We start from the raw sequence: 137,615 nt of genomic DNA, 5'->3' as shown, positions 1-137,615 counted from the left end.
TCAATGAAAATATCAAGTGACTTTTATTTCTGGAAAGAGCATGTCAATCGTCAGTTTGAATTTTCTTTTAACTAATTTAATTTCTTATAATTAAAAAATATGATTTTTGTTACCAAAAAAAATCATAAGCACTTATTACAATTTCGCTTCATCGCTTTGAAATGGTTTTACTTGTGTAATACTTTCATTTGATCGGAAAAGAGACAATTTAAAGAAGTCGCGAAAATATGTGACATTTTAGAATTTATGATTTGTGACTGCATTCATTTAATGTTTTTGGGTGAAGAAATCATGTGTTACTCATAATTGTTTATGATATTCACTGAAATAATTGTCCATTTTAGAATCGATGGAGCCAAGTAATACACAACCACGTATGCGTTTAGTTAAAGTGAGGATGTCAACTTTCCCCATTACTGGTACGGTACGCCTGACCCCTGATCACCTTGACACCATACAGAGCCCCCATCCACCAACATGTCCTGTACAATTTCTGCAGGTGCTCACTTGGTTACGACACGAGGGTTATTGATAAGGATTTTAGTTAAATTAATTTTAAAATTTATGAAGTTTTTTCTTGTCGACTCATGAAAGCCTCATAGTGGATTTCAATGGAACCAAATATATATAAATGACAGAAGTGAGTGTAGCTGTTAATACAAAGTCGTACATTTATTGTTTTTCCATGGAGGACCCATTTCTCTCAAACATAGTCATTCTACTACGAGAACAATGCCCCTTAACTGTCATAAAACTTGAGAACTTGACAGTAGATTGCAAATAGTTTACTTTTACTTTGAGGCTTATGTAAATCGGCCTGTACCTACAATTAATACAAGCAATTTTTGTTTCAACTGCAAAGTAAAACTTCAATGTGAACTACTTAAAATCTCATAAATTCTATAATCCTCTAGAGTTAAAATTTACAATTGGTCTTATTTCAAGAAAGAAGACTTTATTTAAACTTGCTTCTTATCATTAAAATCTAAATTCCTGAGCGATGAAGTGTTACTATCCTTCACCGCTGATTTAAACAGTTAGTCGTCTGTTGTACGTTGTTATCTTAATCAAGTTTGACAGTATTATTGTTTATGCTTTAACAAAAGAGGATTGCACAATACTTTGAAATAAGTAAACAAATCTGAACTGGTTTCACCCTGTTGCCCGTTGTATCGTAACCCGCCACAATGGCAGTTAAAATTCGTCTGCTAATTAATAGCGATGTATTGATTTATACAGCGGAGTACATGTCTAAGCATGTTAGCCGTATTATTAACCCGCCACGTAAACTCTGCCATTCATGAATAAAACTATCGTCTGCAATAACGTCGGTATTCGTCTGCGCCGGTTCGATCCGGTTACGTAAAAGCGATCTCAAAACACGACTCATTTTTCCCTCAATCCAAAATGGCCGCTTTATATAGATAAAGAAGGAAAAATGTAGGTCACTACTCTCAATATTAACTTGATAATTTTCAGCCCAATCAGTAAGTCTTTCATTCAAAACTTCAGAAAATAACTTTCCAAGGGTAATGTAATACCTCTATAATTACTTGCAACATTCACATCTCATTTTTTATGTAAAGGCATAAGAGACATAAAGACTCATTGCTATTGTCAAAAACTCGTTTTCTGCCCATGTGTCAAGGAAAAATGCATACTTCAGCCTTCTTTTTTGTGCATAAAACTCACATTTGCTGTAAGAACACACACCAAAAACTTTGTTATTTCCATTAGAAAAAAACGCTGAACACGCATTAAATGGAACAAATTAGGAAAAAACGCTCTGAATTGAGGTTAAGCGAGTTCTGTCATAAAACCCAATTACAAATATGGAAGGGCATATTTAAACAACGCAGAATGTATATTGGCGTCTTCTGGTGAATGTTTTCAGTCATAATCTGATTGAAAGAGTATTTCTAGACGCCTCGGGAAGTTTATATCCGAGAAAACGACAAATTACACAAAATATTTGTAATCATGTATAAACTACATCGACATTTACTGCATATTTGGTTTCCTGGCGCAAGTTTTAAGATTGATACAATTAGGTTTTATTCCATAAAACTGTGAATTAATACTTGACATAATCTTGTTAAAGGCCAGTTTATCGGTTAACATCGTTAACCTGTTTGTGTCCTGTGTTGCATGTATTTTGTTTGACTGTCGTTTTAAGGCCTATAAGTGATTTTAATCTCACTGCAACCTATTGATAGAGATACACGCCATATAGACGTCACAAACAAAAGCGATTATCATTTAATTATACAACAGAGCAATGTGTATTAATTTTTAAAACGCATTTCAATTCCAACTCTAAAACACGAATGTTTCGTGTAAATCTGGCAAACTCATTTTCTTAAGAATCACATTTGCCCTCCTAATATGTTCCCTTGGTATTTTCCTCTGCGTGGCTGCCTTGAGATTGCTATGGCTTAACGGGGTATTGTCTTGAGAGTCATTATTAAAAGCTTTGAGGGCTTCATCAACGTATTTAGTGTCGATCCCTAGCCCTGCCAACAGGCGATTCATTACTGACACGTTGTCATCTATTAAGTCTTCATACAGAACGGGAATGAAGTCCCCACCGTTGTTTTTAAATCTAATCATTACATCCATGCATAGAGCCCATGATAACGTGCATATTTCTGTGCTGTTTAATTGGGATGCATTAAACGTCGGGTGATTCCCAACTAGCGCGGCACAAAAACTTTCGCGGAAATACGGGTACCATGCGCTGATGACATCATTGTCCATTATATACGTCTTCAACGTTCTTAAGAAATCCCTACATATTGCTCTGTCGAATGATTCGACGTTTTTCAGTCCGTTACGGTAACTGAAAACAAACTTAGTGTTTGGAAAAAACTTCCTTATTGCTTCAACGTGACAAGCAGCCATTGAACGCACTTTGACACAAACCCTAGAAATTCCTGGATTCAAAGTTCGACCTAGTAGTCTAATAGTTGCAACAAGAAGCTGTTCATATTTGTCTTGGTCTAAGACTCCAGACTTCCATAAAGTAGCCAGATTTGTCAATGAGTCCGGTTCAGCGTGGACCAATGTTCCTGGTACGTTTTCCAGCGCTACCGCAACCAACGTCGAGCCGCATCGTCCGACGTTTGCTATATAAATAAAGTCAATATCCGGATCACCGATGCTTTTAGCAAGACGATGTAAGGACGCAATGGGCATAGCAATCACTTTCTGTGCATGTTTATACTGTGCAATGTATTGAAATGGACTTGTCTCCATGTTATAAATGTCAACCTTGACATTCGTTTCCGTAAAGTAGGCGACGTCCTTCGTTATGCAATACAAGGATACGTTTTCTTGCAAAACATACCTAGGGTGAACGGTCCGTTCGTGAATGGTGAAGAAATCATTCGGTGATGCTTCGCCTAGAAGAAATTGCTTCTTTCTTATCATTACCATCTCGACCTCACAACTAGTTTCAAAGTGTGTTGAATCTGGTAGCACATTTTTCTTCGCTAGAAAATATCTCAGGTACAACACGAAGAAGTATATCTGATCTAATATATATCCAAACACGTTTTGCACACTTTTATAACAACGGATAAGGAAGTACATTTTTGCTTTTAAAATATAATTCGTTATTCGACTTTCGCAAATAGTGATAGATATTTAAATTCAGCTTTAATGTTTAGTTTACTAATATGCTAAACACTAATAGCCCGTAAGTCATATGTATTACTTGAAGGTTGCTAGGTAACAACCAACATGAGTGTATATTTACAACACACCTCTACCTCGATCTATCGAGCGCGTCCATGCTGAACCTGATATTAAAATGTCATATGTTTTCGATTTGACTTCTGAAGCGAATCCATAAATGTACGATGTTTATAATTTAAAATAGTATACAAATTTAGGTAACTTTTGTAATAAATACATTTATAACGGATTGATCTGTCATCCGTTTAAGCATTTAATTATGACATTAGTTCAATAACATACTTTTGTACAGACGTAGAGATTATTGGCCATTGAACGATCTTTGAACAAAAAATTTCAAGTTCAGCTGTTTGTGAGGTCTTCCACAGAGTTTGATCCAGCGCTTGCATTTTTCTAAATTACTCACTGGTTTCGGAAACGGAACGAATTCTTCACCATCTTAAAGTCGGTCTTGATGCCTTGTTTCCGAATTACTAGTGCCATAACAACACCTTTTACCATAATTACTTAAGAGGCGAGGAAATATCAACGCATGTATATCTGAAAAAAGATTCAATAATGTTGTGTGTGGCACCGTCTAAACAAATCATGGCACATGCGATCATATTTAAGCCGGAAGTACATTATTGATTTAACCCGTGTTTAGCACTAATTATTGTTAGCATAATGGGTTTAATTAAATCTACGTTTGATTCCACAATATCCGTACCATTACAGACAGGCGCGTACCCAGGCATACGCCAGTACGCCAATGCGTACACTTCGTCAGAAAAAAAGCGAAAAAGTTCCAAAAATGCAATAAAAAGTAAAGGCTGGGGGGGGGGGTATAAGAAATAATTACGTCAGAATTTTATCGTTTGTTGGTTTTTATAGTGTAATACCTAAATTCCGCAAAAAAAAAGGTGATCACGATGTAGATCTCAACTTAAGTTATACACGCGTTATTTTCCCATAACCTGCCAAATCGGTGTGGATCCTGTTGACCTCCTGGTAAATGATCCGAATGATGTTTACCAGGCGGGACTTTTAAAAATGACTGAACATACATTTAATCCGCCTTACGGTGATATTTTCGGGCAAAAACTAGACGACAGTGAGAAGAAAGAGCTATTAACCGCAACTTGGAACAACGTTCACCAGTATAAGTTCCCTTCCAGGTCAGTACTATATAATGTTATGTTATATCTTGCATGGTTTATTAAAACATCCTTATCGAAATTCTTCTCTTAGCTTATCCACAACCGTTTGTTTACTATCTTGGCTCGAGGAGTAGATTCGTCATTGCAGAGTCATCGTTGCACCGCCTTTCTGTGCCGTCTGGTCTTGATCTGATTGGGTGGCTGTTTGTTTTGCATGTGGTGTGCCCTGCAAGACCTTCAATCTACTTTTGATATGCCCTTTTATCACATAAATACTCTTATCTTCGATTTGAAAACAATTCACGGAACATGTGTGATAACAAAAAACGAAGTGAATTCGTACGCACCGCATTTCATACACAAAACTGTTTAGGTAATAACAATAATCCGTCACTCGTTTTCTTTTGAGATCCAGATTTCTTCTCGAGAAAGACATTTATTGACCTCGCAAATTGTCTCGGTTAATAGCTGTTAATTTCAAGACCCATTTAAGAAATGTTGATCTCCAAAGAAAACCCATGACGGATCGTATATTTCTCAAATAGTTTTAATAAGCATTTACACAGCTTCTGACACAAGGTGTCATTTTGTTCATCTAGTAGACATTCAGGGCTGCCATTTTCTACAGCTATTAAATATGCGTTTACGGTTGTTTTTGTGTAGTACATCCTGTATATATTCCTGTTTAAGCTAAACGTAACGATGCCGACGTATGGGATGGGATACGACAAGTCAGTATCAACTGCACACGACGTCGATGTAGAGCCGTCGGTCCCACGGCGATTTGGACGTCAAGTTCACAGACCGCACGCCCCAGCAGAGACCACTTCCCAGTACTGGAAGACAAACATGTACCTGCCGTTCGTAGACCATTTGCTTGTTGATCTAGACGCACGGCTGTTGAAAGGCAATGGACGGTACAAGGCACAGTATCTGCTGCCTCCAAAGATAGTGTAATCAAGGAATAAAACGAATAGTTTGTGCTGCAATGCACCAATCATAAAACTACATTGGTAATACCATGTAGGTTTTAACCCGTTCACTGTCTTACCCCGAGTATCGTTATATATTCAAACAACTTTTATCCGAATGAGACGCCGAGTAGCTCGGCGTCTCATTTGGATCCAAGTTGTTTGACATTTTCACAATGATATTACCAAAAGGTCGAGAGAGTGTGAGAAAACAAAATCGGAAGTTGAAAAAATATCGCGCATGTCCACGACTTGCCTGCCAGTGAACGGGTTAATATCTGAATACATTTACATGCGCGTGCATTAAACATATTAAAATTAAATAATTATTGATTGTTTCCACAATAATAAGAAAATCCAAATGAAACAAATGAAACCCTTCAATCTAATAAGCACCGGATCATTGGCCGCAAATATTTAAATGGCATAAGTGCGAAAATACAATAAAGATTTATTTGCAGGTCGACGGTCTCACGCATGCCGTAACGATAGAAATATTCCAGGAGTTCAAGTAAGACCTGCCAGATGACGAGCCGACTTTCGAGCGAGAGTGTCAACGCTGGGCAGCGAAGTGGACTGTAACTTCACCTGCTCCCTACTCAACCCTGGAAAAGCATTGGACGTAGCTACTGAGGCATCGTATCCTAACATAAGGATCTGCCTCATGGTTCTGTTGTGTATGCCAGTAGCAACGGCCACGACTGAGCGCTCATTTTCGACAATGCGTCGAGTCAAAACGTATTTGAGGAGTACCATGACAACTGAGCGAATGTCAGGCCTGGGTTTGATGAACATTTACAGCGAACGCAATATCAACGCCGTACATGTCGTTGACATATTTGCAAGAAAAAATGGTCGTCGCCTGGCTCTTTTATTCAGAATTTAATAACCATTGTTATGCACAGTGCCATATTTAGGGAATAGATCCGCTAAAGACAGGTTGACTGTATCTTATTCTTAGACGGTCATTAACAAACAGTATTGAAGATTATTAACGACAGCTGGTGGCTTAATGCCAAAAGAAACTATTCTAGAACGCTCTTATAAAAGAGTTCTGCATTAATTGAACACCTTTTTCAAAGACCACACTGTCCTAGTTTTTGGTTTTGACTGGTCGCTTAAACTGGTTTGACTGTATTTCTTCCTATTATCCTACCGATAACTATTATGTAACATGTTGTTGAAGTCTAGGTAATATACTGCATTCGCTTCTTCAGTTTAAGATTTTTTTAAAACTTTTTTGCTTTTAAATTTAGTCCAATCAAAACACTCATACTTAACAATTAAGAAAAACATAATCTTAAGAAGCTAGTGGAATATGAGCTTATCAGAAGCACGGTGGCGAACCCACGTGACTTATTTGGTAAAGTACACGGCAACAAATATCAACAAGTCTCGATTCAGGTAAGGTTTTAAAAGATAACTCTCTTAATATTTGGAGAATTTTTGTGAAATAAAGACCATAAACCCCGCATTTAAGAGCTCTATCCACGGTAATAAAGAACTTTCTTTAATATCCTAAAGTTTTCCTGAAAATCTGATTTCTCAGAGATGAAATCTAAGGCAAAGTACACGGCTTTTGATAAATCTATCGCTTTACTTCATGTTAGCCGTAAATATTTCATACACAAATCTTATTTTAAGAAAATTTTATGTATTTTAAAGTTTTCAGCGTGTATTGTTGAACTTCTTATAGTTATTTCAAAGGCGAAAATGAACTAAAACCAAACATTTGTTGACATTTGTTGCCGTGCACTTTACCGAATAAGTCACGTGGGTTCTCCACCGTGAGAAGAGTAAGAAATAACTGATCCGATTACAATAGTTGTATGCCTGAGTCATAAATTTCATGTAAACGCCACAACAAAGCACATTAAAGTGCGTTTAATTATCATGTTTACAAATCGTCAGGTGTGCATGAATACAAGTTCGATGATATTCTGATTGTTATCATCATTTTAGTCCCGTGAAAGAACAGATATTTTCCCATACATTTTAAAAGTAAAATAATTAAGTATAGATCTATTTGTGTTAAGTTACAATATTTTATTAACTTATCTAGATACTGTTAAGCATAGCATGGAGACAGTTTCAGTCTCCGCATGTGGTTAAATATACCGGTGAGGTGCGCAAGCCTTTCTGGTCAACGCAATATCTCAATTATTCAGCGGATTGGATGTTAAATAGAGACGCCACCCATCACCCCAGATCTTTTTGTTTATTTAAATCAAATACATGTATTGATTTTTGGAAAAAAAATAATAAAAAAAATATCGTTACTAACAATGTTAATGAAGGTAAATATTCATCTATTTGTATGCTTTTATACGTGCCAAAAGGCCCCTAGATAGCACCAAATGCGATGTTGGATTTCAAAATATTCCGGGAGGGGGGGGGGGGGCTTGCCCCCGGACCCCCTAGACTGTGCGTATCCTAGATTTTGACCTAGGTACGCCCCTGACATATCCATCGGGAGCTCAATCATTTACATGTAGTAATCAAAGCAGCATGACGGTTCGCCATAAAACACCAATCGACTTTTGATGTAATTTTTGAAAGGCATATGTCACCTACATTCCAAAAACCGTATACTTAACTTTTTATATTCCCTTCATAGAGCAGGCCGTTTCCCACTTATATTATCACCCCTTTTCTATAGCAGACCGTTTACCACATTTATCATCCCTTTTCAATAGCAGACCGTTTACCACATTTATTATCCCTTTTCTATAGCAGACCGTTTACCACATTTATTATCCATTTACTATAGCAGACCGTTTACCACCTTTATTATCCCTTTACTATAGCAGACCGTTTACCACCTTTATTATCCCTTTACTATAGCAGACCGTTTACCACTTTTATTATCCCTTTACTATAGCAGACCGTTTACCACCTTTATTATCCATTTACTATAGCAGACCGTTTACCACCTTTATTATCCCTTTACTATAGCAGACCGTTTACCACCTTTATTATCCCTTTACTATAGCAGACCGTTTACCACCTTTATTATCCCTTTACTATAGCAGACCGTTTACCACCTTTATTATCCCTTTACTATAGCAGACCGTTTACCACCTTTATTATCCCTTTTCTATAGCAGACCGTTTACCACCTTTATTATCCCTTTACTATAGCAGACCGTTTACCACATTTATTATCCCTTTCCTATAGCAGACCGTTTACCACCTTTATTATCCCTTTACTATAGCAGACCGTTTACCACCTTTATTATCCCTTTACTATAGCTGACCGTTTACCACCTTTATTATCCCTTTACTATAGCAGACCGTTTACCACATTTATTATCCCTTTTCTATAGCAGACCGTTTACCACCTTTATTATCCCTTTTCTATAGCAGACCGTTTACCACATTTATTATCCCTTTACTATAGCAGACCGTTTACCACCTTTATTATCCCTTTACTATAGCATACCGTTTACCACCTTTATTATCCCTTTTCTATAGCAGACCGTTTACCACATTTATTATCCCTTTACTATAGCATACCGTTTACCACATTTATTATCCCTTTTCTACAGCATACCGTTTACCACATTTATTATCCCTTTTCTATAGCATAACGTTTACCACATTTATTATCCCTTTACTATAGCAGACCGTTTACCACCTTTATTATCCCTTTACTATAGCAGACCGTTTACCACCTTTATTATCTCTTTTCAATAGCAGACCGTTTACCACATTTATTATCCCTTCACTATAGCATACCGTTTACCACATTTATTATCCCTTTTCTATAGCATACCGTTTACCACATTTATTATCCCTTTTCTATAGCATACCGTTTACCACATTTATTATCCCTTTACTATAGCAGACCGTTTACCACCTTTATTATCCCTTTACTATAGCAGACCGTTTACCACCTTTATTATCCCTTTTCTATAGCAGACCGTTTACCACATTTATTATCCCTTTTCTATAGCAGACCGTTTACCACATTCATTATCCCTTTAATATAGCATACCGTTTACCACCTTTATTATCCCTTTTCCATAGCAGACCTTTTCCCACTTATATTATCACCCCTTTTCTATAGCAGACCGTTTACCACCTTTATTATCTCTTTTCTATAGCAGACCGTTTACCACCTTTATTATCTCTTTTCTATAGCAAACCGTTTACCACATTTATTATCTCTTTTCTATAGCAGACCGTTTACCACATTTATTATCTCTTTTCTATAGCAGACCGTTTACCACATGTATTATCTATTTTCTATAGCAGACCGTTTACCACATTTATTATCTCTTTTCTATAGCAGACCGTTTACCACATTTATTATCTCTTTTCTATAGCAGACCGTTTGCCACATTATTCTCCCTTTTCTATAGCAGGCCGTTTACCACCTTTATTATCCCTTTTTTTTAGCAGACCGTATACCTTATTTATCATCCGTTTTCTATAGCAGACCGTTTACCACATTTATTATCTCTTTTCTATAGCAGACCGTTTGCCACATTATTCTCCCTTTTCTATAGCAGGCCGTTTACCACCTTTATTATCCCTTTTTTAGCAGACCGTATACCTTATTTATCATCCCTTTTCTATAGCAGACCGTTTACCACATTTATTATCTCTTTTCTATAGCAGACCGTTTACCACCTTTATTATCCCTTTTCTATAGCAGACCGTTTACCACATTTATTATCTCTTTTCTATAGCAGACCGTTTACCACCTTTATTATCTCTTTTCTATAGCAGACCGTTTACCACCTTTATTATCTCTTTTCTATAGCAGACCGTTTGCCACATTATTATCCGTTTTCTATAGCAGACCGTTTACCACATTTATTATCCCTTTTCTATAGCAGACCGTTTACCACATTTATCATCCCTTTTCTATAGCAGACCGTTTACCACATTTATTATCCCTTTTATATTGCAGATCGTTTACCACCTTTATTATCTCTTTTCTATAGCAGACTGTTTACCACCTTTATCTCTTTTCTAAAGCTGACCGTTTACCACATTTATTATCCCTTTTCTATAGCAGACCGTTTACCACATGTATTATCTATTTTCTATAGCAGACCGTTTACCACATTTATTATCTCTTTTCTATAGCAGACCGTTTACCACATTTATTATCTCTTTTCTATAGCAGACCATTTGCCACATTATTCTCCCTTTTCTATAGCAGGCCGTTTACCACCTTTATTATCCCTTTTTTTTAGCAGACCGTATACCTTATTTATCATCCCTTTTCTATAGCAGACCGTTTACCACATTTATTATCTCTTTTCTATAGCAGACCATTTGCCACATTATTCTCCCTTTTCTATAGCAGGCCGTTCACCACCTTTATTATCCCTTTTTTTAGCAGACCGTATACCTTATTTATCATCCCTTTTCTATAGCAGACCGTTTACCACATTTATAATCTCTTTTCTATAGCAGACCGTTTACCACCTTTATTATCCGTTTTCTATAGCAGACCGTTTACCACATGTATTATCTCTTTTCTATAGCAGACCGTTTACCACCTTTATTATCTCTTTTCTATAAAAGACCGTTTACCACCTTTATTATCTCTTTTCTATAGCAGACCGTTTGCCACATTATTATCCGTTTTCTATAGCAGACCGTTTACCACTTTATTATCCCTTTTCTATAGCAGACCGTTTACCACATTTATCATCCCTTTTCTATAGCAGACCGTTTGCCACATTTATTATCCCTTTTATATTGCAGATCGTTTACCATCTTTATTATCTCTTTTCTATAGCAGACTGTTTACCACCTTTATCTCTTTTCTAAAGCAGACCGTTTACCACATTTATTATCCCTTTTCTATAGCAGACCGTTTACCACATGTATTATCTATTTTCTATAGCAGACCGTTTACCACATTTATTATCTCTTTTCTATAGCAGACCGTTTACAACATTTATTATCTCTTTTCTATAGCAGACCATTTGCCACATTATTCTCCCTTTTCTATAGCAGGCCGTTTACCACCTTTATTATCCCTTTTCTTTAGCAGACCGTTTACCTTATTCATCATCCCTTTTCTATAGCAGACCGTTTACCACATTTATTATCTCTTTTCTATAGCAGACCGTTTACCACCTTTATTATCTCTTTTCTATGGCAAACCGTTTATCACATGTATTATCTCTTTTCTATAGCAGACCGTTTACCACCTTTATTATCTCTTTTCTATAGCAGACCGTTTACCACCTTTATTATCTCTTTTCTATAGCAAACCGTTTGCCACATTATTATCCGTTTTCTATAGCAGACCGTTTACCACCTTTATTATCCCTTTTTTATAGCAGACTGTTTACCACATTTATCATCCCTTTTCTATAGCAGACCGTTAGCCACATTCATTATCCCTTTTATATAGCAGATCGTTAACCACCTTTATTATCTCTTTTCTATAGCAGAATGTTTACCACCTTAATCTCTTTTCTAAAGCAGACCGTTTACCACATTTATTATCTCTTTTCTATAGCAGACCGTTTACCACATTTATTATCCCTTTTCTATAGCAGACCGTTTACCACATTTATCATGCCTTTTCTATAGCAGACCGTTTACCACTTTTATTATCTCTTTTCTATAGCAGACCGTTTACCACCTTTATTATCTCTTTTCTATAGCAAACCATTTACCACATTAATAATCCCTTTTCTATAGCAGACCGTTTACCACATTTATTATCTCTTTTCTATAGCAGACCGTTTACCACCTTTATTATCTCTTTTCTATAGCAAACCGTTTACCACCTTTATTATCTCTTTTCTATAGCAAACCTTTTACCACATTTATTATCTCTTTTCTATATCAGGCCTATTACCACCTTTATTATCTGTTTTCTATAGCAGACCGTTTACCACCTTTATTATCCCTTTTCTATAGCAAACCATTTACCACATTAATCATCCCTTTTCTATAGCAGACCGTTTACCACATTTATTATCTCTTTTCTATAGCAGACCGTTTACCACCTTTATTATCTCTTTTCTATAGCAGACCGTTTACCACCTTTATTATCCCTTTTCTATAGCAAACCATTTACCACATTAATCATCCCTTTTCTATAGCAGACCGTTTACCACATTTATTATCTCTTTTCTATAGCAGACCGTTTACCACCTTTATTATCTGTTTTCTATAGCAGACCGTTTACCACCTGTATTATCTATTTTCAATAGCAGACCGTTAACCACCTTTATTATCTCTTTTCTATAGCAAACCGTTTACCACATTTATTATCTCTTTTCTATATCAGTCCGTTTACCACCTTTATTATCTGCTTTCTATAGCAGACCGTTTACCACCTGTATTATCTATTTTCAATAGCAGACCGTTAAACACCTTTATTATCCCTTTTCTATAGCAAACCATTTACCACATTAATCATCCCTTTTCTATAGCAGACCGTTAACCACCTTTATTATCTCTTTTCTATAGCAAACCGTTTACCACATTTATTATCTCTTTTCTATAGCAAACCGTTTACCACATTTATTATCTCTTTTCTATAGCAGGCCGTTTACCACCTTTATTATCTGTTTTCTATAGCAGACCGTTTACCACCTGTATTATCTATTTTCAATAGCAGACCGTTAACCACCTTTATTATCCCTTTTCTATAGCAAACCATTTACCACATTAATCATCCCTTTTCTATAGCAGACCGTTAACCACCTTTATTATCTCTTTTCTATAGCAAACCGTTTACCACATTTATTATCTCTTTTCTATAGCAAACCGTTTACCACATTTATTATCTCTTTCCTATAGCAGGCCGTTTACCACCTTTATTATCTCTTTTCTATAGCAGACCGTTTACCACCTTTATTATCCCTTTACTATAGCATACCGTTTACCACCTTTATTATCCCTTTTCTATAGCAGACCGTTTACCACATTTATTATCCCTTTACTATAGCATACCGTTTACCACATTTATTATCCCTTTTCTATAGCATAACGTTTACCACATTTATTATCCCTTTTCTACAGCATACCGTTTACCACATTTATTATCCCTTTTCTATAGCATAACGTTTACCACATTTATCATCCCTTTACTATAGCAGACCGTTTACCACCTTTATTATCTATTTTCTAAAGCAGACCGTTTACCACCTTTATTATCTCTTTTCTATAGCAGACCGTTTACCACCTTCTACATCCATTTTTATAGCAGACCGTTTACCACCTTTTACCTCCATTTTCTATAGCTGGCCGTTTACCACCTTTATTATCTCTTTTCTATAGCAGACCGTTTACCACCTTTATTATCTCTTTTCTATAGCAGACCGTTTACCACCTTTTACATCCATTTTCTATTGCAGACCGTTTACCACCTTTTACATCCATTTTCTATAGCAAACCGTTTACCACATATACTTTCCCTTTTCTATAGCAGGCCGTTTACCACTTTGTTCACCCATTTTCAATAATAAACTATTTACCACGTATGTCTACTCTGTTTAATAGTATACTGTTTACCACCTATTTCATCACATTTCAATAGTACACTGTTTACCACTTATTCCGTCCCTTTCCAATAGCAGAATGTTTACCACTTATTCCATCCCATTTCAATAGTACACTGTTTACCGCGTATTCAATTCCATTTCAAAAGTAGATTGTTTACCGCCTATTCAATCCAATTTCAATAGTATGCTGTTTACCGCCTATTCCATCCCATTTCAATAGTATTCTGTTTACCGCCTAATCCATCCCATTTCAAAAGCATACAGTTTACCGCCTATTCCACCGCCTATTCCATCCCATTTCAATAGTATACTGTTTACCGCCTATTCCATCCCATTTCAATAGTATACTGTTTACCGCCTATTCCATCCCATTTCAATAGTATAATGTTTATCGATTATTCAATCACATTTCAATAGCAGACTGTTTACCGACTATTTTATCCCATTTCAATAGTATACTGTTTACCGACTAGTTCATCCCATTTCAATAGTATACTGTTTACCGACTATTCCATCCCATTTCAATAATATACTGTTTACCGCTTATTCCATCCCGTTTCAATAGTATACTGTTTACCTCTTATTCCATCCCTTTCCAATAGCAGACTGTTTACCGCCTATTCCATCCCATTTCAATAGTACACTTTATACCGCCTATTCCATCCCATTTCAATAGTATACTGTTTACCGCCTATTCTATTACATTACAATAGTACACTGTTTACCGCCTATTCCATCCCATTTCAATAGTATACTGTTTACCACCTATTCCATCCCATTTCAATAGTATACTGTTTACCGCCTATTCCATCACATTTCAATAGTATACTGTTTACCGCCTATTCCATTACATTTCAATAGTATACTGTTTACCGCCTATTCCATTACATTTCAATAGTATACTGTTTACCACCTATTCCATCCCATTTCAATAGTATACTGTTTACCGCCTATTCCATCCCATTTCAATAGTATACTGTTTACCGCCTATTCCATCCCATTTCAATAGTATACTGTTTACCGCCTATTCCATCCCATTTCAATAGTATACTGTTTACCGCCTATTCCATCCCATTTCAATAGTATACTGTTTACCGCCTATTCCATCCCATTTCAATAGTATACTGTTTACCGCCTATTCCATAACATTTCAATAGTATACTGTTTACCGCTTATTCCATCCCATTTCAATAGTATACTGTATGCCTCTTATTCCATCCTTTTTCCAATAGCCGACTGTTTACCGCCTATTCCATAACATTTCAATAGTACACTGTTTACCGCCTATTCCATCCCATTTCAATAGTATACTGTTTACCGCCTATTCCATCCCTTTCCAATAGCAGACTGTTTACCGCTTATTCCATCCCATTTCAATAGTACACTGTTTACCGCCTATTCCATCCCATTTCAATAGTATACTGTTTACCTCTTATTCCATCCCTTTCCAATAGCAGACTGTTTACCGCTTATTCCATCCCATTTCAATAGTATACTGTTTACCGCCTATTCCATTACATTTCAATAGTATACTGTTTACCGCCTATTCCATCCCATTTCAATAGTACACTGTTTACCGCCTATTCCATAACATTTCAATAGTATACTGTTTACTGCTTATTCCATCCCATTTCAATAGTATACTGTTTACCGCCTATTCCATCCCATTTCAATAGTATACTGTTTACCGCCTATTCCATCCCATTTCAATAGTATACCGTTTACCACTATTCCATCCCTTTCCAATAGCACATTTTTAACCGCCTATTCCATCCCTTTCCAATAGCACATTGTTTACCGCCTATTCCATCCCATTTCAATGGTATACTGTTTACCGCCTATTCCATCCCATTTCAATAGTATACTGTTTACCGCCTATTCCATAACATTTCAATAGTATACCGTTTACTGCTTATTCCATTACATTTCAATAGTATACTGTTTACCGCCTATTCCATCCCATTTCAATAGTATACTGTTTACCGCCTATTCCATCCCATTTCAAAAGCATACAGTTTACTGCCTATTCCACCGCCTATTCCATCCCATTTCAATAGTATACTGTTTACCGCCTATTCCATCCCATTTCAATAGTATACTGTTTACCGCCTATTCCATAACATTTCAATAGTATACCGTTTACTGCTTATTCCATTACATTTCAATAGTATACTGTTTACCGCCTATTCCATCCCATTTCAATAGTACACTGTTTACCGCCTATTCCATCCCATTTTAATAGTACACTTGTTACCGCCTTTTCCATCCCATTTCAATAGTACACTGTTTACCGCCTATTCCATCCCATTTCAATAGTATACTGTTTACCGCCTATTCCATTACATTTCAATAATATACTGTTTACCGCCTATTCCATCCCATTTCAATAGTATACTGTTTACCGCCTATTCCATCCCATTTCAATAGTATACTGTTTACCGCCTATTCCATCCCATTTCAATAGTACACTGTTTACCGCCTATTCCATCCCATTTCAATAGTATACTGTTTACCGCCTATTCCATTACATTTCAATAGTATACTGTTTACCGCCTATTCCATCCCATTTCAATAGTATACTGTTTACCGCCTATTCCATCCCATTTCAATAGTACACTGTTTACCGCCTATTCCATCCCATTTCAATAGTATACTGTTTACCGCCTATTCCATCCCATTTCAATATTATACTGTTTACCACCTATTCCATTCCATTTTAATAGTATGCTGTTTACCGCCTATTCCATCCCATTTCAATAGTACACTGTTTACCGCCTATTCCATCCCATTTCAATAGTATACTGTTTACCGCCTATTCCATCCCATTTCAATAGTATACTGTTTACCACCTATTCCATTCCATTTTAATAGTATGCTATTTACCGCCTATTCCATCCCATTTCAATAGTATACTGTTTACCGCCTATTCCATTCCATTTCAGTAGTATACTGTTTATCGCCTATTCCATCCCATTTCAATAGTATACTGTTTACCGCCTATTCGATCCCATTTCTATAGTATACTGTTTACCGCCTATTCCATAATATTTCAATAGTATACTGTTTACCGCCTATTCCATCCCATTTCAATAGTATACTGTTTACCGCCTATTCCATCCCATTTCAATAGTATACTGTTTACCGCCTATTCCATCCCATTTCAATAGTATACCGTTTACCACTATTACATCCCTTTCCAATAGCACATTTTTAACCGCCTATTCCATCCCTTTCCAATAGCACATTGTTTACCGCCTATTCCATCCCATTTCAATGGTATACTGTTTACCGCCTATTCCATCCCATTTTAATAGTATACTGTTTACCGCCTATTCCATCCCATTTCAATAGTATACTGTTTACCGCCTATTCCATCCCATTTCAATAGTATACTGTTTACCGCCTATTCCATCCCATTTCAATAGTATACTGTTTATCGGCTTGGAATGAATAAGAGTACTCAATCAAAATTATAGACTTTAGTTATATATATTAAAATGAATGATCGTGTAGGGAACCCTCTCCTTACAAACTGTTGACTGTTGCATTGTACCAACGAAAATATATAACAACCGATTTTGGAATTTCTTCATGATGTAAGAACTGAATATGAATATGAATTTATCTACTGTACTTCCATTCGTTATTGCTTCATGTACTCATCATTAGCTATTACAGTTTTGTCTTTAATTCCACATGATAAAACTGTTTTTGTATTTTGACTGCAACATTTTCGAAGCGATTGTTTTGAAGAACCTGAACTCCATTTTGTTGTCTTAATCCTTTGCTTCAATCGATTAAAATATTGCCATTTAATTGTCGTAAAGACCTTCTCTGCACCAAAAGATAAACTTTTGCCTAGATACATATACAAAACTAGGAATTGTATGCGCCCAACTTGTAACTTATTTAGACGTAATTATACAGAGTTTTATGTATACGTATAAATGTGCCATCGTGTTTGTCGAGTCGGCATTTATCAAGACAGCATTTTTGTAATTTCATATGACGTTCAAGTCATGATCAAATATCTCAGCAGCATCATATATATGTTGTGAAAAGCGTGGCTCTTATTGGTCTTGGCGGGTCACGTGACCCTTTGTTGATCTTCATGTCACACTCATTCTCAGGAGGCTATTGGTATCGTCTTGTATCTATACTTTATATTGTGTATGCGATCCAAAACAATCATCGTGAATGTTGTAGTACTAACTATCACACAAGTTTAACACCATAATATAAGGAACAGCTGCATTGTCAACGTTGGTACATAAGTTCATTACACGCAATTTGTAATGTTTAAGACTGTCAATGATAAACTTCTTAACCTTTGTAAAAATGTCCGTTGAAAACCTATTGCATCTGATGCTATATTTGTACATATATTTGTAAAACTTATTCACGTATATTTAATTTTGTGACTTTCACACACGGAAATGGCATTTTAAGTCTAACAATTTGCTGTCCTCTGAGTTTGGTATATTGCTGTTATCTCCACGATTCAAGCACAAGTACATTTGTTCAAGACGATGTTTCGTCGCCTTATGTATAAACTGCTATCGCCTGGGTTTGGTATATTGCTGTTATCTCCACGATTCATGCACAAGTACATTTGTTCAAGACGATGTTTCGTCGCCTTATGTATAAACTGCTATCGCCTGGGTTTGGTATATTGCTGTTATCTCCACGATTCATGCACAAGTACATTTGTTCAAGACGATGTTTCGTCGCCTTATGTATAAACTGCTATCGCCTGGGTTTGGTATATTGCTGTTATCTCCACGATTCAAGCACAAGTTCATTTGTTCAAGACGATGTTTCGGCGCCTTATGTATAAACTGCTATCGCCTGAGTTTGGTATATTGCTGTTATCTCCACGATTCATGCACAAGTACATTTGTTCAAGACGATGTTTCGTCGCCTTATGTATAAACTGCTATCGCCTGAGTTTGGTATATTGTTGTTATCTCCACGATTGTAGCACTAGTACACTTGTTAATGACGATGTATTGTCGCCTTATGTAACGAAAAATGCTTACTTTTTATTGAATATTGTTCTCTTACCATTTAAATGAGTCAATATATAATATATCATTATATAACGGTTATGTGAATTACATACTAAACCGAAAATAAGTCGAAAGAGACTTAAACTTTCATTATTTCTCATGTCGTCCTCTGGTGATATTTAGACATTCTGGAACTGATGTATTTCACTACTTCACACTTCAGTCTTCATTTAGTTTGGTATACCTATGATGCTACATATATGATACAACGATAGATATCTTGGTCTCGAACATTACAAATAAATGTATCGAATATTACAGATGTTCAACCCTATTTGCACTTGTTTATTCACACAATACAATGGTGAAATGAAGAGCAGAGATTAAAACCGAAAACGATTAAAGAGGACAATGAAGGATACCTACTTAGGGAACGATGAAAAAGAAAAACATCCGTGTCAACAAACCTACTAGCTGAATCTTAAATGGCTGAAAGGCGACAAAATTGTCGAGAGGCCTAATAAGATGCTGTGGCCGAGAAAAACATTTGTTAAAAGAAGACAATATTTACGTTCAATATGAATCCATGGAAAGTGTTTACTTTTCAAACGAAAAAAGCGACAATTTCGTAGTGACAACGCAATTTCCGAGAAGATCAGCAGGACCAAGAATAAGGCTGCTAACGAGCTTAAACATGCCAATGAGATGGTTTTACAATATAAAATGTAATAAACATATCGGAAATATCGATGAAGTATTGCCCTCTTCAATTATACTGGTTAAACAAAACCACAGCCTAAAAAAACCTGAGAGTGGCATCTGAAACGCAAACAAGTGATGGTAAGACTACCCGAAAGTTTAAGAGAAAAAATACTAGAGTTTTTTGAAAGAGATGATAATATCCGGGCAAAGCCGAAAGTGTGATAAGTAAAGTATGCATATGAATTATTTACATAGGCGAGTGAGAAATCTACCGTCGTGAATGTAAATTGATATATGTATTCGACACAGAAAAGGCAAGGAAGCTCGCAAACTCATGTGAGGATTTGCGTCCAATTCTGAAAAGTACTATGAAGTTGCATGCAGTTGTAGGAACTGTAGATTCAATGACAAAAGTGAGGGGAACAATTTCCTCGTGTGCTCATTATTTGACTGGGCGAATATTTATGCAGTTCATGGCGAGACGACAAAACGAGAAAAGCTCCAGTTACTGAAGCTCCAGTTACTGCAGCCCCAGTTACAAGTGAAATAAATATAAAATGAAACCTAATTTGAAAACCATCCCTTGAGTGCGTTTAAATTTACATATGATACCAAACGCCATCATAACCCTTAAGTTTGCTTATGTCTTACACTGATGTACTTTACCAAGCAAGTGGTGTTCGATACCCAAATAGTCAAAACTCCAGTTTATTCCAGTTGCCAAAATAACGAAAAACATTTTGAAGCCCCAGAAAACCCGGGTTACCATGAACTTTGCCTGCATTACATCATTAGGTATTGGTATTTGTCGAAACGCAGTGTTGCTTTTTTCTTGTCCTTGTGATTTACTTGTTTTTTAATTTAAATGAATTTCTTGTGATTACGTTGTAAAATCGATTTGATTGAACTTAACATTCGCTCCTATAATTGAAATCCTGCTGTATGAGAAAAGAGTTTCTCTGAAGCACTGCCACAAATTAACTTCCATACCATGCATTCAAAATAATCCTGATTTAAGGAAAAACGTCAATTTTAAATAAATCGCTTTCCTTAGTTAAAAGAGTGCAGACTTCAAGCCCTGTAACTTGTTAGAGAAAATATAAATTATCAAAATGTCAAAGACTTCGGGGGAATGCACCCTCGGTAAATTTTGAAAACAATTGCAATCTGATGCATTCTGGGCATTTTGAGGTGCTTTATTTAGGACTGAAAAATTGACAGTTTTAAGATCATGTAGTTAAGTAGGCATACTGCAACTCTGGCTGTTCTTTTTTTAGTCAGAATCATGTGGATTCAGTCGCGTACTCGCGTTCAGGCAGCTATGTGCCTGGTTAAGGTTTTATATTTTGCAATTGGTCGGAGAAAAAAGACTGCTTTAAACCGTTGTATACTTGTGTTTTCAAATATTAGTCTGTATAAAAAGTGTAACCTGGATCGCTGCCAGTTTAAACCTTAAGGTCACCATTTGAACAAATGTGGTAGAGGACATAAAGTTAAACGCCTCCAAGATGGTCACAATGTGACCCCATCGTTTTCCAATTGGGTCACCAATTTTTATATCGTACCAAAATGGCATTAAAATATTACTGCCGTAATGTTACCTGACAACGTTCACGAATTGCGAAATTCTTCATACAGAAGATGACTTAAAACCATTCTCCAATGCTGATAATAATGTTCTTATTAAAAGCCTAATAAAAATAACTAATAATAAGCCTACCGACCACACCTGTTTTTGAAAAGGATGTTTATTTTTTGGCTTAAGGATTTGATCAAATTTAATAAAAGGAGATTTAATCAAATTTCCCTTTAAAAAGCATTTACATTTTTTCCGGAAATATCTTTCTACAAAATGAATGCTTTTTTATTAATATTTACGACAGACTAATTTTCTCGTTAATCATCCAGCTATTTGGTGAAGAAATGATGATGGTCATGCAAAAAGTCTAGATGATGTCTGGGTTTGCAGTAATGTTTTCTACAAGAGCAGTCAATTGAAAATAGGTCTATATTACAGATTGTGCGAGTCATGTCAAAAGTGGAAGGTGTCGAAAATACTGACCGTGTAAGTGTGTTAGGTTGAATGTTTTTCTTTTAAAGGACTCCGTCAAGCTTTAGTGTTTTTATGTGTATTTTTTGTGCGGTAATGCATTTGAAAACACTTATTTTATTAATATCTTTCTCTATGTTAAAGTAATTGCAAATAAATACATTTATAGTATACGAAAATTTGAGTTTGTAATGAGGTGCGAACATTAAACCTGTAAAGTCAAGATTTTCTTTTTGAAACCAGACTCTCTAACCGCCTGGCCACCAGGACCTAAAAAGAAATGATAGATATTTTGACATTTTAACAATGCATTGAGACTATCACGTGATAATGTCAATCAACCAATCACACAATAACGGATCGCCCAAAGCCGTTATGAACGCTAATTAAAAATGTAATCTTCAAAGAAATATTTGAGCAAATATCAACATTTGATGAATAGTCTCAACTTTTGGTATCTTAGTTTTGTTTTTGTTTAATTGGTTAAGTCATAAAATATTTTAAGTATTACATTGGTCGCAAATCGTGTAATCTATATTAAACAGTATTTTTATATATAAGTTTACAGATGATCTCTTACTCCACAATAAGATGTACCACAATTTATACCATTGCTTTTATTTACCGAAAGATGTATAAATATAAAAAAACAATGGTTCTTATAAAAGGATACCGTGTTTATTTTGAAAGAAAGATGCATAAAATACGGTATCTCCACCTTATGAGACAAAATTAGATCACTGTAAATCTTTTACATGTTTAGTATTAATACCCTTTTGTATAAACTTGCATTGATATGTTATACTTGTCTGGTAAACGTAAGAAAATCATAAACTGTTTTCAGACTATGTGAGACAGATTTATCGTATAATGCATGAAGTTTCTGGTACTATGTTTATTATTCGCTAATACTTAATTAAATTCTTATTTCCATTGTTCATCTGATCTTTAACAATTTCAGTGTTTGACTTACGGCTGTTATTTACCAAAGTATACCACTCAAAATCCGATTTTGTTTTTTATTACTATCTCAAATGACAACTGCAATAGTACAAGGTAGTACAGCTCGGCCACTAGGTCGCAGTGTTCTGATGACGGATTATATAATCAATACGCGTTGGCTGTCTTTTCCTATATGAGGTATTGAGATACTTTCGCCTCGTTTTTTATTTTAAATATGCCTTTCATTGCAAAGAAATCTTGCAAAGAGCTTAGCTGAATGCCATCAGTTTTTTTTATTGCATATCGATTAGTAAAATGAAACTCGAGCAAATTTGGAAGCACGCATAACGATATAACTCATTTAAAGTTACTTCGTATTATTTGGTAATTTCTCTATAAAATCCCGTCCCATATACTGTATACGCTATATTACCTTTTTGAGATCCATTCTATGTTTCCAATACATTCAGATACATTCTATATCATATTATTTTTATAATCATACATGACGTCCCAATCATGCAATTACGTCATTATATAGTTTACAAAACGTTGGAAATGACGTTGTAAATAAAAAGCGTTTATATATAATATTGATGTGAACTAAGCCGCTAACATCATTTTGGAATCGTCAGTGTATATAAGTTAACATGGTTCCGCACGTGTAAGGCTATTTCAGCACATCAGCACAACTCCGCTTAGCTGTATATCAAGGTTTTCTATTTATGTAATGTTTACGAGCTTTGTTCTTATTGTATGACCTCTGACATTTATAATATAGAACAGCCAGGTCAAGTTTGCTGTCATAAAACGAGAAAACGAATATTGATGATTGGAAATGCAATTATGATTTTCATCAATCATTTACAGAGATAAGTTACCACAAACATTATTTCACTTAAGACATATTATTTGTTTCAAAGACTATGATAACGCAGCCCTTGAAGTCGTTGGCTTGATGTATGTTGATTTTACTGTTTGTTTTGCAATATTGCTAGAATAACATTTGAAAACTCACCACATAAAGACAAACCACGATGTTGTTACAGGAAACGAAGAAGTATTCATGGATTAGCTCAACTTTCCATTCGCTGACTATCTCTTTATAAAGGTCCCATGTGTTGTTTTGTCCATTATTGGCAATGGATATCTTCTATGGTCGAGAGTGCAAGGTTCATCCCAACCCGAGCGTAATAATTTGCGGAAACGAGATTTTATCTTTGTCAGTAGGTAAGCTTATTAGTATTTTCCATGGCCGCTCGTGTAAGATTGGTTTCTTACCCAAAGAAGATAACAGACGCAGATAACATAAATTGTGTATTGGTCTTAACCATATCAGGCCAGCAGTAACTAGTAGTTTTTGTTTGGTCTCAGATTTTCATTGTACATGTACATACAGATATCGCAATTCAACGCTTGAAATGGTAACTGTTAGTTCTATTAATATATTTTGATTGTCTTTGTAGTTTTTAGTCGGAACACCTCGGTCATTTTCCATCGAAAACATAACCACGATTGCCCCTATGAGAAACAGGCGGAGCGCGGTCGGCATAATCGCTTACAAGTATAAGAAAACTGTTACATTTGTGGGGCAAGCTTACGGACAAACAACATTAACAGAAATCAACACTTGACTTTCAACCAAAGGGTCGCAGGTTTGAAACCACGCACGATTAAAAGACGCATCGAATATCTATGTTTCGTTAAACAGGTTTCCTTCTTGAGTTAATATACCTTAGAAAAATGTTATCAATATAAAATATTTCCCTTAATATAACATAAATTAACACTGTCACCAACACAAATATGGATAGGCCGATGGCGTCTTAAAACATGCCCATACATACACATTTATAGTTGACCCATATAAAACATACATTTGAGCTAAATGTGTGACTAAATGAATTCTCCAAAATTAAACTGCATTTGAAAGGCAGTAAAAAACACCCGAGGGTTGTGAGTTTGATATAAAATTGGTTTACAATAACACATATTATAAATAAATACATTTATTCATTGACAAGCAAACGTAATTCAAAATCATTTAAATAACGCTGTGCACTGTTGTTCTCTGATATGAATAGCAGTAGCATGCAACAAAAAAAAGAAGCACGTTAAAGACAATAATTTTAAACCATTATCAATTTGAATTCTGAAAACTAATCTCGCAAATCTAGTGATCTGGCAGTTAAGTGACAGGTCCATTAAGACATTGCCGATGGGAGCGTCATCTGTTAGTTATCAAAGCGGGGCGTCGGTTCACCATGAAAGACCGTCTATATGTTTCGTAATATCAAAGCATGTTATAGGAACATTCTAGCAGACCGCTTATCGACTGACCACCAAGATACCTCAGTGATAGAGCGTCCTTTCCAAGAGCCAAAGTTCCCCGTTCGGAACTGCTCTGCCATTTTTCAAAGCAAGCAACCTCGGTTGTATATCGACGTTTTACAATCTCAGAAATCTTTATATATACGCTGCAAGAAGATCGCGTAGTAATTTCAATTTAGCAGTTAAACTTAATGACTTTATTCCTACTGGGATCCTAACTGCTAAGGCAATTAGACACACCACTGGCAATCATTTTAAACTTAAATATACAACAATTAATTAATCATATTATTCAAATGTTTACGAACTACTTCTACTGAGTAACCGGCTTACATCCGAGGTTGTTTTCGATGTAAAAAGGCCGAGGTGTTCGAAATGGAGGTTCCCGGGCTTAATCCCAGACACCTTGTCATACCAAAAAACAAATGTCTTTGAATTAAGATACTTGACCTTGGTAAACCAGCGGGCTGACGAGTCTCCGAATGATTTGAACGTTCATCATGTACTAGAGATTGGTCACTGTTTAAGTGTTATTGGGCAATTCCTGAATCAGTGTAGCTTTTTGAAAGGAATATTATAACCATGCACAGTATTACAGAGTATTGCAATGTTTGACTAAACCCGTGTTGTATTTTATATACATATTTGTTCACCCCTACAGATGTAGCGAAACGCCATGTGCGTGCTGTATTACTAGTGCTAGATTTATCGTAGGGTGTCAATTCATACGAACAACAGGAACTGACTTCGTGAAAATATGCGTTCAGACTATAAGTATTGACCTCGAAGGTAGTAAGCCAGTTTGCTTTTAGCCACCAACTTACACTCTCATAACAAATAGCAACTTGAATAAAATAACATTATAAAAACTGATATTTATCAAACTAATAGTATATAATAAACACATAGAATTACTCCTCATACTACTTTCACTTCACTAGTAAGAATTTCCGTCTTTATCTATATGGCCAGCAATTGGTCAGCAATATTCTTTTATTTCTATATCGTCAGAAATTTAGCATGACTGATGTTTTCGATAATAAGGTCTCAACGCATGGAAAGAAACTATCAAGTCTGTAAACAATGTGTATAGCGTTTTTCTCGTTGTGTTTACCCTTAGAAGATGATATGTCTTTTTTTTTGGAAAAATCGATCGCGGGAAATAAAATTCTTTAACCATTGAACAAAATGAAATTAAAAGAGCGCGTTTCCGATACTCCTTTATTTTATTTGACTATTTTTTAAATGACCAATGGGATTCTAGTTTAAGTTTTTATGACCAATCAAAATCTTAATTTTATTTAGATCATTTCTGTAAAATTTTGCTGGAAATCAGGGTGAATTTAGACTTCTTACATCCGTGTAAAACAATTGGTTTAAATATCTTCCTTTGTTTGGCACTTGGACATAAGGCGTAAACAATTTTGCCACTAATCCTCCATTTCTAATATATGAAAGTGACTGGGAATTGTAGTCATTTCTATCTCATGTCACTTATATCTCACGCACATTCAGTCGTGATGGCATCACAGCGGGCAAGCCATAAATGGGCATAATGCATAACACATTTGTCCCCTGTCTACTCACTTTTTGACGCATTTTACGGCCGCCAATATAAAACGTCTGGTCCAGATCTTTAAACGTCAAAGATGGGTGATAGTTGTCCTTTATCCAAAATGTGTTTGTTCACACATTGCAAGATACCTACTGTACACTATTTGGTTTGTACTGCTATATTTAATACAATAGGACATTTCGCAAGGCAAATCTTGAATAAACAAGCATTTTCAGTGAAAAGATATCCCCCGCCAACGATGGCTTGTTTGTGCTTGATGGCTTGTTTGTGCTTGAAGGTTAAAAAAATCTCAGAAAGAATAAGATAAGCACATTGGTTTATCCCTTTCCGAGCCAAATTATAAAAGTCGTACTCCGTTGTTGAGAACGTACTCAATAGTTGAGATAAAAATGTAGCCGTTGAAATTCACCGAAGAAGTTCATTGCAGGATGTTGGTTCATATAACATTCAAGTTTCATTAAATTCTAGCAGCTAGTTTCTGAGAAACGGCTGCAAACAATGATTTTTTAATAAATCAAGGGCAATAACTCTAAGGAAAATTGACCAACCCAAAAGAAAAATAGACAGGCATCATCACAGTATGTTGGTTCTTATTTATTCCAAGTGTCATGAAATTCTACCAGCTAGTTGCATAGAAAAGGCTGCAAACATGGATCTTTTAATAAATCAAGGGCAAATAACTCATATAGAAATTACACAATCCAAAATAAACAGGCATCATCACAGTATGTTGGTTCATATTTATTTCAAGTTTCAAGAATTTCTACCAACTAGTTACTGAGAAATGGCTGCAAATGAGAGTTTTTCAAAAAATCAAGGGCAATAACTCCAAGTACAATTGACCAATCCAAAAAAAAATGAAAAGGCATCATCCCAGTATAGTAATTCATATTTATTTTAATTTTGATGAAATTCTGCCAGCTAGTGACTGAGAAATGGCTGTGAATGTGCATTTTTCAAAAAATCAAGGGCAATAACTCCAAGGACAATTGACCAATCGAATTTTTTTTTGAACGGGCATCATTCCAGTATAGTGGTTCATATTTATTTTAAGTTTCATGAAATTATACCGGCTAGTTACTGAGAAAACGCAGGTGACGGACGGACGGACGGAAGGAAGGACGGACGGAAGGAAAGACGGATGGACGGACGGAAGGACGGACGGACAACGCCATTTCAATATCCCCCTCCCTATTTCATAGGCGGGGGATAATAATGAGGGAGTTTCATTGGTGCCGAATGAGGACTTATGAAATTGCCTCGTGTATTCTTATCTATGTTAAAGACAAGATCCCTGTCATGGTTAACCTTCTAAGTTGAATATTATGCCATTCTTAAACGTAATGTGACGAAAAGTATTCTCCCTAACTTCGTTAAAAGTCATGAAAACTAGATTGTGTAAGCTAATCATCCTGTGACACTTATGTTGTTTTAAATGTCATGTCGTTCTCACCAAATCAACACCTGTCCCACCGTCTACATTACTTATTTCTTTCTTTTTAACTTCCTATCATCTTTCTACATTCTTTCTTCCTTCCCTTCTGTGAATAGAGACAGCATCATTGCTATGGGCGGATTTAACGGTTTATCCCGCATGAACACAGCCGAGCGATACAACTCACTTACAAACTCTTGGAACGCTCTCCCAGACATGTTCAGCCCTAGGAACAACTTTACTATAGAGGTAAGATGATACCAAAATGTAAATAATCACGTGATCGCTCCGGGGTTCACCCACGGGTCATCAGGGATGTATAAAACCTAGTGACGTCATTTCCCGGAACACTCGAGAACCATACCTGGTGATTCGTGTGTAAACCCCGGACTTGTCACATGATCCAACACCTTGGAAACTATAATTTCTAGACCCCTGCTTAAGTTGTCCACAGGCAGCCAATTTTATAAAACCGGTCTATTCTTTGGTTTTGTTTAAGTTAGTCGAAAGGTTTATTTATTGGTCAATATTTATCAAATAATGACTGATCTTATTTTTTGTTCGGTGGGTGTAGACAAATCATGTATTACTATGAATTAAGAAACTGCTTATTCAGCGGCACATTATTCCATATGTATAAATGAGTTTTTTTTGTTCTGCAGAAAATGTTGCTAGAATCTCATTACCATCTACCATTCATATATTTTCGTTCTGCAGGTCCTGGATGACATGATATTTGTAATCAGAGGTTTTAACGACATGACGACCATCTTCAACGTGGTGTGCTACGACGGAACAGTCGATGAATGGTAAACTTATACAAATTCATGTAATGTAATGACTGGTTAAGCGTTCACATATCAGTAAGGTCCATTGTGACAGGCATGTAGTTGAGCTTAAAGCTCACTTTAGGGTATGTGTGATGTTGAGCGCTCTCTGTTAAGCGATCGCACTTGGCACAATGGGTCAAAACGGTTTGCAGACGCTGAACCAGACGCACATGTCACAAGGGATAAAACATGTTTGCGTAGGCTCAAACATGCATTTAGCATAATGATGGACGTTTTGTTTTGTCCATTTTTACACCAAATGCATTATTGAGCAGTCGCAAACAAGTTTTATCCCAGTGGCATGTGCGTCTGGTTCAGCGTCTGCAAACCGTTTTGACCCATTGTGCCAAATGCGACCGTTGTGATTTGCAGACGGACTGAACATCATCTCTACAAGGTCGATAACAATTTGCGCCCAGTACGAGCTTAGTGCTTTGAAAACAGATTTAACCGCAACGTGATAAAAGTGTTAGGTTGAACGCTTGCAAACAGGTTTAACCACTTGTGGCAAGTGTGTCTGGTTTCAGCGTTTGCAACTTTTTTAAATTTGGACGAAGCATTTTGAAAACGAATTTAACCCCATTTCCAATCCCTTACTCAAGATAATACTAGTTTGTTGATGAGACATCAAACGATCCAAATCGGAATAATATGTTGTCGCTTCACCATTTACAGGCGTTAACCCGGCTATCTGTTGATGTTATGGAACTGTGTTTTCGCTTTCCGTTTGCGGACATGGCGTTTACCCTTACATCTGTTGCTGCTTTGGACTGTGTTATAGCTAAGCGTGCGTAAGCGTTTACCCGTACATTTTTTGCTGCTTTGGATGTGTTATAGCTAAGCGAGCGTAAGCGCTAACACTGACATCTGTCCATGTTTTAGCTTTGTTTTCGCTAACCGTTCCTTAGCGTTTACCCGGACATCTGTTGTGGTTTTTGACTCTGTTTTCACTAACCGTTCCATAGCGTAAACACGAAAATCTGTCCATGTTTTAGCTCTGTTTTCGCTAATCGTTCCAAAGCGTTTACCTTGACATCTGTTGTGGTTTTTTACTCTGTTTTCACTAACCATTCCATAGCGTAAACACGGATATCTGTTAATGTTTTGGACTCTGTTCATGACGTTCCATGACGTTAGCCATCATCTGCTTATGTCTTTTAGTAGTTCCATGGCGTTAACACGGACATCCGCTGATGTCTTTGACAAGGTTTTCGCTAATGGCGCCATTGCGTTAACTCGGACACGTGTTGATGTTGTGGACCGTGTGGTTCCCTTATGTTCGTCGTGATTACCGTCTGGTTGGCTTTGGAATTTCATACTTGAGGCATCATGAAAATCTTAAGTTAATTCATCCGGTTGTTTCATTATATTACCACTAAAGTAGTACTATTTTAAAGCAGTTTAATATCACTTAAATATTCCCCTAAAATACACAAATGACAAGACAATGCATCTAACTTTGACAAAAGTAAATGATTCTTTTAGTACATGTATTTCTGTTTCCAGGTACGACGCCAGTGATGTGAACCTGTACATAAATGCCCTTAGCGCATGCATGATCACAGGCCTGCCCAATGAGCACGAGTACATTAACTGTAACCAGTAGAGAGAAAGCGGGAGGCGGTCTCGTGCGCGGACATCACACGAGTAACTGGACGCAATAAATAAATAAATTAATAAATAAATAAATAAATAAATAAAACAGATTTTAAAAAATAGATACTAAATGAAAATCAGAGATATAAATAATCTTAAGGTGAAAATGAAATTTTCTTTTCTTTTGATTCTGTTTTTTTTTTAAAAATAAAGAAAAAATACTCAAACAAGTGTCACAGTTTGTTTATGTTGGCATAAACGTTTGAGTGTATCTATATAAAAATAAAGAAGGTGGTAATAAGAAATAAAACTGCCTTTAACTATGAATAATACTGTCACCTGTGGTTGTAATTGAAAAAAAAAACAATATATATTTTTTTGCAATAAAAACAAGTATGCACAACTTGGCTTGGAAGTTATAATTTCTTTGGCGCTTAATTAAATTCCCGCCTGCATCTATTGCTTTGCAAAATTGTGTTGTCTGTAGGTTGTATGTAGGTTGTATGTAGGTTGTATGCTAAAAGTACCACGGCGATAACCCAAACATTTGTGGAACAATTTAATGATTTATTTACATTAATGGGAACTACATGTCTTGTCTTGTTTGATTGTTGTTGCGCGTTTTAAATTCATTTCATTAATTACCAACATGTTGTTTTTTTAATGGCATTTCTGGTAACTCGTGCTTCAACTTTAAAGATGATTTTGCAGAATATAATTACTAAACGCCTTTTTCATTGGAGCCTTGATTCTCCTGTAATTGTTTTTGCAGTATATATTCATTATAACATTGTATCGCCCACATCTCATCCATAACTAGATACGTCTGCACATGATGTGTAAATCGGAAAGATATAGTGCCAAGTTTGGTAGCAATAATGATGGCATTTGAAACGTGGCGACGGTTTTTGCCAATACATTAACTCTAGCTCGTGTTCATATTATCGCGCATATATGGTAGTTAGGCTTCTCTAGTATTAACCACAGCCTTGGCCATGATAACGCCCATTCGGAACATTCCGGCCTTTTTCCAACAACCTTGGATGTATGTCGGTACATTAGTAGAAGTTATTTTTTTAAAAACTGAATAATAGTTTTAATTAATTGCAGTGTGTGTTCGTGTATTGTGTATTAATAAATTGAAAGTGATTGCCAGTGGATTGCCAGTGGAGTGTATTTTTGCATTAATAATTAAGATTCCCAAGGGTAAAAGGCATTACGTTTAACTGCTAAATTGTTATCCGAGGTGTTCCGAATGGTTGGTCTCAACTTACCCATTGAAAAGCTTGGTAAATGACGGAGAAAGGCGAGTAAAACTAATATAGTTCGTGAGAAGTTTGACGGAAAGGTACCGAAATCTTTTATAATTTAAAGCTGCACTCTAAGAGATTAGCCGTTTCGACAACTTTATTTTTTATTTTGTCTTGAAATGGGCCAATTTTTGCGTAAATGTCTGGGTTCTGTCAGAGTGCAGTTTAATCTCGTTGAATACTATCTAGCATCAATCAGGCGAATTATGTCCTTGTATACGAACTACCCGAAATGGACATTGGTGTATTTTTCTATGATACCTCGTGTGGTTACGGTAGTAAGACTCTAACGGGCATCATTTCAAACTATGATCAACTTGATAATTTCTATTATTTTCTGGATGCAAAAACCAACTTTGAAAACAGTATTCCGTCAAATAACAGTTCATTCAAACTTAAATTACCCTACCCCCATTTTAGACTTTTTGATAAAAACGACTTTACCCGAGAGAAAGGAACAATCCTTTATTTCATTTATTTTTCAACATTTTGATAGCAGAATAAAAAAGAAATATATTTGCTTTCAGAAATACATTGTACACACTATAAACTGGGAAACCATTACGCGCTGCCAAATGCTATATTATCAGGAAAGCTGGTATGGACATTATAGCCTTGGTTTGAAGAAATACTGTATTTGCCGATTTGGGGACCAGCTGGGCTAGTATTCAATATTGATCTTACCTTTATCCTTAGACATGCCTCAGTTATTCCATTCAACCGATTGGTCAGCTAAATATACAGTCCAATCAAAACTTAGTCTCTTATCTTTCGTTTAAGTTAAATATAAGTTGCTTATTGAATACGGCACCAGCTCGTGTCAATTTCCTTTAAAATTGAAGAGTTTCAAGAGAACATTTTCATTACCCATGAAGCTACCTTAAAGCAAGAACGTACCAAATTCTTCTACATGTGTATGTCACTTGGTTACTTCTGGCATTAATTAGGCTTTTTAAGAGACATAAAGACTCACTGCTATGTAAAAGAATCGTTTCTACTCATTTTTCAAGAAAAATACACACTTTAGTCTACTTTTTTTGGTATAAAACTAACACCAAAACCTTACTTATTTCCAGCAAAAAAACGCAAAACACACATTTTATAAACAAAATCCAGAAAAAATGCTTTTAAGTTGGTTTAAGCAAGTTTTGGTATAAAGCCCACTTTTAAATAGGGAAAAGTAGATAGACACAACGCGGAACGCATATTGGCGTCTTCTGGTAAATGATTTCCCCATTGCCACTAAACAGGGTTTATGTTAAAAAAATTTGCTACTGAGCATGTTCCTGTAGCTTTTTGCATATATATTAATCATATTGGAAGAGACTTCCTGGACGCCTCGGAAAGTTTATATCCGAGAAAACGACAAATTACACAATTTACTTATTCCACCTCGTATTATTTGTAATCATTTATGAACTACACCGACATTTATTGCATTTGTATTTTTGTTTTTCTGGCGCAAGTTTTAAGATTTATACAATTAGGTTTTATTTCATAAAAACTGTGAATAAATATTTGACATTATCTTGTTAAAGGCCAGTTTATCGGTAAACATTGTTAACCTGTTTGTGTCCTATAATGCATATTTTGTCTGACTGAACACTGTCGTTTTAAGGCACATAACTGACTTTCTTCCGCAACCTTTTTATCTCACTGTCACCTCTTTGATGGAGATGCAGACATTAAAGACATCACAAGGACTAGCTATTTCCATTTAATTATACAAGCGCAATATTGATTTTTAAACTCATTTCAATTTCAACTCTAAAACACAAATGTTTCGTGCAAATCTGGCAAATTCATTTTCTCAAGAATCACATTTGCCCTCCTAATATGTCCCCTTGGTATTTTCCTGTGCGCGGCTGCCTTAAGGTTGCTATGGCTTATCGGAGTATTGTCTTGAGAGTCGTTATTAAACGCTTCTAGAGCTTCATCAACGTGTTTATGGTCAATCCCTAGCCCTTTCAACAGGCGGCACATTACTGACACCTTGTTATCTATTAAGTCTTCATACAGAACGGGAATGAAGTCCCCACCGTTGTTTTTAAATCTAATCATTACATCCATGCAAAGAGCCCATGATAATGTGTATATCTCTGTGCTGTTTAATTGGGATGGATTGAACTCCTGGTGATTCTCAACTAGCGCGGCACAAAAACTTTTGCGAAAATACGGGAACCATGCGCTGATTACATCATTGTCCATAATATACGTCGTCAACGTTCTAAAGAAATCCCTACACACTGCCCTGTGACATGATTCGACGTTTTTCAGTCCGTTACGGTAATTGAAAACAAACTTAGTTTTAGGAAAATACTTCCGTATTGCTTCAACGTGACAAACAGCAATTGAACGGACTTTAACACCAACCCTAGAAATTCCTGGATTCAAAGTTCGACCTAGTAGTCTAATAGTTGCAACCAAGAGCTGTTCATATTGTTTTTGGTCTAAGACCCCAGACTTCCATATAGTAGCCAGATTTGTCAATGAGTCCGGTTCAGCGTGCATCAATGTTCCTGGTACGTTTTCCAGCGCTTCCGCAACCAACGTCGAGCCGCATCGTCCGACGTTTGCTATGTAAATAAAGTCAATATCCGGATCACCGATGCTTTTAGCAAGACGATGTATGGACGCATTGGGCATAGCTATCAGTTTCTGTGCATGTTTATACTGTGCAAGGTATTGAAATGGACTTGTCTCCATGTTATAAATGTCAACCTTGCCATTCGTTTCCGTAAAGTAGGCGACGTCCTTCGTTATGCAGTACAGGGATACGTTTTCTTGCAAAACATACCTAGGATGAACGGTCCGTTCGTGAATGGTGAAGAAATCATTCGGTGATGCTTCGCCTAGAAGAAATTGCTTCTTTTTCATCACAATCGTCTCAACCTCACAACTGCTTTCAAATTGTGTTGAATCTGGTAGCACATTTTTCTTCGCTAGAAAATATTTCAGGTACAAAACGAAGAAGAGTATCAAATCTAATATATATCCAAACACGTCTTCCACACTATTATAACAACGGATAAAGAAGCTCATTTTTTGCTTTTGAAATATAATTAGTTCTAGCACTAATATTAATATGTTCACGTGTGCACTATCAACACCAATGCCCCGTAAGTCGTATGTACTACTTTAACTTCGCAAGATAACAACCTACATACGATTGTACATTTACACACTTATTATGATAAGGCAACCTAGACATCGGTTTTCTGTTTAGGGCGATGATATTACTTTTACTAAATATATTGCATTGTAATATAGTTATAAGTCATATTTGTCCTTCTTACAATGTTAAATACAACCAATGAGCAAGTTGGTCAATTTGTCAACATCACGTTGATAAACATTATATTGAGGTTAACTTAGCAAAGTACAATCTGGAAAAGGATTCAATAATGCGGTGTGTTGCACCTTCTAACCATATCATGGCACATGCGATCATATTTAAGTCGGAAGTACATTATTGATTTTACCCATGTTTAGCACTAATTATTGTTAGCATAATGGGTTAAATAAATATACGTTTGATCCCATAATATCCGTACCATAACAGATCCATCGGGAGCTCAATCATTTACATGTAGTAATCAAAGCAGCATGACGGTTCGCCATAAAACACCTATCGACTTTTGATGTAATGTCATTGTAAAATGCACTTTTTGTATGATGAAATAGTGTTTTAAGTGTGGCAAATGATTAGGAGTGTTGAAACTAAGATACAAAAGCTGGAACCCCTCAGCAAGTGTTGATATTTGGTCAAATATTGAATTGGAAGACGACTTCAATACTCCAATTGTATTTTGTAATGCAAATTCGTTATCATCGAGTAAAATAATTATATCATAAGGGTTTTCAGATGCAACACATGGAAAACTAATATTGGTCCAAAAACATGAGCAAGTCCCTTTAACCGCAACTTTGATTGTGATACCGCTGACCTTAAATGCTATATTGTCTTGTTTTTATGTCGTAGAATGAATACAAATAAAACTTACATTTGCGTCAGATTATCTGAAAGCCTCGGGAAGTATATATCCCAGACTACATAATGTAATTATTCGACCTTGTATAAAATCGGTTTAATTATTAGTAATGTCATTCATTTTATAATCACGTGACACGTCCGTTTGGCTGGTTATGAACAAGACCGATCTTTATTTCATTTGTAGCTTTTGTTTCATGATGGCATATTGTTAAGCTTTTTAACTAATTTTGTACAATATAGATAACGAATTTAAGCGCAGTTTAGCAGTTTATCGGCTAAGATTGAATAAGAGTACTCAATTAAATTTACAGACTTCAGTTATATATATTGAATGAATCATGAGTAAGGAACTCTTTCCTTACCAACTGTTGAATCTTTGATTGTACCAACGGTGACTGAAGCTCAGTTACAAGTAAAATAAATATACAATGAAACCTAAATTGAAAACCCATCCTTTGAGTACGTTTAACTTTACATATGTGACACTAAATGCCATCATAATCATTATTTATGTTTCTTTCTTAAAACTGTAATACTTATTTACTTTAACAAGCAAGTGGTGTACGATACCGAAAAAATGCAAACCCCCAGTTTATTCCGGTTGCCAAAACACATTTTTGATGCCCCAGAACACCTAGGCCACCATAATCGTTGCCTGAATTACATCATTAGCTCTTGTTATTTGTCTGTAACGCAGAGTTGCTTTATCCCCCAAGTCTTTGTGATTTTCTTGTTATTAAAGGACATTCTTGTGATTACGTTGTATAATCGATTTGATTCAACTTAATATGCGCTACTCCTATAATTAAAATCTTGCTGCACGCAAAAAGAATTTCTCTGAATCACTGCCACAAATTAAATTTCATACCATGCATTCAATATAATGCTGATTTAACGAAAAGTTGCAATTTTAATAAATCGCTTTACTTAATTAATAGAATGTAGACTCCAAGCCATCTAAAATAAAACCAGTATCAAGTTAGAGTAAAATATTGATTATAAAAAAACGCCCAAAAGTTGAAGCGTTGTCAAAAAAGAATGAAGCGTTTTTAACATGTAGATAGTATATGTTCCTTTTTTCAAATAAGATGGAATGGTCATTAATAGCTCACATGTGTAAAGGTTTTAATATTGCACTTTGATGGAAAATAATAAAACTGCTTTAAAAATGTGTATACTTGTGTTTTCAAATATTTGGCGGTGCATATTATATGTCACCATTTGAACAAAGCGTGGCAGAAAACTTAAGTTGAACGCCTCAAGATAGTTACGCGGTGACCCTATATTTTTCCAAATCGGGACACAATTCTTTATATCGTACGAAAATGGCGTCTATTTCCGATTCCGATGAATAATTGAAACATTTCCCAGATTGTTTTGGCGTCATGATCAATGTCAATAGGTTGTCGACGTGGTATGTACTTTAGGGGCTAATAGGTGATCCGGTATGGAATATACAGGGCAATGGAAGTCACATTCAGGCTTTGGCTTCGGTCTTCGATAGTGTTTCCTTTGCCCCGTATATCCCATCTCGGATCACCTACGTATCCCGTAACGTTTTGATGGGTTGCAAGATTATATTATCTGCGCTTACTGTAATGCAATGTTCCTCCGTAATCAGTGCTCATTTAAGGTAAGAATGTTATTGTGTCTGTGGGGAAGTAAGTTATTTCCTCCTTGACGTCTAACTATGCCATAAATAAATAAGTTGTAATATTCTATCGCTATAGTGCAATCTTTGTCGGCTTCAATTCTCTTTCATAATTATAAGTTTTTGTAAAGGATGACTTAATTGGACACAATATATGATAAGACTTGAAAGATGCACAAAAAGAACTCATTAATTTTAATAACTCATTTGACTTTATTGATACAAAGGAAATGATTTGTGTTCAGTTAAAACTATCAGACTTTGTTAATGGGATTTTCAATTAATAGCAACGTGGCTACACAGTCCTAATTGATTTGTGTTAAGTAACATATTAGCCTTTATATATAGATTAAGTTTATAGCTATGACACAAAAAAAACCCGAGTTAAGAAAATGACAAAATATCGTTACTATTTTTATCTGTACACAAATCAGGTGCTTTTTCCTTTGATCTTTAAAGTCAAACGAGTTGAAAATGATAATGCCTTCAAATCAAAACGTTTCATTTGTACTTCTATCTATTGTAACCTCTTTATAACCTATAATATGCTTCTTTAACAATTCACTCAAGTGACATTGTATAAAATAAATGGTGACATATTACTGCCGTAATACAGTCAGACGTTTCATTTTATGGGCTTTTCACAGAGCAAATGTTGTTTGAAGGACCAAAACAATCTTATTATTTTTAAATCATTTATTCTATTTAGTTTTGAAGTTCATTATTTAGCAAGTATCATAAATATATCCGTTGCGACATGTGTAACTGTAACAAGGAGTTGAGCATTTTTTTCAAAAAAAGATTTTATCACATTTCCATTCAAAAAGCATTAACATTTTTCCGGGAATGTCTTTATACAAAATGAAAGAAATTTTATTAGTAATTGGGTTTTTGTTCCAAAATCTGATAAAATCAAATTTCGTATATTTTTAGCAACTCCTTACTAACCAAAAACATACCACAAAGATAGTATGATTAACTCCCTAAAAAGACCGTTCCTCAAAACTAAATACAACTTTTGAAACGTTTAAATGTGTGGCCTTCCCGACCTACTTTTTGCACCAAGGAAGGGCCTGAACCACTCAATCTTCGCTTCATTATCTAACTGTTTGTGATGTGAACTAATGATAATGGTCATGCAATAAGTGAGTTTGAATTCAAAGATGTCTGGGTTTGTAGTGACGTTTGATACAAGAGCAGCAAGTTGAAAATATGTCCATATTTATAAATTGTGCGAGTCATGGAAAAATATAATTTAATTGTATTGACCGGAGGAAGATGTCGAAAAAGAACTACCGTATAAGTGTCATAGGTTGAATGATTGCCTTTTAAGGACTCGGTACCCACGCCGTTAAAGTTAAGAAATGTTTTGTTGTGTTTTTAACAAACCCTAGATGTTTTAACCTGTAGGCCACAAGGTCTTAAAAAGAAACTATGGATATTTTCAACTTTTAACATTACATTGATAACATCACGTGCAAATTACAAGCTTTCCACTGATTTATAAACATTGCGTGTCAATACGCGTGTCAAATCATCAATACGCTTTATTCTATTCTGCATATCGTATTTAAGAAATATGAGCACTTTTTCTCATATGATTCTTGTGTCATTTGTTAACCGGCACAATTCGAATGAAATGTGTTGACTAGTTTGAAATTGATGAACGGTTGTCTGGCGAGAACCTTTTTCCTGACCTTTGGTATTTATTTTTTGGTCTTAGTTTTTGCAAACCAATGACAGTGCGTTAAATATTGATGCACCGTCATTAAATATCAGCATGCAGCATGGTGAGCTCATTTCTCGGCACGATCAGACAGTACAGACCTAAGAATTGTCAAGTAATTGGTATAATTCTTTGGATGATATACGACCATAATGAGTCTGACATTTTATAGAATAAAACCTTTACGGTGAAAGTATATGAGCTGATGAGCCGGGGTTCTGTACCAAACCGATCTATATCAGGCGATATCACTATGTTATAAAATTTTAAATATTAAATTGTCAAAGTTTAACATGTTAACTCAAAAAATGCACACTTTTAGGACATTACAAACCCCACATTTCGGCAAAAAATGTAAGGCTGGTAGAAAAAATACGGTCCGTCGCGGAATCAAACGCCTTATTAGATACAAACACTTCGTTTTAAAGTTGCAAGAAAACTGCAACAGAGCAAAATATATAAATGTCAAACATATTAAAGTTTAAAATGCACTGATAATATGTAATATAATGATTTACAAGAGTTGTACCTCCCTTCCCCAGCCATATATCATATTGCATAGTCTCCCTTTATATATGTGAATAAAAGGATGACAGACCATAACAATTTTTCTTTTAACAAAATAACCAAGATGCAACACAATTTCCAGAATGTTAGACATGATTACAGCAACTGATTGTCATGACAATACAAAAAAGAATGCAACAAAATTTCCAGAATGCTAAACATGATTAGAGGAACTGATTGTCATGACATTAAAAAAAATGAAACACAATTTCGAAATGTTAGACATGATAACAGCAACCGATTGTCATGATATTACAAAAAAGAATGCAACACACTTTCCAGAATGTTAGACATGATTACAGCAACTGATTACCATAACATTACAAAAAGGAATGCAACACAATTTCCAGAATGTAAGACATGATTACAGCAACTGATTACCATAACATTACAACACAATTTCCAGAATGCTACACATGATTGCAGCAACTAATTATCATATCATTAAAACAAAGAATGCAGTCCAATTTCTAGAATGCTAGACCTGATTATAGCAACTGATTTCCATTATATGACAAAAAAAGAATGCTAGAAAAATGTTGTGAAAAGAACTGACATAAAAAGCGTGTTAAGGTTAACAGTCATATCGTAATTCATCCGTAAGCACTTGCTGACTCATTCGTGCATGTATTAAAATTCAGCATTTAGAGAAAAAATACCTCCCCGCAAGTCGCTAAGTATGGATTTTTGTTTATTTGGAGGTGATAATTTGGTATCTTTTTAATGGGGAATTTGTGGCCAAGTAGCTATTAATTGGTCTCTCCGAACTCCTCGGCCATTTTTAATAAAAAAACACCTCGGATTTATATAGACGGTTTACCTTGTCAGAAATCTTCACATTTAACTACAAGTACATCGCGTAGTTTTTATTTAATTTAGCAATTTAACTTTATAATCTTAAAATGATAATCTTTTTCAAAATCAATATATACACATGTATATCAAACATAAATTTTGAGGGATAAACTTTAAACTACTTAATACATAATGCATTTATCGAAAATATTAATTACTGATAGCATGATTGTAAACATCTTTTTAATAGCTGAAAACGCAAAAATTAAATGATTGGTGAATGCTAAAGGATTAACTACGATCTACTATTATCTCATATGGTAGAAATACTACATCTTACTTTCAAATTAACCTCGGTATCCTTAACAAAAGGCATTGTTTTCGACTTTTATTCATCCGTTTTGGCACAAAAACAATTACATTAATCTTGGCAAATTCGTTTCTCCTCTATATGTAGACGGAGTGTGTTTACTGTTAAATTGTACTCCAAATAAAACACGCGCACATATTATCTTTTAAGTCAAAAAAGACATTTTACAAATTCAAATTTACAAAGTAGCATAAAGTCATGACATAGAACCAGAAAACTGGTCAACCGTATTAACACATGTACAAGATAATGGAAGAATAAAAACAAAGCAAATTCAGCATGCCATTTTCAATCACTGTAAGAAAGTTCATAATAAGGAGTGATGTATAATAGCCGAATGGAATCATTGAACTGGAATTACAACAGTATTTTTGTATGAGATTTATAAAAAAGAACTGTTTTATTTTTCCATTAAGATGAAAATGTGCACATGTTCAGTAAAAATACCCTTTTATATAACCTTGATCCTAGATAGACATCCCTTATTTTTTTGATAAAGTATACATGTGCTTTGTTGTTTGTGGAATTTTATGACAGACAGACAGACAGAAATGTTTATTGCCGTAAACATGTTATGTAACAGTTTCTTGACAAAATATAGAAAATATAAACACACATATAAATATTCTTTTTGGTCACAACGATTCATGGCCTAAATACAAAGAAAAGAGAATACTATAAGTGAGTTAAATTAAAGAGCAAACAAAAATAATAAAAAATAACGTATCGAAAAAGGGAAACAAGATACATATTAAAATCAAACTGTGGAGTATATATTAAATACAGTAATAAAGTATTATGGGAGGCTATTCACAAATGTCATAATACTTGAAAGATCTAAACGGTGTTATTAATTAAGGAATTTCTTAACATAAATGCTTGATTTAAAAATTTACTTAAGCTACTTAGTATGCTTACGTTTTTTGATAACATTAGTTCGATAAACTTGTACATACTTGGGTTTCTAATATAATATTTTTTAATCAATTTTTTTCTGAGGTCATTATATACAGTACATATTATGATGAAATGATATTCATCTTCTAAATCATTAGAGTTACACACAGTACAATAACGTTGGGCTCTATCTGTTCTATTTCGGCCATAACGGCCGGTTTCTATATGCAGTTTATGAGATGACAATCTTAGCTTAGACAAAGACATTCTTAGTTTCTTTGGTAAATACTCTAGGTAAAGTTCAATTTCAAAATGTTCCTTAATTAGTTTATATGTGCATAAAGTACTACTATTGTTTATCCCTTCATACCATGATTGCTTAAACACATCGCGCACTCTATTTTTAAACATATTATGAACGTTTTTCAAATTAACTGAGTTTGGATTTAACCACACATATGAGAAACCATACATATTTAACAAAGATTTTACCTTATTGGCCCAATTGTTACGATAATCAAGGTTCCCTAACATGTCATTATATAATTCTTTTGTGATAATGTTGTCGATAGAAATAGTTTTACACTAAAATTTTATAATCCTAGCATATCTATTGACATATAGAGGGTATCTACCTTTTTCACCGTAAACGGCCATGTTGCATGAACTCGTTTTAACACCTAGAATGTATTTACAAAATTTAAGATGAATTCGCTCGATCTCTTTCGATTTTGAAAATCCCCATATCTCAGACCCATGATTCAACGTGGCCCCAACAAAGGCGTCAAACAATTGACAAAGGACGCTAGGCTTAAAATTGTAATGCTTTGTATTATTCATAAGTACATAAAGAGCCTTAATACCTTTCCCTGCTATGGATTCTTGGTTTAAAACAAAGGACCCGGTGTAGTTAAAAACTGTTCCAAGGTAATTAAAATCATCAACTGTTTCAAGATATTTATTGTCATATGTCCATTTTTCATTTTCACGTAGATTGCCCCTTTTCCGAAATACAATTATCTTTGTCTTTTCTATGTTAACTTCTAGTCCCCATTTCAAACAATAAACATGCAACAAATTTAAGCTATTTTATAATTCATCAACAGTATTGCCAAAAAATACAATATCGTCGGCAAATAACATTAGTAAAACAGTGATATCATCTAAGGTAAGTCCGCTTACAGGATTATCTTCTAAAAATAGCTCAAGATCATCGACGAAAAGTGCAAATAAAATCTGGGACATTATTTCCCCTTTATGCTGTGGTTCCATGCTTCCGGCTGGTGATTTTTTTGTTTGTTTTTGTGTTCTATGACTTTGGCGTTGACCCTGTGCCAGTAAACGGGGTTTATGTTTAAACTTTTGACTTCTGTGCATGTTTCTGTAACTATTCATATAAATATTCAATTGATATGTTAAACGAATTTTGTAACCAACAGAAAATCATAAAGTGTTTTCAGACTATTTCAGACAGATTTATTATATAATGCACAGAATCGTTAATTTCCTCGCTTGTATGATTATGTTTTGTATTCGCTTATACTTTATTGAAGTCTGAGTTCCATTAATCATCTGATCTTTATTCTTTACAGTGTTTAACTTATGGATGTTATTCAGCAGAATATAATACCACTCAAAAGCCGCTTGTATTTTTGTTTTAATATCTAAAATGAAAGCTGCAATAATGCAAGAAAGTACAGCTCGGCCTCTAGGTCGCAGTGTTCTGATGGCGGATTATAAAATCAATACGCATTTGCTGTCGTTTTCTATAGAAGGAATGAATATAGTCTCGCCTTGTTTCCTATTTTAAATCTTTCTTTCTACAAGAGAAATCTTGCAAAAAGGTCAGCTAAATGCCACCAGTTAATGGGTGATATATTTGAAACGGGAAAATTGCAAATGACAATTTTATTATCTAATTGCATATCGATTAGTAAAATGAAACTCGAGCAAATAAACAAACCCACAAAGATTGGGCCTCTTTCAAATTTATTCTCTAGTAATTTCTCCATGAAATCGAGTCCCAAAATGAATACGCTACATTACCTTTTTTGAAATATTGGTCTCCTATGTCTCCAATCCATTCATGTACACTCTATAATACTCTCTATTTTTCATATCATAAATGACGTCCCCATCATGAAATAACTTCATTACATTTATTTGTATAACTTTGTTGGAAATGACGCCATAAATGAATAGCGTTTTAAATTGTTTGAGTTATCCATCGACGTTTAAATAATTTAGTATTCAGTGTCTCCATTCCTTTTATAATTTAAATACAAATACAGGTGTGTCTAGAAACTAACGACAACGTCTTTTTATTTGTGTTTCAGCAGTGAAACATGTGGCATTACTCAACAATTATTTTGATTTAGAGTTATGGTCCTTGCTATACATGCTGGTATTGTCTATTGCAACACATGTTCTGCATCTCGATTGAACATTATGAATATTGTGTATTGTTATTGTCTAGGTATACATTTTTGCACGACGACGCAGCGGTGGATGACAAAGACATAAAAAGCATTAAGCAACAGATTTACGGCTCTAGGCTTGTGTAAGCAGTATAATCTCACTAGCTGTTGTCCAGACATATGCACCAAACTTATACGGAAATAATTACTGAACTGGATGATAAGCCTGCAACACGCAGATTACAAAACGCATAAACAGTTTTTTTTAATCTTTAGTGGGCAATATAATTCTTTTTTTCAAATGAGAAGGCGATATTTCCTTAATTTTTCAATACATTTATTATGTTTTTAATTTCAATCAAGTTAAGCGTTAAGCGGTAAAGATAAACAGGGGCTGGACCAGTTTAGTTTTTTATTATAATGTAGACTACTAAAGCAGCTTTAAAAGTGTTTGAATTTACTTGCACAAAATAAATGGTTATGCGATTCCGGGTGTTTAAGCCCATATACATGTAAACCATCAATATTTAACCATTATTTTATGACAATATAATTGTCAAAGTTGGCAAGCTTAGCGTCATTTTGTATTGCCTCGATGTAGGGGCTTTTTGTTTCAGACTATGAATAGTTCATATGTCACTCTTTAAATTGTCATTGGCAACCAGTGTTCATTCCCCTTCATTTCCTGAAATGAGATGTTCACATGTTTAAATCGGATAATCGGTGTGTATACCTTGCTTTCACTGTTAGATGCAAAAGTTTCATGGTCATCATTTTGCGACATACATCTTCAGGCACCAATGATCTTTATTTGCTTTACTTTTGATGATGCACCAGAAAACCCTGGCTATCATAAACTTTGCCTGAATTACATCACTAGGTAGTTGTATTTGTCTGTAGCGAAGTGTTGCTTTTTCCCAATTCCTTGTGAATTTCTTGATAATAAAGGAATTTCTTGTAATCACGTTATCAAATCGATTTGAGTCTACTTAATATTCTCTACTCGTATAATTGAAATCCTGCTGCATGCAAAAAAGAGTTTGTCTGAAGCACTACCACAAATAAACTACCATTCCATGCATTCAATATAATATAATATAATCCTGATTTAACGAAAATTTGCAATATGAAATAAATCGCTTTCCTTTATTTAAAGAATGCAGACTCCAAGCCATGTAATCTAAAATAAAACCAGTATCTAGTTAGAGTAAAATATTGATTATAAAAAACGTCAACTGGTTGAAGCTTTTGACAAAAAAGAACTTACCCTTTTACATTTAGATAATTTCTGTTCCTTCGTTTTCAACTAAGATGGAAGGCACAAAATCAAACACTCACACACTAAAAACAATGAACTACAACACGAACTCCACAAACAACACACGATATATAATATATATAATTTGGGTGTTTGATTGTTAGAAACCGCCTTGGAACGGTCAATAAAATGCAAAAAATGGGGTTAAACTAATTTGTGTGCACAACCTCACTATTCTCTCAACAATCCCGAATAAAGTAAAAACGTAAATGGCAAATCTTATCAAAGTATACATTGACTTGAAAACACTTCAGAATAAAATAAATAATAACAAACTGATGGATAAATCCCAAGTACTTCTATGATAAGGAATCCCAACTCTATCTGCAGACGAAGGAATACAATTCGGAGTACCTAATGCAAAAACTTTTCAAAGATATGATGCAGTAATTGTTCAACACATACTTTTCAGTTTAAGACGTGTTGCAAGATTATTTTATCTGCGCTTACTGTAATGCAATGTTCCTCCGTAATCAGTGCTCATTTAAGGTAAGAATGTTATGGTGTCTGTGGGGAAGTCAGTTATTTCCTCCTTGACGTCTAACTATTCCATAAATTAATTTTGTTGTGATATACCATCGCTAAAGTGCAATCTTTGTCGGCTTCAATTCTCTTTCATAATATTAAGTTCTGGTAAAGGATGCCTTAAATGGACACAACATAGGATAAGACTTGATATATGCACGATATAAACTCATTAACTTTAATAACTCATTTGACTTTGTTGATACAAAGCATATGATTTGTGTTCAGATAAAACTATCAGGCTTTATTAATGGGATTTTCAATTAATAGCAACGTGGCTACACAGTCCTAATTGATTTGTGTTAAAATAACATATTAGCCTTTATATATAGATTTAGTTTATATCTATGACACGAAAGTTTCCCAAGTTAAGAAAATGACAAAATATCGTTACTATTTGTTATCTGTTCGCGATTCAGGTGCTTTTTTCCTTTGATCATTAAAGTCAAATGAGTTGAAAATGATAATGCCTTCAAATTAAAACATTTCTTGTGTGCATCTATCTATTGTAACCTCTTTTGTTACCTATAATATGCCCCTTTAACAATTCACTCAAGTGACATTGTATAAAATAAATGGTGACATATTACTGCCGTGGTACAACCAGACGTTCCATTTTCAGGGCCTTTCACAGAGCAAATGTTGTTTGAAGGACCAAAACAATCTTATTATTTTTAAATCATTTATTCTATTTAGTTTTGAAGTTCATTATTTAGCAAGTATTATAAATATATCCGTTGCGACATTTGTAACTGTAACAACGAGTTGAGCATTTTTTTCAAAAAAAGATTTAATCACATTTCCATTCAAAAAGCATTAACATTTTTCCGGGAATGTCTTTATACAAAATGAAAGAATTTTTATTAGTAATTGGGTTTTTTGTTCCAAAATCTGATAAAATCAAAATTCGTATATTTTTAGTAACTCCTTACTAACCAAAAACATACCACAAAGATAGTATGATTAACTCCCTAAAAAGACCGTTCCTCAAAACTAAATACAACTTTTGAAACGTTTAAATTTGAGGCCTTCCCGACCCTCTTTTTGCACCAAGGAAGGACCTTTACCACTCAATCCTCGCTTTATTATCTAATTGTTTGTGATGTGAACTAATGATAATGGTTATGCAAAAAGTGAGTTTGAATTCAAAGATGTCTGGGTTTGCAGTGACGTTTGATACAAGAGCAGCAAGTTGAAAATAGGTCCATATTTATAAATTGTGCGAGTCATGGAAAAATATAATTTAATTGTATTGACCGGAGGAAGATGTCGAAAAAGAACTACCGTATAAGTGTGTAAGGTTTGAATGATTGCCTTTTAAGGACTCGTTACCCACGCCGGTAAAGTCAAGAAATGTTGTTGTTTTTTGTTGTTTTTTTAAAAACAAATGTTTTAAAATAACCTCTAGGCCACAAGGTCTTAGAAATTAAGGCTATTTTCATCTTTTTACATTACATTGATAACATCACGTGCAAATTACAAGCGTTCTACTGATTTATAGACATGTGCGTGTGTTGCATCAATACGCTTTATTCTATTCTGCATATCGTATTTAAGAAATATGAGCACTTTTTCGAATAATATTGTTATCATCTCTCATATGTGTCATTTGTTAACCGGCACAATTTGAATGAAATGTGTTGACTAGTTTGAAACTGATGAACGGTTTTTTGGCGAGCACCTTTTTCTTGACCTTTGGTATTTATTTTTTTGGTCTTAGTGAGTAGGCCTAACATTAAAAACATGGAATACATTGAATAAGGCCTTAGAAATATTTTTCATTTTTTAAATAATAGTCCATATTTAAGTTTGTGCAAACCAAGTCATGACAATGCGCTGAACATTGATGCACCATCATTAAATATCAGTATGCAGCATGGTGAGCTCATTTCTCGGCATGTAATGATTAATTATCACGATCAGACAGTACAGACCTCAGAATTGTCAATTTATATGGCAAAGTAATTGGTATAATTCTTTGGATGATATACGACCATAATGAGCCTGACATTTTATAGAAGAAAAACCTTTATGGTGAAATTATATGAGCTGATGAGCCGGGGTTCTGTACCAAACCGATCTATATCAGGCGATATCACCATTGTATAAAATATTAAATATTAATTTGTCAAAGTTTAACATGTTAACTCAAAAATGCACACTTTTAGGAAATTACAAACCCCACATTTCGACAAAAAATGTAAGGCCGGTAGAAAAAATAAGGTCCGTCGGGGAATCAAGCTTTTTTTTATTTTACGCCTTATTAGATACAAACACTTCATTTTAAAGTGGCAAGAATAACCTGCAACAGAGCAAAATATATAAATGTTAAACATATTAAAGTTTAAAATGCTCTGATAATATGTAATATAATGATTAACAAGAGTTGTCCCTCCCTTCCCCAGTCATATATCATATTGCATAGTCTCCCTTTATATATGGGAATAAAAGGTTGACATAAGTTGAAATGTACACTTTGTCTTTAAACAAAAAAGCCAAGCTGCAACACAATTTCAAAAATGTTAGACATGATTACAGCATCTGATTGTCATGACAATACAAAAAGAATGCAACAACATTTCCAGAATGTTAGACATTATTATAGCAACTGACTGTCATGACATTAAAAAAAAGAATGCAGCACAATTTCCAGAATGCGAAACATGATTAGAGGAACTGATTGTCATGGCATTACAAAAAAAATGCAACACAATTTCCAGAATGCTAGACATGATTACAGCAACTGATTGCCATGACATTACAAAAACAAATGCAACACAATATCGTTATGTTAGACATGATTACAGCAACTGATTGTTATTATATTACAAAAAAGAATGCAACACAATTTCCAGAATGTAAGACATGATTACAGCAACTGATTACCATAACATTACAAAAAAGAATGCAAAACAATTTCCAGAATGCTAGACATGATTACAGCAACTTATTGTCATGACATTACAAAAAGAGCATGCAGCAGAATTTCCAGAATGCTAGACATGATTGCCCCAACTGATTGTCATGACATTACAAAAAAAATGCAGTGCAATTTCCAGAATGCTAGACATGATTACAGCAACTGATTTCCATGATATTACAAAAAAAATGCAAGAAAAATTGTTGTGAAAAGAACTGACATAAAAAGCCTTTTAAAGTTAACAGTCATATCGTAATTCATCCCGTAAGCACTTGCTGACTCATTCATGCATGTCTTAAAATTTAGCATTTAGAGAAAAAATACGTCCCCGCAATATGGATTTTTGTTTATTTGGAGGTGAAAATTTGGCACCTTTTTAATGGGGAATTTGTGGCCAGGTAGCTATTAATTGGTCTTTCGGAACTCCTCGGCCATTTTCAATTAAAAACAACCTCGGATAAATAAAGACGGTTTACCTTGTCAGAAATCTTCACATTTAACTACAAGTAGATCGCGTAGTGTTGTTGTTTTTCAATTTAGCAATTTAACTTTATAACTTTACTCTATGTAATCTTAAAATGACACTCTTATTCAATATATACGCATGTATATCAAACATAAATTTTGAGGGATAAACTTTAAATTACTTAATACATAATGCATTTATCGAAAATATTAATTACTGATAAGATCATTGTAACCATGTTTTTAATAGCTGAAAACGCAAAAATATTAAATGATTGGTGAATGCTAAAGGATTTACTACGATCTACTATTATCTCATATGGTAGAAATACCGTGTTTTCTGCATCTTTCTTTCAAATTAACCTCGGTATCCTTTACAAAAAGCATTGTTTTCGACATTTATTCATCTTTTTTTGGTATATTAAAACAATTACATTAATCTTGGCAAATCTGTTTCTCCTCTATATGTAGACGGAGTATGCTTACTGTACAATTGTACTCCAAATAAAACACGCGCACATATTATCTTTTAAGTCAAAACAGACATTTTACAAATTCAAATTTACAAAGTAGCATAAAGTCATGACATAGAACCAGAAAACTGGTCAATCGTATGAACACATGTACAAGATAATGGAAGAATAAAAATAAAGCAAATTCAACATGCCATTTTCAATCACTGCAGAAAGTTCATAATAAGGAGTGATGTATAATAGCCGAATGCAATCATTGGACGGGTATTACAACAGTATTTTTGTATGAGCTTCATAAATAAGAACTGTTTTATTTTTCCATATGAAAATGTGCACATGTTCAGTAAAAAGTACCCTTTTATATAAGCTTGTTCCTTGATAAACATCCCTTATTTTTTTTATAAAGTATACATGTGCTTTGTTGTTTGTGGAATTTTGTGCTGTGGTTCCATGTTTCCGGCTGGTGATTGTTTGCTTTAGTGTGCTATGTCTTTGGCGGGGACCCTGTGCCAGTAAACGAACTTTTGACTTCTGTGCATGTTTATGTAATTATTCATATAAATATTCAATTGATATGCTAAACGAATTTGGTAAACAAAAGAAAATCATAAAGCGTGTTCAGACTATTTCAGACAGTTTATTATATGATGCACAGAATCGTTAATTTCCTCGCTTGTATGATTATGTTTTGTATTCGCTTACACTTTATTAAATTCTTCGTTCCATTAATCATCTATCCTTTTCGGTGTTTAACTTATGGATGTTATTACGCAGGATATAATACCACTCAAAAGCAGCTTTTATTTTTTTATGAATATCTAAAATGAAAGCTGCAATAGTGCAAGAAAGTACAGCTCGGCCTCTAGGTCGCAGTGTTCTGACGGCTTATAAAATCAATACGCATTTGCTGTCGTTTCCTATATAAGGAATGAATATAGTCTCGCCTTGTTTCCTATTTTAAATCTTTCTTTCTACATGATAAATCTTGCAAAAAGGTCAGCTAAATGCCACCAGTTAATGGGTGATATATTTGAAACGGGACACATTGCAAATGACAATTTTATTATCTAATTGCATATCGATTAGTAAAATGAAACTCGAGCAAATAAACAAACCCACAAAGATTAGGCCTCTTTTAAATTTATTCTCTATTAATTTCTCCATGACATCGAGTCCCAAAACTTATACGCTACATTACCTTTTTGAAATATTGGTAAAGGAAAATCCTTCCTACGTCTCCAATCCATTCATGTACACTCTATAATATTCTCTATTTTTCATATCATAAATGACGTCCTCAACATGAAATAACGTCATTACATTTATTTGAATAACTTTGGTGGAAATGACGCCATAAATGATAACGTTTTAAATTGTTCGAGTTATCCATCGACGTTTAAATAATTTAGTATTCAGTTTCTCCGTTCCTTTCATAAACTAAATACAAATACAGGTGTGTCAAGAAACTAACGCCAACGTCTTTTTATTTGTGTTTCAGCAGTGAAACATGTGGCTTTACTCAACAATTATTTCAGAGTTATGGTCCTTGCTATACATGCTGGTATTGCAACACGTGTTCCGCATCTCGATTGAACATTATGAATATGAAGGTATACAATTTTGTCCCACGACGCAGCTGTGGATGACAAAGACATAAAAAGCATTTAGCAACAGATTTACGGCTCTAGGCTTTTGTAAGCAGTCTAATCTCACTAGCTGTTTTCCAGACATATGCACCAAAGTCCAAGACAAACAATTAAAAGGTCAAAACTGTCACCTAAAACGGAAATAGTTTATGAATTGGATGATAATTTTGCAGCACGCAGATGACAAAACGCATTAACAGGTTGTTGTTTTTTAATATTTAGTGGGCAACTTAATTTTATTTTTCTAATGGCGATATTTTTTTAATATTCCAATACATTTATTTCAGTAAATCAGCCCTAAGACTTTTGAGTGTCAATGAGGTTAAGCGTTAAGCGGTAGAGATAAATAGGGGATGGACCAGTTTAGTTTTTTCATTATAATGTAGACCACTAAAACAGCTTTAAGAGTGTTTGAATGTACTTGCACAACATAAATGCTCTTGCGATTACGCGTTTTGAAGTACATATACATGTAAACCATCAATATCTAACCATATTTAGTTGGCAAGCTTAGTGTCATTTTGTTTCGTGTAGGTGCTTTTTGTTTTAGACTATGAATAGTTTATATGTCACTCTTTAAATTGTCATTGGCAACCAGAGTTAATCCCCCATATTTCCTGTAAATCACACGTTCACATGTTCACATTGGATAATCGGTGAGTAAACATTGCTTTCATTTAAGGAATGAATTACGGGGTTGATGTCATTATCGGGGTATGAACGCAATTGGGTTGGTCAATGTGTGTGGAGTCCGAAGGACTCCAAGCGTACTTTGACCAACCCAATTGCGTTCATATCCCCGATAATGACATCAACCCCTGCAATTCATTCCTTATATTTACACCAATAGTTCATTATTTCATTCAAGAATTGTTAAAAAAATCTTCATTTCATTTAAGAAAACCTTTAAGTAATCCGTTCTTACCCATTCTGTCAATAGAACGACCCGACTATAACCGGAAACATGTTTTCAAATGACGTCGCAATAACGCGGGAAAAGATCAACCACTTGAAATCACTTTAAAACGTAAAATTGAAACACTTCTGGTACCATTATATTTAAAATACAATAAACTAACACTTTTAAAAATGTTGATCTATATTTTACAGGACCTGCAGACACAATACAACCAATAAAAAGATTAATAGCTTTCATGTATATTGTTATGCAATGAATAACGATCCGAACATATCCGAAGATGTTGCGTTCATCGATTGATGAACGCAATTGCCGAAAGGCAGTTTATTTAAGGAATGGAAGTTGAGGTGTAAATATTGTTAGATGCACAAGTTTCATGGTCATAATTCTGCGACACACTTCTTGAGGCACCAATGATCTTTATTTGCTATACTTTTTAGATACATTTTCTCCGACCCCAGATAAGTAGATCCAATGAATTGGCCATGCTGTAAATCGTTATCTTGCCCTCGAACAAAGATAACATAGTACCTGTCAGAAACTGGGTTTTTTTTCATGTCATCACGCATTTTTCTCCCTTGTTATAGACCGTCGTATGTAGCACAATGGAATTCTTATCATGTGGCAAAATTTAAAAAGTGAAATATTTAAATATTTGAAAAAGCATCTACCATGGCCGCTAGTGTGAGATAGATTCATAACCCTCGCGCAGGGTGTTCAGCGGAAACTTGGTAAACCTTGTTTCCGCAAACACTCTACGATCGGGTTGGGATGGACCAATCTTACATAAGCGGCCATCATGGGGTCCAACTTAAATCATTTTTGAAGATATGGACATGTTCGATGCGGAACAAAATGGGGGATTGTTTCAGTATGCGTGATATTGCGATAAAAGTGATATAAACGTACTTACCAGGTAAACAAATCCGTCAAACAAACCCAAATACTTAAACAATCCGCCATTTTGTTCCACATTGAACATGTCCCTCACTTAATATTCCGAAAGACATATTTACGTTGGAACACCTGGGCCATGGAAGATACTTCTAATATTTCCTATGGGCAACAATAAAATTTTCCCGTATGGAACTTAAATATTTCACTATGCTTGAAATAATTCAACCTATTTTCTGCTCTCTGCCATGGAAGTTACTTATAATCCATTTCCAATAGTGGACAAAACAACTCATGGGACCTTAAAAAGAAGGCAGTCAGCGAATGGAGATTTGAGCTAATCCCTGGGGACTTCCTAGTTTACTTTAACAACATGGTAGTGTTGTTTTTTTGTGGGCCAATGACAATCGAGGATTTACCCTATTTACTGCAGCTCCATTTCATGTAGAGCAGACTTGACGGTGAATATAAACACATATTTTCGTAGGGAGTATTTTGTCAATCTACATGATTTTATAAAATCGTCTTCATAGATCGCTCTGCCTTGTGGACATGCGTGGAGCAACTATGATTGACAGAAGTTCTGAACGGACAATTGGTATCATCCCTTGATTTACATAATTCCTTGCTATCATAAATAAAAGAGAAAAGCTGCTTCTTCTCTATATATAGACAAAGTATGTCGACTGTACAATTGTATTCCAAATAAAACATACGCATTTATCCAGCAAAGTTAAACATGGCCTTTTGAAATACGGTAAAAATGTCATAATACGGACAGTTATTGTATAGTCATTGTACAGAGGACGTTAACAGGAATAAGTTTGTGTTTATTTACATCCGGATCTTGGTCAACTACGTGCAATTTGGTTATATGTTATGAGTTTTACCGCGAATGCCACATTCCATCTGTTAACATTTTTGAGTGTGTTCTGTTTGATTTCTTAAAGCTATAAAAGCTCGATTAAGTATCGTGGGTAAAGCAAATGGTGAGAGCACAGTACACTTCTAATAAGTTGATACATACCAGTTATCAATATGTTGACAAACAGTTTTAATGATACAAATTGGTGTATTTTAGTTTTTTCGTTTGTTCAGAAATTTGCTGATTTTCAATTTGAAATACTAGTGATTTGCAATTTTCAATACTACGGCAGTCAAGTTGAGAATTACATGCATTTACACTGCTCAGTTTCAATCATAAACACTGTAATAAATGGGCACTAGATATCCGCCTTTATTACAAATATTTATAGCCAAGTGGCCATAATTTCCCGTTCAAATGCGCCAAAATATCGCTAATGTTGTTTTTGTTGGTGGTGGTGTTGGTGACGGTGTCGGTGTCGACACGTTGAATGCAATGCTTTATAGTGCAATAAAATATAATTTGTTAGTCCGATGTTTTGGGCAATCGTTGGTGACGGGTGGTCTCGAACCATCGCTTGTTGCGTTCACACCTTTCGTTCGAGAATAAGGTTAGATCCTCAGTGCGAGACCACAAGGCCATTGTGACTGCACACCGTCCACCCTTTTAACACATCGATTGTATATTAACATATGAGTAATACTTTGAAAGAGTTGCATCCCTTGTAAATAAACGTATCCATATGTACGTCACGCATGCCAATGGATATAGATTCCAAATATAAATCAAAATAAAACTGCGCGCCGGTTGGAGGGACTTTTTCTTTTAAAAATAAAGCACTTTAATAGATATACAGATTCTTTTGACGGTGGTGAAGATTTCCTACTGTCATTTTGCAGTCCCACGAGTAGTGCGTTTTTTTCCGCATAAAATTGCATTTTTTTTAATTATGCTATATCATAACTGCAAATATACATACATATATTGTATTACTGCATTTGCTTCAAATACTCGAGATCTTTATTTACTATTCCCGGTTACATCAGGGGCCGAATAAAGTCAGTCTTCAGGTATTAAAATAGTATTTTTTGAATGAGCTTAATCAATAAGATTTATTTATTTATTAATGAAAATTTGCACATGTTAAGTAATAATACCCTTTGTATAAACTTGTATTGATATGTTATACTTAATTGGTAAACAACAGAAAATCATAAAATATGTTTAGAATATTTAAGACCGATTTACTATATAATTCACAGCTGCGTTTAGTTTTTTCTCTGGTATTATTATGTTTTTATTCGTTCCTACTTTATTAAACTCTTATTTTCATTGTTCATCCTGTCTTTACCCATTTCAGTATTAAACTTATGAACGTGATTTACCAAAGTATAATACCATTCAAAAGCCGCTGTTATTTTTATTAATATCAAAAATGAAAACTGCAATAGTGCGAGAAAGTACAGCTCGGCCTCTAGGTCGCAGTGTTCTGATGGCGGATTATAAAATCAATACGCATTTGCTGTCGGTTCCTATATAAGGAATTAAGATATTCTCGCCTCGTTTCCTATTTTAATTCTTTCTTTCTATCCAGAGAAATCTTGCAAAAAGGTCAGCTTAATGGCATCAGTTAATGGATGATATATTTGAAACGGGACATATTGCAAATTACAATGTGATCATCTAGTTGCAAATCGATTAGTAAAATGTAACTCGAGCAAATTAGGAAGCACCCACAGAGATTAGGCCTCTTTTAAATTTATTCTCTAGTTATTTCTCTATCAAATCGATTCTCAACACGTATACGCTACATTACATTTTTGAAATCCTGTAAAGGAAAAACCATGCTATGTGTCCAATCCATTCATATACACTCTTTAAAATATTCTCTATTTTTTCATATCATAAGTTTCAAGTTTCAAGTTTTATTTATAATAAGCCAGAAGGTAGTAGACCAATCAGGCATAAAGTGCACAATGGTGATAAATATAAATACTATGTACTTGTGCGGTAACATATTAACTAATAAATTTCATGACAATTGCTATAATACTAGACTGTTACAAAATGCCTATTTGATATAATATGAAAAGCTTTGTAAACAAATACACTCAGATTCTTCAATGTTCCTTCATTTTTAGTGTTAACTAACCTTATAAATGTGTGCATACTAGGATGTCGTAAATAGTAGGATGGCAATAAAGAGTTTCGAATATCATTATACAATGGACATTCAATAACAAAATGGTATTCGTCTTCTAAGATATTACATTCGATACATAATACAATAAATGACGTCCCGTTCATGAAATTACGTCATTACATTTTTTATTATTAGAAATGAATAACGTTTTAAATTGTTTTGAGTAATCCAGCGACGTTCAACGAATTTAGTATTAAGTTGCACCGTTCCTTTTATAAACTTAATAAAAATACAAGTTTGCCAAGAAACGAACGCCAACGCCTTTTTATTTGTGTTTCTGCAGTGAAACACGGGGCATTTAACTCAATAATTATTTTAATTCTGAGTCTTGCTATCCATGTTAGTTATGTCTTTGGCAACATGCGTACCGAATTTCCTTAAAATATAATGCACATTCTTATTGCCAATGTATACATTTTTGCACGACCACGCAGCTGCGGATGACAAATACATAGAAAACATAAAGCCAACACAATTACGACTCTAAGCTTATAGATGCACACTCACAAAATGAGACAGTTTTGGCATGTTTTTGTCTAAGAGACCACTGATTTTGCATCAATGCCTTCGACCCAGACATATAAGAACACTCACAATAAAACAGATCTCTATTCCCTTGAAAACTGCCGAAAATTTTAATTTTCTGAAAGCGTAAACTTGTAACGCTTTTAGCAATGAAATATAAAATTTTCGAAAAAAATAGGAAAAACTGAGATCTGATCTTTTGTAAGCAGTTTTATGTCACTTGCTGTTTTCCAGACAACGTTACTCAAGTTTTCTCAGCCAAGACAAAGAATAAGTAAGTGGTCAAAACAATCAATCTATAAGAGTGCAGCTTAATACGTAAAAAGAAAATAATGGCTCCAGCACAGTCCACTTTGTTAAGCCAAAAATTAGTCCCAAAAATGGTGTGGCCTACGTAAGGTTTTTATATGATGTAGATTTATTTTTGAAATCTACTTTAATCTAGTTGTGTATTTTCTCTGACACAAATATCACTTACTAGTAATATAATTCAATTATGCAATTCAATTTTAGATATAAACATTCACACTGTAGCATGACTTCACTTGGTATTCTTCATGCACCTAATGTGGAAAGAATTAATGAACTGGAAAATAATTCTGCAACACGCTGATGACAGAACGCATTAACTGTTTTTTAAATCTTTAGTGGGCAGCATTATTTTTATTTCTCAAATGAGAAGGCGATATCTCTCGGTTTTCCAATACATTTATTTCAATAAATCTGCAGTCAGCCGTATTGGTTTTAATTATTTTAAGTAGGGATAAACACGGACTGGACCAGTTTAGTTTATTCATTATAATGTAGATCACTTAAAAGCATTAAGTGTTTGTATGTACTTACACAAAATAAATGGTTATGCGATTATGCGTTTTTAAGTACATATACATGTAAACCGACAATATTTAACCATTATTTTATGACAAAATAAATGGCAAAGTTGGCAAGCTTAGCGTCACCTTGTATCGCCTCGCTTATATATCCATGAGGACGTCCTAGTTTACCGTTACAACATCGTTGTTTGTCTTCATGTAATGAGTTTCTAAATGTCATTCTAGCAATATTGCAAAACAAACATTTTAATCAACAAATATCAAGCCAACATCTTCAAGAGCTACGCAATCATAGTCTTTGAAAATAATAGTCTGTCTAGTGCCTACTTGGAAATGTTTGTGGATAATTAAATCTGTAAATGATTGATGAAATTTATAATTGAATTTCCAACCAAATTTTCTTTTTGCTGTTTTTACTGCAAACTTGACCTGGATATTCTTTACATATACAGATAACATTGATTTATAACTAATCGGAACAATAATGTCGGGCACAAAAAGCCTTACGTGTGCGAAATAAGGACCACTCGGCAAACGGCGCCGCCGCCCCCTCCCCTTCCTAAAATCATTCAAGGTTATATTTTTTTTATTTTAATAAGGCGAAAAAGTAATAAAATGCGCCTTAAATGCTAAATTTCGAACAAGATATTGTTGACATTTTTCGTGTGGGGGATATTATACCTATACCCCCACCCCCGCCAACACTTTATGCGAAATAAATTTTGGTTCTGTGGAAGGGGTGCAGGTCGAAAGGTTACGCCCCTAAATAAAACCCCCTCTAACGTCAAATACTGGAACCGCCCCTGATTATATACTTAAATACTAATCAATAATTCATTATTTAAAAAAATTAAAACACTTAATGGCAATGACGAATTGATAAATTGATAGATCGAAGGGAAAATGTGCATTGAGAAACAGAATTTAAGATGACATGGAGCCCTAATTCTTGCCGCGAGTTGCATAAATAATGGCAGATAAACAAGATAAATTTAAAGAGTTCAAAAATGTTTCACTGCTAGGCGTACATTCTCTTCGAATATAATAAAGCACCAAAAATGTAATACATTTGTTCAGAGATTTTGTACTATTTTTCACATCCAGTTGCCCAAATTTACAAAGATTAACTGTGAAGGATGGGAAAAGTGCATTGAGCAGCATAGTGCATGAAATCAAAGAGTCTGGCTCTACAGCAGTGGCACATAGAAAAGTAGGAAACAGAATAGCTTAAATAGCAAAAAAAATAGTAGTAGGAAGTAAACAAAAAACTAGAAATGATGGATAGGCTGCTGAATTCAACATTAATGCAAGATGCATAAGTAACTGCACTTAATGGACAGAAGGCTAATCCATCAAAATTCTTTCACTGCTGTGCGTCGTAGCGTATAAGAATTTGCATTGAATTTCATCCTGAAGTTTTTTTCGGGTTTTTTATTTGCTAACAAAATGTCCCACTTTTGCCAAGATGCCAAAAAGACACTACTGTGTAGGGGTTCAAAAATTATATTATTTCTGGGTGCCTATGTCAGGTTTTGAGGACGGTATGCTGAGTATTATACAACCGTCCTTATAAGTTCAACCTTAGATATTAAAGCTTAGCTGAGCTTTAAATCATGACAATGAAAAAATCAGCCAAAGTTGCAGTATGCGTACTTGACTACATGATCCTAAAACTGTTCATTTTCCAGTACTTAAATAAAGCACCTCAGAACGCCACAAATGCACCAGATAACACCATGGTTTTCAAAATTTTCCGAGGCGACTCCCCCCCCCCCCCCAGCACCAGTATGAATCCACATGAAAAGAGGGGTAGCTACGCCCCTGCAAGTAGTTGGCGGATCCGTGGTATAGTGATAACACACTTGACTGTCAACCCAGGGTTCGCAAGTTCGATTCCCCGCCGCACCACTAAGAAACTAATCGTCGTCCGGGAGGGACGTTAAATTGAGGTCCCGTGTGATAATGCTAAACACTGGTGCACGTTAAAGAACCAGGGTAGCTGTTTAAATTACCAGGGTTAAATTCTGTCTGTGCACTTTGCTCCAAAAAACAAAAATGAATAAAAATCTCATCGGAGGACTCGCTGAATGTGCAAGGCCCGCGTGCGATTATAGATAAGCTTACACACCAGTACCAGAAGTAGATGCAAGCTAGCGACCATTTTCACTGGCCGTCAAGGGACACAACTCAATAATAATACTATGAAAGCAAGAATTATGGACCTCGCATCACAATGGAATAATGAAATGCCTGAATCAAGAATGCATTTACAGGTAACTGGTAACATAAATATTATCTAGCTAACCAGTTATTATTTTCCTTACTAAGTGAAAGTCTCAAATTGTAACTAAATAACCAGTTTCTACCCAAAGCCAAAAATGCAAAGTGTTGTACAGCTAAAAAGGTAACTGGAGTTTTGAATATTTCAGTATTGCACATTACTTGCTTGGTAAAGTACATTAGTTTTAAATGCAGTTTGAAACATACGCATAAATATGAAAAGACTATGATGACGCTTGGTAACATATGTATGGGTTTTCAACTTTAGGTTTCATTGTATATTTAAGGAAATATTTTTTCTGGAAATAAGCCAGTGATATAAGACTCTTTATTAAAAGATCTGATCGTAGTTTTCATGATTCTGTTCGAGTTTCATTGCTAAAAGCGTTACTAAAGCTTTAAAAAAACCGATATTTTCGGCAGTTTCCCAGACAATTGAGATATGTTCTGTTTTGAGTAACCTTATATATTTGGATCGAAGGCATTTGTACAAACACAGCTATCTCTGAGAAAAAAAATAAAAGTCTGTAAAGCTGTGAAAATGCAACTTAAAGATGCACTCTCACAGATTTACCGTGTTTACAACTTTTTTTTTTATTTTTGGTCTTGGAATGAGCAGGTTTTGCGTAAATGTATGCCAACCAGTGATATAAGATTGCTGACAAAAGATCAAATCGCAGATTTTCATATTTCCGTTCGAAAATTAATGTTTCATGGCTAAAAGCATTACTAACGGTTTAAGAAATGCATAAAACATCATTTTTTGAACAAAAAATATAAAAATCTGCGATCTAAAATTTTGTCAGCTGTCTTATATGACTTAAATGCATTTTCGCATAAATTGGCTCGTTCCAAGACAAAAAATAATAATAATAAGGTTGTCAAAACGTTCAATCTGTGGCAGTGCAACTTTAAGCTTAGAGTCGTTAATTTGTTGGCTTTATGTTTTTATGTCTTTGTCATCCACAGCTGCGTTGTGTGCAAAAATGTAACTTGATCATAACAATAAAACATATTCATAATGTTCAATGGAGATGCGATACACTAGTTACCAGAAACAATACCAACATGGATAGCAAGGCCCATAACTCTGAATTCAATTCTTATTGAGTTAAGCCCCATGTTTCACTACAGAAACAGAAACAGACAAGCGTTAACGTTCTTGTAATGCACCAGTCAATTGTAACCACGCCCCCCACCCCCGGGGAAATGGGCCGTGTTTTTACTTTTCAGGTGGCCCCGCAGTGCCGGGTGACTGCGGTGGTTTTGTCTTCACGCCAAATTTAGCGGGAATTTGGCCTTATCTAGGGTCCCTTGGGTGCGCGGGCATTTGGCGGGGGGGGGGGGGGTCACCAGCAGATTGTCCCCGCAGGGCGGAGACTTTGCCCGGGCTTGGCTGGACCGAAAGTCAAAGTCCCCGCTAATCTCCTGGGACCTGGGGGGGGGGGGCGGGCGTGGTTACAATTGACTGGTGCATAATAGTAATACAATGTAGTCTTGTAAAAGTTTTAAAAAGGAACGGTGATACGGTGTTACTTACAACGTGGAAATCGCAAAACCTAACTCCATTACCAGTTCCTGCTAGAAGTCAAAAAAGCATTTATAGCGAAGTGGTAATACGAAACTTGTCTAGTTTACCAGTTAATGATACTTATTAAGTGTAATTTGCAAACAATAACATTTAAATGTTATTCAGTCAAAAATAGTAAAAGGTAGAACTTCTGAGCACTTCCAAGCCTGTTTTGGTCTTATGATATTTATCTCACCTCAAATGTTTCGCGAATATAAACTAGATAGCTCGATAATTATCGCGAAAAGTGAGTGGTTATAACACGAAACAATTCGCGAACGTTATCAGGTTATCTTACGGCAGTCATATGCCACAGTACATTTTACTTTTCAAATTCGGATATAAAAATATTTGAAATTATTGGATAAACATCAACCCCAGAAAAAGTATATTCAGTACAGTAATTTAAGGATCGATATGTTTTATTTTAATTAATCAATTTGTTCAACATGATTTTCTTCTTTGGTCTCTGGCAAGTAGCATTCGAATATAGACTTAGTATATAGCGAATGCTAACATTTCTCCACTACGCCGATGAAGCTGACAAGAACACTGTTTGACGATATTCCATTACGCCGATGAAGCTGACAAGGACAGTGAATTACGTTTTTGCGCTACGCCGATGAAGCTGACAAGGACACTAACTAATGTTTTTGCTGACAAGAGCACGGACTAACGTTTTTGCACTGCGCCTATGAAACCCACAAGGACACCGACTAACGTTTTTGCACTACGCCGATGAAACCCACAAGGACACCGACTAACGTTTTTGCGCTACGCCGATGAAACCCACAAGGACACCGACTAACGTTTTTGCACTACGCCGATGAAGCTGACAAGGACACCGACTAACGTTTTTGCACTACGCCGATGAAGCTGACAAGGACACTAACTTATGTTTTTGCTGACAAGAGCACGGACTAACGTTTTTGCGCTACGCCGATGAAGCTGACAAGGACACTAACTAATGTTTTTGCTGACAAGAGCACGGACTAACGTTTTTGCACTACGCCGATGAAACCCACAAGGACACCGACTAACGTTTCTGCACTACGCCCGACTAACGTTTTTGCACTACGTCGATGAAACCCACAAGGACACCGACTAACGTTTTTGCACTACGCCCGACTAACGTTTTTGGCACTACGTCGATGAAACCCACAAGGACACCGACTAACGTTTTTGCGCTACGCCGATGAAACCCACAAGGTTACCGACTAACGTTTTTGCGCTACGCCGATGAAACCCACAAGGACACCGACTAACGTTTTTGCGCTAAGCCGATGAAACCAACAAGGACACCGACTAACGTTTTTGCGCTACGCCGATGAAACCCACAAGGACACCGACTAACGTTTTTGCGCTACGCCGATGAAAACAACAAGGACACCGACTAACGTTTTTGCACTACGCCGATGAAACCCACAAGGACACCGACTAACGTTTTTGCACTACGCCGATGAAGCTGACAAGGACACCGACTAACGTTTTTGCACTACGCCGATGAAGCTGACAAGGACACTAACTAATGTTTTTGCTGATAAGAGCACGGACTAACGTTTTTGCACTGCGCCTATGAAACCCACAAGGACACCGACTAACGTTTTTGCGCTACGCCGATGAAACCCACAAGGACACCAACTTACGTTTTTGCACTACGCCGATGAAGCTGAAAAGGACACTAACTAATGTTTTTGCTGACAAGGCACGGACTAACGTTTTTGCGCTACGCCGATGAAGCTGACAAGGACACTAACTAATGTTTTTGCTGACAAGAGCACGGACTAACGTTTTTGCACTACGCCGATGAAACCCACAAGGACACCGACTAACGTTTCTGCACTACGCCCGACTAACGTTTTTGCACTACGTCGATGAAACCCACAATGACACCGACTAACGTTTTTGCACTACGCCCGACTAACGTTTTTGCACTACGTCGATGAAACCCACAAGGACACCGACTAACGTTTTTGCGCTACGCCGATGAAACCCACAAGGACACCGACTAACGTTTTTGCGCTACGCCGATGAAACCCACAAGGACACCGACTAACATTTTTGCGCTAAGCCGATGAAACCAACAAGGACACCGACTAACGTTTTTGCGCTACGCCGATGAAACCCACAAGGACACCGACTAACGTTTTTGCGCTACGCCGATGAAACCAACAAGGACACCGACTAACGTTTTTGCGCTACGCCGATGAAACCCACAAGGACACCGACTAACGTTTTTGCGCTACGCAGATGAAGCCCACAAGGACACCGACTAACGTTTTTGCGCTACGCCGATGAAACCCACAAGGACACCGACTAACGTTTTTGCGCTACGCCGATGAAACCCACAAGGACACCGACTAACGTTTTTGCACTACGCCCGACTAACGTTTTTGCGCTACGTCGATGAAATTCACAAGGGCACCGACTAACGTTTTTGCGCTACGCCGATGAAACCCACAAGGACACCGACTAACATTTTTGCGCTACGTCGATGAAACCCACAAGGGCACCGACTAACGTTTTTGCGCTACGCCGATGAAACCCACAAGGACACCGACTAACGTTTTTGCGCTACGCCGATGAAACCCACAAGGACACCGACTAACGTTTTTGCACTACGCCTGACTAACGTTTTTGCGCTACGTCGATGAAAGCCACAAGGGCACCGACTAACGTTTTTGCGCCAAGTCGATGAAACCCACAAGGACACCGACTAACGTTTTTGAGCTACGTCGATGAAACCCATAAGGGCACCGACTACCGTTTTTGCGCTACGCCGATGAAACCCACAAGGGCACCGACTAACGTTTTTGCGCTACGCCGATGAAACCCACAAGGGCACCGACTAACGTTTTTGCGCTACGCCGATGAAACCCACAAGGACACCGACTAACGTTTTTGCGCTACGCCGATGAAACCCACAAGGACACCGACTAACGTTTTTGCGCTACGCCGATGAAACCCACAAGGACACCGACTAACGTTTTTGCGCTACGCCGATGAAACCCACAAGGACACCGACTAACGTTTTTGCGCTACGCCGATGAAACCCACAAGGACACCGACTAACGTTTTTGCGCTACGCCGATGAAACCCACAAGGACACAGACTAACGTTTTTGCGCTACGCCGATGAAACCCACAAGGATACAGACTAACGTTTTTGCGCTACGCCGATGAAACCCACAAGGACACCGACTAACGTTTTTGCGCTACGCCGATGAAACCCACAAGGACACCGACTAACGTTTTTGCGCTACGCCGATGAAACCCACAAGGACACCGACTAACGTTTTTGCGCTACGCCGATGAAACCCACAAGGACACCGACTAACGTTTTTGCACTACGCCGATGAAACCCACAAGGGCACCGACTAACGTTTTTGCACTACGCCCGACTAACGTTTTTGCACTACGCCGATGAAACCCACAAGGACACCGACTAACGCTTTTGCACTGCGCCGAGGAAGCCCACAAGGACACCGACTAACGTTTTTGCGCTAAGCCTATGAAACCCACAAGGACACCGACTAACGTTTTTGCACTACACCGAGGAAGCTGACAAGGGCACCGACTAACATTTTTGCGCTACGCCGATGAAACCCACAAGGACACAGATTAACGTTTTTGCACTATGCCGATGAAACCCACAAGGACACCGACTAACGTTTTTGCGCTACGCCGATGAAACCCACAAGGACACCGACTAACGTTTTTGCGCTACGCCGATGAAACCCACAAGGACACCGACTAACGCTTTTGCACTACGCCGATGAAACCCAAAAGGACCTAACGTTTTTGCGCTACGCCGATGAAACCGACAACGACACCGACTAACGTTTTTGCGCTACGCCGATGAAACCCACAAGGACACCGACTAACGTTTTTGCACTACGCCGATGAAACCCACAAGGACACCGACTAACGTTTTTGCGCTACGCCGATGAAACCCACAAGGACACCGACTAACGTTTTTGCGCTACGCCGATGAAACCCACAAGGACACAGACTAACGTTTTTGCGCTACGCCGATGAAACCCACAAGGACACCGACTAACGTTTTTGCGCTACGCCGATGAAACCCACAAGGACACCGACTAACGTTTTTGCACTACGCCCGACTAACGTTTTTGCGCTACGCCGATGAAACCCACAAGGACACCGACTAACGTTTTTGCGCTACGCCGATGAAACCCACAAGGACACCGACTAACGTTTTTGCACTACGCCGATGAAACCCACAATGACACCGACTAACGCTTTTGCACTGCGCCGAGGAAGCTGACAAGGACACCGACTAACGTTTTTGCACTACACCGAGGAAGCTGACAAGGGCACCGACTAACGTTTTTGCGCAACGCCGATGAAACCCACAAGGACACCGACTAACGTTTTTGCACTACGCCGAGGAAGCTGACAAGGACACCGACTAACGTTTTTGCACTGCACCGAGGAAGCTGACAAGGAGACCGACTAACGCTTTTGCACTGCACCGATGAAGCTGACAAGGACACCGACTAACGCTTTTGCACTGCACCGAGGAAGCTGACACCGACTAACGCTTTTGCACTACACCGAGGAAGCTGACAAGGACACCGACTAACGCTTTTGCACTACACCGAGGAAGCTGAAGGAAGCTGACAAGGACACCGACTAACGTTTTTGCACTACACCGAGGAAGCTGACAAGGACACCGACTAACGCTTTTGCACTACACCGAGGAAGCTGACAAGGACACCGACTAACGCTTTTGCGCTGCGCCGAGGAAGCTGACCAGGACACCGACTAACGCTTTTGCGCTACACCGAGGAAGCTGAAAAGGACACCGACTAACGTTTTTTGCGCTACGCCGAGGAAGCTGACAAGGACACCGACTAACGTTTTTGCGCTACGCCGAGGAAGCTGACAAGGACACCGACTAACGCTTTTGCACTGCGCAGAGAAAGCTGACAAGGACACCGACTAACGCTTTTGCACTACGCCGAGGAAGCTGACAAGGACACCGACTAACGCTTTTGCACTACACCGAGGAAGCTGACAAGGACACCGAATAACGCTTTGGCACTACACCTAGGAAGCTGGCAAGGACACCGACTAACGTTTTTGCACTACACCGAGGAAGCTCACAAGGACACCGACTAACCTTTTAGCGCTGTGCCAATCAACTTATAATTGCATGATGGCAAGGGCAGCGCATGGGCATTTAAAACAAGGGGATGCAACAAAGTGTTCCATCATTTCAATGGCATTTATTCATCTATCAACCATAGAATGCACAGAACAGATGCCGGATTCCCTAGAAACGGTAGCGCGTTGAAACGAAATTTATGCTTTGGAATTTTAACTTTATCTTGTTATATGGGATAGAAGTAAGACATAGATATCATTATTCAGTTCCATATAAGAAGATCTTTATAAATCTACTCAGTGTAAAACCTAACATATACAGGGGCGTAGCTAGGCCTTAAATGGTTCTATATGAGTTTGGGGACTTATATATGCACATTACATACACTGAATTATATTTGCAATGATTACAATAAAATCAAATACATACTACACGTAGTTTAAATAAACATTAACCTTGCTTTGGTTGAAAATAAAACAAATATTAGAGGTGTTCAAAATGTTTAAGTAGCTATTTTTGTTTTATTGTATGGTTATCTAAATTTGCCATTTTTCAAAGCAAGTTGTAGGGCCAGGCCTACAGGGCCTATAATAAAATTATGTAGCTACGCCACTGAATTCTATCAGCAAAAGTAGAGTATATAATAAAAATTATAGGCTGTCTCAAAAATGGAGCTTACAGACACACTTACAACCCTAGTAGTGTCAGTTTGTCTCACAGCTGAATATTGGAGGCTCAGGTGATTTTAACTAAGTGGGTAACATGACACATGGCGTTGGAGACTGTATAAATTTATACCGTCTTTCATGGAATAATAACTTTTTTCTCTTTTTTCTTATTCGATAAAGTACCGTTAGTACGTGTACTGTTATGGTAACATTTAGCTTCGCTATCGCTGGTTATAATGTATCATGGACATATGAAGGGTTTGCGGCACCATTTTGATAGGGCTGTTATCCCATTACATTTTAATACTACTTGTGTAAACACACAAGCGGATTTTGAGAAAGGCCCTACCGGTACCCCCCCCCCCAAAAAAAAAAAAAAAAAACGAAGAAAAAAAATCGTTCAAGTTTACATTTTATTTCAATACAGGAGACAAAAAAGTAATAAAATACGCCTAAAATGCACCATTTCGGTCTAGAAATTCTTAAAATTTTCTTGACGGAGTAACCCCCCCCCCCCCGCCCAAGCCCATTGTCAACTCTTTTAACAAAAAAATCCGGTTCTGAGAAAGGGCCGCAAGTTTAAAGGTTACGCCCCTAAATTACGCCCCCTCTAAAGTCGAAACCTGGTGCCGCCCCTGTTAACATATTAATAATTTTTTGCAAGATGTTTAGTTGGTACTTCCGTACTTGCCGTTTAGACGGTAGTATTGTCTAATGGTGTCTCACTGTCTCGTTCAGCTTCGGAACATGTACAATTGAAAAATAAGCAAATCAGAAAGAGATTCACAGACAGAAAATAATGCACATCAAAATATAATTAAATGGATTAATGTGCACTAATGTGCGGCAGAATAACGGAAATAAAATCGTATCTAACAGCATCAAAGGGACTAGACACCAGATGATTCAATTGATAGAATTATTTTTTATGTCAAAAACTTTAATACACTAAATTGACATCGTTGTGTAGACCGCATTGAGTCTTATTTACTGATGTATCACATCGCTTACGAAACATGCATCTTCAATGTTTTTGCGCATTTTTCTAATTCGAAATTTACTGTGCTTGTCTACCACATAAATCCCAGTCAGTTTTAAAAAGTAGCGTCGGTATATTTATCTGTATTCATTAACACATATGATATAAACTTGGAAACCATTATGTTCCATTTTCAAATGGGGAAAGTCAGATGAGACAGCAACATGATTATTGCCTTTATTCGGTTAATCAAGTAAATTTATGTATTACCAGCTCGCGTTGACAATTCTACGCTGTGTCTTGCCCCTTAAAGCTGCACTCTCACAGATTAAACGTTTTGACAACTTTTTTTTATTTTTGTCTTGGAACGAGCCATTTTTTGGGAAAATCCATGGAAACCAGTTATATAAGACCGCTGACAAAACATCAAATCGTAGATTTTTATCAAAAAGTCAAAAATAATGTTTAATGCATTTTTCTTTAACCGTTAGTAACGGTTTAAGCCATATAACATTAATTTTCGAACGGAAATATGAATATTTACGCAAAAATTTGCTCCTTCCCAAACAAAAAATAAAAAAGTTGTAAAAATGAGAAATCTGTGAGAGTGCAGCTTTAAATATTTATGCCAACAGGGTAGGTGTTACCATTTTGAAATGATACGCAAGATTTGTCTCAATATCATGGCACCTAAACGCCAGCTCCACCATTTTTCGATGGTGCTAACAAAATGAGCTGTAAACACTTCCGTCATGCAGCTGTGTGTTGTGTTTACTTCTACACTCGCGAGTATGATTTATAATTTATTTGATAATTTTATTTTACGGACATATTTTGAAAATCGGAGAATGTGGTGCGGATTTCGTTTCGAGCTTTTCCCCCATATTTTAAGATTTGCTAGCATTTCAAGTACACTCCATTGCTAACACAAAACGTAAGACCATCACGGCGCATAGCCGGAACACAACACAACTTATTAGCTCTTCTTAAAAAGGAATTATGCACATATTGTTATAAAAGTGGTGGCGCTGTTGCTCTAGTGATGGCGCTGTCGACTATAAAAATGAAGGCGGCTATGTTTATCATACAATGTCATTCTCGTTATGCCCACCAGTTGCACCACGGAAATGTCGTCATCTCATTTTCTTTGTACTACTGATAAATGGTGCAGCTGGCGTTTAGTGGTCGTGAAGATGATAGAAGCTAGAGGGGTGCCCCGTCCCGTAGGAATGTTTTGAAGAAGCCAGAAATAACAAGTACAGTATTGGTATTTTAATCAAAAGTTTATATAATAATTACTGGTAAAGGATGCCTTAAACGTGTATTTTCATATGTCACAAGATTTGTGAAGCATGCCGGCTTCCTGTTACATATAGACATAATCTAAATTCCCAACTACTAACTGGTTTGCAGTTGAACATTCGCGAATAATCGACTGAAAATGGTCGAATATCCGACTGGCGAATATACGCATAAAAGTAAATTAAAACAGTGTTTGTCGCAAAGATACATATGTGTAAATGCATAAAAACATTTTGCGATTAATTTTCCCATATGTGACCTTTAAAACCATACATATAGACATAATCTGAATTCCCAACTACTGACTGGTTTGCAGTTGAACATTCGCGAATAATCGACTGGAAATGGTCGAATATCCGACTGGCGAATATACGAATAAAAGTAAATTTAAACAGAGTTTGTCGAATCCCCAACTGGCAACTAGCAGGTAGTTGAATATTCGAATCCCCAACTGGCAACTGGTAAGTAGTTGAATATTCCAATCCCCAACTACCAGCTACCTTCTAACTTTACCGTCATCTGAATCGGATGTTAATAACTATAGGGGGATAACATTAGTTAGTTGTTTAACAAAAATATTGACTTTGTCATTAATAAACGTATAGATAAATTATGTGACGAACATAACATTATTTCGGATTCTCAATTCGGATTTCGAAAAGGGCGATCTACAACGGATGCCATTTTTATACTTTATTCATTAATTCAGAATTATTTGTTTGACAAAAAAAAGATTATATGTTATTTTTTTCGATATGATGAAGTTTTTGATACTATTTATAGAAATGCACTATGGTTAAAGATGTACAAATGTGGAATACAACGGAAAATACTTAGAATTGTTCGCGACATGTACTAAAAAGTCAAATCTTGTGTAAAATCAATGTCTTCATATTCTGATTTCTTTTCTTACGCTGTTGGCTTACGCCAAGGAGAAGTTATGTCTCCTTTATTATTTTCTTTATTTGTAGATGATCTAGAGTTGTATTTACAGAATGATGTCAACTCTGGTCTGCACTTAGATGATATTATTTTAATATTGTTATTATATGCTGATGACATGGCTATTGTAGGCAAATCTCCTGAAGACATTCAAATTCAATTAAATAATTTATCAAGTTATTGTAATGCTTGGGGATAAAAGGTAAATACTGATAAAACAAAAAATATGGTTTTTCGAAAAAGAGGCGGGCTTTTGCCTAATGAACGATGGACTTATAATGGTCAGGATATACAAGAGGTTAACGATTTTAATTATTTAGGTGTTGTATTTAATTATACTGGTAATTTTAGTTTGAACCAGGAACATTTGATTTGAAAAGCCCTTAAGGCAATAAATGTTTTATTTCACAAGTGTAATGATTTTGATTTTAAACCCAAGATTATGTGTAAACTTTTTGACGCCTTTGTTGGCTCCATATTAAATTACTCAGCAGAGGTCTGGGGATTTACTAAATCTAAAGAAATAGAGAGAATTCACTTAAAATTTTGTAAAAGACTATTGAGAGTTAGAACTAATACTTGCAATGCGTGTGTTTATGGGGAATTAGGCAGGTACCCTTTGTATTTGCATAGATATATTCATATATTAAAATATTGGTTCAAGAATGTTACCACTAACTATATTATTATCAAAACAGTATACAGCCGAGCTGTGTACTCACAGGCATCTTTTGTATGTCAAAGACACTAAATATCTTCAGATGTGTTGTTTATCTCATTGTATGTACCCAAAATGGTTTTAAACAACATTTAAGTGACAAACAATGATCCAGATGCCTGTGTGTGTACTATTGCACTAAAGGTTGTCGCAATGGGGTTTATAATGTTAAAAAATGTTAAAGGATTTTGGCTTCAGCCACGTCTTTGATAATGTTCTAAATATTGATGTAGCTGTGTTTATTGAAGCTTTCAAATGTAGATTATACGATACTTTCAAACAAGATTGGTTCAGAACAGTTGAAAATTGTAGCGTATTGGATATATATAGAACAGTTAAATAATGTTTTGCATATGAAACTTACTTAGATATTTTACCAGGAAATTTAAGATTTTACTTTAGTCGATTACGTCTATCTGTTCATCCGCTTCGTATTCAAACTGGTAGAAATGCCAGAAATAACATGCCTAGAGCTGAAAGATATTGTCAATGCTGTAATTCTTTGGATATCGAAGATGAATTTCACTTTATATGCATCTGTTCTTATTTTGATGCTCTTACTAGAAGGAAATATTTAAAGAAATACTGTTTTGTAAAGCCGTCAGTATTTAAATATATCCAGTTAATAAATTCAACTAACAGAACGGAACTTATAAAACTTTGTTTCTTTGTTAAAGAATCTCTTAAAATAAGATCAAGCTTACTAAATGTCAATACTTAATTTCATTTATAAACCATGTTCACCTTCTCATTTATTATTTATTGTCTTTTTTTTCACTTTTTTTTCGACATATTTGTATGTTGTAATGTGTATTTATTATTGTTTATTTTCATTGCCCATACACGTTGACAAATTGTATTATAATATGTATGTGTTGTGACGATGTACTATGTGCAAGTCAATAAACTGTCTGTCTGTCTGTCTGTCTGCCATGATAATCGATTATGTCACTGTCATAAATCAAGCGCATCTGCTGTTGTGACAACAAATCCGATAATTAGGGCAATCAGTCACAGCCCAGTCAACACCTGGCTGATTATTGAATTTTATTGCTTTCACGGATTAACAATGCCATCCTTTAACCAGTATGTCTCTTATAAGCAAACAATTTTAAGATTTAGCTCAATAGCTTTGTTGTTGCGTAATAAACGTGTTAGTTTTAAAAATGCAAATCATAGAATTTTAGGTTGTCGGAAAGACATACATGTGATATGCAAATTTTGTAATGACGTTTACGAGCTAAAAATATATTTGCTTTCGGTTTTGTCGCAATTTGTAATTGCTTTAAATGTAGCATTTTAGGGGGTTAAAAAGTGTCAAAAAAGACTAACAGAAGTCATTGGGTACACAGGTACTTGACACACACTTTTTTAATGTTCTATATATAGGCTATATACTATAATAAGATATATAATATATAAAAATACATATATAGGTCGATTTTGTAAAATATTTGATTATGTGACTAGCGCCTGTGATTGGGTATGCTTACAAATAAATAGAACTACATCCTATTTGATAAGGCTTCCAATAAGTTGGCTCGAGTAAAGAGTAGACACTATTTTATTAGGACAGTATGGCCTTAGTTTGACATATGTATACATGTATATTTTTTTGAGTTTCCATTTATTTTAAATTTATCTCATAATTTCATAATTGTATTCTTTAATTTAATGACACTTTTGTATGCAGGCATTAGACTGAAATCAACGTATTGATGTACTGCATATATGTCGCATTTTTGGCAATATTTTCATTTTTATTTTATTTATATACTTGTCCATATATTTTGTAACACTTTGCTAATATCTTGTGCTTCATGTACAACAATATTATATTATGTTCTGCACAACAATGTGCTAATCAAATGCAATTTAAGGCTCTTAAAATGCTTAAACCCCCATGAGCTTCAGGGTGCTTTGCCCCCTCTGCACCCCCACAAGGGCGCTGCCCTGGACCCGTAACCCCCCGCGAAAAAGTGGCGACAACTTTTTAGAACCCAGGGGGAACCCTATATATAGATTTTTTTATGTATATATGCATGTTACAAGAGAAAAGGGAAAAGTAGCCTTTGAATCCATGGTAATGATAATAAAAACATGGTATTTCCTTTCCATCACGGTACGCTGAGGAAATGCACTACATACTCAAATACTGAAACAGACTTAATGAAGTCGGAAAAAATAAATTTTGAAAATACCACTGCTTCATTTGATAGGAATAATAAAATAAGTAAGTATGATACTTTATTCAATTCACAATTCATTACCCTTGCAACTCGTATCGACATAAACCTACCTGAATCTATTCAAGATCAAACAAGACAAACTTAGTACCAGCATTGATTTATTTGAGCAATTTAGTGTGAGAGAAAAATACAAATATCCTAAATAATCATTGTTTAATATTAAACAACAAAATTTTATAATAGTCATTTTTTCACAGTAAAATAATATCCCTGTCCAACTGTAACAACAGTGTAAACCATTTGTGCTGAGTCAGGAGCAATTGTTTAATACGTATAATAATACATAATTAATTCATATAACCAAGAATGAGTGTGTGTAAAAGAGTATTTACTATTAACTACACCTGGTATATGTATTCAAAACAAATGGGCCAATTGTTCAGAATTTTGTTAACGTAAACAACGTTGTTAACGTCATTGTTGTTAACTTCCAAATCGTTACTGCGAGTTTAATGGGTTCAATTGTGATCTGCAGTATTTCTTACAGGATTTGAGACAACTGTTTAGCTGTGTACTTGCTTTATGTAAAACTATGAGCACATACTATAATTAAAGTTAGCAACGTAGCCGCCAACAACGTTTTCAACATTAACAAAGTTCTGAACAATCGGTGCGATGTCGAAAGATGCTAATGACACCAACAAATGAAATGAGAGCATTTTATCTCATAACAGCAGATAATGGCAAGCAAGTTGTTCCTATCTAATGAAATTTAACACAGAAACATTTACAGCATTGTTAACATTCTCATGAGAACACATGACGAACCAAACTTCACAGAATATCCACAATGTTCAATAACTATTGAATTGAATCTCTGTTAAATACCAGGTACATGTACATAAACAATTTTACCAGGTACACATAAAATTATACCAGGTGCACATACATGTTCAATTTTACCAGATACACATACATGTTCAGTTTAACAATATACATGAACATGTACAATTTTACCAGGTACTGACGTTTTTAAGTTTACCAGGTATATGTACATGTACCAATTTACCAGGTACATATACAAATTCATAATACAAATGAGATATAACAATATGAGGCATGGGGATCTCATGATTAACATTTTACTGTCAATAACATCTCATGATCTGGATGATAATAAATATCGTTAACAACTTTGATAATGAATATCGTTAACAACATGTAACTACCAATGTTATCCAAGTAATGATGGGGTAATATCATTTCATGATCTGGGTGATAACAAATATCTTTAACAACATGTAACTGCCAATGTTACCCACGTAATGATGGGGTAATATCATCTCATGATCTGGGTGATAATAAATATCGTTAACAACATGTAACTGCAAATGTCATCCATAATGATGGGGTTATATCACCTCATGATCACGGTGATAATAAATATCGTTAACAACATGTTAATGTCATGCCAATGTCACCCATAATGATGGGGTAATATCATCTCATGATGTGGGCAATAATAAATATCGTTAACAACATGTTACTGCAAATGCTACCCGAATAATGATAATCATTACATTTCAACAGAAGTAACATCACAATAATTTATAGACAAATATTCCAAGAAAATATATTAATAACAAGCATTTTCTATGTACAAAATGCACCAACAGTCCATTAAAATAAAAGAAACATAACCTTAACATTGCAGTTCTTCAAAATATCAGACATCAACATATTTTTCAAAACCTGGGATAAGCTATTCCTCATAATGGATAGATGGACATTTATTTAACTAAATTTAACACTTGCTGCAAGTATTAAATTTTAATTATCAAAGCTTTTAAAAAAATAAAATTGTCTCTAATCAAACCATACACTACATATACAGGTGGACTGCGATAAGTATTTTTTTCGGTATAATTTCAATACCAAAAAAACTCGCCGCCAAAATATTTTTTTTGTTTTAAGTCAGTTTAACTTTTTGCCAAAGCCATTATAAATCATAGTGTACAGTTTTAAATGGATAACTTCATGATCATATTCATCAAACACAAACTGTTTCAAAGAACTTCTGAAAAAAAAATCAGGAACAAAATTTGCAAAAAAATGAGGTAATCCTAAATATATGGTAGGTAGATACACATTGGAATGCTACAAAGTTGAGTTAAACATAAAATATATAAGCTTCTCGCTTGCTTGATTGAGCTTGAATAGATCTTAAAGGGACTAGACACCAGATGGTCCCAAAATTGGCAAATACAATTTTTCCATAAAACAAGACTAGAATTGTCAATACAAGCTTGTATGAGGCCAATAATAAATAATATTACAAGACTTAAATAATATTTTGTCGCTGTCTTAGCTGAGTTGACTTGTTAAAAATAGTGAATAAAGGTTTCCCAGTTAATAGTGTGTATATTTAGCATGTAAAAGTCACATGATTATAAGTAGAAATACATATTAAATTAAGTGGGATTTATATGGTTAACAAACCCAGTAAATTTTCGAATTGGAAAAAAAGCAAAAACTTCAGAAGAAACATATGTCATAGGCAATGTAATTATATAAGGTGCAATGTGTTGTACACAATGGTATCCAATTTATGTTGGGTTAATTGACAATTTTCTTTCTTTTTTTGCAGTTGTATCATCTGGTGTCTTGTCCCTTTGTACAAGATTCTGCTTCCAGTGTTAGCTTCGTTGTTCTATTCATGTTTAAACTAAACAATATTAAATAAAGAACTACAAACACTTTCAAATTAAAACTTGTTCAAATTTTTTTCTGCACGAAAAAGTCCTTGTGTTAATTTATTACTAATTAAAAGGTAAAGAATTAACAACAACAAAACCTTAAAATCAATGAAAATATATTTTAGTATACTTAAACAGACTGAAACAAATGTTACTTATTCAGCACATGTTTGTAAAATAATAAGATTTATGTCCAATTAAATATTGTAGAAAATGTTATTAGTTTCGATTAGACTTCGATGTATACCAGGTAAGGCCTAAAAAAAAAATACATTTGGTTCGGGTTACCCGACCCTACCTACGGAATAGGCGCCGACCCTACCGTTTTTATAGTCAATTTGAAAAAAAAAATGAAAAATGAAAAAAAAAATGAAAAAAATGAAAAAAAATCTCGTTTTTTTTTAAATTGCTTTTTAATATTAAGTTTAAACCTTAAATGCTTATACAGAAGATAGCTTTAACACCATTCTCCAATGATGAAAATTATTTTCTTATATAAAACCTAATAAAAAAAATAAATAAAAAAAAATAAAAAGCCTACCTACCCTACCTATTTTTTTTAAGGATGTAACCCTAACCAAACAATTTTTTTTTTAGGCCTAAGCTAGCTGTCTTGGGGAAATTTTGGAAAGCATCTTAGATTTAATAAGGGATTTCTATTATCATATTTTTCGCCTGAAGGATTGTAAAATTATTTGGCAAAATTACACTCACTAACTGAGGAAAGAATATAATATATTATTTTGAACATGGAACCTTGATAAAATAATGGTTGTTTATCCCCGATGTTTCGTTGTGTACCATGGGTGAGTGGGCTTTGAAAATCTTTAAATTATGAATTATATTAATGAGGCAATTTCATTGGTTTCTTAAGTCAATTCTTAACTTTTAAGTCAATATCCTAATTTTTTCATAGTCAAATTAAAAGATAAGTATAAGTGTTTTTAAAATAAAAGTATTTATATTATAATTTAAAAATGAATCAGGTTTAAGCTGAGTTTAAAAAGTGAAATTATTTTCTAAAACTCACTGTTTCAAATGGTGAGTTTTTCGAGATTTAAGCCGCCATTATATTTCAATAAAGCACTGGAAAGCATGAAAAAATTTGAACCAATTTTCTTTTTTTTCTTGAGAAACAAAATTAACAATTGATTCTTAAATCAATTTTTGAAAACATGTATTAACAGTTATATCTTATAGTTATTATAACAGTTATATTATTAATACAATCCATATTAAACGATTATTCATGTACTTTAATAATAATCCTCTATTTCAAACCTTAATTTTATACTGAATGATGTCGACTCAAAATCGGTTAAATAAATCTTTATAACATTCTGAATTGTGAAAAAAATCTGTTACAACTCGAAATTGGTTAAATAATTCTTTATAACATTCTGAATTGTGAAAAGAAGCTGTTACAAAATTGAACAGTCTTTACGTAATGTATGCACGATGTCTAGACAGACTACATAAAAAATTAAAATATAGCCTTTGGCTGGCTTTTTTTTTAAGCAGTATTGGTGACAGACTGTTTCAAAGTTGCAATACATTTTATCCAGACTGTTTACAAAAACCCATGAGAAAAGAAGAAATATGAACCAACATACAGTGTATAATTTTTGAAACCTAAGAGTTAAATGGGCCTTGTTACACACATTTGTGCAGCGTCTCATTAACATTTAGAAAGTGTTTTTTTTATCAAATTGGCCAAGGTTAATGTTTTTGCACACCGACGTCAAAAGCAAGGCCATCATGGTTGATACTAAATCTAAAAATTATCAATTGAATTATTCTCTTTTTCTAAAAAACTACAATTACAAACAGGCTTTAGTCATCATATTTGCATGATCTTGTGTTTCTTTGTTAACATAACTACATGATCTTGTTTTGTTTTCTTTTACATAACATCATAATCTTGTGTTTCCTTAATTACATAACTACATGATTTTGTTTTGTTTTCTTTTACATAACATCATGATCTTGTGTTTCTTTGTTAACATAATTACATGATCTTGTTTTGTTTTCTTTGACATGACTGCATGATCTTGTGTTTCTTTGTTAACATAACTGCATGATCTTGTTTTGTTTCCTTTACATAACTGCATGATCTTGTGTTTCTTTGTTAACATAACTGCATGATCTTGTTTTGTTTGCTTTACATAACCGCATGATCTTGTGTTTCTTTGTTAACATAACTGCATGATCTTGTTTTGTTTCCTTTACATAACCGCATGATCTTGTGTTTCTTTGTTAACATAATTACATGATCTTGTTTTGTTTTCTTTGACATGACTGCATGATCTTGTGTTTCTTTGTTAACATAACTGCATGATCTTGTTTTGTTTCCTTTACATAACTGCATGATCTTGTGTTTCTTTGTTAACATAACTGCATGATCTTGTTTTGTTTCCTTTACATAACCGCATGATCTTGTGTTTCTTTGTTAACATAACTGCATGATCTTGTTTTGTTTCCTTTACATAACCGCATGATCTTGTGTTTCTTTGTTAACATAACTGCATGATCTTGTTTTGTTTCCTTTACATAACCGCATGATCTTGTGTTTCTTTGTTAACATAACTGCATGATCTTGTTTTGTTTCCTTTACATAACTGCATGATCTTGTGTTTCTTTGTTAACATAACTGCATGATCTTGTTTTGTTTCCTTTACATAACCGCATGATCTTGTGTTTCTTTGTTAACATAACTGCATGATCTTGTTTTGTTTCCTTTACATAACTGCATGATCTTGTGTTTCTTTGTTAACATAACTGCATGATCTTGTTTTGTTTCCTTTACAATACCGCATGATCTTGTGTTTCTTTGTTAACATAGCTACATGATCTTGTTTTGTTTTCTGTAACATAATGGCATGAACTTGTGTTTCTTTGTTAACACAACTACATGATCTTGTTTTTGTTTTTTTTACATAACGGCATGATATTGTGTTTTTTTTTGTTAACATAACTTCATGATCTTGTTCTGTTTTGTTTTTTTTACATTACTGCATGATCTTGTATTTCATTTTTAACATAACTACATGATCTTGTTTTGTTTCTGTAACATAACCACATGATCTTGAGTTACATGTGTTTAAGTCGATGACAAACCCACATGATCATGTGCTATTTTTGAACATATAACCTCATGATCTAGTAATACCAATAAGAACACACTGGTTGACATAACAGCATGATCTTGTGTAAAAAGTGTTATTGCAGAAATTATAGAAAACAGCCTGTCAATATCTAGTTTTAATAATGCAATGGAAAACTTCAGGGAAAACATTTAAGTCATATATAAAACACAACCTGTTATAGACATCTAGTGCTTAATATATTCCAGCACTTTACAATGACATTTCCCGACAAAATAGCTTTGAGATTAAAGCCATACAATATTAGAGCGCAAAGATGTGTTGGTGGATTTTAAATATTAACATCAAGAATAGTTCTTTGTTTCATTTATATTTGTTAATCAATTTTGGTTGGATCACATTTTTGAATAACACCATAATGAAGCTACTATTATGATATGATATATTAAAGGGAGGTAATAATTTTTTAGTATGATCATAATTATATAGCAATTTTATTTATTGGTTTCTTAAATAACTGTGTCTATATAACAGAAGGCCTTCGTGAAAACTTTTAAAATATTCAAACTGAACATTTCATAACTTTAAAATGAAATTTTATCAGTAGCAATTTGTTGAATATTAATATCAATGGATTACCTTAAACCAACAAATTGTACATATGTTTCTATGTATCCAATGTTTTGGCATAAGAATTCTGAATCAATACATAACCTTTTTGCAAAACCTTAACAATTTGACAGTGAAGCAGTCTCAAGCATCAAAAAAGTCTTGATGAATAATAGAAGTTGCCTTGTTCTTCAAAAAAAAAAAGAAAGCATTATGACTATGAATCTAAACCTTTTTATTAAGCTACAGACACACCAAAGCTGAAATCAACATGGACCATCCCAGATTTACACGGAACATTTTCTGATCAAGAGATAGCGTGATCCTGGGTTGTCCGTGGTGGTCCTAGGTGTAATTAAGTTGATGGTCTGTAGACAATCTCATAACATCAGACGACCCTGATTACCCAACACGGCATCACAATGAATGAACACGAAGCCACACATATCACCCCAGTACCACCACAGCAGAGCCATGGACCATCCCTGATCAGCTACCGACTGTCCCAAATACAACAAGGAACTGATCCTGGATTGGCCAAATTTCAGTCTGAGAGGATTTGGGACAGTCCAGGAGGTCGGTGGGACTGGGGCTTTGCAGTAAAAAAAATAACCTAAATATTAATGATATTGCTGGTCTTTGAATGCCAAGGAAAAAGCAATGTTCAGGCAATTTACAGTTGATGCAAACATGCTTGAAGTCCACACAGTGTGTCCATTAAAGTTAATGCTATATTCATATAAAAATATGCATTTTATTATCTGAACTAAACAATACATAAGGAAATGCTGAGGCGACAAAGTTCAGTTTCTGAGATACAGTAAATGAAGAGACATTTTAAAAACATATAATAAAATAAAACAAAAATACATTCAGCCATTTAAGCAATGAAACAAATGGAGATGTACAATTAAATAGCACATCATTTACCTGTCATGTTTGAAAAACACTATGATGGAATATCCCATAACATACAAACATCAAAACATGAGCAGAAATAACTGTTATCGGAATTCAATCTGTTTGGATGTTTCCAGGATTCCTGCATGAACCATTGGGGACGAGGAAAACCAATCCATAGATAGAGAGTTTATACGATTTTACAAACTTTAATCTGTTACGGTGTTTCCAGGGTACCGGCATGAACCATCGGGGACGAGGAAACCTATCCATGGGTAGATAGTTAATGCGATATTACACAAGTTGCAACCTGATTAAAAATGTTTCTTTTCATGAAACTGTCAACACTTCAGGAAAGCTACAAATGTGACACAAATTTTGCACTGAATATGTAAAACAATAATTTCCTTTCGAGTTTTACTTAACAGTTAACCCAGTAACACGATGATACAGGAACCAGCCAAAAAACTCGAGCCTCACGAATATCAAGCCAAGAGGGAATGCTTACATAGAGTAAAACAAAATCGGTCGGAAATCGAGCCAAGAGATATCGAGCCAACAGGTTTCCACTGTATAATTATATAAAATAATGCGCATTCTGTACCTCACTTGATAGTGGAAACCCATCATGGAATCCCATTATACATAGAGTTCTGGATCGTTACGAGCCAATAACACTTTGAAATATAAATCCCTAGTATGTCAATCACCATGAGTATCAGGATCCCTGTATATAAATGTCCTGAACAATAAGAGGCATAAGACTTTCATCCATATGCATCATGGTGAGCATTTTCGAATGTTCCATGCTGATGCTGCGCAGGTCACTCAGTCTGATGAGGAGCTTGGCCAGGCATGTGCCCCCATGCATGCGTTTACGATTCACGTATTCTCGTAACGCATCAACGTATATTTTCTGTATCTGTTCGACCTGGTCTTTATTTACAAGGCCATGGCGCTCTGGAAAATGAATAAAAATGGGTTAGATTTTTTTCCACTAATGATGAAGCTAAGTGTGTGTATACCATGTATTAAATTGCATCATAAATGCTACGTCAGAAGGCAAAATTTTGCTTCGAATGATGACTTAGGGCAGTCTATGCCGCTTAAATAGTCCCACCTTCGTTTTATAACCAGAGTTTGATAAGCCTGATTATAACTGCGCTACGTTTCATTTAGAATGGTAAAAAGCAAAAAATTGCATTTATAACCGAATTCATCACGTAATATATACACACTTAAGCTATTTCATGTTTCAATGTTTATGTGTGTTCCACTGAGTGATTTCCATTCCACCCTCTTCTACGGCCATTTATACTACATTAGTCCTTTGAATCTTGTTTTCATGAAAATTTATGAGATTGCTCAGGGGAGAAAACTCTTCTTGCAATAAAATCGCCTTCAACATTTTTTTTTCAATTTAGAAGATAAGCCATGAATCATGTAGAGGTTTTGATTCTAAATATAGAAAAGATACACACGATGTTTTTTTATTAGGCCAAATAAAAAAAATGTCTTGTTTCTGGTCACCCGACCGACCCTACTTTTTACCCCCCGACCGTTTTTTTTTATAGCGTAAAGACCGTTTTTTATAATTAGCGTAAAGTGAGCCGGGATTCCCGGTCCCGGCGCCGAAGAGTAAACCGCGCTATCCGACAGTAATATTATATTCGTGACGTGTTTTTTATACGGCCGTGTCAATGATGGCTGGCCCTGCGCAGACGACGTCTGTTACGCATTTGATAGCCATAAAAATAGACAAATGTTCGCACTTCGACGGTTGTAGTGTCATTAAAGTTGCCCATTCGCAAACAACAATAAAAAGTCTTTTCATCGATTTACATGGCGAGCGAGAAAATGTCCGACTTGAAGCTAAATGTTCGGTAAGTTGTATGGTTGTTTAGATATCGTAAAAGGGCCATCGTAAAACAAATAATGCCTCGACCGAGAATGACAGTTATGGCACCGACATTTTCGTAATTCAAAAGACTATCTATACACATATACAAGGTTTATTTGAATCGGACGAATTAAGGCAAAATAATGCCGACGAAGCGTGAATCATTATGCTGAGTGAATGGATTTAAATACTTCGTCTCTCTCAAATACCGAACGTCATATTAAAACGTTTCATTTTTGGACCTTCGTTTTTAATGTTTTAAAGGATTAAAATTAATTTTCTGTATGAAGAACCATTGACATTACACTTAGTTAGGTGCCCGATACTATAATTAAAGCAGATAGAAGAATGAAGGGGCAATCTCTTATCTGGGTTATTTGATCAGTTTGCTTTTAATAAATAAAGTAGGAACTGTGGTCATTTAGATAAAAAGAGCTCCAGATATAAAACATATTTTGTGTTTTCATGATAAATATTTTCTTTGTGTATCCATCAAATCCTATCTTGTAACACCCAGCTTTTTGAGGCAATACTAGTCCTGCTCACATAGAAGATAGGGTTTGCTGGATAAATATAAAAGAGATTTATGTGAAGCTCTGCATATATTATTTACAGCTAAAGGTTATCACAGACATAGTTTTATGCATTGCATAAATCACTGAATCTAATAAAATGATATTTTGTCTCTGTGATGTTTAAATACCCAGTATTACGGTTTCTTCCATCCATGTTTATATTTGTTTTCTGACAAAGAATGACAATTGTTTCTTGAGATTATTTCAAATTCTAGTCTTGGACTTGTTGCTTCTTGTCATGTAATAGTGCTGTTGTTGTTCTGTTAAACTAATAAATACATAAATATGGTTATAAACTTGTGTCCAGTTTCCTTTAAGCCATATTTGATGATGTTGTATTGGCAGACAATATTTCATCATTTTTCAAACGCTATACTATTTCATTCCAAAGGTTTGAATAAAAAAAAAAAAAAAAAAAAAAAAAAAAAAAAACCTACCTACCGACCCTGTTTTTTTTTAGGCATGTGACCAGAAACAAGACATTTTTTTTTTTTTGGCCTTAGCTAAGATTCCCAAGAGGTCCCAAAAGCACCAATAAAAATGCATAATTAAATATTAATGATAACCAGACTTTCCAAGAAAAATGTCCCATGATACTAAATGTTTTATCAGCAATATCTGAAAAAGCCATGACATCAACTGAACTTTGAATAAAAGAAAACAACACTTAAGTGGGCTACAAATTTAGCAAATGAAATTGCAGAGGGCAATTATTTAGTACTAGGCTAAATCATTGCGAATTTCAACTTTCGCAGGTTTAAAGGTCTGCCTACTGTCACTCATCTGATACACATTCCATGTGTTACATTTCGCATTGACAATAAGTTATAGCCAAGGCCTAAAAAAAAAAATACATTTGGTTCGGGTTACCCGACCCTACATACGGAATAGGCGCCGACCCTACCGTTTTTATAGTCAGTTTGAAAAAAAAAATGAAAAACTAAAAAAAATAAAAAATAAATAAAAAATATTTCGTTTTTTTTTTAATTGCTTTTTAATATTAAGTTTAAACCTTAAATGCTTGTACAGAAGATAGCTTTAACACCATTCTCCAATGATGAAAATTATATTCTTATATAAAACCTAATAAAAAAAAAAAAAAAAAAAAAAAAAAAAAAGCCTACCTACCCTACCTATTTTTTTTAAGGATGTAACCCTAACCAAACAATTTTTTTTTTTAGGCCCAATGAGTTTGTATTCTAGGTCAGTAAGATGACCTTATAATAAGTAAAATCTTAATGATTAAGAAGGGCTTGTTTGCTTCCCTTACTCAGCCCATTCTTAATTATTCAGATTTTACTTCAAGTCATCCATTACATAATCACCTCGGTGCAAAAACCAAATATCTGCTTCTATTTCAATATGCAGTTATTGAGTTATTGCACTATGTAAGGTGCCAATTATTATGATATCTCTAGTTAAAAATTTACAATGTTAATTAAGTTGTGGTAGGCCAAAATTACATAATATAATGATTAAGGATCATTCCAAACATTAAAGATTAAAAAAACATGTTATTATTATATATAATTAATTTAGACCAATAAGAATTTAAATATAATTTTTTTTCAAGTTAACTGTTTCTTAGAACTGTGTGATAATAAACTTGGAGAAATTTGTCCATATAAGCAGCGGCTTCAGAGTCTTTGACTATTTTTTATTTACTCTACGTGTCCATATCCTACTTGTTGTTTTCCTACCCAAGAATGACAGATCCCAGCGCTAAGTATAAAAAGCGGAAAGATAACGAGCACCTAGCTGCTAGATGGTTCAAAATGGCGATGCTTTGTTGACAGAAGTCGATCTGAATTAGACTAATTACATGTATTTGTGTTTCATTAAACTCTTACGAGTAATAAAAGAAAGATATTGGCTTAAAATAATTAATGTTTAACTTTTGTATTTTTATTAAACAGTGAAGTGTTAAGAATTGTGGATTTACAGTACTGTTGAAGAATATATTTTACATTGGTATGAATCAGTTGACTTGTGGCATTTAGGGAACAAAATGGTTATCCAAATGTTAAAAAAAGTCCTAAATGGTAGTGATGTTCCGATGATCGATTATAATCGAAAATCGATTGGCTGGGCCTGAAATCGGCGACAATCGATAGTATTTAGTTATAATTGATTATCGAAAAAAATATATAACAATTTGTAAGTGTTCAGATGTTATCTTTAACAATATGGCTGATGAAAGCCACAATGAGCAAGGAAATAAACTTTTTTTTATACAACAACACTTAATAACTTCAATCATAGACATAAGGTATATATGCATATAATAATTAAGATTTTAATACTGTACCTGAATAAAACTACAACTCAGGTACTATCTAGTATTTTAAAAACCGATTGTACTATCGATAATCGGTTACTTGAGTGGAACCGATCATCGATAATAAAATTGCAACCGATTCCCAACACTACTAAATGGGTCATATTGTGGTTATTAGAGAAATGTGCTCTTCAATATGCAAAAGCAGGATTCAATGCCATTTAACACTCAATTTGTACCACCCCATAAACAGCTTCTTCAAAGACTCAGTTTTAACACTTCAAAGAGTTTTGTTTGTCATCATACTATTCATGGGAGTGTTGTTCAAAGCTATGACCTCATCAGTAGCTTAAGTTTCACAATGCAATATATAAAATTATACAGCAAATTGCAGACGGTGGCAGTCAATTTCCTTGAGTGAGATCAAACTACAGGCTGAAGATGTGGCACTTGTTTGAAATTCAATGCATGGATTTAGGGAGCTTTCAATGCTTCATCAGCTTGAAATAGCTAAATCAGCAGTATCAAGACTGATTCATACTTAGAAACCTACCAGAAACATAACAGTGAACAATAATATAGCCTACTGGGCAGTTGCCTAATTCCGGATTTGCCTGAATATTCGTCAATCACGAAATACAATGCCAATTACATATAAAGTAAATAAATTGACCAAGTCATTGTTTTGTGTTGTGCAGCATTTGATATGAAAACGAAGCAAAAATGAAGCAGATTTGTACTTTCAAAATTATGCAAATTCGGACAAATTAGTAGTTCGGATACGCCAAAAATACACATACAAATACTTCAGGAGTATAAAATTTATATACAGGTTAGACATATAATACATGATGTTCATTTAAGTAGCATTTAAATATTTGTATTGACTTGATAATGTTTACTTTGTTCTTTGAAAAAATCCGAATATTTAGGCACTGAATGCAGGTTTTTGGACGTCGTTTATGCCCTTATTTAGTACTGAATATTATATTATAATTAATTGTTTTTCCTTTTATTCTTTTTCCATTTGTGTTGATATAGTACCCAACATTTTTCTATTAAAATTTCATGCACTTATGTTCAGTAATTAAGACAATATTTTAAGAAAAAATTCAAAATTGATCCGGAATTAGGCAACTGCCCAGTATAAGTTAGCCAATGGTTAGCGCCATCGTTTTTAACCAAGGCGACCCAGGTTTGATTCCCAGCCTGGGTGCATGTGAGTTTGGTTGGTGGTCACAAAGCCAGACAAGTGGATTTTTTCTGGGTTCTTGAGTTTTCCCATAACAAAGACCATACTCGAGCGCAAACATCATGCCAATGAGAGTGACTAAGTACAAGTTAATATGACTTTCTTTACAATCACTGTAAAATATATAAAGTTTAAATTAAATAAAGCCTATAAAAACTCTATACAAAGTTAAGTCGGCTGATTTTATTTAGACACAAACCTGAGAAAATGCAGATGGCTGTGAAGAGGGCGTATTCCGTATTGTCTGTTTGACTATCTGCTAGGGCATGACAAAACTGAAACACAAGTTTCCAGTATGCCTCGCTGCCCCCTGCCGCCATCATGTTTTCCACGGAGCATGGTGTTCCATTGGCCAGAACGATTGTCCTAGATGCAAGGTCGTAACATCGCGCAGCACGGATTGCCATTACCTCACTGCACGCTGACTGTAATAAATAAAGCAAAAATGTGATTAAGGGGGCTCAAAAGTCCAGTAATTGAAACAAACTCAGCTGTTTACAATGCTCGGCACAATATGTTTCCATAACAGTCTCAAGTTGCAGTTCTGAATTAAGAACCCAAACTGCAAATCTTTATTTTCATTGTCATTTTCTTTGTAGCAGACTATTGATGGCCAACTGTTCTTAATTACATTACTGTCTGAAAGGTTGTAAATGGAATAGAATAAGAATGATTATATTATGATTATTATAATTACTTTTCTGATCCTAAGTCTAGATGAACTTGAGGCCTTGGTTATCATGGGCCTGGGCTTCTCTTTGCCCTAATAAGCTAACCCGACTGACCCTATTTTTTCTCCTGACCCTAGACTCTATTTTGCTGTAGTGTGTTTGTTTTTTTGTAGTTTCCTAAAAAATGTACATTTAATTGAGTAAACATGTTAAAATTTGACCTCTTTAAATAATCTTAGGGATATACTCTTATAAAGGTCAGTTCGAAAAAAAAGATATAACATATAACTACCTAACCAATTTTGGGAGGAAATGTTAGTGGAAATAAGGACTTTTTTTGCCTAACTTGCATTCTTAGTACTACTGAAGATAAGCATAGTTAAACTTACCTCCCTTTATAAATCATATTGCCTACTCTCCCTTTATATATCAGAATGTGCGATTGACACTTGTCCTTCAACAAAATATCTAAGCTGCAAGCAATATACTCCTAACATCTAGACATATTTACAGCAACTGGTTGCCATGGTTTAACAAAAAAGAATGCTGGAAAAATGGTCAAGAATAGAGAAAAGTACAGCCATAAAAAAATGTGATATACATAGTAGTTAGGCCTAAAAAAATATTGTTTGGTTAGGGTAATATCCTTTTCAAAAATAGGTACGGTAGGTAAGGTTTTTTTTTTTTTATTAGGTTTATATAAGAATGTCATTTTATATCATAGCGAAATGGTGTTAAAGTTATCTTCTTTACAAGCATTTAAGGTTTTAAACTACATATTGAAAAGCAAATAAAAAAAATAAATTTTTTTTTTTTTTTTTAGTTATTCATTTTTTTTACCTGAACCAAATGGGTTTTTTTAAGGCCCTTGTCATATCATATTTCATTTCTCTGTTTTAATTAATGTACATTTACCATATTTCAATTGACCCTACGAGTAAAATATTACATAAACATCAGTAGAGGGTGATAGCATATAATGTTAACCAAAGAACATTAATTTCAACCAAGGTGTCAGCCATAGGATCTGATATTAATTTTATTAAACGGAACAAATATTGTTTACACATGTTACCTTTGTGAAATGCCTATAGCGTCAAGTTACCATATTTTAGAAGTGCCTGATTGTAGACTGCGACAACCGAGAACCTATTTTTAGACTGCATGGGTGGGTTATAATAACCTGAGAAATGCACTTCAGAAACATGGTCTACACTGCATTAGGAAGTGAATATAAAAATTATCACACAAGACATTACGGAATAGTTATTGATGACTATAGGTTATTTTATAAAGGCTGAAAGTCACGAGGTATAATGAAAAAAAATATATCTCCCAGCATGCCTTAAAGTGGCTAGACACCATATGGTCCCAAAAGGTGCTAGAATGAGGCCACTAATACACCAATTTACATGATAAAAGGAATAGCTGAATTAACCCGTTCAAAATTGGAGCATAATGGTTTCCCAGTTTATAGTGTGTATAAAAAAATTAGCATTTAAAAGTCACAGTAATATGGTGATTACTACAGAATCTTATTCCGATGCTATTTTTAACTTGCCTGGGATTTAGGTGGTATCCAATATAAGACAGACCCAGCAAAATTTGAATTGGAAAAATATGCAAATTCTACCAAAGTTACATGTGTCGTAAGCGATGTGATACATCATAAGTAAGATTCAATGCACTGTACTCAATGATATGAATTTTATGTATGTTTGTGACAATTTTCTTTTTTCTTGCAATTGCATCATCCCAGTGTCTAGACCCTTGACAGTATAGGTTATAACTATAACCTCGTTTAACTTAAGGCAAATGATATATGAGAGGAATTAGAAAATCAAGTACACAATGCGGATTTGGCCCTATAGAGTACACGGCACCCATTCTTTGATTAGTTGATAACAGCAAAACGCTGTTGTCGACCTCCAGACTTTAGCGACAATGAATCAACTATACCCGATTATCAGCCAGTCACTAAGTTCTTAGAGCCAAGTAAAAAAACAAGCAAGAACTTAGTCAGATGATCGATATTTTTTTGTTCATCAGATTTCCTTATGCTGTAAGATTTGCTATATTCCTACCTAATCAAACGAAAACTGATCTTAAAACCCTCGAGGAATATGCAAATTATATAAAATTGACAAATAAATTCTTTGGCATTTTATCTTGAATCCTGTGGCGTCTATAAGACCAATGATTATATTCTAGCAAATAAAGTAACTGTATGGCTATGGGATAACAATACTGTATATGTGTTAAAGCTTAACAAATAAGAACTGGCCCCAATTTCTCGAAACATCTGAAGTTACCTTATGACAGGATTAAGCTAAGCTCACTATTTTTAGTTTTATTATAATTTGTGAAATATTTACATTCTCTAAGATTTTTCGACTTTATAAGGAAATAAACATTCTGATAAGTAGGATAAACAATAGTTACGATAAACGATACATAGTTACGATAACTAATCTTTATTCAGTAACATCAAGATTAAGTAAAATATTTGGCTTGTCATGACATAAGCTTCTTCAGCTTAACATGCTTAAAGCTGCACTCTCACAGATTGAACGTTTTGACACCTTTTTCATTTTTTGTCTTGGAACGAGCCATTTTTTGCGAAAATCCATGGAAACCAGTTATATAAATTGATGTTTTATGCATTTTTCTTCAACCGTTAGTAACGGTTTAAGCAATAAAACATTAATTTTCGAACAGAAATATGAAAATCTGCCATCTGTCATTTTTTGTCAGCAATCTTTTATCATTGGATTGCAGTTATTTACGCAAAAATTTGCTCTTTCCACGACAAAAAATAAAAAAGTTGTAAAAATGGTAAATCTGTGAGAGTGCAGCTTTAAGAACTTCCTAGTAATTGAGGCCTCTTTTAAATAAAGTCCTTTACAATTACTGTTAATTAAACTCATGATTTTGACAGTGATCCTATTTAAGCCGAATAAAGTAATAAAGTAACTTATGTACAGGATAACACTAATTGTTTCTGTATAGTCAGTGTAAAGCTGCACTTTCACAGATTTATCGTTTTGACAACTTATTTAGACTTGTCTTTGAATGAGGCAATTTTTGCGTAAATGTTTCGAAACCAGTGATATAAGACTGCTTACAAAAGATAAGAAATTCATGATTTATGGATAAAAGTGTTGCTAATAATTGAAGAAAAATAAAATATTCGACTTTTAACTAAACAATTGAGATCTGTTCCATAATGCGAATTTAAATATAATGTTTAACATGACTGAATTGGAGGCATTGATGCCAAAATCTGCCGATTCTGAGACAAAACAAATTACAAAGTGTTCAAATGGACAATCAGTGTGCAGCTTTAATAAATTATATTGAACTTATTATGTTGATCATTGCACAGGTTTTATAAATAAGAATACGCTTTGTATAGACTTAATCTGATACATTAAGTTAGATTTCTCAACTAAAGAAAATTATAGAAATGTTTTCAGACTTATTATCACAGTTTCCGTAAGGTTTCAGCTTATATGGTTAATGATGTACGGTAATTATAATATTAATCCCCCATCCTCTGATAATCGCCCACCCATCAGCTTTTGGCTTGAAAATGACCGTTATGGGGGCAAAATCGTGAAAAAACATTGCTTCCTTTAAACGCCCCCAACCTTGTTTTTCGAAAAATAATGTACCTTTCAAACAACCAGTTTCCTGATTTCCTGCTATATATACGATCTTACTTCACTTTTTTTGTCTTTACGTCCTATATAAATATATTTTAATGTTGTCCGATTTTCATCTCAGATAAAAGCAATTGTCCCTGATAATTTAACACCCATCCCCTATGAACGCCCAGGTGATTAATAGTATAAATACGGTATTTGTTTTTTTTCTTCTACAATTAATTAAATACTTGGTTCCATTGCTTATTTGATTTTTCTCATTTTTCAGTATTGCACTTATATGTAATTGATCAAAGAAAAAATCTATACATAAACCAGTCAATGTAACTCTCTAGGCGGTTAAAATGATTAATATTTAAATAAAAGTTGCAACAGTAAAAGGCCTACAGCTGGGCCACTAGGTCGCAATGTTCTGATGAAAGATTATAAAATCAATATGCATCAGCTGTCTTTTCCTATATATTCTGCCTCATTTTTCTTTTATAAATCTTCTTTTCTTTGCAGAGAAATCTTGCAAAGAGCTCAGGTCAGGGCTGTCAAATTAGTGATATTTGAAACTGGCATTTTTTTGTATTGCGATTTTATTACCTAATTTACCGATCGATGTATTGACCTGTATAATGAAACGCAACTCACTCATTTAGTGTTGTCACTACAATGTCAGCCAATCAGGGGTGCTAGATTTAAAAAGTGTTTACTTTCTTATTTGTGAAGAATCATTAACCAGTCAAGGGTGTTAGATTCTAAAATGTTTACTTTCTTATTTGTGAAGAATCGTTAACTACCGGTAAGTGCTGAAGACGACTCATCATGATCAAGTAAATAAATATAAGTGCCCATGCACAAATAGCCACGTCTACTGCATTTGCAAGGCGCAATTACAGTGTAAACTGATTTAAATGTTTATATATTTACAGTTCACTATGGATACTACAATTCATTATGATGTATCTACAGGTTGTCATGGATTAAACTACAAGGACCTAAAATCGGCATTTATAAAATTTTAAGTCAGATTTTTTGTATCATGCAATAATTCTTTTGAATTGACCTAATCAACTTATTAGTTCTTTATCAGAGATAAGAGGTCCTAAATATTATGTTGACAAAATTCTGACCAAGTTTCATGAAAATGAGACAAACACTGTTAACTTAATGAACACAAACTTTCCCTGACCTGACCTAATGACCTAGTTTTTTTCCCCTGAGGTGATACATATTCACACTTGACCTAAATATCATGTTTCGTGGAGACTGGATATTAACACTGTTGAATTAAGTTATTAAAGGAATAAGAAACCAGATTAATTAAACTTGTTCCTTTAAATTAATAAAAAAAAAACTTTCCATGGCATGTTTTTACCAATTTTAAAGATCTTGTTAAAATAATTCCGTTATAATATAATGACCACACATTAAATATCAATGTACATTAAAGCATTAAACTGTCTATTAATTGCCCTAAACTAAGCTCTAGAATGGCATTTTTATTCAATAATATGCCTAAGGCCACTGCAAATTGATATATTGTTTTGTTTCACTTCTATAAACTAAATAAGACCGCCATGGAATGAATGCATACACATGTTTGTTTGTTGTTGCTTTTTCAGTCAAAAACAGGGGGCATAACTCCACAATTATTAAAGACAGAGTTATGGCCCTTGCTGCACAAATTGTGCGTATTGTCTCTGGAAACATGTGTACTTAATATATTTTGAAAATATTGTTCAGTTATTGTCAAGGTTTAAAGGGGCTAGACACATGATAGATGATACAAATGCAAGAAAACAAAGAAATTGTCAATTACTCACATAAAATTGACATCATTATGTACATTATGTTGAATCTTACTAATGTATCACATCGCTAGCGACACATCCATCTTTCAATGTTTTTGCGCATTTTTCAAATTTTAAACTTTTTAGGGTTGTCTTAACCAATAAATCCCAGTAAGTTTAAAAATAACTTCGGCATATTTATCTGTACTCGGCTATAATTTAAACTGGGAAACCGTTTTGCGCTATTTTAAATGGGGAAGCACAGGTAAGACCGTGAGCAACATGATTTTTGCGTTGATTATTTCAACCATGTTAAGTGACTTATCTTCAGCCTCCTAAACTACATGTAGCTCACATTGACATTTCTAGGCTTGTTTTGAGGAAATACTTTAATTACCAATTTTTGAACTATCGGGTGCGTAACCCCTGTAAGTTTCTGCATCTTGATGGAGCTGCTGATGACAACAACAGCAAGGTCATTCAGGCTATAAGTTAAAAAACTTATTTTTATTTTAAATCAGTCAAACAAAGAATAGATTGGTATGGTCTAAGTGAGAATAATTTTATAGATAAAAATTGTAGTGCCAAGATGTTTTTTAACCACCGTACATCAATCAAGTTTTGCAAGTGATCTGACACTATTATCAGTTAATATAATTTATACACAAGTATGCAACTTCATTGTGTAGACATAATAACTCACACTGTAGCATGACAAAACTTGATTACATGACTGCATTCACTTTCGGAAAGAATTGATGAATACTCTAAAAACTCATTCTACAAATGCAGATGACACAACGCATTAACAATGTCTAATGATATAATAAGTGTTAATCTATATGCAAATGTGTAATACGATGCATGAAATCACTGCAATATCGAGAATGCACATGTTTCCCTTTTACATTGGACTCAAATCAACCATTGGAAGATCAATGAATTGAGCTTATGATGCATAGCAATTTTGAAGTTAAATTTCCGGCAAGCAAGATAGCTTATAATGGACACAAAAACTCTGGTTTAAAGCTGCACTCTTGCAGATTGACAGTTTTGCCTTTTTTTAGTTTTTGTCTCAGAAACAGCTGATTTATGTATCAATCTTATAAACTCACAATAGAACAGATCTCAATCCTTTGGGAAACTGCCGAAATTCCATTTAATCTTAAAGCATTATTAACACTTTTAGCCATAAAACATCAATTTTCGAAGGTAAAAATGGAAAACTGCGATGTGATCCTCAATAAGCAGTCTTGTATAACATAGTTTTCAAAACATTTATGCAAAAATTGGCTCATTCCAAGACAAAAAATAAAAAAGTTGTCAAAACGGTCAATCTGTGAGAGTGCAGCTTTAAGGAATGTTACATGAGAATGTCAATATATATGAAACAGTCATTTTATAGAATCAAGTTTGAAAGGCCAAAATGGATGCCTACTAATTGGGTCTGTAAGCCATTGACAATTTGAAATCTCAATCGGTGTGAGCCATCAACCCCAGACCCTCCATCCATGACCCCCCCCCCCCCCCCCAACAAACCCCAAATTAAAATGTCAGTCGTCTTTTGATGTTTGATGTTTGATGTTATTTTTTATAGTTTGGACAAATGGATGGATGTTAAAAGTATCTATACACAATTGCATGTGGCATAAATTCATGTTATGATTGGCAACATCAGCAGTTTGTTATATGACAAACAGACTGCTTTCAACAGTAACTTTAATGGATATCTACCACATATTTGGTCAGACAATTATGCCTCAGTCAGATTTCCCGACCGGTGGCCGTAGATTGGTGGTAATCGGTGGTGTATGAGCGATGCCCCAACATTGGTCCTCATCAGTCAAGTAATCCTCAACACATCTGTCACAGCAACAGGCATTGTACTGAGGCCGTGCATACCCCCGCCAATGATCCTTCGGCGAGTGACTCCAGAGGGAAACATTTTTTGACCAGCGTGGCACCGATTACCGCCCAGACATCGACCGAACCTCGGACAGTCTTCACCGATCATCCTACAATGCTCGGCCGATGATCGTACTGTGAATCGGACATCGTACCATTATTGGCCAGCCATCTTACAGACATTGTAGGGTGCCCGGGTGATGGTCGGCCGATGTAACTTGAACTCCCGTGGCCGATGGCGATTCTTTCGGACAATTAGTATAAAATGACCACCCTACCTAGCATGGTCAATCAACCACAATGGCTTTGGCACCAAGACATCTGAGATTGGCCATGCTGCAGCAACAACTCGCACAAGCCCGGCTTCAACATGACGTTGTCTTGGCGGCGTTATTAGAAGACGCAGAACATGAGTGACAAAGAGCCCCAAGACGAAGAAGAAAGTGGTGGGTTCGACACTGGTTCTTGGCCGGCAACCACGCCATTTTTATAAAAAAACGCATCTGTTGCCCATTGTATACCCCATCGCTGGATAATGTGACTGATACATTAACAGATATTGATTGATCAATGTAGCGGATTTGTAGCTGCCAAGGTTTCATTTGTCTATTGGTGATCTTGACTCTAATGGTTATCTTGACACTTTTGTTGGGGTATTTGGGTATGTGTGAAGGACAAACAAGGTTTAAGCAGCCCTGGCGTGTATATTTTAACATATGTTAAGACAAACCTTAAGCAAAGTTATTTGATCCTCCTTGCTGATTCGTGAGAACCCTGGTAGATTTTTCGCAAACTCTACAATGAGATGGGTGATGATGACGGTCATCTTGGCAAGCTGCGACAACAATGCATCCCCTTGTATCGCCTCGCTGTTGATGCATTCAATGTTAACATCCTGGAAAAAAAATAACAGGTGGATTAAAAACAAAGTATTATCTATGCAGCTAAATGTATTAAACTTAAATATTTAAATGTAAATAATAACCAGGGCAAGATCTGGGTCTTAAGGGAATTGTGAGTTTTGGTTGCTCATTCTCTAATGTGGCAACTTATAATAGCGGCCGAGATCTTTGATAACATTGATCCCTGTTTGAAGGAAAGATCTTTGGTCCTGAAATATTTGATGCACAATAGTCACTATATTTTGTTTCAGAAATGTTAATAGCAAACACTTTAAATAGTTGATGTGTGTCTCTTTAGGCATCAAGAGTTATGCCCCTTCCATTCATTTCCTGAAATATTTATATTTTCACATCACATCTTCACCCAAGAAAATATTTGTGTTTTTGAATTATGCTTACCTACATTAACAGCCAATGAAATTTCAGATAGGCAATCATTAAGTACTAGGCTTAATCATTAAGGATTTCTACTTTTTGCGGATGTTTAAAGGTCCTCCCACTGCCGCTCATCCTATACACAATCCCTACGTCAGATTTTTCATTGACATTGTCTCAGCCAATGAGATTGTATTCTTAGTCAAATAGATGACCTGAATTAAAACCTGGATGATAAAGAAGGGCTTGTTCGCTAAACTCACTTCACTATCAATAAGATTTTAATTCATGTTATGAATCACAGTTTTCACTGTTAGTAGCACCAGTTCCATGATCATAATTTTGGCAGCCAATTCATAAATTACAGGGTTAGTAGGTGACCCAATATAGGATATGAGGGGCAAAGAAAATAATATGGTTTCCTGCGCCCCATGTATGTCATATCAGGTCACCTTAGTCTAACCTAATGCACCAGTCAATTGCAACCACAATCCCCCCAGGTCCAGTGAATAGCAGGGACTTTGACTTTCGGTCCAGCCATGCCCAGTTTAAATCTCCACCAAATGCCCCCCGCACCCCAGGGACCCTAGGTAAGGCCCATTCCCCGCTACCTGAAAGGTAAAAACATGGCCCATCATTTCCTCAGCTATCCCTGCTATACCCCTGGCCCTGAGGGGGGTGGGGGTGGGGGATGGGATGGATGATTACATTGACAACCTGTTAACATTGATCTTGACACCAACACTATATCTGGGAAATGTTTCATGTATTTTTTGAAATTTGAAAATCGATGCTTATATTTCGATACGATATATAGAAAAATGATCCAATATGAATATGGATACATATGGCCGGTCACAGTGTCACCAGTCCTGGACAAATGGCATTCGTCATTCACGTTGGAGGCTTTATGTACTGCTTTATTCCCAGAACTTATTGTAGTATCCAACTAGTCATTTATTTACCCATTGACAAATAAGGTGACCATAAATAAATTGTTTGATTTTCTTCCCTGCCTGCCCCCTCTTTTTTACCCTGCCCCTTACATTTGATTGACACAAATAAAACAAGAGGCCCAAAAGGGCCTATGCTCAACTGGCATGGCTTTTGTGGTCATATCAATCCAGAGCATGTATGTATGGGTAAAAGGCAACAGACATATAGTTTATGTTTTGTGTTTGGGTTACCTAAAAACGTAGCACGTTCAACATCTGAGCCCAGAAAGTATTGTAAGCAGATTAGTTGCATGAACTATTTTAACATGTGCCAAGTAAAAGTCATCTGACAAAAAAAAAATGCTTTCAAAACTGTACTCATAGTAAAAAATTCTGTAGTTTTAAAAGTTAAACTAGAACTCCGCGAGTCGGATGTGTCGCCTGACGAATTATTTACTGTCGACATTATAGCTGTTAGATTGACATTTTATTCATTTATAGACAATGATGTTGCCATTTAACTTTCAATTGTAGGTGGCATTTGAACCCTCAATCAGATATACCTACGGAATAAGTTTCAGGTTGAAACCTCCTATAGTTTACGAGATATGCCACGGACAAAACCTAAGCAAGAAAACCGGACAAAACTTTAAGCATGAAAAATAACAAAGGGCAATAACTTTAAAAATATGGAAGCAAGAGTAACAGTTCTTGTGCACTGCACTTGCCCTCAATTAGATCTATCTACATATGAAGTTTCAAGTTGATACCACTAATAGTTTAGGAAATATACCCCGGACAAGCGAAAATGGGACGCGGACGCCGCCGCCGACAAAAGTAACCCCTATATGTTGTCTTTTCAGGCGACACAAAAAAGTTGGTCAAAGTCAAGGGCATCCAAGGACAACATTGATCAATTTGAACAAACATTCACAATCAATTGTGCTGAGATGGATGCACGAACACACAAAAATATTTTCAAACCTTTCCAGATTTATGTTTACCAAACCTGTGAACCCTGGGTGTGGCCAGTAATGACACCAGGTGCATAACTTAAACATTCACAACCAATTTTGTTGAATGCACAAACTACAGAACGTAAAGCTAAAAAATGGCCTTTGGGCTTTCAACAAGAACAAGGCAGAGTAATTCACAAAATCTATATCTAGATACTGTACAAGTTTCATCGAGATACAATCAAAACTGAAGACTGTATCGTGTTCACAACCAATTGTTTACACAATAGCATTTTTTAATACTATCAAGGGCCATAATCTAGGCATGCATGGGCGGATCTGGCTGGTTTTCGAAAGGAACCCAGCTCTAATGGATATCTAGATACTGTAAAAGTTTCATCAAGATACAATCAAAACTGAAGACTGTATCGTGTTCACAAGCAATTGTTTACAGACGCACGAACGCACGACCGCACGGATGCACATACTACGTACACATTACCATCGCATAAGCTCTTCTGGCCTTTAGCCAGTAGAGCTAAAAATTGATCTTGGGTATGTATTAAAGGCTTATTGATCTGGTACTGTCTGGGAAAGATGTTTATTCATACCAGCCGGTGTCAATGAAAACATTCACATGTAAAAACAGAACAATTGTTATGAATGTTTTAATGGTTCGTCTGATATGTGGTATATGGTCCCTAATGCAATAAGAAAGAGCATGAACACACATACATTTAACAGTGAAACAGTCATCTAAAAAAAAAAAAAAAAAAAAAAAAAAAAATGTTACCCCCGCCCCCAATAGGTAATGCTTGGGTGAAACTCTAGCAATCAATTTATATTGACCAAAAATAATTTTGGACTAAGCAACTCATGCCCGGGGCCTTAAACAAATCAGTCTCTGGATGGACAATTTAAGCTAAGGCCAAAAAAATATAAAAATATATTTGGTAAGGGTTTAAAACATTCTTTCCAAAAACAGTTAATGATACGGTGTGTTTTTTATTTTACTTTTTTATAAGACTTTATATATAAATCTAATTTTCATCGTTTTAAGAATGGTTTATAAAGCTTTAAAGGATTTAAACTACATATTAAAACACACAATATTTGGTGTTTTTTTCGAACTGACTATAAAAATGTAGGGCCGGCGCCTACTTCTTAGGTAAGGTCGAGACCCAAACCAAATATTGTTGTTTTTAAGGCCTATAAACCATAAGAACATACTAATTTCTTGCAAAAAGATTGCAGTTTGTCTTATAGTACATTGTAATTAAAGTCTTAAATGCTGTTCTAGCAATATTGCATGACAAACACTTATAATAACCAACATAATAAATCAAGTGCTGCAAAATCACGGTCCTTAAAAAAATAACAGACTTTTTAATTAAAGTGTTGAGGGGTAACTATGATTGATGAAATTCTTAACCATAAATTCTCGTTTTCTCTTTTTTATGACTGCTAACCTTACCTGGATTTTCTTCATCATAATTTCCTGACATCATATAATAAGATGCTATTTCATAAACATTTATATGATTATAAATAAATAACATTGATTTACAGCTTAGAGGAAAAATAATGATGTGTTGAAAAAGCGTGAAACGTCTAAACAATTAACATTGACAACTCCACTCAAACCTATAATAATGACTCTTCATTTATAGAAATACAATATGAAAGATAAATTTTATTAAATATTAATTAATGATTCATTATTACAAAAACACATCCTACCGAGTTTTGTTTATTTACTTCAATGTTTCACATGAACTGGAGAAAAATCTTTTTCATCTATACTTCTAAATGTAAATTTATGGTATATTACAATAAATACTAGGGATGCAAACAAATACATATTTCAATATTCGATCAAACGTTTGAAATTTGAATGTCAAAATTGGTATTCAAATATTCAATGTTTTTGTTGAATAAATAAAATAATAAACCTTTTGGCTACAACTGTATTTTTGTGTATGATTTACTTTGTTGTTTTTAATATTTTTTCAACAATTAGCCTGTCATGCCCAGGGGTGTACCGAGAAATATTTAGCACGTACTCGCCAGTGAACCAGTTTGTAGGGGGTTACGGGGCCTTTTTATGTGCTTTGAAAACGCTAATATTTTACACAAATCACATAAGATTCAAATAAAGATGAAATATTTCGCACTTTTTCATCCATTACTTCTTGTACTGAACTGTAACATTTGCTTTACATGTTACTATTATGGGTAACCCATGTGCCTTACCCGGGTACATAAAATTTTGCAACGTTAAAACGTTTTTTTTGTTTTTTTATTATTTTTCCAGAAGAACGCGAGTATTTGTGTAACGCTAGGTACACCCCTGATACCACTGAGACGTGGACTTGATGACAAAACTATACACACGTCAATTTGGACATATCGTTGGGAATTATAAACAGTCCCCGAATTTTACAGTGACTGGCTTTTTTAAGACAAGTATCAACGAACAATTATTTTTATTACTGTCCATTTAAATGACCATGCCAATGTAAGGGTTTAAGGAATTGCCCTTCACATCAATGTGTTGTCTAGACTGCCAATTCCGCTGTACACAGAATATCGCTCAAATTGCCTTGGGGATATGACTGACATAATTTATTATGTGCTTAATGTGCTATAAACTGTTTCCCATGTGTTGATATAACCTTGGTGCTTTGAAATGTCACTGTATAGTACAGCATTTAAGGATATATTTCCTATCTAGTCCAAATAATTGTACGTTGACGGATTTTTTTAGATTTTTGATATGGCAAATCCTTCACGTACAAATTGTTTAGTATCAAAAGTGGGTAGTTGTTCCGATCAGGATTCCGGGTTAAAGCATATAGCGTCTATAAAATATCATAAAAACAAGAAATATTACCAGATAATGTTATTTTATATTAGTTCCGTACACAAAAATTAAATATCCAACTTATAATAATGAGTTTGACGGCTTTTCTTCATTTCATTCTGTCAAAACATAACGATATATACATGAAGGGCACCGGCAAGGCTTTAGGGCACAGTTTTAAATCGCTCGGAACATTTCGGCCATTGGCCGAGTTGTTACGATTGTATACCCATGCAGAAATTATTTCAATGTTTTTTCAAATCCTAACAATTCCTATGATTTCTTAGCAAATACCAATGTTTTCTCATTTGCAAAACATTGGAATTCTTTGGAATAGACAATCCTAACAAATCCAAAGAATTCTTAAGACTTCTTTGGATATTTATATTGGAAAAGATAGGAAAAGATTGGAATAATAATCCAAACTTATCCTATCTTTTCTGAATTGGAAAAAGTTGTCATTACTTAGAAATGCAACCATTTTTCTGTAAAATGAAAATCCAAACATTTGGATTAGTTAGGAATTTAGTATCATGACATTGAGCACATAGGACAACTTACTCTATAAGAATTCAACAGTTTCCTTTTTCAGATTTTTTTCAATATAATGTCTAATGTTTACCAATGGTATTGATTAATATTTGTGAGTAGTATTTTGTTATCACCTGTTGCACAGAATTCATCAAAACATCAGTTGATGAGGTATTTTCATGAACCTAACTTCTTGAACTTGAATCATCGAAATTAAACGAATGTGATGAACTGTTTAACCATTTAAAAGATGAGACGACCAGCAGAATATAATAAGATGCATCAGCAACAGGCAGATAGTTGAGGAAGCTGTGGTTACAACTGACTGTTGCATTTAGAGTAACACTATTGGCCCGGTCATAACCCAAAGATTATAAATAAAAAATAAATAACATGCTTAAAGAAAATTCCATATCAAAATAACATGAACATTAAAATTAATTTTTTTTTAATTAAAGCACCACATATATCATATGTATCGTGTAAGGTGCCATGGATTGTTCCACTCACAGGTGATTGTCACATTGCCTGGATACAGTAATATATTTTTATAATTTTTTATATAGTTTTTATATTTTTTATTATTTATTATTTCGGTCAAGATAGTGAATATATGTCATTTAAAAAAAAATATTACTAACCTTTTCCATGAAAAATTGTGGAATATTTTTTAAAATGATATATATTCACTATCTTGACAAAAAAATTAAATAAAAAAAAATAAAAATAAAAATATTTAAAAAATAAAAATAAAAAAAAATACCTGTATCCAGGCAATATGACGAGCACCTGTGGTAAACACTGGTTAATTAGTTGCCAAACAAGTTAAATGTACCTTCTTTCAAGGTTCACTAAACTAAAACGACCCTACAATCATTGACAATGACGCAAGGCAATGTCCAGAAACTTCCGGTTTCGCTTACGTCTTTATTAATTAGAAATAAAATTAGATGGACCATGATCTCTGAGAATGGGCAAAAATGCAATTGATTTGCTTGTAATTGATTGTCTCTCAAATATTTACTAAAAAATAAAAATTCTAACGTAGCTATATATTCTAACGGTTACGCATTTAAGACGAAACGCTCTTCACTGGCGGAGGTAATTTCGAATATTTTTGTCGGAATAATGCGCCAAATAAACTGAAGTGTTGTTTCGTTTATTTAAGGTAAGTTCAAGCGAAGTAAGGGGTGTAATTCAATTACTTTTATAACGATCTTTTACGCTAACATTATTGTTTAAAATAACATAGCAACATTTTGAAGTAATGAGCAAATATGTTTTGTTGTAATACATTTTCGCGACAAACGTACGAAATACGTTTGTGTAGAAACACAGTTAAATGAATGTTTGTGACTTACGCGTACAGCTAATACTTCATTGTTATATATTTTAACAGCTATTATATTTGTTTCTTAATGTATGTAAGCTAATTTTGTCTAGAAAAAGAATCAATTGCCATAAAAGGTCGGCAGCGATGCAAAAGTGGGTGGGGAAGGTCAAAAACTAAAACGTTTAAAAAGTCCATGTTTTATATAGTTTTGAGGAACGATCTTTTAGGGGTGTGAAACATATATTATTGGCAACATGTTTTGGGGTAGTAAGGAGTTAACAAATTTTACAATAAAAGATTAATTAATATTTTGGATCAAAAAAACTTTCACATTTATTCAAAAAAGTCTGTTGACATTGCTTATCACTTTGTTTTTTTTTATGTCAAAATGCCCCAGACTACCTATTCAACAATGTTGTGAGTTCTTTATTATATTTTGTCAAATAAATAACCACTATGCAAGCAAATTATAGTTTAGTGTCTGAAATGATGTTTCATATATTTTAGCCGGCCTAAAGGAGCTTGAACAAAGATATCATCAGTCCACAAAGGAATCAACCAGTGAAGGAGAAAAACATTCAAAGCTGTAAATTGCCAAATCCATCAGTGAGTAGACTATTTTTTAAAGCACATGGTAAGATTTCCATGTTGCAATGGATAAATGGGTATGAGTCATGCTTGTGAAATATTGAACCTCAAAACTAAGTAGAAATTGATATTTTTAAAATTTTAAATTGTGGTCCTTCAATGGGCTTTTGCATCGCTGCTGACCCTTGACCTTTTAAATAACCACTATGCAAGCAAATTATAGTTTAGTGTCTGAAATGATGTTTCGTCTATTTTAGCCGGCCTTAAGGAGCTAACAAAGAAATCATCAGTCCACAAAAGAATCAACCAGTGAAGGAGAAAAACATTCAAAGCTGTAAATTGCCAAATCCATCAGTGAGTAGACTATTTTTCAATGCACATTGATTTTGAAAACAATATTGTGGATGTGTGGAGTGGATTTTATTTGTAACGGACAAACACTATTAAGAATCTTGAAAAAAAATCAGACTTAATATATTTGAGCACTTTGGTTCGAACAAATAAAATAATATATCATTAATTTATATACCTGTGACATTGAAATCTTAATTTGCACTGATTTGATAACCAACTCGCCGTTAGAAATTGGAAACTATTGGCAGTACAAACAAGAGGGCCATGATGGCCCTGTATCGCTCACCTGTGCACTCATAAGGCAAATCACAAGGCACAGATGGCTCTTAGAGCTTAGAGAGGCGGATATTGACCTCCATCTGTTTTCTCAAAGTACCCTGCACAGATGGGCTAGAAAGCTCATCTGCACCCAAACCAGATGGCCCAGCTGCAGTAGCAACCACAGGCACAGACCCCAGTGGATCTGTAAGGGCATCTCCACCCTCATCAGGCACTGCAGGATGCACATCATGACAGTGACAGCAATCATCTACCTCGAACTTGACCTAGATTTTATACAGAGGATCCTTTTGACCAAGTTGCATTAAGATTACGCTAAAATTGTGACCTCTATTGTGTTCACATGGTTTTTCTACTAATTTACCTAGTGACCTAGTTTTTGACCCGGGTTGACCCAATATCGAACCTGACCTAGCATATGTTAAGATGATCATTCTGTCCAAGTTTCATTAAGATTAGGCTAAAATTGTGATCTCTATTGTGTTCACAAGGTTTTTTTACTAATTGACCTAGTGACCTAGTTATTGACCGCGGATGGACCAATGTCGAACTTGACCTAGATGTTATAGAAATGATCATTCTGACCAAGTTGCATTAAGATTAGGCTAAAATTGTGACCTCTATTGTGTTCATAAGGTTTTTCTAATATCTGACCTAGTGACCTAGTTATTGACTGCGGATGACCCAATATCGAACATGACCCAGATTTTATAGAGATGATCATTCTGACCAAGTTGCATTAACATTAGGCTAAAATTGTGACCTCTATTGTGTTCACAAGGTTTTTCTACTAATTGACCTAGTGACCTAGTTATTGACGGTAATTGACCCAATATCGAACTTGACCTAGATTTTATAGAGATGATCATTCTGACCAAGTAACATTAAGATTAGGCTTAAGTTGTGACCTCTGTTGTGTTCACAAGGTTTTTCTACTAATTGACCTAGTGACCTAGTTATTGACCGCAAATGACCCAATATCGAACTTGACCTATATTGTTCTAGAGATGATCATTCTGACCAAGTTGAATTGAGATAAGCCTAAAATTGTGACCTCTATTGTGTTCACAAGGTTTTTCTACTAATTTACCTAGTGACCTAGTTTTTGACCTGGGTTGACCCAATATGGAACTTGACCTAGCTTATGTTAAGATGATCATTCTAACCAAGTTTCATTAAGATTAGGCTAAAATTGTGACCTCTATTGTGTTCACAAGGTTTTTTTACTATCTGACCTAGTGACCTACTTATTGACCGTGGATGACCCAATGTGGAACTTGACCTAGATTTTATAAAGATGATCAGTCTGACCAAGTTTCATAAAGATTAGGCTAAAATTGTGACCTCTATTGTGTTCATAAGGTTTTTCTAATATCTGACCTAGTGACCTAGTTATTGACTGCGGATGACCCAATATCGAACATGACCCAGATTTTATAGAGATGATCATTCTGACCAAGTTGCATTAACATTAGGCTAAAATTGTGACCTCTATTGTGTTCACAAGGTTTTTCTACTAATTGACCTATTGACCTAGTTATTGACGGTAAATGACCCAATATCGAACTTGACCTAGATTTTATAGAGATGATCATTCTGACCAAGTTACATTTAGATTAGGCTTAAGTTGTGACCTCTATTGTGTTCACAAGGTTTTAATACTAATTGACCTAGTGACCTAGTTATTGACCGCGAATGACCCAATATCGAACTTGACCTATATTTTTCTAGAGATGATCATTCTGACCAAGTTGAATTGAGTTAAGCCTAAAATTGTGACCTCTATTGTGTTCACAAGGTTTTTCTACTAATTGACCTAGTTTTTGACCTGAGTTGACCCAATATGGAACTTGACCTAGCTTATGTTAAGATGATCATTCTGACCAAGTTTCATTAAGATAAGGCTAAAATTGTGACCTTTATTTTGTTCACAAGGTTTTCTAATAATTGACCTAGTGACCTAGTTATTGACTGCGTATGACCCAATATCGAACTTGACCCAGATTTTATAGAGATGATCATTCTGACCAAGTTGCATTAAGATTAGCCTAAAATTGTGACCTCTATTGTGTTCACAAGGTTTTTGTACTAATTGACCTAGTGACCTAGTTATTGACCGCAGATGACCCAATATCGAACTTGACCTAAATTTTATAGAGATGATCATTCTGACCAAGTTGCATTGAGATTAGGCTAAAATTGTGACCTCTATTGTGTTCACAAGGTTTTTGTACTAATTGACCTAGTGACCTAGTTATTGACCGTGAATGACCCAATATCAAACTTGACCTACATTTTATAGCGATGATCATTCTGACCAAGTTGCATTGAGATTAGGCTAAAATTGTGACCTCTATTGTGTTCACAAGATTTTTCTACTAATTGACCTAGTGACCTAGTTATTGACCGCGGATGACCCAATATCGAACTTGACCTAAATTTTATAGAGATGATCATTCTGACCAAGTTGTATGAGATTAGGCTAAAATTGTGACCTCTATTGTGTTCACAAGGTATTTCTACTAATTGACCTACTGACCTAGTTTTTGACCCCAGATGACCCAATATCGAACTTGGCCTAGATTTCATAGAGATGATCAGTCTGACCAAGTTTCATAAAGATTAGGTCAAAATTGTGACCTCTGTTGTGTTCACAAGGTTTTTCTAATAATTGACCTAGTGACCTAGTTATTGACTGCGGATGACCCAATATCGAACTTGACCTAGATTTTATAGAGATGATTATTCTGACCAAGTTGCATTGAGATTAGGCTAAAATTGTGACCTCTGTTGTGTTCACAAGGTTTTTCTACTAATTGACCTAGTGACCTAGTTTTTGACCTGGGTTGACCCAATATGGAACTTGACCTAGCTTATGTTAAGATGATCATTCTAACCAAGTTTCATTAAGATAAGGCTAAAATTGTGACCTCTATTTTGTTCACAAGGTTTTTCTAATAATTGACCTAGTGACCTAGTTATTGACTGCGTATGACCCAATATCGAACTTGACCCAGATTTTATAGAGATGATCATTCTGACCAAGTTGCATTAAGATTAGCCTAAAATTGTGACCTCTATTGTGTTCACAATGTTTTTGTACTAATTGACCTAGTGACCTAGTTATTGACTGCGGATGACCCAATATCGAACTTGACCTAGATTTTATAGAGATGATCATTCTGACCAAGTTGCATTGAGATTAGGCTAAAATTGTGACCTCTATTGTGTTCACAAGGTTTTTGTACTAATTGACCTAGTGACCTAGTTATTGACCGTGAATGACCCAATATCAAACTTGACCTACATTTTACAGCGATGATCATTCTGACCAATTTGCATTGAGATTAGGCTAAAATTGTGACCTCTAATGTGTTCACAAGGTTTTTCTACTAATTGACCTAGTGACCTAGTTATTGACCGCGGATGACCCAATATCGAACTTGACCTAGATTTTATAGAGATGATCATTCTGACCAAGTTGCATTGAGATTAGGCTAAAATTGTGACCTCTAATGTGTTCATAAGGTATTTCTACTAATTGACCTACTGACCTAGTTTTTGACCCCAGATGACCCAATATCGAACTTGACCTAGATTTCATAGAGATGATCAGTCTGACCAAGTTTCATAAAGATTAGGTCAAAATTGTGACCTCTGTTGTGTTCACAAGGTTTTTCTAATAATTGACCTAGTGACCTAGTTATTGACTGCGGATGACCCAATATCGAACTTGACCTAGATTTTATAGAGATGATTATTCTGACCAACTTGCATTGAGATTAGGCTAAAATTGTGACCTCTATTGTGTTCACAAGGTTTTTGTACTAATTGACCTAGTGACCTAGTTGTTGACCGCGGATGACCCAATATCGAACTTGACCTACATTTTATAGAGATGATCATTCTGACCAAGTTGCATTGAGATTAGGCTAAAATTGTGACCTCTATTGTGTTCACAAGGTTTTTCTACTAATTGACCTAGTGACCTAATTATTGATCTTGGATGACCCAATATCGAACTTGACCTAGATTTTATAGAGATGACCATTCTGACCAAGTTGCATTGAGATTAGGCTAAAATTGTGACCTCTATTGTGTTCACAAGGTTTTTCTACTAATTGACCTAGTGACCTAGTTTTTGACCCCAGATGACCCAATATCGAACTTGACCTAGATTTTATAGAGATGATCAGTCTGACCAAGTTTCATAAAGATTAGGTCAAAATTGTGACCTCTATTGTGTTCACAAGCAATTGTGAACGGACGGACGGACGGACGGACGACGGACGAAGAGTGATCACAAAAGCTCACCTTGTCACTACGTGACAGGTGAGCTAATAAAAAAAGAAATATTTTTCAGGTTGGAAGATGGATGTCAAAGTCTCAGACAAAAGCTTCCAGAGTTAAGAAAAGATCACTTCAACAAAAACAAGCACGAGACGAATGACCGCAAAAAATATTTTCGCAGATGCGTTTCCTCATCAAGTGTATAAGGAAAACGGACCTGTCTACAGAGACTAGATGTAAATGTCAAGGACTGAAATGAGCAATTCAATGGCTCATTTCTAATTGTGTTAAGTGTCATAAAAAATTAAAACTGTTATAAATGGACATGTAGTAATGATTATCATCCTGTTGCGAATAACATTTACTTATTCATGAACTTAGTTCATGAATTACATTTTGAAAAAATCATGTTCATTAACTGTCAAGTTCGTTAACTAAGTGGGAGTTCATGAACATGCCGTGATTTGTCCAAATTGTCATTCTTGAATATTTCATGTTATTCTCAAAAAGCACACGCTTGACGTCACTGACATGGATATTAATTTGATGGACTAAAGAAGCTCCATACATGGAAAATGACAAATGCGAATCAATTAATACGCTGTCTAGAATAAAAAATAACAACTGTATAACTAATTTTATCAGTAAATAAAAAACTGTGAGTCTAGCCCGCTGATGCCAAAAATTAAGTCATTAATAACTATGCATTTAAACTCCAGAATGACCTTTATGAACCATTAATGTACAGGTGATATTTATTGTTTCTTAAATACAATAACTTTATAAACTGTGTTAGTTTGAATTTTTTATCCATGTTTTCATAAACATTGGTTAAAAGTACATGTTTGAAAAATATAATGATATAATTAAGGAGAGATAACTGTTTTACTTGCGTTTATGCTGTAAGAGCGTAGAAGGGCATGTGAGTGAATTTCATAAAGCATGTTAGAGCATCTTGGGTCATTTGCTTGCTTACCCTACTGCGTTCATACAGCATAAAAGCAGAAAATTTTGAGCATTACTTATAATTTTAATACATAATAAAAAAATGTTCATTTCGGTTAAACAGTAGGAGTACTTTTATCTTGTTCTGTGCGTATCACAGGCAGAAAAAGGACTTGCAGTTTACTCTAGATTGATCATGGTGTTAAAGACCTTCGCCAACAGTTATGTATTAAATAATGCAATTGAGTATTTGTTCTTTTAGAAATGTAACCAACAACATATGTTGGTATGAAAGAATAGCTGATTTTGTAATGTATTATAATATATTTGTTTTAAATGACTAATCCTTAATTAAGAAAAGTAATCTACATTTCATGATGAAATGGAATTGGTTGCGTAAAACTGGAGCTTACAAGAAAGTGTTTTTTATTTTCTTGTTGACTAATTTTTTTCATAATAGTGGTTGACATTTTTATTTTTAAACAAGAAAGTTATAATGTACCTTTTGATATCAAATGGTTTTCTACGACATGTGCAACTTAAAACATGACATGTTGTCTGTAAATTTGTCTCAGTGTGTTCACATGCATTCTGGTGAACAGGCTTTATCACTAATCACTCAGCAAAACATTGGATTACTTAAGAATTTGGTAGATATAAAATGATAAGAAAACCTAAGAATTCTTGGGAACTCCTAACAAATCCTATGTTTTCCAATTTGACTCCAATGGGTAAAAATCCAAAGCTTTCCAATGTTTTCCATCTAGGAATACATATAGGAAAAGATAGGAATTTTGCATCCAGGTTCGGTTCGGAATACTTAGGAAAACATTGGATTTTGGGGCCAATACCGCCCATGTTTTCCAAAGTATTCCAACTCTTTATTCCTAGGAATAGATAGGAAAAGATTGGAAATTCTAAGAATTAAATCCTAAGATTTCTTAGGATATTCTTAAGAATACTTAGGAAATCCAATTTAATTTCTGCAAGGGTAACGAGGTCAATCTCGAAGCTTTGTCGGAGGAGGCCGAGTTATTACGATTGTATCGAGTTGTTCCCCTTCGCATAATTGTTTTCTGTGTCAGTCAACTTTCGTTTTATTGGAAAGGTAAACAACTTGTTTTAATGCATTAAATGCTTGTTTAGTGCAAAATAACATTTCACTTACATTGTAAAATATTAATATAACTCTTTATGTTCAATTTCAACCATGAAATACTTCACTTAAAACAATTTCAATATTTTTAAAACACCCCCGTTTTTTGCACATTCCCGTTTAGACGTTAGGGATTGGAAGAATCCCGTATAACACGTCTATTATTTTAGACTAATTTCCTATCATGTTGTACAATTGATGAGACAAAATCCACGTTTGTTTACGTTTTCCAGGGTTAACCGTTATATTTGATAAAGGTCAATCCCAGAGCGAGGCTGCAAGTCTCACAGAAGCATAACATCATTTAATTGTAAAATTACGAACTTTGCCGATCTACAAAAAGAAACGCAGTGAAATTGAAATAATTTGATTTTGGTATTGGTTTGTTCAAATGTATTGCTTTTGATTGGGATATATCCTGAAAATAGAGAATTTTTCAAGGCTAATTGCGGAAAAATAATGGTCTGTCACAGGTACCGGCTACAACAAAGGAGGATAAAATGGCCAGTACTATTACTATAGCTAAAGATAATAGTTTACTACAACTTCTAAAAGATTAAGTTTGGTAATTGAATATTCAAATATTTGATCGAAAGATTTAGCGAACATTAAAATATCTTTTTTACCATTCATCCTAATAAATATAAATCTTGTCATTAAACACTGCGTCAAACAGGTGCACAAGTTATTCTGCGTTAGTCACTTTACTACATAAATATTAACATATTCACAGTGCATAATTACATTATAGTTGTGGCATACTTACCATGAACTCACACTTACAATTCACCCACTTTATTCATATTAACATATTCATAGTACATAAATAAATTACATTATAGACGTAGCATACCTGTATTAATATACATATACTTAGAACATCTTGAAAGGTCGTTAAATGGGATATGGCCAAGGTTTGAATGTTTGCAAGACCATAGGCTGTAACATAACCTTGACATTGTGTTGTAAATATCAGACATGCTTATGAAAACCTCACATTAACTGAGATTGAAAATCATAGACTACTCAGACCAAAGACTATGACATCACCTTGACATGGTGTGTTATCAATAAGACATGCTAATATGAAACCTCACATTAACTGAGTTTAAAAATCATTCACTACTCAGACCGAAGACTATGACATCACCATGACATGGTGTGTTATCAATAAGACATGCTAATGAAAACCTCACATTAACTGAGTTTGAAAATCATTCACTGCCCAGCTGGAAGGTTGTAACATCACCTTGACATTATAATGTTCTATAAATAAGACATGCTATTAAATGAAAACCTCTAATTAACTGAGTTTGAAAATCATTAACTGCCAAGATGGAAGACTTAGACATCACCTTGACATTATAATGTTCTATAATTCAGACATGCTAATGAAAACCTCACATTAACTGAATTTGAAAATCATTCACAGTGATGAGTTTTTCTGGCTCAAAAACTTATTGCAGTGAAATGATTTTTACCTAGATGAAATGATCTTTTCCAATCACCTTGTTCCCAGGCAGAATAAGACTGAAGCATTCAGACAGATAATGACATTTTTTTTAAATTGATAGATAGGATGGAAAAAGTCGTACAGTTTTGACGACTTTTTCCATCCTATGTTGCACATAGAATAGCAGAAAAATAGAGTAATGAAATAAAACAATACTTGTTTCCCACTGGGAATGTTCTCATTTCTGTATTATTATGCACCAAAAAACTTGCACAATATTTCTTCCGGGATTTTTTATTTATTATTTTCACATGAAGTAGCACAGATTTGTGAACATGCCAAAGAAACTGATGATTTACTGCTTAGTAGTTCAAACAATAATGTGCAAATTTATGTCAAGTTTGAATGTACCATGATTCTTAACCCAGGGGTCAAGTTTGAATGTACCATGATTCTTAACCCAGGGATCAAGTTTGAATGTACCATGATTCTTAACCCAGGGATCAAGTTTGAATGTACCATGATTCTTAACCCAGGGGTCCAGTTTGAATGTACCATGATTCTTAACCCAGGGGTCAAGTTTGAATGTACCATGATTCTTCACCCTAAGTCGATTTATGTCCCTCAAAACTGAGAATTCAAAATAGGAGCGATTTAACTGATGAGGACAGTCCTGAAGCTTGGAATATTATAACCAGTGAAGGGGTCGCAGGCTTGTGTTAATTTTGACCACTGCATTAACATCTGTGTACAATCTAGTAAGGAGTTCTGCAAATCAGGGAGAATCACTTGACAATTACTTAAAGGTGGATTTATGCTTCATGCTACACAAAGGAGTAATGCAACTTGTAAGAAAATTATATATGTACCAATTTGTGAACATCTTGAAAGGTCTTAAATTGGGATTTGGCCAAGGTTAAAAATTTGCCAGACCAAAGACTGTGACATGACCTTGACATGATGAGTTAACAATCAAACATGCTTAGATGAAAACCTCACATTAACTGAGTTTAATAAATCATTCTCTGCCCAGACCGAAGACTATGACATCACCTTGACATTGTGTTCTATATATCAGACATGCTAATGAAAACCTCACATTAAGTGAGTTTGAAAGTCATTCACTGTGAAGAGTTGTTCTGGCTCAAAAACTGCCCAGTGAAATGATTTTTACCTACATCAAACAATCTTTACCAATCATCTTGTTCCCAGGCAGAATAAGACTGAAGCAAGACAGATAATGTTGAATTTATAAATTGATAGATAGGATGGAAAATATCTTACAAATTTCACACATTTAGTTGCAGATAAACAAGAGAATTCAAATGAAACAATACTTGTATCCCACTGGGTATGTTATCATTCCAATATCATTATGCACCAAAAATACTTGCACAACATTTCTTCCAGGATTTTTTTTTTATTATTTTCACAGAGAGTGGCACAAATTTGTGAACGTGCCAAAGAAACTGATGATTTACAGCTAAACAGTTTGAACAATAATGTGCAATTAATTTGTCAAGTTTGAATGTATATAGATTCTTTACCCAGTATTCTTTTAAGTCTATATATTTCCCTTAAAACCGAGAATTCAAAGTGTGATTGTTTTAACTGATGAGGATGGTCTATACATAAGCTTGGAATATTTTTACAACTGCTGGGCTTGCAGGCTTTGTGTTAATTTTGACCACTGCATTGAAATATCTTTGTACAATCAAGAACGCAATGTAGCTAGGAGTTCTGCCAATCAGGGGGAATAACTTGACAATAGGTAAAAGGTAGATTTACATCATGCATGCTACACAAATATGTATAGACACTGGTAAGACAATTAGGATATGGCCAAGATTTAACTTTTTGCCAGACCCAAGACTTTGACATATAACCTTGACATGGTGTTCTATAAATCAGACATGCTAATGAAAACCTCACATTGACAGAGTTTGAAAATCATTCAATGCTCAGACCAAAGGCTATGACATCACCTTGACATCAGAGATGCTAATGAAATCTCACATTAACTGAGTTTGAAAAGCATTCACTGCCCAGCTGGAAGACTGTGACATCACCTTGACATTGTGTTGTATACATCAGACATGCTAGTGAAAACCTCACATTAACTGAGTTTGAAAGTCAGTAACTGTGAAGAGTTGTTCTGGCTCAAAATCTACAGCAGTGAAATGATTTTTACCTAGATCATACAATCTTTACCAATCACCTTGTTCCCAGGCAGAATAAGACTGAAGCAAAACAGATAATGTCAAATTTTAAAATTGATCGATTAGATGGAAAAATGTCCTACAGTTTGACACATAATTTGTACATAGAATTGCAGATAGAAAAAGAGAAATGAAATGAAACAATACTTGTTTCCCACTGGGTATGTTCTCATTCTAATATAATAATGCACCAAAGAAACTTGCACAACATTTCTATTTATTTTTTTTCACATGGAGTGACACAAATTTGTGAACATGCCAAAGAAACTGATGATTTACTATTGCTTAGTTTGAACAATATTGTGCAAGCTGAATGTCAATTTTGAATGTACGAAGATTCTTTACTCAGTATATCCTTAAGTAGATTTATGTCCCTCAAAACAGAGAATTCAAAATAGGAGTGATTTAACTGATGAGGACGGTCCAATCTTGAAATATTTTTACCAGTGAAGGGCTTGCAGGCTTGTGTTAATTTTGACCACTGCATTGATATATCCTTGTACAATCTAGGTAGGAGTTCTGCAATCAGGGGAAATAACTTGACAATGAGTAAAATGTAGATTTCATGCTCCTTGCTTCACAAAGATGTATCGCCACTGGTAAGACAATTATATATGTATACTAAGTTGTGAACGTCTTGAAAGGTCTTTAATTGGGATATGGCCAAAGTTTAAGTTTTTGCCAGACCAAAGACTTTGACATGACCTTGACATGGTGAGTTAGCAATCAGACATGCTAATGCAGATAACCTCAAATTAACTGAGATTAATAATTCATTCACTGCCCAGACCGAAGACTATGACATCACCATGACATTGTGTTCTATACATCAGACATGCTAATGAAAACCTCAAATTAACTGAGTTTAATAAATCATTCTCTGCCCAGACCGAAGACTGTGACATCACCTTGACATTGTGTTCTATACATTAGACATGCTTAGATGAAAACCTCACATTAACCTAACTGAGTAGAATAAATCATTCACTGCCCAGACCGATGACTATGACATTTACTTGACATGGTGCTTTATAAATCACACATGCTAATGAAAACCTCAGATCGAAGACTATGACATGGCCTTGACATTGTGCTAATTATAAATCAGACATATTCTAATGAAAACCTCAAATTAACTGAGTTTGAAAACTATTAACTGCCCAGCCAGATGGCTCTTACATATAACCTTGACATGTTGTTCTATAAATCAGACATGCTAATGAAAACCTCACATCAACTGACTTTGAAAGTCATATAACTTTGAAGAGTTCTTCTGGCTCAAAACCTACTGCAGTGAAATGATTTTTACCTAGATCAGACAATCTTTACCAATCATCTTGTTCCCACGCAGAATTAATAAGACTGAAGCAAGACAGATAATGTTGAATTTTTAAACTGATAGATTGGATGGAAAATGTCCTACATTTTTAACACAAGTTATACATAAAATTGCAGATAAAAAAGAGTTATGAAATGAAACAATACTTGTATCCCACTGGAAATGTTCTCATTTCTATATAATTATGCACCAAAAATACTTGTACAACAATTCTATAGGGATTTTTTATTATTATTTTCAAATGAAGTGGCACATTTTTTAATTTGCAAACAATTGCCAAAGACACTTATGATTTACTGCTAAGTAGTTTGAACAATAATGAGCAAATGTCAAGTTTGAATGCATAAAGATTCTTTACCCAGTTTTCCTTTAAGTCTACAGTCGAACCTCGCTATGTCGACGTCGGATAAGTCGACTTTCCGGTTATGTCGACTTTTTTTCTGGTCCCGAATTTATTCCTCTTTATTCTATATAAAATAAATCTGTTTGTGTCGATTATTTTATCTCGACTTTTTCGCTATGTCGACCTCGTTTTTCAGTCCCAGTGGTCGAATTTCTCACATTTCCTATGTTCTTTATGTCGAATTGTAGATCGAGACGTAGGTGTGAAAATATTCATGACGGTTTGTGGCATGTCGCAAAATACCGTGCGTGTCAATATAACAAACTATCATAATTGGGGGATACATAAATGTAATTGGTAAGTGAGAATAATTAAAGTTGTTTGTTTATGTATCTAATTAAAGAGACATTTATTGCTCAAACTCTTTGGTATTGTATAAAACATGAACATTTTATTGATTAGATATCAATCCCGCATGGGAACAGAAAGAATAACTTCAAAATGTCAAATGTTATTTCCACTGCTCTGGTCGACCACTAAGAGAAGGACCCGGTATATAATCTTACAATGTACAAATGTATGCAATTGTGGTTTTATATGTTTTGAGTGATCCATAAACGCAAAAGAAATAAATTTGACACAAATAATTCTTCTTTTGTTTCATTTTATTTTTCAATAATAAGTTTGCTGTTTTCACGACAAAAATATTTAACAAGACCGTTCAATTGTGTATGTAAACATCGGACAATCCAACTCAAAAGTGTTTGGATTGGTGATATTTTTTTGTAATTCGGATGAGTCGACTTTTCTTTATCTCGACTTTTTTCACTAGGTCCCGAAAAAGTCGACATAACGAGGTTCGACTGTATATATTTCCCTTAAAATTGAGAATTCAAAATAGGAGAGTTTTAAACAATGCGGACAGTCCAAGCTTAGAATTTTATTTAATAGTGCAAGGCTTGCAGGCTTGTGTTCATGTCCACCCCTTCATTTACATATTTTTGTCCTGTCAAGAACACAATGTAGCAAGGAGTTCCGCAAATCAGGGGAAATAACTTGACATTGAGTAAAAGGTAGATTTATGCTTCTTGCTACACAATGCCTATTGCCAATGGTAAGATAATTATACATGTTCTAAGTTGTGAAAGTCTTGAAATGTTTTTAATTGGGATTTGGCCAAGGTTACGTTTTTGAAAGACAGAAGGCTATGACATCACCTTGGCATGGGGTGTTACTAATCAGGCATGCTTATGCAAACCTCAAATTACCTGAGTTTGAAAATCATTCAATGCTCAGACCTAAGGCTATGACATGACCTTGACTTTGTGTTCTATAATAAATTAGACATGCTTAGATGAAAACCTCACATTAACTGAGTTTGAATATCATTCACTGCCCAGACCGAAGACTATGACAATACCTTGGCATTGTGTTCTATAAATCAGACATGCTTAGATGAAAACCTCACATTAACTGAGTTTGAATATCATTTACTGCCCAGACCGAAGACTATGACATCACCTTGACATTGTGATCTATAAATCAGACATGCTTAGATGAAAACCTAAAATTACCTGGGTTTGAATATCATTCACTGCCCAGACCGAAGACTGTGACAATACCTTGACATCGTGTTCTATATATCAGACATGCTAATGAAATCCTCACATTAACTGTTTGAAAATCATTCAATGCTCAGACTGAAGACTACGTATGACATCACATTGACATTGTGTTCTATACATCAGACATGCTAATGAAACCTCAAATTAACTGAGTTTGAAAATTATTAACTGCCAAGACGGAAGACTTAGACATCACCTTGACATTATAATGTTTTATAATTCAGACATGCTAATCAAAACTTCACATTAACTGAGTTTGAAAGTCATTTAACTGTGAAGAGTTGTTCTGGCTCAACAACTGCCGCAGTGAAATGATTTTTACCTAGATCAAACAATCTTAACCAATGACCTTGTTCCCAGGCAGAATAAGACTGAAGCAAAACAGATAATGTTGAATTTATAAATTGATAGATCTATAAGATGGAAAAATGTCCTACAGTCTTGACACCAGTTGCACATAGAATTGCAGATTAAAAAAAGAGAAATGAAATGAAACAATACTTGTTTCCCACTGGGTATGTTCTCATTCCAATATAATGATGCACCAAAAAAACTTGTACAACATTTCTATAGATTTTTTTTTTTTTCATATGAAGTGGCACAAATTTGTGAACATGCCAAAGAAACTGATGACTTACTGTGAAGTTGTAAGAACAATTTTGTGCAAATGTCAAATTTGAATGTACAAAGATTCTTTACTCAGTATTTTTCCAAAGGGTATATAATAATGTCCCTCAATAACAGAAATTCAAAATTCGAGTGTTTAACTGATAAGGTTGTTCCAACAGTTCTAACAAGCTCCACCAAAGAGATTTAAGCTGGCCTGACTCTGCCCCCCCCCCCCAACAAAAAATAAAAAGGTTTGGTAAGGGTTACAACAGGTAGGGATGGTAGGCCTTCTATTTTCATATAAGAAATTTTAGAATAAAGAATTAAGTTAAATAATTTCCTGTATAAAGCATATTAAAACATACACTAAAAAACGACAATAAAAAAAGAGCATTTTTTTTTCACCAACTGTTAAAATGGTAGGGTCGGACCTTATTCATAGGAAGGGGTTGAGTAACTTGAACCAAAGCTTCTTTTTTTAAGGCCTGAGCTTTAAATACTGAAAAACAAGAACACTGCAAGTTGTTACAAGCGCTTGTCTTTTTTTCACTCTCTCAAAGGTCACAGCTAATAAATGATTAAAGCAAGAGTTATGTGCCCCCCAACACATACAAATAGTGTTTGTTGTACTAAAACACGTAGTCTCATATTAAAAAGTATCTTAAAAAAGTTTTTTTAATTTTATCTAGTTTTCCAGGCTGTGGCATTACCTAAACTCTTTTTTCAAAAACAAAAGGACAACAACAACAACAGACAATCTTATAATCCCAATCAGGGACAGGTGCTAGTTCTAAAACAGTACTTACGTTGACTGATTTTATCACTTTTTCGTCCGCAAACTCGTATTTATCTTGGAGGTACACAAGCTTTTCCACTAACTTTTTTGTATCTTCACACACCCTTTCCAAGGGTTCTGGGTCAATTATAGAGTGTGGTTTAGCACTTGTTATTTTATTTTTCATACAAGAATCCTTAGAATCTTTAGAATCTTTAGAATCGTCAATATCCGATTTATCACACATTGAGTTAGGTGTCGCGGGACCACTACTACTTTCCGATTTTTTCGACTTAGTCGTTTTCTGTTTCCTCCTAACATCACGTGCTTTGCACTGTTCTTCAGACAATAAACCTGAAACAGACAATATCAACATTAGAACAAAGTTTCATTGTCATCAGTTTGTGTTTCTTGCAATATCTGTTTCAAGTTTCAGTTGAATATCTATATAAATGTTCAATGTTTTTAAGTTGCGAACAAGGTTAGTTTTTACACAATGCCGACACTGATGAAAACAACAAGGACACAAAGCTTCAAATTTGAAAAAAAAGAAGAGCTAATGAAATGGATTGAAAATTATTTATCAAATTCAAAGGATGACAATTATTTATCAAATTCTTATAATTGGATAGAAAAAAGGGCAATAACTCCATAGTTACAGGAACAATTTCACTGAATAAGGAATTTGACCTTGCCATTGATTTTAATAATGCATCTATTCATTCTTCACAAGTGGCTCAAATTAAATTAAACATGAATTAGGCAACAGTTAAATACTCTTTGAGAATTACATTTTCCACACGTAACTGTCATACAGTCTCATAGCAACTCTGATGTAGTTATCCACACATGGTACCCTCATTTGAGGGCCAAGTGAAGACTCTTGTACCGCTGCCTTCGTTTCCTAAAGTTACAACCGTCTTCCACTTTTAAAGCCCACAAATACGTACAGAATACTATGGAACTTGCTTGGAACAACATCAAGCCCAAGGACATATATCTTTAGCATGAGACTTGGTTTTGACTAAGAAAAAGAATGTGTTTCATTTTAATGAATCATGTTGTTCAACATAGTTTTCTTCATACCGCTTTTCTTCATGGCTTAAATAACAAGTATCAAATCTGGTTGCTCCTTTAAACAATATAGTCAAACACACTCAAAGGCTTGTCTTGTTCATTATTTAGCCACACAAGGGGCATAACTTGACAATGACTTGAAAACCAGAGTTGCAGGCCTTGCTCACAAACTAGCAACATGTATATCAAGTTTAATCTGAATATATTATCGCCAATTTAGTGTTTTTGTATGACTTGATGGCACTGAAAAAGACACCAAAACATGATCCTGTGTATTTTCTGACCAATTTGCGGTTGAATTAAACTTTAAACCCCATTCTCCATGCTAAAACATGTACTCTGCACAAATGTAAAAATAAAATTCCCAATTTAATGTTTAAATAAAAATTGAAATCTTACATAACCCCATTTTGATCTTTTTATGTCTATTTTTTCAGGCATGTTGGTTCATTTCTGAATTGTAATGCCCAATTTTGGCTTATATGTCACATATGGCCCAACCTGATAAGCCCCATCCCCTCTACCATAACACTGCCAATCACAATCTTCATAACTTAACTTTTTTCTTTGCAAAACAGCCCAGCAAAAATCAAGCTATAACTTTTAACAATATATAGGCCAATATATATGTTAATGAATTGTTTTAGACAACCTAAAGCAGATTCTTAATTACCATTATGCAAGCCTTACCACAATTATTCAAATCAGTATATGTGTAATTTTATATATTAAAGGGACTTGCTCATGTTTTTGTAAAACACATTTTTTTGACAGATCATGCAATTAATTATGGCAAATCATTAGGAGTGTTAGGAGTGTTAAAAGTATTTTAGATACTGCTGGCTGCAGGAACCCTTCACCAAATGTTAAATATTGTCTTTGAAGTCCAAATATTGAATTGTATTAGTAAGAATGAGTCTTTGTGGGCGAGAGGTTTTATTGTCAATCATTTTTAAACAGGGTTGTTTTCAACCCTGTTCAGTGTAGCTACAAACTTGACACTCACAACATAAAATGCCTATTAATAGTAATAATTGTCGTCTGCCTCTTTACCACCAAAAATAAAATTTGAGAAAGTGCGGACTATATAAATTGCAAGCTATGTTTCCAATAACCGAGCTAGAGTTGACAAAGCAAGAAGCAATCACAACGCAATAACTATTTTAATCATGTAATTTGTTGAACTTAGATAAAAGATAATATTAAAGTAGTATCCCTGCGCCCAAAAATGAATGAACATCGAAACGTAAACAAAGAATTACTATCCACTCAAAGCGCATCATTCTATCACATGAAACAATGATCCCATTCCCTGCGCATGCCATTTTCACAGGCATGTTAGACAAGTTAGCTGACGATATAGAAATAGAAGAGGGTTGCTGACCATATAGCCAAAGAAGGGAAAAAAGTTTTGAAATTAAAGATTTTTAAGACTTTTTTGTTTAATTTATTTTATATACTTTTTTATACTCGCTCACAGTACATAGAGACGAATGTTTGTGTATTTTTTTTTTTGAAAATGGCATTTCATTGAAATGAATTGAGTTATATTTTTTTTGCTGGTTTGGTGTAAATATGAGAAAATATCACGTATTTAATAACTTATTAGGTGTTTCATTTACAATTGTTTGAAAGCAATTATTTTAATTTTGACCATTTTCATTAAGAAACTATTTCTCTTTAATCTGTTGTATTTTTGAAGTTGTTTTGTGAATAACAAGGCAAACATAGGCAAACTCTTGCTAATGAGTAAAGTTTGATTAGTATATATTTCATTTTCTTGGTTGGGAATAGCACAAGCACTCGCCCTTTTTATATTTTCATTTTCTATTTTTAAACCCCACACATTTACGGGGAGGAAGGCTTCGTGGTGTTTGTTTCTATGCTGTTTCAATAGTTCACTAGCCGTTGCATATTATCTATTTATTGTTTCTCCCAGGTGAGAATCCATTTTTTTATGTAAATAATGTATATATCATTTTAAAATTTAACAATGGCCCTGAAAAGGATCGTTTTCAATTTAATAATTAGTATAGTCTTTGTTTATGCCAACATCTAATTACCAACTGGAAATGGTTTAAGTGTATCTTTTAAATTCACCCGGGATGATCAACCAATTTCTATTTTATTTCTCTGGTTAATAAATCCTTGGCAAGCCTAACTTATATTGAAACACCACAGGACTGGATGGAGTCTTATGCCGGGATTGGTTACATTCTCCATCCTGGTTTGCCTGGTTACACAACGACATTAACTTTATGGTCAATAAAATATTAATTTGTCATTTACCATCATGATTCAATAAACCTGGGGCGGCACCTGTGGTTGTTTTACACGGGGACTCTTAGATTCACTGTGCTACATATAAACACCTTATTAATACATACATGATCGTGAATTATAATGGTGAAACCCGTATAAAACCCTGTTCATGCAGCGCTATCAGCGCTTTGATTTTATTCATTGACTGTACCAGTGTGGGTTCACACTCCATTAAAACTTTTGTTATATTTTTAAGTGTATTTTATGTGTCATAATATTAGTGTAGATGCACTACCACGAAAAACATATTTGGTTTCAAAACATGAGGCAGTTTCTTTAACAACTGTGCAAAATCAGTGAACCCAAGGGAAGCAATTATTTCTGCATAAATCTTTCCTATACTGCATTTAAATGGATAATAGGAATGATTGTGATAATAAAGAAATTAATGAAACTACTTGAAATAATTATATGTTAACATTAGAATATCTTTATGATTGACTGTTCAGAGTAAAAAATGTAATCATTCTTCAGTAAAAACGATAGAAAAGACAGTCGAAAGTTGAATTTATGTATGTTGCCTGTTCAGCCGCGACTCGAATATTAATGTTAATGATTAAAAAACATCTTGATCTTAAAAAGTGATAGGCTGTCTCAGAAATGGAACAAACAGACACACTTACAACCCTAGTAGTGTAAGTTTGTCTCACAATGGGGAAAGAAATAAACAAAGAGATGTAATAAAAAAACATGTTTTAGTCACCTTGATGCAAGAACCCAACATCTGCTTCTATTTATATATTTATATATGTACTTATTGAGTTCTTGCTCTAAGGTGGCTGGCTATTTTGTAACCTTGTAAAGAATTTTGTAGACGGAGAGCGATCATGACATAATTATTTAAGGTACACCACTATACACTGTCAGAATGATCGAGCATGAAGTACTGAATGGATCACCTGCACAGTACACCATGATGCAGCCAATGTATGGAAACAAAAACAAATCTAGTACCTAGATTGTTGTTTATGACAACAGAGAATGTGTGAGCAATTTGAATTGTAAGTGAGTGAGCTATCAATATGTATAGACCTTTCAGTAATTTAATTGCTTTGTCAAATTAATTTTTAAAGGGACTAGACACCAGATGGTCTTAAAATCAGCAAATACTGTATATCCTCAACACATAAGCCTAGGATTCACAGTTCATACAAGCTTAAAGTATATAAAACCGATAATACATCACTTTGCATGATTATAAGAATATTTTTTCACTGTCTCAGCCGAGGTTACTCGTTTGAAAATAGCGCATAAGGGTTTCCCAGTAAATAGTGTGAATAATTAGCATTTGAAAGTCATGTGATTTTTACAGAATACATGATAAAGCAAAGTTATTTTTAAATTTGCTGGTATTTACTTGGTAGACAAACCCAGTAAATTTCGAATTGGAACAATATGTAAACATGGCGATCGAAAGATACAATTTTTTTTAAAAAGCAGAACACAATTACATAACATGCCCTAGTAACTTTAGTCCCCTTATATAAGGTATTTTTTGATGGCAGGAGACCTCAATATAAGTTTGTTATCATTTGAAAGGGCAAATACTGTGCATAAAATCACTTACATTCCTCTTTCATGCCGACCTCTCGACAACGTCGTAGTCGGCAAGCTTGGCACTTTCGTCGCATCCACATGTCCATCTCGCAATTTCCGCCATATTTACAGTGATACGCTGCTGACCGTGTTATACTACGACGGAAGAATCCTGAAACATTGATAAGGCCTTTTTTATTTGATTCTATGTTTTACGAACAGCGCCCCTCAAAAAAACTCATTTTTGAAATAAAAATAAAATTGTGATTTCTGTTTTTTTTATTTCCGCCGATGAAACTTTATCGCGGCAAATCATTAAAAGCAGAGGACATCGCAATAGCTGTAAAAATATTGGTGTAAACATTTCTGAAAAACATTCATCGGATTTGCAGGCTGGTGCTAAAAACCTGGTATCCTGTACCTAGTATCCCCCGGTATCCGGTATCTCTTTCTGACACCGAATTATGTTGATATCAGGGTTAATATCAGATGATAAATCCAAGTATCCACGGTCTGTTATTAATTGCTTTTTGACAACCAATGCATACTTTAAATAACACGGTATCAACATAATCCGGTATCATAAACTGTGATAACGAATTTTCTCGATATCGATACCTGGTACCGGGTTTTAGCTCATCCGGATAATCCTTTGTGGCAGGGTGACCTCCGGTTTATTTCCGGATTATAACAAAGTATAATAACAGAGATAAATATGGTTCCAGGTTTGTTATTATTTATTTATTTTTATTAGAGTTGTCATTTTAATGAGTTTATATTACATTATTGTGATATAATTTCAATGTCATGAGCTATAAATCGCTTGACTGTTTACCTGGACAGTTTAGTTCTGGTGGGTGGGGTAGATGGTTCAGAAAAGACTGTGGTTACTATTGTTATTGGAGTATTATTAATAACAAAAAATATCATCTATTCTAAAACATTTGTTTTGAAAATTAACACAAATAATACATTAAGATGTTTTACTATCTGACAGAGATAATCTATAATGAGTAATCTGTATGTACATTACCAGGTACAGTATAACTATGTTATAGTCTTATGAATGAACATAATTATATAAATCATTATCAATATAAATTATGATATTTATACTGCTCTGTGTGTTTTATTACTATTAATAAGAATTTTACTTAGAAAGAGTAATTATGTTATGCTGTCACCTTTGTATAGTGTTCTCAGCTTCTGAATGATTTGTCACTAGTTAGTTATGTTTAAACATTATGATGGCCACCGGACTAGTCACATACACCCAGGCCTGGAATTAAATCGGGGTCCAGATTGTCTTAAAACCCATCCATAAATAAGTCTGAAAGTAACTTATTTTTTTTATAAAAAATATACTTTTAATGTTCCATTCCTTTCTTTACAGATATGATTCAAATATGCTGATGTTATCTACTGAGATCATTACTTTCAATGAAGAACATCACTACAATTGGTTGGGCTGCTAGATTGGTAGTAACATGATGTAAGCTAGTGCCTGTTGAAACTCTATTGTTGGTTGGGAATCTATTGCTTACTGGACCACTATATTGGATGGACCATATGTGTTGGTTGAACAACAGTTACCATAAATGGTTGGACCGGAAGTGTTGGTTGGACCACCAGTGATGTTTGGACTGCTGTTGGGCAGAATGTGTGATGGACAACTATTATTATTTGAATCACTGTTGGATAGACAGCTTTTGTTTTATCAGACAGCTATAATCAGTTGATTTACAAAGTTCCTGGATCGCTAGTTCCTGGCAGATAAATATTCCCTGTATAGAAGGAAACAAAAAAGCTGTTTTGCTAACTGTAACAATGACATGGTTAGTGAATTGGTATCAGACAATTTGCAGCCAAGACAACACAGTGAAGTGATAGCTGATTCCTGAAACTCTAAATAGCAAATAAATTTACCGAAAATAGTTGATTTTTTTACGTCACTTGTCTCTAATAACATGCATTTACAAAGTATAAAGAGTGATTAATGAAAATATGAAGTGAACTTGTCAGATAAAGCAAAAACAAATGTGCTCACACTTACATATTGACTTGACATTGAAATAGAAAATCATAGAGAATACATCATAGCTTTTGCTTTTCTGTGTGTTTTTTTTTCCCCGACCAAAAAATAAAATTCCACAAATGTAATTTTATTTTTATTTTTATTTCCTCCTCCCCTGACACTTCACAACTCTGGCCGTTCGTAAAACATATAATTAAAAAAAAAAGGCCTAAAGGATGAATAAAAAGAGACAGAGAATTAACTTTAAGTTGTATGTATAAAATTTAGAGACAGCCACCAATTCCTCGAACCATCTATAACAGGATTAAGCTAAGCTCACAATTTTTGGTTTTCAATAAATTGTGTAATGTTAACTTCTTTAAGAGATTTTATACTTTGGATAGAATTTATCTTCATGATAATCAGAATAAATCAGTTTTCATTTATCAAAATTCAATATAAAAATGTAATTTGGCTTTTTGAAATAAGCTACGTAAGCCTGTTAAGCTTAAGAAGTTTCGAGAAATTGGGGCAGGAGGACTAACTTAAACAGATGTATAAAAAGACACAGGATTCTGCCTAAATCTTTCCATTATTTTAGACCATTTCAACCAATTTTCTTTTCATTTAAAAACATAACATGAATCCCTACATGTCAAAACTTCACATCAAAATTAATGCTCCCTTTCTTATACTTAAATTTCTAAATTAAGTCTCGGATCAAGGCCATTACGTAGTTGAAAGAAAATAACATAACAGGCATGACAGAAAATACATAAGAAACAAAGAAATTTGTTGTTAGAACAAGAGCTGTCACAGTATGTGACGAATGCCCCCGAATGTGACATTGACCTACGAACAAGGTCAGTACATGAAAAGTTGATATTGCCTTTACGTGTCAAATACATATGGCAAGTTATTTTAAATTGCCTCTGAAAATAAAAAAATACCACCCATACTTGACAACCTACACTGTAATGTCCTTATATTCAGAATTCCTTTGTGAATAAACACTTAGTGTATCTTTCACCTTAGAGGTAGGGACATGAGTCTTGCACACGACACGTCGTCTTCGTATGTGGAACACATGTAGCATGTTATTTTAAAATCTGTCCATACAAGAGAAAGTTACAGCCCGGACACGACAACCTATACCCTATGTCCTTGTATGCAGCACTCCATTGTATGTCCTTGTATGCAGCACTCCATTGTGAATAAACACTAAGTGTGACCTTGACCTTTGAGGTAGGGACACGGGTCTTGCACGCAACACGTCGTCTTGGTATGTGGAACACATGTGGCAAGTTATTTTAAAATCTGTCCATACAAGGGAAAGTTACAGCCCGGACACGACAACCTATACTCTATGTCCTTATATGCAGCACTCCATTGTGAATAAACACTAAGTGTGACCTTGACCTTTGAGGTAGGGACACAGGTCTTGCACGCGACACGTCGTCTTGATATGTGGAACACATGTGGCAAGTTATTTTAAAATCTGTCCATACAAGAGAAAGTTACAGCCCGGACACGACAACCTATACTCTATGTCCTTATATGCAGCACTCCATTGTTAATAAACACTAAGTGTGACCTTGACCTTTGAGGTAGGGACACGGGTTTTGTACGCGACACGTCGTCTTGGTATGTGGAACACATTTGGCAAGTTATTTTAAAATCTGTCCATACAAGGGAAAGTTACAGCCCGGACACAACAACCTATACTCTATGTCCTTATATGCAGCACACCATTGTGAATAAACACTAAGTGTGACCTTGACCTTTGAGGTAGGGACACGGGTCTTGCAGGCGACACGTCGTCTTGGTATGTGCAACACATGTGGCAAGTTATTATAAAATCTGTCCATACAAGAGAAAGTTACAGCCCGGACACGACAACCTATACTCTATGTCCTTATATGCAGCACTCCATTGTGAATAAACACTAAGTGTGACCTTGACCTTTGAGGTAGGGACACGGGTCTTGCACGCGACACGTCGTCTAGGTATGTGGAACATATGTGGCAAGTTATTTTAAAATCTGTCCATACAAGGGAAAGTTACAGCCCGGACACAACAACCTATACTCTATGTCCTTATATGCAACACTCCATTGTGAATAAACACTAAGTGTGACCTTGACCTTTGAGGTAGGGACACGGGTCTTGCACGCGACACGTCGTCTTGGTATGTGCAACACATGCGGCAAGTTATTTTAAAATCTGTCCATACAAGAGAAAGTTACAGCCCGGACATGACAACCTATACTCTATGTCCTTATATGCAGCACTCCATTGTGAATAAACACTAAGTGTGACCTTGACCTTTGAGGTAGGGACACGGGTCTTGCACGCGACACGTCGTCTAGGTATGTGGAACATATGTGGCAAGTTATTTTAAAATCTGTCCATACAAGGGAAAGTTACAGCCCGGACACAACAACCTATACTCTATGTCCTTATATGCAACACTCCATTGTGAATAAACACTAAGTGTGACCTTGACCTTTGAGGTAGGGACACGGGTCTTGCACGCGACACGTCGTCTTGGTATGTGGAACACATGTGGCAAGTTATTTTAAAATCTGTCCATACAAGAGAAAGTTACAGCCCGGACATGACAACCTATACTCTATGTCCTTATATGCAGCACTCCAATGTGAATAAACACTAAGTGTGACCTTGACCTTTGAGGTAGGGACACGAGTCTTGCACGCGACACGTCGTCTTGGTATGTGGAACACATGTGGAAAGTTATTTTAAAATCTGTCCATACAAGGGAAAGTTACAGAGCCGGACGGACGGACGGACGGACGGTGCGATTTTAATATGCCCACCTTCGGGGGCATAAAAAGTTATACAGCTTAAAAACAAATTAGGAGGTGTCCTATTTACTGCACAATTTAGGCCTGCGGCAGAAAATATTACATGCATCAGTCTGATCATGAAACAAAATATGATACTCATTGCAGAAAGAAGCATACCTGAAGCCATTTTGAACTTAATGCATGTAGACTTGAGTGAGTGGCGACATGTGAAGGTCTTTCACACTTTTGTTCTCAATAAATTAGTCGGAAGTGGGAGGAGTGTCCCATCCCTGATAAACTTTTTGAAGAACACACTAAAGAAAGAACCTTTTTCAAGCATTCTGTAGATTCTGAAGCCAACATTCAGTGAAATTACGATAAACATTTTAACCAGCCTCCCTTAGCCTTCGATCGTTACTCCTTATTTTGAGATTTTAGTACTTGCCATTTTGGGCACCAGAAATGGTTTTTCACACCCTAGACTACTGGCCTATGCCTATGTACGCTCCTGTCAGTGAAAACAGACATGCATGTTTGTAGCACTAGCAGATTCAGATGGGGACGCCCCAAGTGAAAGCCCCATCAAATATTTCACATCAAAATGGTAGGAAAATCATGCATAAATTGCAACAACAGATTGTCTGCAGTGACTGTTCTGAGGTGGTTTCTACAACAGTTTCAGTCAATTATCATTACCAAAATTTTCATTATATTTGCTACTTAAGCACTAGCAGACGACGCCACGATGTTTACATTGACACTGGGTAAAGATTTTTATGTGTTAGCATATTATATACAAACACCAGTTCTGGTGGTTAACATTAGGTCAGACACAACTAATACACAAACCAATGTTTTACCAATTTATTCATAATTCCATAGTATTTATATTTTCGTTAATTTTGTTTCAATTGAAATGCACCTATGTGACCTAGTATTTTTAACCAAAGAGACCCATAATTATACTTATCGGAGATATCGTTCATACAAATAACCTGATCAACAGAAACTTATAATTCCATTTGTGTGAGGAAAAATGAACATTTTATAAATACATCAGCTTTTCCAATAAGATCTGTCCCAGAGACCTAGTTTTTGACCCTAGATGACACACTTCAACATCTAAGATTTCATTTTTTTTATGACATCGGGAAAATATTTGACCTAGTGACCCATATTCACAAATGTTTAAGACAACATGTAGACAAATATTCTGACCAAGTTTCATAAAGATTTGACAAAAATTAATGAATTTTTATGACCATGGAATTCTTTCTCCTAAGATTTGACCTAATGCGACCTAAATTTTGACCGGGGACATATAATATTAAAGAACTTTCAAGATATCATGCAGCCAATATTTTGACCAAGTTTCATAAAGATTTGACAAAAAATGCTGAATTTATGACGTGGAAAATTTTTCCTAAGATTTGACCTCGTGACCTAGAATTTGACCCGGGATTACCGATATAAAAAATAAGCAAGATATTATGCAGACAAATATTCTGACAAAGTTTCATGAAGATATGGAAAAAAAACAAAAAAATGGGAAATATTTTTCCTAAGATCTGACCTAGTGACCTAGATTTTGACACGGGTTGACCCATATTAAATTTTGACCATGTTTCATCAAGATTTGATAAAAATTGTTGAATTTATTACCGTGAAATATTTCTTCTAAAATTTTGACCTAGTGACCTTGTTTTTGACCCGAGCTGACCCATTCATTTATATTCAAGATAACATGCTGACAAATAGTCTGACCAAGTTTGATAACCATTGGATAAAAATTCTTGATTTTATAACATAAAATGAAAACTTTAATGCAGAATTGTTAATGCCCGCCCCCCAGACTGCCCGTCTGCCCAACCGCCCGTCCGCCTGTTTTTCGCCATTCTATAACGTGTAATTTTTCGATGAAAAATCCTGCTAATAAAAAAAGCTTACGTACCCCACCTGTTTTTGAAAAAAATGTAACCCTAATATATATATACCAAAAATATTTTGGCCTTAATTGCATTCGTTGAACATTAACCGACAAAAAAATTGTAGCTTTAAATTATTCTACCAAGAACGGCACAGTTACAAGTGAACCTCTTTAAAGAGCTGAAAACCTACTGTTTGAGACCAAATTTTGGGTGGTACAAATTGACCATGATGTAATTAATTGATCGACGGGTGCACATTATTTATTGCAAACATGAGCATAAAACCTTCACCTTTCGTAATCTATATCAGCTAAACAAGATCTTTCTCCATTTTCGACCCAGCATCATCTAATAAACATTAAGAACACATTAATGATTGCATGTTTTACTCAGAGAATTAATAATGATGGTATCGTAAAGACATTAAATCCTAATTAAATTAATTAAAGGGATCAAATCACCTTATTTTACATGGTAACTTGCAATGTAGTGCATTGAAATAGGAAAATAGGTACTAGTGATGCAAACGAATATTCGAATATTCGATCAATTGTTTGGTATTCGAATGTCAAAATCGGTATTCGAATATTTCATGTGTTGTTGTTGAATAAATTTGATAATAAACCTTTTGCCTACAAATCAATTGTTGTGTTCAAGTTTGTCTTCTTTTTACAACAATTAGCCTATACTGCCAGAGGTGAGAATGTGATGACAATACACTAAACATGTGTGATATGTCATTTAGGAAGATATCGTCAGGTACTTTAAAAAGCCCCCCTTATTTTACAATAACTGGCTATAAGACAAGTGCCACAAATTTTTTAAATATTTTTGGTAAATTTAAATGCCTTTGCCAATTACGGTATAAACTAGTTCCTGAGTTGGTTTGGTTTTTCCATTGTTTTATTTAGAAGAGGTCAATACCAGAACAAGACTGCTCCATACAAGGGAAAGTTACAGCCCGGACACAACAACCTATACTCTATGTCCTTATATGCAGCACTCCATTGTGAATAAACACTATGTGTGACCTTGACCTTTGAGGCAGGGACACGGGTCTTGCACGCGACACGTCGTCTTGGTATGTGGAACACATGTGGCAAGTTATTTTAAAATCTGTCCATACAAGAGAAAGTTACAGCCCGGACACGACAACCTATACTCTATGTCCTTACATGCAGCACTCCATTGTGAATAAACACTATGTGTGACCTTGACCTTTGAGGCAGGGACACGGGTCTTGCAAGCGACACGTCGTCTTGGTATTTGGAACACATGTGGCAAGTTATTTTAAAAACTGTCCATACAAGAGAAAGTTACAGCCCGTACATGACAACCTATACTCTTATGTCCTTGACCTTTGAGGTAGGGACACGGGTCTTGCACGCAACACGTCGTCTTGGTATGTGGAACACATGTGGCAAGTTATTTTAAAATCTTTCCATACAAGAGAAAGTTACAGCCCGGACACGACAACCTATACTCTATGTCCTTATATGCAGCACTCCATTGTAAATAAACACTAAGTGTGACCTTGACCTTTGAGGTAGGGACACGGGTCTTGCACGCGACTCGTCGTCTTGGTATGTGGAACACATTTGGCAAGTTATTTTAAAATCTGTCCATACAAGGGAAAGTTACAGCCCGGACACGACAACCTATACTCTATGTCCCTATATGCAGCACTCCATTGTGAATAAACACTAAGTGTGACCTTGACCTTTGAGGTAGGGACATGGGTCTTGCAGGCGACACGTATTCTTGGTATGTGGAACACATGTGGCAAGTTATTTTAAAATCTGTCCATACAAGAGAAAGTTACAGCCCGGACACGACAACCTATACTCTATGTCCTTATATGCAGCACTCCATTGTGAATAAACACTAAGTGTGACCTTGACCTTTGAGGTAGGGACACGGGTCTTGCACCCGACACGTTGTCTTGAAATGTGGAACACATGTGGCAAGTTATTTTAAAATCTGTCCATACAAGGGAAAGTTACAGCCCGGACACGACAACCTATACTCTATGTCCTTATATGCAGCACTCCATTGTGAATAAACACTAAGTGTGACCTTGACCTTTGAGGTAGGGACACGAGTCTTGCACGCCACAAGTTGTCTTGGTATGTGGAACACATGTGGCAAGTTATTTTAAAATCTGTCCATACAAGAGAAAGTTACAGAGCCGGACGGACGGACGGTGCGATTTTAATATGCCCACCTTCGGGGGCATAAAAAGACTATTACAGATGTTAAATAAGGCTTGAGATTTTTAGTTTTTAAAAGCAAACCAGTTTTTAGACTATCTGCGCATGCACGTAGGTAGTTTTAAGACTGCAAACTCCAAAAAACTACTTCTTTTCATGTCGTTTTAACCCATTTTTTTGTCTCAATGTGCTCTATGTTTAGCAGAATGACGTCAAAGCTATAAAAATAGATCAGTTGTATTGCGTTCCGAGTATGAGTTCATGCTTGTTTGACTATTTCTGCGGTGTATTTCTGTATCCCAGCGTTTTAGTTTAAGCAGAATATAACTATTTTTAGATAGCTATATCTATCAGATTAATGTGGGTCAAAATAATGGAGGCTTGGTAGGAAGGTAACATAATGCTTTTCACTCTGAGTTTAGCCCAAGATGTTCCAGAAATTATTACCAACCGCAAGTTATTTGTAATGGTGTATTTATTATATTACTTTTATGACATAAGAAACAATAATGATTGTCTGAATGTCAAAATAGTTGTATCTCAGGTTTCGTGTTGCTAATGCTTTAAATTCTATGATTTCCCTGCTATACAATAACAAAATACTATTCATTCGATGATTTTTAGGCGTTTATATTTCTAATAAAATGTTTTCATTTTTTGCATAAAAGCTTTGTTCTGGTGTATTCTTGGCATAGTTTTAGACATTAGGCTTTCAATTTATTTTAGCACACATGCCGGCCCTGATACGACAGTGAGTTATGCATATGTTTTGTAAAGGAAAGAAGTTCGGATTAAACCTGTAAAACATCCAAAGAGTGCAAAGTAGTACTTAGGATCACAAATTAGTGTTTCTTTTGCACGAAACTTCAACTCAACATAGTCAATATGTGCGTGAAATTTGAAGTCAATACCTCAAAAACATGGAATTATGGAAGGAAGTAGACTTGTCTTGATGTTCCTGGACCAACAGAGGGATGGAAAAAAGTGATTTCTATATAGCCTCCACAACCAAGTGATGCAAGTATTAATGCCTTAGGCCCACCCCCCAAAATGTTTTTTTGCCACCGAAGACTATTATATAACCTTGACATGGTGTTGTAAAAATCAGACATGCTAATGAAAACCTTGCATAAATTGAGTTTGAAAATCATAAACTGCACAGACTGAAGGCTGTAACATAACCTTGACATGGTGTTCTATAAATCAGACATGTTAAGGCAAAAAAAAATGGTATTGTTAGGGTTACTGAATCTCTTCAAAACCAGGTAGCCATGGTACATAGGCTTTTTATTTTTATTAAACTTATTTTTTTATTAAACTTAAATTTAAGTAAGAACATAATTGTCATCATTGGAGAATAATTTACACCTCAACTTCCATTCCTTAAATGAACTGCCTTTCGGCAATTGCGTTTATCAAGCGATGAACGCAACATCTTTGGATATGGATCGCAATTCATCGTATAACAATATACATGAACACTATTGATCTTGTTATTGTTTGTATTGTGTCAGCTGGTCCCGTAAAATATATATCAACATTTTAGAAAGTGTAAATTTATTATATTTTAAATGTATTGTTGCCAAAAGTGTTTCAGTTTTACATTTAAAAGTGATTTCAAGTGGTTGATCTTTTCCCGCATTATTGTGACGTCATTTGAAAAAATGTTTCCGGTTACAGCTAGTCGGGTCGTTCTATTTACAGAATGGGTAAGAAAGGATTACTGAGAGGTTTTCTTAACTGAAATGAATTTTTTTTGTAACAATTCTTGAATGAAATAAGGAACTATTGGTGTAAATATCAGTAATGAATTGCGTGGTTGATGTCATTATCGGGGATATGAATGCAATTGGGCTGGTCAAAGTATGCCTGGAGTCCTTAGAACTCTTCGACCAGCCCAATTGCGTTCATACCCCAATAATGAAATAAACCCTGCAATTCATTCCTTAAATGGTGTTAAAGTAATCTTCCGCATAAAGATTGTAAGGTTTTAAACTTCATATTAAAACACACATTTGTTTAAAAAAAAAATTACCAACTGACTTAATAAAAATGGTAGGGTCAGTGCCATTTTCGTAGGTAGGGTCAGGTAACCCAAACCAATTGTAAATTTAAATAGACCTTATATACTTTATAATTCTGACTAAAACAATACACTAGCATACCTTTACATCCCTCACAGCTTAGAGCATTATAATGGTATCCTGATGCACGATCGCCACAAATCCTACATAACTCTTCCTCAATACTCTTCCCCACGACTCCACCCCCTTTCCGCTTCTTCCCGTCACCCAGTCCGCCCGTACTAGACGATATCGCCCGGTCACCCATCCCCGCCCCCATGTGTATATCGTAATGCATGTCTCCACCTGCCATGTGTATATCAGAGTCCATCGGAAGCATCGGACCACTTGGGCTTCCGAGAACCATGCTGTCTACGTACAAGTGGTTGCCATGATAACCGGTCACTAGGCCACCATGGTGACCCTCACTCTGGGGTAAAACTGCAAATAGAAAATGTTTATTTTATTTTATTTTTTTCAAATCTTACAAAAATAAAGCATTTACATCAATTATCACTAATATATAAATCTCAGAAGTTTCATTTCCTAAAATTACTCTCGTTAAAACAATAATCCACAATGCAACAGGGAAAATGGGAGAATAATCGTCCTCATAGCTGCACATATGGTGTAACATTGATTTCGCAACTATCAAATAAAGTGTGTGCAATTCTTGGAAATCAAATTAATCCGTCTTCGGTAGAAGATTAATCAGGGACTAAATAAATTATCTCCAAGGAGTGTGCAGACACAGACTTTACAATACAGACGTATAAAGACATACATCTGTGTTAAAGCGTGAGAGGTGCCAAAGAGATGGTTCGTATATACAGGCAACACAGTTTGAAAATAAAAATGTACTGGCAGAATCCCCTTTGAAAGCATCTTTAAAAAGGAAGCTTTTATTTTCATACAATTTATAAAATGGCCTTTTTGAAATTGATATTGGATATATTTTTAAAAAATTAAATTTGCAAGATACAAATTTTCCTATAACTTTCAATAAGGGTTAGCAGGTCTTGATTATTATGTTCCTTGTATCTATTATGTACAAAAAAAAAATCATCAAGAATAGTATATATCACATATATTTTCAATATACCTTTATTTCGATAATCCAGCCATTTATTACAAAGCATGCCTTGTGAAAGTGCCATATTAATTTATCATAGATGTTTTCCCATAAAATATTTATACTAAATAATCTTAACATAGCCAACTTGATTTATCTCCGTATAAAATTTCTTTCATGTTTTAAAAGCCAGACATATTGAGTACGTAGCATCAATCTCTTACATTGCGAAATTATTCATAAAAACTGTTTTAACTACATGCAAACTAATATGTAATGCTTGAACCTATATTCAACTTTTCTAAGCTGCTCAATATTCTAGTTTTAAGTGTTCCTAAAGCGCTGCTACATGTAACAAAGGCGACTGAACTATCAGCATTTAATTTGTGCTTTTATATGAACTATTTCATCAAGTGATAGTAAGAATGAAAATAAACTCTAATTTATTACAAAATATACCACCCAATTACTCATTACTCAAGTCCTCACCAGAATTAAGTTTTATATTTATGTGGAAAAATCAAAACAATCTTTTTTCTTTCGGAGCATCAGATCTCAAAATCCAAAACTAAGATAGTGTATCCACGTGGAACAGAACGAATGGTGAAACTGGTAATGAGAAAACTTCAATAAAACCACAAAACCTTATTTATAAGCTTCATGCACATTATATATCTCTCCAGAAGAAAATACGTATTGAAAATCAATAGCCATCAAGACAACGTGACACTTCTGGTTACCCTGACTTTAACTTAACTTCAACATCCGCTTGACAGCACAACTAATTAAAAATGTAGGGGAAAATAGTTCTGTTTTTTAATTATTCTTTCATTACATTCTGTTAATGTCGCCAGATAAAAGCACATTTTCATGATTTCTGTTTTTCGTTTTTTTTTATAAAATATAAAATCCAACATATTCAGCACAAGTGTCACAATTTTATTACAGCTCCTAATCACGAAATGGTGACTGTATGTATGTCTGGCAATTACTTTTGATGGTGTTCATATTACCAAAATCAGGCAAGTTGGTTTTCCCAGATAACTTGGCAAAGTTGGAAGATCACATTCTCAATGCAACAATTTTTTTTCGTTTCAACAAAAAGTAACAATGTAATGTTGTAGTAACATGTTTCAAAATTGCCCCCACCCACAAGCCCCTCAAAGCCCAAACCCCCTTACCACATTTAAACCATTTATTCATTAGCTACCTGGGATTATCTGCAGCAGACTAGAATGTTTTGTTTACATCATAAATTTCCTTCAAATAAACATATTCAAATAAACAGTTTTTGACACCACGCCAACATCATTGTGTCAAGGCTATCATGACAAAACCTTGATCAACTTCTCCTATTTATAAAGCAGACACCCAAATAAATACTAGAAATAATTAAATAAATTGCCATATCAAATGGTATGAATGTTTTTAAAGGAACAATAAAAAAAGTAATTAATTACGCTCAAAA

At 34.9% G+C, this 137,615-nt stretch overlaps 1 protein-coding gene and 1 long non-coding RNA gene across 2 annotated transcripts; one reads left to right on the top strand and one right to left on the bottom strand.

The window, feature by feature from the left end:
- Positions 1–73,997: 73,997 nt before the first annotated feature.
- On the bottom strand, positions 73,998–136,310 carry LOC128235547 (ecdysone receptor-like). Its single transcript, XM_052950364.1, has 7 exons — positions 136,178–136,310; positions 135,178–135,516; positions 124,086–124,226; positions 119,151–119,473; positions 95,980–96,144; positions 87,430–87,655; positions 73,998–82,185 (listed from the first exon to the last, which is right to left on the bottom strand). The coding sequence occupies exons 1-7, from the start codon at positions 136,230–136,232 to the stop codon at positions 81,944–81,946; spliced, it is 1,491 nt and encodes a 496-aa protein (XP_052806324.1). The 5' UTR covers positions 136,233–136,310; the 3' UTR covers positions 73,998–81,943.
- Positions 103,684–108,746, top strand: LOC128235558 (uncharacterized). The gene is made up of 3 exons (XR_008261211.1): positions 103,684–103,750; positions 103,990–104,086; positions 108,729–108,746. It is a non-coding gene; the product is annotated as an uncharacterized LOC128235558 (long non-coding RNA).
- Positions 136,311–137,615: the final 1,305 nt, after the last annotated feature.

The sequence above is a fragment of the Mya arenaria genome, chromosome 1 (assembly GCF_026914265.1).
Source record: "Mya arenaria isolate MELC-2E11 chromosome 1, ASM2691426v1".
NCBI classification, from domain to species: domain Eukaryota; kingdom Metazoa; phylum Mollusca; class Bivalvia; order Myida; family Myidae; genus Mya; species Mya arenaria.
Note: the sequence above shows the minus strand (reverse complement) of the source record. Positions and strands in the feature narration are given on the sequence as shown.

Excerpts from the sequence above, each read along its gene's own strand:
- LOC128235547 (XM_052950364.1), bottom strand. The coding sequence starts at position 136,232 with ATGGCACTTTCACAAGGCATGCTTTGTAATAAATGGCTGGATTATCGA. Across the intron at positions 96,145-119,150 it reads AAGTGATAAAATCAGTCAAC|GATGTTAACATTGAATGCAT; the intron begins GTAAGTACTGTT and ends TTTTTTTTCCAG. Across the intron at positions 87,656-95,979 it reads ATCAAATAACTTTGCTTAAG|TCAGCGTGCAGTGAGGTAAT; the intron begins GTTTGTCTTAAC and ends TATTTATTACAG.